General features: G+C 41.6%; 3 protein-coding genes across 5 annotated transcripts; all 3 read left to right on the forward strand.

Annotated features, from left to right (window-relative positions):
- The first annotated feature begins 19,464 nt into the window (after positions 1–19,464).
- On the forward strand, positions 19,465–74,121 carry mast1a (microtubule associated serine/threonine kinase 1a). Its single transcript, XM_061084858.1, has 28 exons — positions 19,465–19,526; positions 22,421–22,452; positions 22,808–22,940; positions 42,163–42,251; positions 44,954–45,029; positions 45,565–45,637; positions 49,776–49,936; positions 51,059–51,134; positions 52,528–52,737; positions 52,840–52,941; positions 57,498–57,630; positions 59,210–59,277; positions 59,367–59,443; positions 59,965–60,173; positions 60,361–60,499; positions 61,251–61,383; positions 62,277–62,442; positions 62,783–62,884; positions 63,664–63,786; positions 63,952–64,061; positions 67,550–67,713; positions 69,458–69,702; positions 69,963–70,211; positions 70,317–70,549; positions 71,342–71,464; positions 71,693–71,829; positions 71,977–72,164; positions 72,404–74,121. Exons 1-28 carry the CDS (start codon positions 19,465–19,467, stop codon positions 74,119–74,121), a joined length of 5,331 nt encoding a protein of 1,776 aa, XP_060940841.1.
- Positions 74,122–78,408: 4,287 nt separating this feature from the next.
- On the forward strand, positions 78,409–86,706 carry atg4da (autophagy related 4D, cysteine peptidase a). Of its 2 annotated transcripts, none has more exons than XM_061087031.1 (11): positions 78,409–78,691; positions 80,586–80,847; positions 80,941–81,024; positions 81,403–81,576; positions 82,083–82,434; positions 82,520–82,584; positions 82,712–82,863; positions 82,967–83,045; positions 84,365–84,441; positions 84,616–84,735; positions 85,450–86,706. In XM_061087031.1, the coding sequence occupies exons 2-11, from the start codon at positions 80,616–80,618 to the stop codon at positions 85,627–85,629; spliced, it is 1,515 nt and encodes a 504-aa protein (XP_060943014.1). In that variant the 5' UTR covers positions 78,409–78,691; positions 80,586–80,615; the 3' UTR covers positions 85,630–86,706. The 2 variants fall into 2 exon arrangements, with proteins under 2 accessions (XP_060943014.1, XP_060943022.1); XM_061087039.1 differs by lacking the exon at positions 78,409–78,691 and adding an exon at positions 79,289–79,343.
- Positions 86,707–96,476: 9,770 nt separating this feature from the next.
- On the forward strand, positions 96,477–111,960 carry LOC133022939 (transcription activator BRG1). 2 transcript variants are annotated; one of them, XM_061089845.1, is made up of 33 exons: positions 96,477–96,692; positions 97,923–98,055; positions 98,752–99,282; positions 99,506–99,598; positions 99,908–100,166; positions 100,312–100,438; positions 100,524–100,697; positions 100,790–100,963; positions 101,077–101,253; positions 101,406–101,453; positions 102,575–102,705; positions 103,582–103,639; positions 103,718–103,824; positions 103,968–104,115; positions 104,393–104,556; positions 104,661–104,727; positions 104,877–104,987; positions 105,545–105,787; positions 105,889–106,002; positions 106,149–106,256; positions 106,574–106,660; positions 106,865–106,911; positions 107,584–107,750; positions 107,916–108,079; positions 108,200–108,460; positions 108,545–108,622; positions 108,732–108,950; positions 109,084–109,346; positions 110,020–110,128; positions 110,288–110,389; positions 110,787–110,919; positions 111,313–111,452; positions 111,925–111,960. In XM_061089845.1, the coding sequence occupies exons 1-33, from the start codon at positions 96,477–96,479 to the stop codon at positions 111,958–111,960; spliced, it is 4,989 nt and encodes a 1,662-aa protein (XP_060945828.1). The 2 variants fall into 2 exon arrangements, with proteins under 2 accessions (XP_060945828.1, XP_060945835.1); XM_061089852.1 differs by having other exon boundaries at positions 103,721–103,824; positions 108,200–108,427.
- Positions 111,961–117,776: the final 5,816 nt, after the last annotated feature.

The following is a 117,776-nucleotide window of genomic DNA, read 5'->3' on the forward strand; positions in this document are numbered from 1 at the left end:
TTGAATATTCATTACCAACCCTAAGCAGCATAAACAAAGAGTTTCTGATAATGAAAAGTTTTTCATTCAGAGGCCAAATAAACCATTAAGGTCACTAACAGACAGTGGTGGAATGTAACAAAGTATTTTTACTTCGTTACTGTACTTAAGTACATTTTGACGTATCTATGCTCAGTGTTGGGAAGGATACTTTCAAAACGTATTCCGTTACAGAATACAGAATACATGCCCAAAAATGTAATCTGTAACGTATTCCATTACATTAACTAATCTGAGTAACGTATTCTGAATACTTGGAATACTTCCGGTTTGTATTGCATTTTTTAAGTGTATGATTGCGGCGTTGTTATAGTCAGTGGAGAAGCAGCAGTTTAAACTCTCTCTCCAGCTGGATGTCCGGCTCCCATCCACTCCCACCTCTGTGCCGGCCCCACCGGAGGCTGAAGGACCCCCCCCCCCCCCCCTGCGCCAAGGCTGCCTCGCGCCGTGCTACGATCGTTTCGGCGTCGAGTTTATTTTTTTTTGCGCTTGACGCGAGCGTATCGCTCCATGAAACACACTGAAAAATGATTTTAAACGATATTGATGACATTTTATATGATATAAATGATAAAGTATGCATCCCATAGTTTGTATTCCCCTTCTGTTGTCCTGGAGTTTTAATTTTACCAATTTTACCGATCACATTATTAAATGCCCCCCTCTGCCCATCCACTACAGACACACAAGCAGTCATAAAGATAAAAAGAGAGTGGGGGGCGGAGAATACGTAATTTACCCTCGACACCCGACATTGAACGGAGAGAACAGCGGAGAAGTTCTTGAAGATGGATGAAATTAAATTGGGACGCTGTTGCAGTTAATGTTGGAGAAACAAGTGACCATATGCTACTGGGTCAACGGGTGATATTATCAGCGCTTCACGGCGCTTCAGCGTCCGGTGTGAACCCGGCGTGCCTCGCTGGTCTCCTGCACAGCCATGACAGCGGAGCTCTGGAAGCGCAGGTCGGTCTTCTCTCACCAGGTGCTGGAAGGGCAGCTTGCGGATCAGCAGCTCCGTAGATTTCTGGTAGCGACGGAACTCTCTCAGAGCCTCGGTCCCGGGCCTGTAACGGTCCCGAGCCGGTAGCGGTGAGGCTCCTTCACGCGGCTGGGGTCCGGGCGCTCTTACGGCAGCCCTGGTCTCCAGCTGCTTCCTGGGGGCTTTGCCGCCGGTGGATTTACGAGAGAGTGAATAAACTCGAGAAGTACCGTCATGTAATCCACTGATTTCAACAATGTAACTGTATTCTGAATACCATCTATTTAATTTGTAACTGTAACGGAATACAGTTACTCATAATTTGTATTCTAAATACGTAACGCCGTTACATGTATTCCGTTACTCCCCAACACTGTCTATACTGTACTTAAGTAAAAATAATAGTGCATACTTTTTACTTTTACTCCGTTACATTTTGCAGCTATTATCTATACTTTCACTCCACTACATTTCTACAATATGTGTCGTTACTCGTTACATTTATGAACACAGTTTTGCAAAAATGTTGCTGTGACGGAGCGGCTCTGTCACTGACCGCCAGCGCTCAACATACGCACAGTGTCACACACGCGCACACGCAGCCACACACACGCCAACAAACATTTCCACTCTTCCTGTTAAAGGTCGTAGTTGATCACTATCTAACCATCAGCCACTCTGTTTAGCGCTGGGCCTACGGAGGGTGCACACTCCACACATCAGCTCCGCATCTGGGTTACAAACACACACACGCACACACATACGCACACACACACAGTCACACACAGTCACACACAGTGACCTGTAACCAGCCGTCCGGACCACTCCTTGAAGAAGGAGGAGGAGACGTTTTTTCAGTTTTAGACTGTCCACCTGAGCAACACTCGCATCACCTCTAGGTGGTCGTTCACTTCTCGTATTCACACACTTCTTGCGCCTTTCCCACAATACCCAGGTGCACTACGTCACTCTCTGGGCCCGTTCCTTAAAGGGGCAGGCCATACCTGCAACCATAGATATGCCTGCAACAGCGCGATGGCAGCAGCATTAAAACCTTGCCTGTTTTGCTGAAACATTAAAGAAATAAAAAATTTAAAGAAGCATATCGAGGTAAGCGGAGTTCTTGCTATGCTAAGTTAATGTCCTCATGGTTTGGCTTAATGATATTAACTTTGCAGATAATCCCTGCTAGATAACTTGTCATCCGCAGAATTGTAAGATAAGAGTGTGAACAGTATTACAGAGGGTAAGAACAATAAGTACACCAACCTTTCTGCTTATAATTATTACTAGTAGTGACATCTGTAGAGGCATGAGTATTACCAGTAGCTATATCTGCATTCTTTATCAAAATGGCACAGCCTAGACATTGAGAGACAACCCATTGCGTGAGTACTTTTACTTTTAATACTTAAAGTAAATTTAAAACAAAGTACTTTTTATTTTTACTTAAGTAGGATTGTTGATGTAGTACTTTTACTTTTACTTAAGTGTATATTTTCCTGGGTACTTGTTCTTTTACTTAAGTACTAAAATTCAGTACTTCCTCCACCACTGCTAACAGAGGAGAACAGGGCGATGGGAAGTTAGTTAGTTTGTTAAGATGCTTTCAGACAAGACCTGTTGGTAAAACTCAGAGAAATGTGTCCGGACTTTCTGTTTCAGACATGAGCAACACAGCAGCAGGTTTTCTGCACAGACTCGTTCACAACAGCATCAAATCCCCCTCGTTATTCAGGTGAGGTGGCATAGATCTATATATAAAGGCTAGATGTCTCGGCAAACGGAGTCGAACGTCCGCACATGGCGGCCATCTTGCCACAGGCGGCTCGCCCATAACATTGTGTTGGTAGTGGTACATGTACTTTTTAAATACAATTAAATAATTCTTGATGTATATTTGTAAAGGGAAATTTATATATTTTAAAACATTATTCCAGAGCTGCCAACTCTCACGCTTTCGCCGTGTGACACACGCTATTGCATGTTTTCAAACGCACTCACGCCACACATCCAATTTCTCACGCCAAAAAAAAATCTGATTTTGGGCCGAGACGCGCACGGCGCACCTCTCGTTCGCGCACTCGCATGCCTGCTACCTCGGGAGATGTGCAGGTCCGGGGGCGTGTTTGCCGTCTGCTCTGGGGGGGGGGCTGCGCGAGACCCAAGCATCCGGAGGTTGTTTGGGCTCGTCTTCTCGGCGCTCCGCCAGGGCCGTGACAGACTCTGACGGGGCCGATCCGTGGACCTCACTAAACCATCCAATGGGGAGTTGCGATGTGTGTGGGCAGGGACTTGATCAACACGAGCACATTCCCCATCCATTCATTCCCTTTAGAATGATCCAGGTGCTCGTGCAGGAGTTCAGTTCAGTTCAGTCTTTAGTATTCTGTAAATTTGGCAGCAAAACGAGACTGTGTCAAGTGATTTTTTGCTCTCTGTACTAGCACTGTGCAGGCTGTTAACAAAAGAGAAACTATCTTATTTTTTTGTGCTTAGTTTCCCTTTGCTGAGTTATCATAAGGGGCTGATGAGAGGTCCATGTTTAGTGATATTTACAGAATGTTTAGTGGTTATACTGTGGTTTATTAATGTTCTTGGGCAGACACAAGAGGCACTTGTTTATAGTTGATTCTTTGTTGTCTCTAGAAGTTCAGATGCGCTGGTCCATTACTATTTGAACCTCAGCATCTAGGTTTCAAAATTTGTAAAATTATAAATTATATACATTATATGCACATTGTTGTTATAATTTTTCAGTTAGTTGAAATACATCATGAGGAGAAACATTTTGGGTTGTTTTGTGTCTGTATAGGCCTACTATAAAAAGCACTTTGCATTTTTTAATTTTGGTACTTGTACTTTTACTTTCTATACTTAAGTACATTTCAACACCAGATACTTTTGATACTTAAGTACATTTCAACACCAGATACTTCTGATACTTAAGCACATTTAATATGAGCTACTTTAAGACTTTTACTCAAGTCATTTTCTGGCAGGTGACTTTTACCGAAGTCACTTTCAGGCAAGATATCTGTACTTTTACTCAAGTATGGCTTTCAAGTACTATGTACACCACTGGCCACAGGCCAGTACAACCTTGCCCACAGATCTTAGAAAATGACTAACCAGCTTCTGATCTGCATCTGATACCTCATTTTAAGTTATTTTTGTCAAGTGTTGATCCATTGTATTTCTTAAAAAGGCTATTGTTTAAGCACTTTATCTGTTGCACTTTTTTGTTTGATGGAACATGTGGTGGGAGGCTTTGAATAATGAAAAATATTTCTCCTTAACTAATCTTGTGTAATTTTTTGCTGAACATAAATCATTAACTGCTGTTAAGAATACAGTTATTAACAATATAGGTTAGGTTTCAGTTAAGAATTAGTTGAATACCATTGTAATCAAAATGTCAATCAACCTACCTTGGTCAAATCTTAAACACAGGTCTATTACAGTTTCTCAATTGGTTTGGCTCATTTCACAAAACAGAAATTACATTCTCAAAACGTGCAAACCTCCAAACCACTGGGCACTTGTTCACAACAGATTGGAAGATCTCATTCCTTTAATCAAATTGCAATTGAATAAGCAGAGCCTTGCACATGACAAGCACAATTTTTATATGATTTAGGACACCTTGCAAACGGTTAGGTACAATTGCCTTCAGTTAGCCCAATTACCAATTGAATATATCTTGCTGGTCTAAACTGAATGTTGCTTCTCAGTCAAGTGGTTGTTCTCTGCAGAACATGTTGGCATAATTTCATTGTTTACATCATCACCTGCACAATAGTTCACTCCGCTGTCAAAATCTTTCAGGCACATAATACCATGAAAAACATCATGGTATATACTGTAATATGGATCTCTTGGATCATCTGCTTAATTTTCAGGTGCAACTAGAACTTTACTAATCAAGGGGGAGTTTCACACATCCGATCACCAATCACACAGTAAGTTTAGTTAGCTGACAGGTGCTATCCAGGAGCAGAAATGCTTCCATCAAATATCTAGAGCTTGACCAAGTTTAGTACAATTTATGAACATAGAAGCACCTGGCCAGGGAAACGACCTAGGGCAACTGCCTGCTCGAGGAAGAAGAGGAAGAGGAGCAAGGGTGCATGGTGGTGGAGAAGGGGGAAGAGGCCGAGGAGGACGAAGACAACAATTTGTGCCAGATGAAATTTGGGCTACACTTGTGGACCATGTGGTCAACCATGGCCTCAGAATGACAGAGGCAGGTCGTCAAGTTCAGCCTAATGTGCCACGCTCTACAGTGTCCTCTATCATCCAAACATTCCGCAGGGAAAACAGGTATGTGGTCAGTCAACTATGGAATTATTGATGGTAGAGTTAACTGTAGTATTCAAATTTATTGAACTAAAGTCAAAGTAAACAACTAAATACAAATGGTAATAGTGTCTATTCCCACACATTTTTCATTGTGTGGGAGAATGTAAGCTTCCACCGTGGCCCGCTCATCAGGGCGTGGTTCACTGCCCATCCAAGAATGCTGATGGGGCTCTTATCACCTTACTACCCATTCCTCAATCCTATCGAGGAGTTTTTATCTGCATGGAGGTGGAGGGTCTATGAGCATCGGGCTCAAAACCAGAGGTCCCTTCTCCAGGCAATGGATTCTGCTTGTGGTGATGTCACAGCAGAGCAGTGTCAGGGATGGTTGCAGCATGCACGCCGATTCTTCCCCCGTTGCATAGCAAGGGAGAACATCAGATGTGATGTTGATGAAAATCTGTGGCCAGACAGACGTGAGCGCGAGGATGAGCAGGAGAGTGAGGATGAAAAACTAGTGAAACTGCAGCTTTACTTTAGTTTCTTACTGTATGTGTTGTTAGTGTGGGCTATACCTAATTTTAGTTTTGATGTGCTTATTGTCCCACAGTATATTGTGCTGTACACATTTTCTGTTACTGTAACCACGATGTATGGCAATTACTGTAACAATTTCCATGGCTGTATGACTGCAATAAAGTATTTTATGTGAAACCTTGAATTAATCTTTTTTCTGTTTACACATAGTATTCTGGAAAGAAAACATCTACTGTAACCATTCAGTGTCAAAGGACTGAGCCAAGATTGAAATGTGCACATGCGGGATATTTCTATGGTCCACTGCCATACTGACAAAACATCTAAACATTTTGACTTTTGACGTTTAAACAATGCCAAAGGGACTTTTCATTTTGGGGGCACTGACTATTTTAATGAGAAAAGAATTTAGTTTTGACTGATAAATTGTCTGTTTTGGGAGAGATATGACCTTTTGCAGGTGTGCCATGGAGTTTTGCTGAACCATCTAGGTTATTTTGGCAAATGTATTTAAACCTTGGAGAATGTCCTTTTTCCCCCGAGAGATGAGCCACAGCAATCGAGAACGAACTTTTCATTTTGGGGGCACTGACTATTTATATGAGTAAATGATTTGGTTTTGAAGCTTGAGTTAACTGTTTTGGGTGAGATATGACCTTTTGAAGGTGATCCATGTAGTTGTGGACGAAGAGGAAACCAAAGTACTAATACTGCACAGTAGAAATACTCTTTTTACAAGTACTTGTTAAACAACTACTAAATTGCAAAATGAACTAAACCAATAGTGGAAGAAGAATTCAGATCATTCACTGAGGTAAAAGTACCTAGACAGTAAAGTATTATTCCACTACAAGTAAATGTACTAAGACTGTGAAGTAGAAATAGTCAATAATTAAATTAAACAAACACCGATAGTAAAACCAAAAATAAACGTTGCATGTGTTTTGCGCACCGCGGCAAAGATAAACGCTTCCCTTCCTGCACCGTCACGTGATAACGATTCTTGCCTGCTAATTTCTTATTACTGTCGACACTATCAATTGCACATCACTCTTTGAAAATTCATGTAAATTTAATGATAGTTGTTAAACAAAGCGTATTTCCTTTTTCCAGTAGCTGGAGCCATCAGTATTATTACATACAGACTAATATCTCTGTTCAAGTAGAGGCTCTGATGGAGCTTGAGCAATTTTGTGTCAATTGGACAATGTTACAACAACTAGACTTTTGTGTTTGTCGGGTCATGATACACCTGTGTATCGATTTTTGGGAAGATCGGTCAATGTGAAGGTGTTCCGGGGGCCTGGGGGAACCCGTTGAGCCATTTTGCCACGCCCATTTAAAATTACTCCAGAATACGTACATTTTCACCACTTTCTAATCTTCCTCAAATTTTAGTAAGAATTTGAGCATGTTAAAGCCCTCAAAAGGCCAATTCATATGCCTAAGAAAAAAAAATCCTTACCATTTCAATAGGGCCTCCCACTGTCTCCTAGTGTTCGGTGCTCGGGCCCTCATAATATCTGGGCAGCAAATAAAAGTAATAGCAAAAGAAAATTATTAAAAGAGCATAACATTATTTAGAAAGAGACAATGAAGTTTCAAGTAACAGGGCCTTATCAGAAGGTCTCAGGGTATAGGGCAGGATGATTTATGGTACAACGTGATGTAACACATCATTCTGAGTAATTGGGGCAACATAAAAATTTAGGCAATAACCACTCAAGCCTCACTTAAACTGACAATTAACCAATAATGAGATATAATAAAAGTGTACAGCAGATAATGGCTCAACAAAGACATCTGGGTAGTAGATTAACAACATAGATATTGGTATATAGAAATAATATTTGCTTTGCCAAGGACCTGAATTGTGGATGTAACCAGCAGGTGTTGCTATAGCGACAGAATGTTCAAATGAAGGTTCTCAGTGGACAAAAAGTACATATCAATGATAACATTGAAAACTCGATTAAAAGCTTTGATTCATAATTGTTTATATGTATATAGTCATGAAAGCGGAAATCACTTTACTTTTACAGAGACAACAATGCCAGAAATGCACTCAAGCGATCGAGCATATATACATTATGCCTCCTTTCTTCCCCTCTTCTCTCTGTCTTTGTTGAATGTATGTATGTATGATGAGGCGCCCCTGAGACAACTGATTGTATGGTGTTTTATTTAGAGAAGCTCCTCTTCCCAGACGAGGCTTTTAGCACAGCTGTAGTCTGTGACCCACTTCTTCAAGACAGACATGCCTAGAAATACGAAGGAGCTGGGAGCTGAGAGGGGGAGAAAGGAGGTGTAGGGATTGTAAGGAATCCTGGGGAAAATTAAATATATCTGCAAATCAATGAGAGTTGAAAGACAAGATTTAGAGATGTGGGCAAAACGGTATTGCCTCATATATTCTGTACTTATGAAGGACTGACAAATCAGACAGGCTAAAAAGGAATTTGAGTACTGCTGGAGTAGTCACTCAGCAGGAATGTTTTTTGCAAAGGTTTTTGATCACTAATTTATGTCCTTCAAAATGGCAAATGTTCACAGTTATTTGAGGTTTTGAAGGGTTAATCAAAAATAACAGGGACATTGAATACGCCAGCTTGGGTTCTGGATCATTATGATTGCCGTTTGCCATTCTCTTGAGACATTTCACACGCCAAACTGTGAGGAAATAATTGGCAAATCAATTGCTAATTGAAATAACGGCAACCTACTATGTTGATTTCCTTTATAAGTCAATACAAAACATCCCATTTGCCTCTATATAACCAGAATAAAATCTTGATATAAGTTTCACAAAGATAATGTTTGCAGGCTTTTAGAGTCGCTTGAATTGAAATGTGTTAACCATTCCTCGTAGATCCTAGTTATATGTCTAAGGACAAGCGAAAAGACTTTCACATAAAATAATGTCGACATGTTACAGTTTGTGTCTGGAATATTAAATATCATCCTGCACGCAAACACACACAGCAGATTTAAATGCAGGCGGAGGCTCTTGCACCCTATGAAGAGAGGTGATCTGATGTGGCTCTTGTGAGACAGGCTTACTGGGACAGGAAATAGGATTGCGCAAGCAGCAGGCATATTCCAAATCCCAGCGCTGCCAAGCTTTTGGTTGCAGAGAGTTGACCCCGTCTGGCCTCCCTTGGGGCATCCTTTGAAAAAGAGTGACATCATTTTTGAGCTCTTTCACTCTGAGAAATAGGAAGAGGTCTTTGGCTTTATAAGAAAAAAACGATGTCATGTGCGAGCTGAACGCTGCTGTCCCCCCCCCTTCCTCAAATCTCACAGCACCTAATGAACAAAAAGATGTAAAATTCATGTGCCTTCATCAATTATTTAATATTAATAAGAAAAAGCAGCAGCCGCTAAATGTGTTCCAGAAGTCAGACACGCTGGTAACTGGGTCACTCGCTGAAACATCATTTTTCACCTGCTGACACCTAAGCACATTTATGCCACCGATGACCATTTTTGTGAGAAATAGTTTAGGATAATATCCTGCTGCTTCCAGCTTACTGTGATGCCTTCTTTAATGTAAGATCACCGTGTGCCTATGGACACAACGTACCTTTCTTAGATTATTTGAAAGTTCAGGTTCGTTCAATACCTTAGCTTTTGATAAATCGGGAAGGGCATTTTTTTTATATTTCATAGACAATCCAGCCATTTAAGAGGATCTTCACCATCATGTAACGGGTTCTTTCCTGACCCACACTTCATCCTTCCACCAAATGTTGTGGTAATCCATCCTCTAGTCTAGTTGTTGCATGATTCTGCTAACTGACTGACAGACAGACAAAGGGAAAACACAACCTCCTTGCCAGTAATTAGTTGCCGCCCTAGGTCCCCTTTGAAAATGGTCCACACCCTTAGACGAAGGGTTACTTATGTGCGGCAGAGAGTGAGGTTCTTGAAGCAGTGGTGGTAGTGATGGTGGTGGAGTGCTGAGGTTCAGCTCTGAGTGATCTGTTAGCACTAAACCTCCGGGTGAGGAGGGGCCTGCCAGCTCTGTCTACTATGAGAGACGGGAAACATTAAGGCCACAGTGCTGAGAGCCTCTAAGTCTCCCACTTGTCTCCCTCTGTCCAGGAGCCTGAGCAGCTGACTGTAGCCTCTGTGTTTCTCTCACTCCACATTGATCCGTCCCACCAGCCACCTTTGACCAACATTTCGCTATTTTTTCTTCCCTTCTTTCTTGTGAGAAACGCACTGCATTATGTCAACATGGTGATAGACCTTGCCCTTAAAATGTGTCAGTGGTTACTAGTGCTTAGTGGTGGTTTTCAGTCATTATCGATCTGTGTGTGCATCATTTATGATTCGGTGAAGACAGGATGGTTCACTTGTTGTGAATATTACTATAGATCTATAGAAAACACCATAAATCTGCAAAATCACTTCAGGGGATTTGTTTAAAGGCCAATATTCATTCATTAAGATTTGGGTCTAGGTAACTGAGGGGTGAGGAGCTATGAAATATAACTGGCAGTGAATCCTGTGTGACAGGTGTGAATGTTGAATAACCCACAATACTTGGTGGAATAGCAGCGGAAGTATGACGACATGCTGCGCTGACTGTTAATTCAGTTAGATGATGTCAGTTATATGAGCCAGACAAACAGTATAAACACTTAACTTTGGAGAAACAACACCTCTCTGTCCAAACATGCAAAGATGTTGGTGAAATGCTAAGATAGCAGGAATCGTGCATAATATTGGATGCCACGTCCATGTCTGTGAATTTCAAACAGCTTTTCCTCTTGATACACTTGCTCTGTTTGAAATGGGAGTGGAAAATATAAAAAGAAAACTCAATCACATTATCATGTATGTACTGTATATGATGATAATGTTGTTTTTTTATTATTTAGTAGGTCATTTGAAAAAATGGCATTTATTCTAATAATCAAGCTATTCAGTCATTTTTTAAGCATAACTGAAAACAGTAATAATTTCTACCATTTGTGGGAATCTGCAGCTTTTCTTGCTTTTACCCGTCTTTAGGTCTTTTGTGGTTGATCAAACGAAACAGCAGAATGTGACTGAGAACCCTGGAAAACTGTGATGGCCATTATTTCCTTTATCTTTTGACATTTTAAGGATGCGACAAATGGAGAAAATAATTGCGAGATAAATGTAGATATTGTTAGATGCAGTCTTAACTTTTCTGAATAATAATTTTACAAACCGTTTAAGGATGAAATGACCAGTCTGGAATGTGAGTTTTTGGAGAATTAGGGTTAGGGTTAGGGTTACAGCAGATATGTGAGGCTGCAGTGTGACTTGGAGTAAAAAAGCTAAGACTAAGCCGAACTAGAATCCAAGGCCTGATGAAACATCAAGAGATCATCAATGTTATTAAATACCATCCACTGGCGTTGACATATTTATATTTCTCATGGTACATGTATTAACCTGATTATAATATGGTCAAGTTTGGTATAACCTCCGCCAAGGAGATAATGTTTTCACCTGTGCTCGTTGGTTTGTTTTTTTATTGGTTTGTTTTTTTATTGGTTTGTCAGCAGGATTATGCAAAAAGCTACGGAAGAGGATTAGGGCCACTGTGGAAAAAACAAGTGAGTTCTGAGTTTAAAGTCAGACAAGTCAAGAGCCGAATCTTTCTTTTTCACTTTCTTCAACATTGCAAAATTCTTAAACATTTTTGTTGACTTGTCGGATAATAATACATTGATCTTGATTAAAAAAAAAACTTGGTGCAGATCAGTGGCGTCACTAGGCTGTTTTATTCGGGGCTAAAGCCCCGGATCTAATTTGATTAGCCCCGAATCTAATTTTTTGGTAAAAAAAAAAAAAAAAAAAAAAAATCGACTTTCCGACGGTCCTTGAACGCCCCTCATTTACCGCACGAGAACAGAGCAACAAGTGCGTCATTACACTTCAGCAGCCAGTCTCTCACTGTTTACAACAGGTGAGTAGTGAGCACAAGCCCTAGATTTCACAATGTCTTTATTATATGTCAGTAATTAAAATGTCTGTAAACGTTTTGAAAACCTTACTTATGGTAAATGTATATAATGTTATAATTGAATGCAAATGTATATCATGTACTTTGTCTGCAGCTAGAATGCTCTAGCTAGCTAACGTTAATGACTAGTAGTGTGATGGACCAGAAGTCATTGACCGGTTTGCCCAAGTCAAACCGAGGAGATACCCACTTGTGCTCAAAGGACAAAGGTCCAAAGAAAGGAGCAAGAAACAGTGAAACGAGTGAAAATAAAAAGTTCACTACAAACAAGAAATGAACAAAGAAAGACAATACATGTAGAGTAACAGTTAATAATACACAGACAAATGTACAAGTATACACAATATGGAAAGTGTAAAGTAAAGACAGATATACTGTAGAAGAAAAGAAATGAACAAAGACAAACGCATGACTACAGAAAGATAAGATGTTTAAAAGGCTCTTGCCTTTTAAACATCTTTTCTTTCTGCATTGTATACTTTTTCAGACATTGTTTACTATTGTGAAACTAATACAAATATGTGAAGAATACATATATGACTATGTGACTCATTTATTATCGAAATGTTTAATGTTGGTGCTTATGAATGAGGCACTTTTTTGTTAAGACAAAGGGAAGTTTGTGAAAATCTATATTTTTACCATTGGTATTAATAAACTGCATACATTGTTTATTTTGTTATTTGTTATTATTTTCAAAAATTGCATGCGCAGTTACGTTTTGGCCCTGGGCTAAGCCCCGGATCTTTCAGATACCTAGAAACGCCCCTGGTGCAGATCCAAATAACAATTGTGATCTTGTAAATGTAACTGAGGTTTCATTTGGGGACTTTTAACCCTAACCCTAGTTTTGTATGAGTTTACTAAAAATATACATTATCAGCAGTATATTTGGAGGTTTGAAGTGGTCTATCGCTAAAACCGGACTTATCAGTTACATTCAGGTACTACATTACAACACTGAAAGCAATGCATAGTTAGACCATGGTCCAGCACAATTCCCTCCGCAAAAATTCCTTGCTGTTCCTAAACAAGGGATGTAACACCCCCACCTCACAACGCCTCACAGCCACGGTGTTCCTCCCAGCCTGTGGCCGCTGAGGGGTTAAACGTCATCCGGCTGTAGGAAGTGGGTGGTTCAGTGGTTGGAGCTGAGGATGGAGCGAAGCCCTGTGTGGCTTCCACAGATCGTTTTACACGAAAGAGAGGGCGAGAGAGAGAGAGAGAGAGAGAGAAACGGGAGGCAGCGTTACACCGGAGAGGAGCGGAGGGAGCACGTCGTGTAACTGAGAGAGCTCGGAGAACAGAGGAAGCTGTTGGGTTTTTTTTTTACCGGAGGACGAAAAACCGCGATGTGATCAACCTGCTTTCTTTAGCGGCGTGTGCATGTGTACGTGTGCGTGCGCGCGTTTCGCTCGCTGCAGATCCTCAGTGATCTCACCTTTTTTCTTTTTTGAATGCACATACGCGGTGTGACAGCATGCGGGAGTCATAGCACAATGGTGGCTCGTAGTTTCATGTGAATCCAGTGAAAGTCATGCATCCATGCACTGGAGCCTCCTCAGCTGCAAACAGACGGATCCAAGTGGTTGGATCACCATCTGAGGATCGTTGCTGTTGAAGCGACGGAAGGGATGACAGCAGTCGCCTTGTCTGATCTGACGTGCAATCGCACTGTGGTGTTGTTGTTGTTGTTGTTGTTGTTGTTGTTGTTGTGAGGATGAGTGTAAACTTGTTTTGTTTAGTCTAATCTCGGGTGGGACGTTCTCTTATCTCTCTGCTGGACCTCAGCCCCTGCACAACACGCTGACCCCACCGTGCAGCCTCTCGCTTCTTCAACAGCCCCCCCCCCCCCCCCCCCCCCCACTGAGCAGCCCGGTCAGTGGTGTCCGTCTATAGCTGCCAGCATGGGCGGTCAGCAGGGGGGGAGCACAGCAGTGACAGCTCTGAAGCCTGGCTCACATTTGATCGAGTAGTTATAGTTTTTAGTTGGAGACCTAGAGATCATATTTCTATCAGGGAGCGCGGATGTCCTCTATCTGTTTTTATTTCTGACGGTGAATCGCGTATCGCCAATAGCCGATGTTCCGATACTCCTCCTAAGTATTTGGGCTGAGTGGTTATATCGTGGACACGTGGTGGCCATTTGAAAGCCCAGCGAGAGTGGGGCCGTCTTCTCGCGTAAACACCTGGAAACCGCGGGAGCCAGGTGACCCCTCCAGACAGGTGTGACCCCGGACACGCGCCATGGATGATTCTGGGATCATCCGGAGACGGAGGCTGCAGGTGAGGACTTGGACTGGGCTCAACTGCCAATAATTTATTATTGATATATTTAGTTTTGGATAATTATCAAGATAAATGTCACGTTATTTTTATTATTTTTATGTTTAAAGACTGATTTTGGCTCATGAGAGAAGGTTGTTTTAAACGGCAGAACTGCTTTACAAATCTAATGTAGATCGGTTGTGTTATACCTTCTCACTAAGCCTGCACGATGCATATATTGATATATACTTAACATTTGATATACTTATATTGATAACAATTCTGATCCTGATTATAATTGATATTGCTTCGTCGGTTATCCCTAGACAGACCTCATTTGTTTGACTTATGTCATTAAGGAAGGAAAAGGCCAGGAATGGTATTTTCAACCATTGGAGGCATAGATCAATGAGTAAATGCAAGTAGTATGTAAAGGCTTCACTTTTAGGTTTGGATACAGGAAGGTGCTCAGTCAGTTAATTTAGTTGACTGCACAAAACAGGGTCCACCAATAATATTGTTGGCATAATTTTAATTCAAATACATGTTTCTGGTACATTAGATAACTTAGGTCACTTTATCACATTAAAGTTCAAAATATCAAACGTGGGTTTGCTTATTCATTTGCTGTATTGCTTGCAGTAGTTTAATACACACTGTTATAGAGATACAGTGGCTATCAGAGTAGTAAAATCATCAATGGTAGACAACTCCACCCTAGTTTTAGGTATTGTCGTGTCTTTCAATGCAGCAGTGTCTTGTCGAAGTCGGTGTTTGAAGAGAGGAGACCGCAGACCCAGAACTTACAAGTATAATGTTTATTACAAGAAGTTTCACAGGTCAGGACGAGCTCTAGAGACATCACACAGCCAAATGGTGAAAATCTGACTTGCCTTCTGCAAGACAATGTCATTTATAGACAGAACTGGGTGCAAGCTGAGAGGAGGGAAGGTTTGAGTTCTCCAATGGTGGAAGTGAACGTGGTGGAACAGGTTAACCTTTGAGACATGGAGACACTATCTACATGTAAATCCTGTAGTAAAATTTCAACGGCTCTGTGTTCAAAAGAAACGTTTGAACACCTGTCTGTAGATTGAAAACCACAAAGTAACACTGTAGGTGTGATAGCAGGTGGACCTTCCTCGCAGAGCCTGTTTGCATATTTTATAATACACTGCACGGTTCAAATAACGTTCAGAGTAGGAGGAATTTAGCAGAGCGCATCTAGAATAGTTCTTAAAAGTCTAGACATGAGATTCAAGGCGCCTTACGATATTAACATGTCATTGTATTCTACAACCATGCTCAAAAGATCCATTAGCTATTAGCCAAATACACTACAGTATACGAAGCCTTTCGTATGACATGTTGTCTCGAAAGCAATGGGTGACAGATCAGTGTGTAGATTGTTTTATATTCACAACAATATGTGTACAAGTCCAATGACCATGTCATGTGTTGAGTAGGGTTTGCTTAAATTAGATGGTGAGAGTGGAGGAAGTGGATTATTCTATTGTATTTGCATGATAGTCACTTACCAAACATATTGTACATCATGACAGCCACAGGAAGGCTCTGGTAAAAGCTTCCTTCGAGACCTTCGCCTGTGTGGACGGCTGCTTCCTTGTGAATTCATTCACAGTAAAAATTACTTTGCTGTACATTGTGCAAAGATACACTGCTCTTGATGATTGCTCATCATAAAATAGACACGTGAAAGTGGAAGATTTTTGGTACAGATGTTGTTCACTTGTGAAAACAGGGGCAACACTCCCAGACTTCCAGAGAGTATCCAGTCCAGGTGCACTATTTTTTTAATGTACGCTCTGGTGAATTAAAGCAGACACAAGATTAAATATTTGTAAGATAAATGACCGTCTTTGATGGAGTTTATGGAGGAGACAGTTTCATTTTATGTCATCCAAGACTCTCTGCTACCTCTCCCACCAGCCCAACGTGTGTTTACTTTCTCCCTCTTCTGTATCTCTATGACATTTCAACTGCAGCTTTTGATAATCCTTGTCTCTTTGTAGCTGTTAGCGACGCAGTAGTTTTGTTCAGTTCTAATATGACGTTTGCGTCAGCGGGTAGCCTTGACTTTGTGTGTCACTCACAGGTAAGCCTTGGTATTATAACCTTAACACCAATGAATAGTTACTTTAAATGTAATGATAGATTTGCCCAATATTGTCTGGGTGAATTGTTTGTCGAAAAAAAAGTGAGAGAGTCATGAAATTACATAGAAGGATAGCAGAGAGCAAATACCTCCATCTATTCACGCTAACACCTGTTAGAGAAGGTAAAAAACTAGGGCTACGTTGCAGCACTGGCGGGCGTGAGCACCCGCACGTTGAAGCCGGTTGCTGTCGGTGGAGAGAGCGATCGATGACCAAGCGCACGTCTCTGCGTTGCACGCGTTTTGCGCACTGCGGCAAGGATAAACGCTTCCCTTCCTGCGTCCGTCACGCGATGTTGATCCTTGCCTGCTAATTGCTCATTATGGTCCACGCTATCAATTGCACATCAAACTGTGAACATTTTACGTAAATCGAATGATAGTTGTAAAAAAAAGCTTACTTCCTGTTGCCGGTAGGTGGGACCATCACTATTATTACGCACAGACATATAGATCTATTCAAGTAGGCGCTCTGATGTAACGTGAGCAATTTTGTGTCAATTGGACAATGTTACTACAACTTAAATATTGACACTGATCAGTAGGTGGCGCTATGACCCTGAACTAATATTTACATATGGAGCTGTTCAGGTCAGGATTGTGATCATAGGTCAGTAGTTCGGAGCCGGTTGGATAGTGCAGAGTGGATTAACAAAGTACTTCCTGTTTCATGGTGAATCAGTAGGTGGCTCTATGACACTGAGGAAATATTGACACAGAGCTGTTCAGGCTTAGTGTCTGATCATGTGACAGAAGTTTGGTGGTGATAGGAAAATGCACAGTGGTGTTATGACAACATCGTGTCCTTTGGCGAAGGATGATCCTTCACCGCAGCTCAATGTTTACACGGTTTGAGGAAATGTCACAATTATGACTATGATCCAATGACTTGACTGAGCTCATTTAAGCTGTATATTGTAAAGCAGCCAGGAGCAGTTCATCAAAGTATAAAACATGTCACTTCCTGTAGCCACCAGGGGGCGGTGTGATTTCAGGTCATAATTTCTGTGTATATGTCATCAGGCCGGGACTCTTGTCTCACATGTCTAGTTTGGACTCGATTGGACAATGTATGTCCGAGATACAGAAACTCTTGTTTTGATGGCGTTTAATCAAACTTTGACGCCACTCCACGGTCACACGGTGTGACGAAAAATCGATCTCTAAATCTGTTTTTATCTCCATCTTGTTGTGATGACACTCATCTGAATTTCAAGTTGATCTGATGAGAGCCCTGGGATAAGTTTATCAAAGTAAAAATGGTGAATATGGTCAAAATGGCCACTAAGCTGAGCTCAGGAGTTCTCATGATAGAAAGACTTCCTCAGAGGATAATTGAAGCGGAATTTCAGATGTCGACATGTACGATTGCAGAGCAGGGTAGTCTGGAAGGGGAGGAAGGCGGTTCTGATGTGATCATAAAGATTGAAAGTAATGCAGAGACACAGCAGGACATACACCCACACTGTTGCAAGATGGACTTTGAATCCAACTTAAAACAGGAACGCACGGACACACAGAAAGACTCCCTGCACTTACAAGAAGATCACACTGCTGAGTCAAACTCCACTTCTGATTTCAGACGGATCTTGAGTGCATGTTAATGAGTGTGTCCATCCATTCAGTCGATTGTACGGACGCTACACCTAACATCTCGTTTTGTCTGTGTGTGTGTGTTTGTGCACAACATTCATGCACAGTATATGCACATATCAAATTGACTCCCACCCCCTGCCCCTACTCTCCATTTCCATTGAAGTGGTCGATATCCATATCTCAGACAGCGGCGCTCTAAATGCTGAGGATGTGGCACAGTTGTCAGGCCCATTAACAGGACTAATGGTGGCCTAACAGCCCTGTGCGCCCTCAGGGAGGAAGACCGACCACCAGCAGCAGGACGGGCTGAAAGGGCTTGAGGCCAGACGGGGGGGAAATGGGTTTGGGGGGAGGCAGCAGCTGTGGGCTACAGTGCACCCCATTTTAAGTAGCTATTACCGTATCTGGATTTCTTTTCTGCTGGGATCTTCTTTCACACCAAAGAGACAGAAGAGGGAGGCAAAGGGTTGTGTGTGTGTGTGTTTGTTTGTTTATGTGTTTGTGTGTGCTTTTCATGTCGTTTTCATGTGCATTGTTCATTTCTGAGGGTGGAAGGTGAAAATAATTTGAGCTTCAGCGAAAGTTAGTATCATTAAAATATCATTAAAATCTTTCAATGCCGATACTTAAGATTCCTTTTGCATTGAATTTACTATGTCATGGTAGCAAAAGTGCAGATTTAAATTATAGATTAACCAGAATGGCTCTTGAGAGTTTAGACCTCAGCCAAGGCCAAACAGTCCCCTTATGATCTAAATTCAGTAGATCCAGATTTTTTGCATAATTCTACTAACAAATATAAACCAATGAAAACATAGCCACCTTGTGGGAAAACCACTTCTGACCCCAGGTTTTCAGATTAAGGTCATACATGGCTATTCACATGCCCATCAACGCCTTTTTATGTTTTAAAACTTCATTCCTCTATTTCAATCTCAGAATATTAGATTTTCCAAACGACCCTCCCTCTGTTTCTTTAAACCCAGGTTAAAATAAAAACGAAATCAACTGGAATAACGATGAAAGTCATGATCTCACCATTCAGTCTATTCAGTTTGGCTCCGTGGGAAAGTGAGTGTGTCACTGATGAGAATCATTTACATCTCGGGTGAAGATGGGTGAAGATTATCCTTCTGTCCTGAGCTGTTGTAGGTGTGTGGAGAGCAATTGCACGTAACCCATATGCTCATGCATTGACACACACACAAGTCAAACTGTGTGTCTCATCCCTCTCTGAGTGTAGAGGAACACACACACTCGCAGGCATAATTTGTCCAATATTTTGTCCTGGGCATTGTGCCCATTTCCAATATGCTAAGCACAAGGGATAAGAGTGTGATCACTGCAGAAGATCCAACCCTCCTTGCCAAGCCCTGTCACTCACTGCCATGCCCACTGCTTTGTTCTGCCTCATCTCATTCCTCTGATGTCTGTATTATTCAGAAAGGGTCGTTTTTGTACTGCGAGAGCAAAGTGCACATCAAAGCTACTGATCTGGGCCAGAGTGAATGTGAGAATAGCTTCAGATATTTGAACTACTTTCTCTGGCCTTGAATTATCATGCCGGACGCCTATAAAGCACCAGAAGCCTGTGTCCAACCTAATCCACAAAAATGGACAAGGTGGGAAAAATAGCCCCTTTTCAACATTTATAACTAGATTAAGTGTAACAAGAAAGTCATAAAGGTTAAGAGTCAGTTGCACATTTTATTGATACATTATATAATTTTAGACCTCTGTGTAATGAACAGTGAGTTCAGATGTTTTAAATTAATCTTGAAGGCTGGTCGGCCATTAAACTGAAGAATACACTGTGTGACATTTGCCTCGCAATCTGCTGTCAGCTTTGGCAGACGTAACCCAGCAGAAGCCTCATGACTCGGCCCAGAGCAACAGCATATTAACATTTTTTCTTTTCTTCGGTTTCCAGTTGGACTTTGCTTTGTCCTTGGGTAAACATAAACCAAAAGGACAAAAAAAAAAAAAAAACCTAAAATACCTTTCTTCACTTGTCAGGCAGAGAAAGTTCTCTAATATTTTCATCTATTTTGAACAGCTTTGAATCATTTGCAATGAAGGTTGTGCATAATGGATTAAATGTGCCAAGGAGGTGTTTGATTGTACGTGTACACATCCGTTAGTTTGAGTCTTCAGTACAATATCTCTGCAAATTCACATCAATTATGTTTGAGTTTTTCTTTTAGCTCTGAGGAGATCCACAGTGCTCTTGATAGTCACGGTGACCTCACAAATCACATTATTTGCCTTGTGAACTTCATATGTCAAAAAAACATCCAGAGAATCTGTTATTATTCGGTAGAGACGTTCACTTGGATTCAAAGATGAGCTGTTTAGAGTTTGGGGGTCAAGGGTCAAGGTCATTGTTGCTCACAAAACATGTTTTTGGTCTTTTGAACATGACATCTAAAGTCAATTTTGACCAGTTGTCACTTGGAGATTTACTGATTAAATTTCAGTGGTTGAAATCAAAAGGTCAAGATGATCTCATATGAGACTGGAAAATAAACATGTTGACTCAAACTGCACTGGTTGGTGGAGCCATATAACCGTAGGGCAGTTTGAGGCAGGGTTTTTTTTACTTGGAAAGGTATTATCACTCAGCTCTGATATCCCTTCAGTGACACTGCAGTGGTGAAGTGGGAGGACCAAGTAGGACACACTGTGGCACTCAAGTATAATCGTGAAGACAGGATATGTTGAGGAGTCACTTATAAAGATCAGCCAGGCTTGGGATTACTGTTATTATCATATCAAATCAGAATATCGAAATTCACCGTTTATGTAACATTGAATATTACTGAGAACTTTCATGGGTTGTCATGGTCACTTGAGCTCAGGTAAATATTACAAAAAAACAAAAAAAACTGGAGTGAACTGTAACATGGCAACCACACGTGAAGTGGCGCTCTGTTTGACAGCCGCAGTGAGAGGGAGCAGGTGCTGAGGTTTTATCCATTAGCCACCTCTATGGCCTGGCTCTGTCTAAGAAGTGCCCATCAGGATACGGTGGGTTAATTAGTGAGCTCGACAGGCCCTGCTCTACAGTTTGATCTGTGCACAAACAGAAATGGATCGGCAAACAGGTTTGTAGTTTTAAGGGCGAGTATTGACTGTAGAACTCTGTGACGTCAAATAGCTATTACGCACATTTCCCTAAAATATAGAGCCCTTCCTTTGCCAAGATTCTGTACTGTGATTACTGCACTAATGCTGCACATTCTCAAGATGGGGGTAATCGTCGATGATCACAATGATGCAGCGTAGCAGTGTTTCTGCTGCTCTTTTGGCTCCCCTCTGCTTTACACTATATAGAGTGTGAATATTAATGCCTCTTGGTGCTGGAAAGTTTTGGTTAGCGAGCTTGTTTTGAGACGAGAGCTCCAGCTGTCAAGTCGTGTATCATCAGCTCGGCTTTGTTTGGGTTTTGTAATGCCTGTTTACTTATTCAAAGACAAAGAGATTGACGTAGAGAGAGAAAGCCATGGAGAGAGAGAGAGAGAGAGCGCACTTGTTTAAAAGGATGGAATTCGTCTCTGGAAAACCAACCGCAGTCTTGTATTTTTCATTGTATTTTCTTTTTACATCTGTGTTTGATTTCAGCTTCTGACCCTGCTGTGGTTCTTCACTGTGATATTTAAATTTTATTTCACAGACTCAGCTCTATGTCATTAAGCCTGAGTAAAACAAAACAAATGGTGATATCCCTTTAGAGGAGCCACTGGACTAGAATATGGCTTAATAATCAGCACAAGACAGGCAGACTGTGGTAACTTGATCTTACTTAGGCCAAGTGTTAAATGGGAATCAAATTGGGAATAAATGGGCAACAAGCAGCACACAGATCCATCCCAGTAGGTCCTAATCACATCAGAGTCCTTGCTGTTGTAACCCAGTGTCATAAATATAGCAGCAACATTTTGAAATTGACTTTGGCTCCGTTCAACCTGCTGTTTTCTCAGAGCTCTGAAGTCTCTGAGCACTTAGGAGGGATCAGTTTACAGGCTGCCTCCCACTCGCACTATACAATGAGGCAGAAATCACGAAACCCTAATGATTTGTTCTGTCTTTGTTGGTTGTGTCCTATGTTTTTCCTGTATCGCATGCAAATGATGATGCTAATAATCATAAGATACATGATCGTTGTGAGGATTTGGTTATTCAGCGTGACCACAATCCTCCTCCTTGGTGGCAGTCAGTGTGTTGCAAAGATGAGTCAGTGTGATTCAATAAATTGTTTACAATTCTACTTATATTTTGAAGTAATGCTTGTCTTTTGTGTGGGTGTGAAATACTGGATACTCTTCAGGCCTTTAGAAATCCTAAAAGTAAAATGATAAATTAAGGAAAACTCACTCTTATATTAAGAATAAAACCATACTCTGTAACAAGGAGGATACACAAGCATATTGAGTACATATTGCTTCACATATTGCTAGATATGAATCTTGTTTAATGTGTCTGCGCTCTACTCTTCTCTTTTCTCTTTTCTCACCAGAAGGATCTGCCTCTGCCCCGAAAAAGTAGCAGGTAAGTTCATATTTACATGTTATTCCTCTATTGTATGTATGGGGTATTAAATAAATGTTCACTACTTATTGAATTCGTGGAATTTAGTGGGACTTTGAAAGTTGTATTCCAGCTGGAAAAGGAAGATGGGTCACTTCATGTGCTATGGCTACATATATAAAACCAAATTAAATTTTAAAACCTCTTACTGTTTTTCTACATCTTATGACCACATCATATAACCAAACGGTTTTCTGAGCTGAAACACATACTGACACAGAGGGAATTACATTTGTAGGCCTTGGGATGTTTCCATCTTTATGGTACGTCATATAGGTTATGATGTGGTATTGTGAATTGAGAGTCATGTCCTCAGACGGCAGCGTGTTCCAGCTTTGTGTGAGCACTTTCTCACTCGGAGCGTCTCAGTCGGAGCAATCTGTTGCAGTGAACATTCAGCAGCAGGAGACCAGTGCTGTGACCTCAGTTGCCCACGTGGTTCTGGGAAGGTGGGGAGGTAGAGGAAGGAGATTAGAGCAAGACATGATGTGTAATGTATAGTGATTAAATGTAGTGTTGTTTGTGGTTTTATGGCAGCACAGAGCAATGTAGTAAATTAATCTCCTTTAGCATTGGTATTGAAAATGCTGACCTACTTTTTTACAGTAAGGCCAAACAACCTTTTTCTAATAATGCAAGTTTATCTCATGAACTCAAATCTCAACAGACAGATAGAAATTCTAATTTAGTTCCAAGGACATCATTTCTCTTATGTACAGAAGTCAATCCAGGATTTCTCTGAGAATAATTCAGTTTCTGAGTTTAGTAGCAAAGTTATTGGCCAATATTTTGTGGCTTTCGGAGACAGTGGATATCTGGGCCAAGACACCGTTTCCAGTCCGACTAGTTTTCATTTGTCACATGAGTCAAACGTTTCCCCAGACAAAACACAAACAGTGATACTTTTTGTAGGTGTTTTAAGTCCAGACAACATTTGAGCTAATCTCTATCCATCAGCATATCAATGTAGATAAATCAGAATGCCAATACCTGATGCATTTGGGTCAATGTGTTCCACCTCTTTTGTGCTTCACAGGGACTGTTTACCTGCAGATTGGTCAAAGTAGAAATGGAAACTAGAAAGCTTCCAGCCCCTAAATCTTGTCCCTCACCCGCAGATGCAGTGTTTATACGTGCAAAATCTGTTTATATAAATTAGTGTCAAAGTAAATCAGTGATGGTTGTTTTTATACCTCCCGGTAAATTGCAAACCTGACAATAGCAAACTTAACTTACTCTTAACAAACTCAACTGCCAAAAGGAATAGCACTATTTAACCAGCGCCACAGTTACATAAATCTTGAATTGTAAACTGTTGTTTAAAAGTGTTTTGTAAAGGAAATCATGTAAATCAGAAGCAGAGAGTTTGAGAGGACGCCCTCTCATGCCTCATCTCAGCTACTGGCGGTGCTCTTGAATGAAATCATTCATGGAAATTCCTTCAAAAGTCAACGTTACAGCCAGACATTAACATTCAGAGACGGCTCTACAAAAACATGATTGGCTTCACGGAGACAAAGCGAGAGATACAGTTGGCTTCTCCACAAAGATGGATTACATTTAGTGACTGAATTAGAAGCCTCGGGAGTCATTTTCTGTGCCATTTAGGAATGAGTGGGACTGAATGATCCCCTGAGATTCGACAAAACTGATTAAAATATCCTCATTTGTGGAACATGCAGATGAAAGCGCTCACACTAAACAATAAGGGCAGGCAAAATGTGAAATACGTGAAAAGATTGGTGTTATTTTAAGTGTGAGTCTCTGTCCATGGTGCTGAAATACACAGTGTCTCTATCACTGTTTTATCTATATCCCATCAACAATGATAATATTAATAATAATAATAATACATTTGATTTCATGGAACCTTTTCTATACACCACAATACATGCAATCCACTTTTTACATTCAACATTGATGTTGAAAAAAGGTCTACATTTTAAATGTGTTCTCTTACTGGCAATAAAAAAATAAAACTTTGACATAAAGCAGCCTTAAAGTTGGATTTGGAAAGTGGTTCCTCCTGCTGCGCTTTTAATCAGTCCAGAATTTGGGAACAAGTCCCATGTCAGCTCAGAATGCTGAATATGAATATGGAGGAGGTCTCATATAAAAAGTCTAAAATTGAATCACCTGAATTTTAAATATGTTAAAATGCTACGTACTATGTCCTACATACATGTAGGTAGGCTAATTATGTTAATGTTCATTTAAAGCTACTTCCATCATGCTTTAAGCAATTATTTTGGTGTTGTGCTTAATTTGTAATGTCCCTGTGTGTTGTAGTTCTTTTTCAATTATACAGATATTAGCATGCTAGAATAAAACTACAAACAACAGCAATGTCATACTGATAACTACAATTAATCTCAGTACACTGTCTGTGGGAAACACCATGGATACCAACTGTCTCTGCTTGTAGTTTGGAGGTAACATTGTGTTATTCTCTACTAGGCTATTTCACCTTGTCCTCAATCATGGTGAGCTTTAAGTTAGTAATTCTAGGACTCTGATGTCCCTTCATATCCGTTATACTTGTCATTGGTCTTAAAAAGTTTTAAATTTAACACACAGATATCCTTGACATTTCTCTGAAATTGCTGTATTTTGCCAGAGCCGCACTTTGCCCAATGTGAGCAAAATACAAAACTCTTGTCTTCTTTATTTTTATCATATAAACTGTTATCGGTGCACAGAGAGTGCTGGCAGAACAGAAGGTTGTAAATATGAAGCATGGCTTTAATTCCCTGTGTATAGCTGAATTTGTATTTCCCTTATTTCTTTGTATTTTTGTGTGTAGTTGTCTACTCAGTATTCTGCATGCGTCCCACTCTGGGCAGAGGTACTGTCTGGCAGAAATACCCTGATGATGCTTCTTATACATGCCTGGGATCTTTAATGTGCATGTGTGTGTGTGTGTTTCCTGTGTGTTATTACAATTTACAGCCGTACTCCACTCGCCTTTGTGAGAGTGTGTGCTCCCGTGTGCAGTGCGGGTGTGTGTCCCTGACTGCTGTCATCGGGTGTGTTTTGCCCGTGACCTCTGACCCCGTGTGGCAACGTGGCAGATGTCACAGCATGACATCAAGGAGACACCGGAGCTGGAGGCTCTTAGCCAACACCCTTTGCCTGGTGCTGGACTTGGATTTGTCTTCACATGTCCTCCTGTGGGTGGAGCCCCAGTCTCTTTTTTTAGTTAGGGTGTAAACAAAAATGATGTTGAAATCAGAATGGAAACAATTTACAAGCAGGTTAATAAATGTTTGAAACCATCACAGGTTAAATTTTCTTCTGTGAAAGACAGACAGAGAAAATCCAACTCCTACATGCCACACACAAATATACACTATGCTTTCTATATGATATCATGCTGCTCATCCCTGTCTGGGACCCCCCCTGCTGTGTGCCAGTGATATCACCCCAGCCCCCCCCCCCCCCTTCCCCTTGTCTCTTCTCCCTCATGTATATTTTATCCATCCAGACTCCCACATTAGAGATGACATCCATTATTGAATTACTCCCCTCAGCACTACTGTGCAACTGTCACCCCACGTCAGCTTTAACATTTGGTGGGATTGTTTCAAAGGGAAGGAGGAAGGGCGTACACATTTGCACACACAAACACACACGGAGACATTACATCTCTAGACGGGCATTACAGAAGCAGCTCCTCTGATATGTAGGACAATGCCGGAGTTCGTCCAATATGGCGTTTATCTTAGGAAAAACAACAACATATGCCTGTCACTACATTTGAAAAGATAAGGCTGATGAAATTCTATATTTTCTTACTGGCGATAAATCCCATGAAAACCAACAGTGTGTCAGTCTGTTTCTCACGACTTGTCCCTTTCTCTACCCCGGCTATCGCACTCAGCTCCTACTGAACATGTCCTCAATGTAAATCTTTAAAGACAGGACAGAAACACAGTTTCAATTATTTAAAGGCTCCGTAAAAGCATGATTTGATCTTTTTGTAATTAAATATTTGCGTAGAATGAAACATCTATCAAATTCCAGAAATCTCTGTCTGTCTGTGGAATGCTTACCTTGAGAACCATTCATGTCATGGGCTTCACACGTGGTATGTCGATTGTTAATGAAGTGCAGTAAGAAATTTGTTCTGATTTGGACAAGTTATATTTTTTCATTAGATGGATTCCATAATGCACTGATAGAATATCATCATAACCAGCTCAATGCAATGTTTGTTATCATTGTTATTTGGAAGTGGAGGTTTATGGTAGAGAGAAATAAGCTCCATCAGGCTTTAGCTGCACAGAAAATACTTATTAGTATGTTTTGAGTTGTTGGTGTTTGCTTCCAATAAGAAAAAATAGCATATAATGTTATCCTTTAACGACCTGTGTCAGTGCCACTCATGAGAAAGATTCATATAAATTTCACACAAAATATTCCACAGTCACATTTAAAAATCAGCTTGCAGTGCTTTTCACTCTCTCTCTCTCTCTCTCTCTCTCTCTCTCTCTCTCTCTCTCTCTCTCTCTCTCTCTCTCTTCGCCTCTGTCTCGTCATTTACGTCTGTCTTCAGTTCACTGGGTTCACTCCTCCATGAATCACTCGCTTTTTCTTGCATCTTCACTTCCTTTCTCCCACACGCTGCTCTGTCACTCATACTGTATATGCTTGCATTGACTTCCCTGTCTTTTCCATTCCCTTTTTCTTTCCCCATCCCTCTCTGTCTTTGTCCCTTTCTGTCTGTCTGTCTGTATGTCTGTCTGTCTGTCTGTCTGTCTGTCTGTCTGTCTGTCTGTCTGTCTGTCTGTCTGTCTGTCTGTCTGTCTGTCTGTCTGTCTGTCTGTCTGTCTGTCTGTCTGTCTGTCTGTCTGTCTGTCTGTCTGTCTGTCTGTCTGTCTGTCTGTCTGTCTGTCTGTCTGTCTGTCTGTCTGTCTGTCTGTCTGTCTGTCTGTCTGTCTCTCTCTCTCTCTCTCTCTCTCTCTCTCTCTCTCTCTCTTCTCTCTCTCTCTCTCTCTCTCTCTCTCTCTCTCTCTCTCTCTCTCTCTCTCTCTCTCTCTCTCTCTCTCTCTCTCTCTCTCTCTCTCTCTGTGCCTCCCTCCCCTCTCGCTCTGCCATGTTGCACTTCCTGGCTTGGCACGATACCCTTGAGAGCAGCCCCACAATCCTCTCCCCTTCTAAAAGGGATGCTGGGCAGCCTGTTCCCTCTCTCTCTCTCTCTCTCTCTCTCTCTCTCTCTCTCTCTCTCTCTCTCTCTCTCTCTCTCTCTCTCTCTCTCGCTCTCGCTCTCGCTCTCGCTCTCTCTCTCTCTTTAATTCTGCTGCTTTCTCCGCCTGTGACACAGCTGACATTTTTCAAATCCTATTTTTCCACACTCCTGCACGTACCCAAAGAGAGACATCGGAGAGAGAGAGAGAGTCTGGTTGTGTGTGCATGTGTTTATCTGGCCAGAGGAGGCTCACATGCCGGCGTAGAGCGTAATCGCTGCCTCTTGACAGCCTCTCTCTATCTGTGTGTGTGTGTGTTTATTTCAGTGTGTTTGTGTGAAGCCTCAGCTGCTCTCATGTTCACTTGCCAGCACAGCCTCTGCTGCTAGCAACATGTTTCGACGCACAAAAAGGTAAATGACAACAATCTGTGTCCGTGCAGTCTTTGTGACCGGTGTGATGCCCTGCTGCTGTTAGTATGTGTAGATTCATCGGAGGAGGTTGTTGTGTTTTTCCATGTTTTACCCTCGTCCCTGCCAGCTATCATGCTGTCTCACAGTTGTCTCCCTGTCTCCATTTAGCTCCAGCAATATGGTGTGTGTGCGTGTGTGTGTTTGTGTGTGTATGTTTACTTGATGTTTGTACATGCATATGTGGTATATGTGATGTGTTTCTGTGCATTTAGTACATTTTTACATCAGATGAATATATGGCTACAGGGTTATATCAAGGTTAATCGTCTGTTTGACGATTTTTTATTTGTGTGTGTTTTCCACTAAACCATCCTGCCACTACAACTCCTCAGATGTGTATGTATTTATATCCCTGTTGAGCTTTTTTGTAGTGATGCACATGTGCACAAGGATTTAGTCTTTAGATTATGACCTGGTGATGTCACTGTCATTCTCTCTCTCTCTCTCTCTCTCTCTCTCTCTCTCTCTCTCTCTCTCTCTCTCTCTCTCTCTCTCTCTCTCTCTCTCTCTCGCTCTCTCGCTCTCTCTTTCTCGCTCTCTCTCTCTCTCTCTCTCACACACACACACACAGTCAAAGCCATGTGTGTGCTTGGCCAGTACCCTGTGTGTCAGAGATGGCATTTTGATAGTATTATTGTCTGTGTCCAGGGAGTGCTTGTGTAGCAGAGATCCAAAAGTGGGCTGTGCTGAAGTGGTGTCTGCTTGGCACAAGCTCCTTGCTTGTCCCCCCCCGGTTCCCTCTCGCCTTTATCTTCTGTCCTTAACATCACCCTGTTTGTCCTCCATCTTTCCCGTTGACTTTGTGTTTGTCTGTTTCTCAAAATTCATCTCTGCAACTCTACCCTCTCCTCCCCTCTCCTCTCATCTCCCCCTCACCTAATGTACAGTCTGTACAGACCCCCATGGCCCCTCCTGCGGTGCCTCATTTTAGCTTTAGTCTTCATCTCATCTGATCTCAGGAGGATTAGCTGAATCTTCACCATTGCTCCCACTGTGCAGGGAATGAACAGCAGGATGTTCTGTATATGAACAACAAGGATAAGACCTCCCTCTGTTGAGAGAGAACATGTGCATGCTCTTTCCATTAGGTGTGTTTGCTTATGAGGCTCATGACACGTGTGTTTGCTGTTTCCTAGTGAGAGCTTAGCATGTTCCCAGTCTGTTTGTGTGATGCAATACCATTTTTCTGTCCTTGTCTGTTTCACGTGCAGTCATTGGCCAGTTTTACTATTATTATACACTAGTGTAGAGTGTATTACTAATAGTACTGCAGCAACTTGAGAATCAAAATTTGAAATAGGAGAAAATAATCAGAAAATAGTAAAAAATGCAGATCACAACAAATATCCATCAAACTGGTGAGGGGGGCAAACAAGGCGATACTGTGAGCTTAATGCTATAATTAGGATGCAAGCATGCTTACAGTGACAATGCTCACATGATAAACAGGCGTAATGCTTACCTTGTTCCCCACCTTAGCTTAACATTTGGGCATGTTTTGACCTCATGGTGGCGCTGTAGGAAAGTCCGGGGCACAACAGCGTCATTAAGGATACATATTAGCACTCGCATCAATGCCTATAGCCCTAATTTAGAGTTATAAATATAATCAAATAATTTACGCTTGATTTCTCTTCCTGCCTCCCTATCTTTGTCCCCCCCGTTGCTTTATATTGTGTTTTCTGGCTGGCTGTGGCATTTAAGAGAGATCATTTGCTGGACCCACTCCCAAACAGAGTGAGCTAAAGGAAGACAGCAGAAGTGAGTAAGAGAGAGAGCGAGAAAGTGAGGCATGAGAAAGCAGCAGAGCAACAGGAAGAAGGGAGTCTGGTGGGATGAAAGACAGAGCCTGAGGAAGTGTCTCAGCCTACATTTAAGAGTAGCCCACCGGGGTTAACTGAGCCCCTGACGATACACTCTCAGTGTGTACTTCTTAGCCTCCCCCCTCCTTACTTGTCCTCTCCACTTGAAGGTAAACTCTGCTGGTTTTTTGTTTGGGCTTTTGAGATAATGGACGAAGGGACTGAAACTAGACGATAAACAAGGGAAGGAGCTCCCAGTGGTTTGCAGATCAAGAACATGAGGGTGCATATTTATTTCACTCACTCAAATAGTACATACACTAAGATAACTACAGTCATACAGGATGCGCTTCCACACAGTACCATAGACTGTATAAAGGTGGAGGACAGGACTGCTCCCCAAAAGTGACATAAATAATTGATTATAACCATCGTAAAATCATGTTTCACCTTTTATGCTATATATGCTCTTTAAGTGAACAGACAGACATGCTTTCTTTGCAACACTGAATATAAAAGATTTTAAACAGAAACAACTCTCACCTTGAAACACTGGCTTCATTTTACACATCTGTTGATTTGGCTCTGATCTGTGCAACAAGCATGTCAGAATATTTGAGGCTACAGTAAACATGAGGATGGTGGACCTGAAAGCGCATAAGCAGGTACCACAATTATCTGCTTTGGCATCTACAAAAGACCCACGGTTACTGAGTGTTGTGGTCTTCCGAGGTCACTAATGAAGGTGCTTACGCAGATATTTTTTCCTGCATGATGATAAAAATAACAGAAACCTGTTTGTCCTGGCTCTGAAACATGGGTGTTGTATATTCAGTGACACACGTTTGAGCAGCAGTATTATTTTTTTAATGAAGGAGCAGTAGAGAGAAGGATGGTGTGGAAAAGGAAAACTCCTCTGCATGCTCGACTCGTGTTGTTTGCAGCATGACAGCACCATCTGTTACTGGCTGGTGTTCAGGCTGGCCTTAACGAAAACACACAGACTGTTAGTGGCTTATCTTTGATATAACTATGACATGAAAACACAGCGTATCTTCAACGGCTGACGGGGAGCTGGACAAGCACCTGGATAGCATGAGTTTCATGAGAATGATAATCTCTTAAAAAAAATAGTTTTTCCAGATAAATATAAATCTGGTTGAATTATTAATATTTAAGTGGTGCATTAGGATTATATAGATGTCATTAAGCCATGCATAAGGACCACTGTAACACAGCTGTGTATTGATAATGGGACTATAAAGAATTAATGCATTAATGCCTCATTGAATATTAATTTCCTAAATGCAGAACTGAAAAGTGGAATTTGAGCCCCGGCCTCATTCTGCTCCTGCAAATAGTTTGTGAAACAGTGAGTTTGACCAAAAAAGAAAAAGCATTCTTACCTCAACTCCACTTAAAAGCTATTTCCTGAGCTTTTAACTCTATGTCACTGCTCAGTGGACTCAACACTTTACAGAGCTGGCTCCATGACAACTGGGCAACGTGTGGAAAAGCCAGTAAGTTGATGTTGAATGTTGTCTTTTGTTTAAGAAGGGGTTGATGCTTGACATATTTAATTGAACGAATTCTATCAATAGCCTGCATTGTTTTTGTAAAAGCAGTGCCCACATCAGAGCAAAGTGTTATACACACTTTAATATGCACGTTTCTAGCTCATGCTTTGTGTGATTACAAGTTGATCTCATTTTTTAAAACTACCTTATTTACTTACGTTTGCCGTTTATGGAATGTAACAAAGCATTAAACTTAACCTGACATGCTTTACATTATTTTGAGTAGTACAGTTGAAGTAATGTATACTGTGAATAGGGCATTCAAGTACATGTAAAGATCTCCCTTTAAAGAACTCCAGATTACCTCGGTCACCAGTTTCAATGCACTGGCACCAAGCTAATATACTGGACTGGCCGTTTTCTAAATCTTGCTCTATTGCTAAATTAAATAAATAAAAAGAGCCAACAAGTTCTGACTTGTAATATCATCAAAACCGCAACAAACAAATTCCATAATATCTCCACCTAGAAGGTTTGTTTGTGTTTGTTGTTGATTGTAAGCAAAGTTACGCAAAAATCACTCGACAGATAACTTCAAAACTTAGTGGAAAGATGCAGTATGGTTCACAGAATAACCCATTGCATTTTGGTGCTATGTTTACATAGACAAGGCCTTTTTTGAAATTTTCACTGATTTTCCAGATAATTATTAATGGGTTTGGTGTAACTTGAATTTAAGTGGAACGTCTATCGAGTGCCACTCTAGTTACTCTTGTGTTATAAGAGAGCTTAAAATCACTTATTTATTATGACATGCAATTCACGTAGGGAATAATCGTCTGCTGACAAAATGCCAAAGCTGTTTTGTTGAACTGTTTTCTTCTGAAGTTCATTTAAAACTATCAGTATCATAATTTAAAGTCTGGCAGCACCACGCCAGGTAATATATTAAGTTAAGCTTCCTATTGCCGCCTCCATTCTGACACTCTTCTAAGAGACGGAAGCCGGCGCCTTGCTTTATTGTGAATCTGTATGCATTATCCATAATCAGATTAGATCATTTTTAATGTCTGTTTAACATGCTGCCAGACACTCCACTCATGCAAATGAGATGCAGCTCACTGGAGAGGCTCTGTTTAGTCTTTAGGATGTCTTTAGGACGGCTGCAGATCATTGGCTGTGGATAAGGTCACTGTGGAAATGTCATGATTGTGGTGATTCAGAGCACCTCTCAGATCTCCACGTACAGTGACTGCGAAGAGCTGAGGCAGCAACGGCGACTGATGAATATGAGGAGGGGAGACTGGTGCAGACAAACAGGAAACCAGCTGACGAGAGACTGATAGTGACACATGCAGAGCGATCCAGATAGGACTTTGCACTGCCGCAATTTCCTGCTGCATCACTCTGCCTGAGGATACTCTTTCACACCTTTAGAGAACATCTGACAACACCTTGGACTGGTGAGCTGTGACGTGACCAAAATAGATGTCTGGATGTTTATTGCGTCCCGTTGCGTTCTATTCATGTGTGCGGTGCCTGCCCCTCTGATTGTGGTGTGTGCCCGACCAGTTGATCTTTAGGTGACATGGTATTAAATGTAATACACATTTTTCTATAATCTTTAATCATTACCAGGAAGCTTAGCTGAGCTTAAGCTCTTCTTACTCTTAACCTTATTTATTATAAAGCATTTGTGGTAAAAAATCTGTCAGTGACAAATTTATCTGAACTCAAGATCCAATTCCCACCTTTTTTGTGGCATTAAACCTCATCGGGTTAAGCCAGGAGTTTTTTTTGTTGTAAAGCCCCTTTGCTCCTTTGCCTCTGGTCCAAAATCCCACTAACATCCACTAGCATCTGGCTTATGGCTGCAATGGGAATAGATGCAATCGGCAGTCATTCCCGGGTCAAATTACTGCAGAAGACACTGGTTTTTATCGGCTCAGATCGACACATGGGTGAATGCGCTAATTAGGCAAGACAGCGAGGTGAGAGAGTGCATCAGTTGTCGGTTGAGTTATCGAACATGGCGCACTGAAAGGCAAACTCCTCCACTGGCAATAAGAGTTTTTTTAGTTTTTTTGCTTCAATAACCCACGTATACCCACTAATATTCATTTCTCAGGGAATAAGGGAATAATTCATGCAGATTTATGGAACTAATATCTAGTTTGTGAAATCTGGTGTAGATCTGAATAGAAAATCTTGATCTAGTGAATTTAGATACGGTTTCATGAGGGGACCGCTGGGTCTCTGGTATGCGTGTCATTCTAGTTGGTAAACTGAGCCCGCTGTTGTGTCCTCTCTCGACCTTCAGTGCAGAACATGAACATTTTGGAGCACAACCCTGCTCTCATTTCATAGATAATCTTTGGCTTTCTGACATTTGAGTCCCCACTGACTGATGAGGTCTGTGAGTTGAGTGCGAAAAACCTACTGAGATAATGTTTTTCTCACATAATGATCTCAAGTCAAGATCATTATGTGATCAAACAGGATAATATCATAGGTCTTCCATTTAGCTGATCACATTCCTTTTCTACCACTCTCGTATGTATGGAACTACAAACAGCAGATTATTAGTTTTGTTTAGCAACTTGCTGGGGTCTACATTTTTTAGTTTATTCTCTGTGAGAGGATTTAGACGACGGCTCCGACCACCCCGACATACTTCAGTGTTATGACTTTGTCAGTCAGCCACTACAAAATCAACTCGCCAGTGAGGAAGTTGAGCGAGCCAGAAATTCAGCCTGAATATCAGCCAGCATGTCAATCATCCAGCCCGCCGGTCGGCCACCGTGTCAGCCCGCCAGCTCTTTATTCAAATAAGAGCCACCACAAAACACACAACCTTCTCTCATTTCTTGAACTAGCACCAAGTCTTGTTGTAAAACTGAGAATTGCCCCTGAGTCACAGCATGAATTGCCAAAATCATTGGTACATGTTGGAGTGACTGGGTGACTAAGTCAGTATTTCATCTTCATTTACTTTATCTCTTTACGGCTGTGAAGCTCTGTTTGCTACTTTTTTAGGTCGGCTTTGTCTTCATCATTTTTTTTCTTTTCCTCTCTTTCATGGGGAATGACAGCAAATCCTCTGTTTATGTGTATCTGTACTCCATTGCATAGCAACAAGAAAAAGCCATGTGACTAACCCCTGCAGAAATTCCGAACACTAAGACGGCCCACACGTATGTTCTCCTCATGGTTTCATGTCCTTTATCTTTTCATGCATCTTCCTTTTTGTGTGTTTGCATTCATCTGCTACATGTTGGCATTGCTCAATCACCCTCTCTGTCTCTGTGTAGCTGCCTCAGGCTTAATTAATCTGCCCAGATGGCTTGATTTGGACACTTTACGCCCTGCATAGAGCCCAGTGGTTGTTTAGGGCGACACCAGTGGATGTTGCATAATGGGACGCACGGACAAGGACCTGGACCTGTTGGCCCATAAAGCTTTTTAAAGGGGAAGCATTTTATTGCCTCCATTTTAAGTTGTAAACATGCACTTACCTTTTAGATGTGGAGAGAGAGAGAGAGAAAGAGATAGATAGAGGTCAGCTGACAGGAAGTGGGTTTGGATTAATAGTGTGGGGTAACCATCACAAAGTTTTGGTCTCCTGTGAGTCAGCACTCAGAACAGGACACAAATCTGCTAATATACAGAAGACACGCACGCACACACACACACATACACACACACACACAAGCACAGAGTTAATAATCTACTAGGTGAAACTCATTAGGCATGCACAGGCACTCACTCACATCTGTCACAGCCTTACGTGTGCACGCGATTGGATAATCAGTTACGGTCCAGCACACAGACACACACACACACACACTCACACACACACACACACATTCTTGTTGCCTGCGTCCTCCAGCACATTGTTAAACGTCCTCTCATGACGGGCCACCATGCTGTTGGTGTTGGCTCTTCACTCTGAACGGGCTCATTCCTTTAATTTGATTCAGTGCATAATGGAGGTGTTCAGCTCATTGTCCACGTTGCCCTGTGTTTAGATCAGTGTCCAGCTGTTATAATGAGTGGGCTCAGCTGTCTGACTACATCATAGACCAGTCAGAGGCCGTTTGGTTTTAGGATGGAGACGACAGCCTGCTCCACGTCAATTTAGGAAGTAATTACGAAGCAAAGAAACATAATGAAGTTAAATACTTTCCAAACTCCTGGTTCGAGGGTGTTGTGTCCTTGACCTGGGAAAGTATTTATAAATGAGAACAAAGATAATTAGCGCCTTCACCTCACAAATCAAAGTTTTCCTCTGCACCTACTACTTTACTGCATGTAAACAGTGTTTTTAATTCACTAAAACAGAGATTTAAGAAAAATCGAGGGTTTGAGAAACAATGATTTCACACCTTACTTTGTGGGTCCCCTCTATTGCTTTGTGTTATGAGAAAAAACAACAATAATGTTACACTTAATAAGTTTATTATAAGTTTATAGCTATATTTAGCATTCCTGGCCTTCACAGGCATCTGTCTATCCTATCCTATTACTTGGATCATAGTTTTCCTCTTTGATATTTGACGGATCATTGATGTAGACTTTATCGCCACCTACTGGCCTGGCATGCTTCTTAGAGCTTCTGTAGTCGTTTTTGTCTTCACGATTGAAGGGAGAATGTTTCTTTATTCAAAAAAGGTGATTGGAAGTCCAATTGGAAATCAAACAATCCACAGGTCAAATAGTGAAATTATGACATGATCTGTTCATCGTAAATTTCAGATCAGTTTAAATACCCACGTCATTATTCGACTTTGACCTACTGCGGTAGTTTTATGCAATGAGGGATTATTAACAACCTCTCAGAATTGTTTACTTTCAGTTTTATCTCCAGGTGAAGTGGTTCAATCAATGTTGCTAAAGGTTGTTTTTCCACTTTGCAGCAGTTACTTTGATGAGCGCAATACTATCTTAACTAAAGCTCTGGATTGTAATCAAACACATTTATACTTTAGGGTTTTTCTCAATTATTAAACAGGTTATTTGAGCAGTTGGTCCATCATGTCTTACTCCCAAGAGACTGTGTCAGAAACAGGGGAGAAATAAAAGCGTAGTTTTAATGACCTGTATCTAAGTGTTGTTGTTTGTGTTACTTCTGCTGTTGTAATGAGTGGAGACACTTTGTGACAGTTTGGGTTTTGTGTGTGAGGGGGACTAATGGCCCAGTGCCAGCCGCGGGGCGGCGGTGGGATAATTGCTCGTCAAAGCTGATGCAGTAGTCATTACCGCAGATTTAACCTCTTGACCCTTTGGCAGCGGGCTGATCGTTACGTCGGAGCCGATGACTGCCTGAGTGCGGCGAGACACGAGAGCGGAGTGTTGCTTGTCGTGTGTGTGTGTTTGGGTTTTAGTAGCTCTATTTGTTTGCCTGTGGGTCACCTTTAAGTTATTCTCTCAACATTAATGTTTCAACATGCGACCGGGTCACCTACAAAATACAATGATATGTGCCTATTTTCTTTTGTCGTACTTGATTTAGAGTAATTTGAATTGATAGACCTGATTAACCGATTGATAAAAATCAGCTGATATGAGCCTTTCGCAGACATAAAGCCAGGTTTTGGCATTTAGGTTTGCTGACACCAACATAGACACTTTTATTTTACAGAAATGCTGAAAATGCTGAAAAAGATGTGCATTTATAATATATATTTTACGCCAAAAATGTACTTTCTTAATTCAAGTTATATTTTCTTTTAAATTATAGTTAATTATAATACAACTTATGATTAAACTGTAACATATCAACCCTCAATTACATTTCTCTATCATTAGGGTTTGATACAAGCATCTTAGGAATTATTGGCAGGTGTCAGAATAACACATCTCTAATTGATGCCTGGATTATGTTTACTGTCAATTTGTTTTTTATTCATATCAAAGCATTTATCTATTAAACAGCCGACAGATATGGAGAAACATGACTGTTTTGAGGTTGTGTTTCCAGTGATCTGGTCTGAAGATCTGTCTCTTCAGCTGCAAAATGTTCAGCTATGTTCACTAGCTAGTTTCTAACCTTGTCACTCTGCTGTTGGTGTTTAGCAGGAAGTGTACAGTGGGTTCATCTTGTTCTTTTTGCTGAGAGCAGCTGCCTCTTGCAACCGGAAATAATCAATAAGAGCGGTGAGAGGGAATCAGTGCAGTTAAGTTGTTGATGGGGAAATTAAGCAATGAGCTAAAAGATGCTGAAATACTCCATAAACATGATAGTTAGTCCCACCAAGCATTTGTCTATGTTTGTTAACAGGATTTTGCAAAAACTACTGGACACATAATGAAACAGAGGAAGAACGCATTCAATTTTGATGCGGCTCTGGATCAGGAGGCAGATCTTTGCAAGATTGCAACATTTTTGTTGATTTCTCAGAGAATATTTCATGGATTTTGATGCATTTTGTGCAGATCCAAATAAACTAAATGAAATAAATTCAAAATATTTTCACGTCAGTTTCTTAAATTTGTCCACAATTGTTCCTAACCCTAAAGTTCTTGGAGTGTCCAAAACATCAAACCATTGGTTGTGCTTAACTTGCCAGTAATGCTCCCTCTCCCTTGTTTCCCTCTTTCTCCTTCCCTGTTTTGTTTTGGAGGCGACCACATGGATGCAAAAACCACCTGCATCCGGCAGAACTACCAACACAAAACCACTGATTTGCTTTTGCACCTTGTGACAGATTCAGCCCGAAACCACAAGAGTTACATTCTCTCTCAGCTCTTCTCACTCACAGCTTTCCCCTCAGCTCTTGTGTCCATCAACAGAGGCCCACACAATAGCAGCATGCACCACTGACCTCGATACATCATACTCTGTCTGACTGACAGCACGCGCACCTCACCACTACTCCTCTGTCACACACAGATTGAGCCTGTATGATGGATTACGCATTGGATTATGACGGATTATAAATCCAGCATTCATACATAAGAACACAAACGGCTCTATCAACAAACTCAGACTCAAACCATTCGTTTTCACTACAGGGTGAGAATTTTAAAAAAATGTTTCTACTCATTTAAGGTCAGAGCTGATTCCATCTGAACGTCCTTATTGAATATATTTCACACAAGTTGTGTGTTTCTCGTTGTGGACACCTTCTTTTGCATGTGTCTCTAAATGTGTTGCTATGGAAACGTTCACACACACCCTCCTCTCCCATGACTCTTCATCTTTCCCCCCCTCCTCTTGGTCAATTCATTATGAAAAGAGAGAATTTGTTCTTAATTAACCCGTTCGATCAGAAAGAGTCTGAATATTTTAAAGGAAAGTGCCTCGTTTATAAGTGAAGCTTCCGCTTTCTGTTTAAAATTAATTTATGCACGAGTGCGTGACGGTAAAAATCCAAACATCAACCATCTGCCTCATAACAGAGGAGGAGGTGGAAAACTGACAGTGTGTTTGTGTTTGACCACGAAACGAGACAGCTTTAGATTTATGATTCAAACATGGCAACGTGCAGCATACTAACTTTTTTCTATCGCACACACATGCACGCACACATACAGCCTCTGAACGAGATTGGGGGATGAGTCCAGGCTGCATGGTCATAACCGTGACAGAGTGATTTAATGTCACATTTACGTGCACACATACACGCAGACCCACACACACACACACTTTTTCTGCCGTCCACCAGCAGCAAATTCCCACCTCTTATCTCCTTTCCTTTTTTTTATCCAGCGTGTTAGTCTTAAGCACTTACAGCCACCTCTAGCTGCCGTCCTGCAACCTTCACTGACTGCTAATTATGTGACCACGATTTCAGGGCCGGACAAGAAACATGAACGGGCCTGACAGGTTAACATGAACTCCTTCTTTAATATGCTGCCACATCTTTCTGCTCAGTGAAAGAATGAAGTGAGGGATATAAACCCCGAAGAGAGTTCAAATGTTGTAGTTTTGTAATGACAGGTAACTTGGAATAAAGAAATGAAAGGTTAAAGGGATGACAGATTTTCATATACAGTATGTAACCTTATGTAATTTTGTCATAATGTGAGGGAACAAGTATAATACAGAATAAAGTGCATACCTCCTCTAAGGATTCAATCAAGCTGCATCAATTTTTACACACTCAGATATCACACCATTATTTGATTGGCTCTAGCCTGACCCATACTTACTTTCCACCAAGATTCATGAAAATCTGTTCAGTTATTTTTGTGTAATTTCGCATACAAACAAACAAACAGGAATGAAAATTTAGATTTCCACTATTATTTGCAGTGATTTCTTGGAAAATGTGTTTATCCGACCATGTTTTGGCTGCTTAAGTTATATTCCCACCAAGTCTGAAGTGACTCTGTTAGAAGATCCACGGATGAAAGCTCCGTCCGCTGTCTCTGCTCCTCAACGACACAACCAGCAGAACTCTTTATCTGACCTTTACTGGTGATAAATATGTGACTGGTTGCTGGAGAGGAGAAGAAAGAGCTGCACTCTTATTTAACCTTATTTTACTCTAATGCTTCTGCAAGATGCCCTTTAGAAGTATTCATTTAAGATAACAACGTTATAAAGCAGGGGGCGACGAGAGTCTTCGGGCTTCATGGGAAGATTAGATTGCTTTGCCCCGCTGTGTTTTTATTCTGTTACAGTCTTTAATAGTTTTGCTGACTCTCTAACCCTCAAATCTGGAGTTAGAGGGTAAGAATTAGTTTTCTTGACTTCACACGCTTCAATAATTCATCATTCTGAGACTTAATTTAGACGAAGGAGCAAGCAGAATGAGATTAGAGCAGGATGTGAGGAGAAAGTGAAGAAATGAAGGTGAAACAGAGGGAGAGTGATTTAAAAGATGTTGAGGAGAAAATTCAGAGAAACAAGGTAGATGAAATCAAATCCCTTTCTCTGTAATATGTGGTGTGCAACATTAGACACTTTATACTTGCCAGTGAATCACCGCCATTTGACAATTTTCCGGCTGAGTAGAGCTGTGGTAGATGCAATGAATCATAAATCAAAAGCTCATAACATGTTGTGAAGAGATGCTTGACTAGCATGTGCTCGAGTGATTCAGCTTTTGATTAAGAAAGAGCAGGGGCCAAAATGTGGATTTGGGAGAGGACAGGTTCAAGGAGGGAGAGAAATATAAGATGATTTCAGGCAGATTCAAGAGAATGGATATATAATATAAGAGAAGAGGGTGACACATGAAAGATATCAGAGGAATATGCCGTGTGCACGCAGTCTCTTTACTTTTTCATCTTTTTCTTTTTTTTCATCCCTCCCCCATCTCTGTTCACCATCTTCTAAGAGTGGTAGTGAAGAATGGCGTTCAGCCACTTCCAGCCCTCAGTCCAAACCTAATGCATTTCCTTTAAATATTTCAATACGCTCCTCCTCTGTTCTGCAAGGTTGAGAGAAGCTCTCGCTCAGCTGGCGCCCACAGAGGCGCACTGCCACCGGTGAAATCCCTGCCAGGGGTTTGATGTCTCCGTGTGTGAGAAACAACTGGCGAAGACTCACATTAAAAAAAACGAGGAAGAGATAAGGCAGAATGTGGGAGGACTGCGAGATGGGGACATAGATTATAGAGCAAGGTGTTATTCGAGATGCATCAGATAACCGGTGTGTTGCGTGACTTCGTGCTTTTATTTCCATGTGCGTGTGTGATCCAATTTTTTTTTACTGCACTTCCTGCACAGATGTGGAACAGCGTGCTGGCTGATGCAACGGGAGGCAAACTTGTATTGTCTTGTCAGATGTGACTCTGCTTTGCAAAATCTGCTCTGACAGGCACTCGAGTGAAGTCCCCCGACGACGCAAAAGCCAATCCACACATGAAAATAACACCTGAAAAATCTACTTTCCACTTTACTTTCACTGTTATGTAAGACAACAACACTCATGCATCTGTGTGTGTGTGCCGTCCAGGTATCACTCATGTTGTAGGGACCTAAATCTGTTTACCCGGTCACCTTTTGGGGACTTGTCGTCCTTATGGGGACAAAAAAAGCAAGTACCTGTAACACAAATCATTTCAATTTCAAATGAAGACATGTCTTAAGGGAAGGTTAAGGTTTATGTCACAGAAATACAACTATGTGTGTGTGTGTGTGTGTGTGTATGTAGTCTGTGTGTATTTGTGTGTGTGTGTGTGTGTGTGTTCCTTCAAGCTGTTCATTGAAACGTGGTGGCAGCATGGACAGCGAGTGAAGCATTTATGGTTCAATAATATCAAATCCTCATTACAGTCTGTACCTGTCCTGTCCTCCCTTCTCCTTTTCCTCCACTCCATCTCTCTCTCTCTCTCCATCTCTCCATCCTGCTGTTAAATTTCATGGCACCTACCGACGTGGGGCTGGACTTGGAGGAAATTAAAAATCTTTGTTGCTTTGTCGCTCTCCCCCATGTGAGTGGGAAGACGTCAATAAATTCTTACATCACAGCCTGACACACGAGCAAGCACATACTGTATTCAACATACAAAAGCATACACACACTCACAGCCACGTGTACATTATTGTATTTCAGGCTGTACATTCACTCAGGGTGACAAGTGTGCTCAAGGCCAAACACGTAAACAGTATGTTCATTAACCTGGAGGAGATCGGTGGGTGTTTGTACCAGCTTTCATCTGACTGGTGTCGATGGAGTCTAAGGTATAATCAAGACAAATATTGACGTGCTCCTTCTTTCTTCTCCTGTGTGTTGTTGTAGTTGCAGAACCAATAACCGGAAAAGCCTCATCCTCACCAGTACGTCCCCCACCCTGCCACGGCCGCACTCGCCACTGCCTGGACACATCGGTCAGTATATCAAAGAGTTAACGCATCACACAATAACAGATCAAGCAGCATGGCCGGCTCATATAGGAACCTTCTATATGCTTACTCAAAGCCCCTACAAGGAGTTTTTAAATGGTAATGAAACGGTCTTATTTTCATAATCCTGCCTCTTTATGACCTACAGCAGCAAATCAGACAATCATTCTCAATGTCTGTGTTTTCGGGGATGGATTACCCTGTGGGGTCAGATCAACAATTTATGGAAGACAGGCTGGAAAATCCTATGTTTAGGCAGAGGGAGAGGAAACAGAATCAGGAGGAGCGAGCCAGGCCATGCTCTAGGCTAAAGGCTAAGCTAAAAAACTCCAGGTCTCTTAAAAACAAGATAAATGATTTGTGGATTTCCATTGCCTGTATAAGTGTATTTAATACTCAGTGGTGAGTATGTTAAATAGTTAAAATATTGTTAGAAGATTGTCTTTACCGACAAAAGGATTCATATTTTAGAGTAGAGTGTTTTGATTTTTGGACCGAGGTTTTTCCGACTGGTGACAGCGGAAACAGCATTCAGAAAATAAAATCTAGGTCAAAGTAGACTTGAATTTCCGTCTATTCAGGAAATCTTGTATTTTCAATTGTTGAAAATACTCGACAAGAAAACATTGAGCCTTAAAGAGCAAACTGACTCCAGCTTATTATCTCCTATGATGATTCTCATTCTCACCTTGCATGTTAGTACAATGTCACTGTGCTGCAGCAAGGTGAGAATTCAAACCATTGATGCAGTGATTCCCACAGTTCCTCAGTGGGTATTAGGGCCAAAAGAAACAAAAATGACTCAAAGATAAGGTCATAATATTATGAGAATGAAGTTGTTATTGAGATGTAAGTCTTGAAGAAGAATGAAGGTTTTTTTTTTTTTTTAAAAGCAGCAAGGGGGATGAGTGCTGTCTGGAGTTCCTCTCCGTCTCGATCCAATTTCTTTAACAAATCTCATTGTTTCCTGAGAAACTACAAAAACCCCTTTAAATATCACACAGATGTAACGATGACCTCACAGTCGACGGCTACCGAACATTTCCTCCTCCAAAAACGAGGCAATTTCCTCCAGGTCTGTGTGGTTCTTTCTTCGTAATAGACTTATTTTCTCGAACAATCTTTTCAAATTCCTCAGATACCTAGGATAATGTGGTGCTGATGTGACCACACATTATTATTTTGTTATTTGTGAAACATATACTAAAGTATAACTCAACAAGATGCTCCACATTCCTCATTTAATGCTGTGAGTGGCTGATCTTCTGGTTCCCTCTCTAAAATAACATGTAGCCATACACATTATTCTTGTAATATTATGACCTTATTCTCGAATTCTCTACTGAATTTGTATTCCCTTACAATGGCCCCAATACTCTGTTGTATCATAACACTCTGCAGTGCGACTAGATCTTTTTCATGTCCAATATTTTATTTATTTAGTTGTTTTTTAATTTTTTTTTATTATAATTTTCGGCCCTCGATTTTAACGATCCAAGCACACGCATTACTGATGAAATACTGCACGAGTGACTCCTGACTTTTGTTAGTCAAAAGCACAAGATAACAACACGGTGCACCCGACCAAACCTAATTTTCAGACAGACTTGTCCATGGGCGCTCAGGTGGGCGCAGGTTTATTTACAATGCAAACAATGTGTTCACTGGGCAGGAAAATGGCAACTGCTTCGGTCTGAAACAAGCAAACACACTTGTGTGCCGATGTGAGATATGGCCCTTAACAGTCAATGTCAATATTAAGTTATGTTTTGCGCCATTATAAAATTATGCAACACCTGTTCTATCTGTGTCAGACACGTTAAAATGGAAAAATACAAGCAACAGACATCAGAATCCCTGACTATGTTTTCATCTATATCCTGGTTTTGATCATTCTTAGAATAACGTGTTTCCATGGAACAGGAAAAACCTGGTTATTCATGTCCATGTTTACATAATTCAGTATCCAGGGTTTTGCATGAGTGTTTGGATTCTCACCAATCTGTTCTGAACACACACAAGAAAAAACTCAAAACTGGGTCTTATCCAAACATTTGATTTACTTGGCAACATATAACCTGAATGGCTAAATACCAGGATAGTAGTTTACACAGGTTATACTAAAAACGTATAAATGCAGTTATAACACAGCTGATGATATGAGATTTCACAGTTGCCTTAGTAAAGCAGCCGTAAGAAATGCTGACCATCCTTGAATGCAATGGGAAGATTTCTGAGTGCACAAAGAGCTCTAAGGAAAACAGATTCATCTGAGGCCTCAGCACAGTCTAAGACAACCGAACCTGTGGTGCTACAAAACAAACAAATCACCACAATAGGAACAGGATTTTCCGCTGGTGTTAAGTTGCTCTTTAACTCCATCCATTATCTCTACCGCTTATTGGATCATAGTGGGAGTATTTTTGCTTTTTAACTTAATCTTTAACCATTTAACACTGTAGGACAGGATGTAGGACAAGATTATTATTATAAGTAGGATTCATGATGAATATACAGAGTTTTTAATTATAAATTAAAACAGTGATTTGTCTGTTAATGCCTGAAAGAACTAAACTTACAGGTTGGCGTGTGGCTGAAACTATTTCCTTCAAAGCGTGTTCAGTGTATAATCAGCTAAAAGCCGAAAAAAAATAATCCAAACTGTATGTTCTCTGTTTTGCCAACAGGAAGCAGTCCGCTGGACAGCCCGCGCAACTTCTCTCCAAGCGGACCCGCCCACTTTTCCTTCGCCTCTTCTCGAAGGTTGACATCCCTCCTTCATTCACACGACAAGTCGCACATGCAACGTTATGAGAACTGCGCTAAGTAGATTAGGCTTATTTTTACACGTACACATACTGGCACAGTTGAACTCTTCAGGGAACACAGCAGCCTGCAGTCTCACACACGCACACACACACGCACGGCGAAGCTGCATGCCTCTGCTCTATCTTTGTCATGTAGATTGCTCCCCCCACGTGTGTGTGTGTGACAGAGGCGTGACAGCTGAGTGACATGATGGAAGCGGGGTGCCAGGATTTGGCCCAGACGCGTGTCCCTCATCGCTCACTCAGAGGAAGTGTCAAACCTGGGGACAGCTGGAGAAAGGCCTGAGGAAGAAAAGGAGCAAATGTGTTATAGGATAAATTGAAGGGAGAGGAAGGTGGTGAAAAGGCTGTAGTTAAACTGACAATTGTGTTGCTTGGAAGAAAGAAAAACATGCAAGCAACGATACTAAACTATGGTGGAGTTGTTCTAACGTATGTTCTCCTTTCTTTTCCTCCACTTCTCCTCTCAGGGCTGATGGTCGAAGATGGTCCCTGGCGTCTCTGCCCTCGTCAGGATATGGAACCAATACGCCCAGTTCAACGGTGAGTTTAAGGGGAAGTTGATAAAGATAAAGAAGTTTCACTTAAATATTTATTTACCCCACTCTTTGATACGCACTAGAGTAATTTATTATTTTCTAAGAATATTGTATGAAATCAATTTGATATACTCTCTGCAAGGTAGCGTGAGGCCAGTGATTGCTGTGGCACTAAAAACAACAAGCCACTGTGACTAAATGACTGTGACTGATTGCTGAAACACTGAGTTTAACTGTAATGAATGTGGATCAGTCATGTCCCATAAGCACTCCAGTACTTTATTGAATTTTCCTGAAAGTATTTCCTTCCTCATAAAACATTTGCAAAGCTGAATTTTTGTTTTTATTTGGGCAGAAACAGTGTGAAACCATTGAACCTCGATGTTTATCCTGATGCATCATAGATCTGGATGATACAGAGAGGTTATTGCGCTGAATTGCTCGGCCTGTGGCTGGAATTGGCAGCTGCAGCTCCATTGGTTTGTAATCGTGTGTTAATGGGTGAATGAGAGGCAAATCGTAAAACGCTTTGTCTCACTTAGGTTGTACAGAGCTGTATAAGCACAGTTCATTCTCCATTCACAGCCAAGAAAAGCCTCTCACATCTACACTGGCTCTAGCTTACGTCGTATAGTGGGTTGGCCACTCAGTGTGAGGTGGATGGTTGATTCCTGTGCTTGTAACTTGTACTACTTGATGTGTGTGCATACTCTCGTGGTGAATACTCGGTGTGTTGGTCAGTGTTTTCAATATGCTGCGTACTCCTCTACTTTCTTTTCACATGCGATTGTACTGTACTATGCGGACCATCCACCACTATAATTTAAGTAACACGTACTTGGCCAATATAGCCGATTCTGATCTTCTGTATTTGGAACATCGTGGGATGAAAACATTTCCCAGATCAATGTCATGTCACTCATTGAGAGCCTGCATCAGAAGAGCTTTGTGTTTTCTCTCTTTTTAAGATGTGACCAACAGTACAGCCGCATCTTTCCTGCACCCATCGTGTATTGTTACTGCAGCAGCCACTGCACCTTCTCCTCTCCATACTGTAGCATAGAGCTGACTAAGTGTGTCCTTGTAACACAAACCTTGTGGCGATCAAACGCCACAACACGCTTTAGCAGCAGCAGTGCCTAAGAAGTCCCCTGAGTTGAAATGTGATGCTTCTGGAGATAATTATAATGTTTTTATGGACAAACTCCTTCAAGATTCCGTCAACAAGTGAAAAGTAATTTCTTATTTTCTTCCTCGTTTTGTCAGAGAAAAAAAACAGAAAGGTAAAGACAATAAAGTGAGGCATCTGCTTTTTCATCTTTTCCTAATTTTGCTCCATTAGTCAAGAGCTCGACACACAAAACTGTGTGTGATTGTTCTTCCATCGCTAATTTGACGAGGTGGGCTATGTATACTTTGCATGAATATGTATTTCACCCAAAGAATTTATTTGCATCTATTTTCATGCATAAAATCAGCGTGTGCTGTGCTGCATGTAAATTCATGTTCTGAGGTTGAATCTCCTACTCTTGATACGCTTGAAATGATTACACGCTACCCCAGCAGCTAAACGCCATGCATACACAAGCACACACACACACCTCTATGTTCTGTGACTGACTTCTGAGGATACTTAACATGCATCACATGTAAACCATACCTGATGGTGCAACTATTCCGTGCTAAGATATGATCGACCTGATTTATTGGCTGGTGTTGACTTTTCTGGGGGGAAAAAGTGGGGCAGTGATAATTGAAATGAAATGTAGCCATTACAGCCATTATTTATGCATTGCAGTCTCAAACTAGAGTTACAGGAACTATTTCTCCATCCATTACTCTTGAAGAAGTAGAGATTGATGGTAAATAAGGGCAACAGAGACAAATAAACACAAGTGTAGGTGGAAGTGAAACATGTTTAGAAGCAAACACAGACAACAATCATGTTCACTTTTGTCTGGGAGAAAGATGTTTGGAGCGTGGGAGACGACTCGAAGGGGAATGAACCCCGCCAGGGTCCATTTGGTAAATAGTCCATTTGAGAAATGGACCTTAATGTGTGTGTCGCTCAGGTGGAGGCAAGGTGTTGCCTCATAATCCACTGCCTGTTCATTTCAGTGTCCAACCTGAACACGATCACTTCCTCTGCATATCTGCTGCTTGTCACACACTATTTCATTCATTGACTGTCTCCCAGCAGTACACACAGTGCTGTAGGCAATTGATTGATCTCTTTTTACTGTTGCACGAGGTTGACGAAGGTTTCTCAGTTTCCACCACATTCCTCTCCACCTCTTCCCTCATCCGTCCCGTCAGGTCTAAGCGCTCTATCGGTTCTAACATGGGCCATTAATCGCTTGATTAGTTACGGCAGGACCCTTGCATACTGAGCAGAGCAGATTAAAGCAGAGGATGTGTGTTTGTGCGTGTGTGTGTAGGTTTTTGTGTATGAAGAGATGGATATGAGCTTAATGTATGCAGAAAAGCTGCAGGAGTAGTTTGATATGTAAGACATGGTAAAATATGGAGGAAGGTAGAAGGTTGAAATGTTTCAGATCCCAAGTTCCCTGCATCTGAGTTCACAGATTCATTTTCCCTTTATGGTTGATCTAATAGGTATTTGGATGCTGCAGTGGTTTGGCCTGGTTTTGACTGAGACAAATATAACTCAGCTATTATATTATTTATAATTTACATCATTCACCATCTAATTAAAATTATTTGATCTACCTTAACTCCAGATACGATTAACAAGGGTGCCTTAAACAACTTTACACAAAAAGTGGTTCTTAATATAAATTATCCCTTTCTTTGGTGATAAAATATATCGCCAAAGAAGTTAAGGCCCCAAATGATTCTACAAATAATGAGACACAGTCATTATAGGCTTTATGAATATACAAACAGAAATTCAGAGTTGAATTATTCATAAATCAGCTATAACAAAGGCTCTGTATGTTTCAAATACATACTTGTCATAGCTTTGACCACAGGGCTGACGGGAGAAGGCGGAATGTATCGGTGGCAGATTTTTAGTGCAGCTTGCACTTGCTTTAGTTTTTGCAGGATCACCAACCCTAGGTCTAAGAAATTGTGGATTCTTCAAAACAGTTTGTTTTAAGGGAAAGCAGTAGAGTCTCATCTCATATTCCCTTTCCTCGCCTCTTCAGTGGGCGTGACCAGGATGCAAGTGAAGATAATCTTCATGCAGTTAAGTGAAGTGAGACGCACACTGTGCAAGACCGGAGTAAGGCCTACGTTAGACATTTTTCATCTGTGACAGCCATTTTATCCAATGGCATCTTCCTCCATCTCGGAGCTCTCTCTGTCTGCAGGGAATGTATTAATTGATTCTGGAGACTGGACTTGCTGCATCCTGCAGCTTGCATGTGGCCAAGACCTGAATGGAGTTTCTAATGGATTTTTATAGCAGAAATCGTTGTGTGGCTAAAGCCAACCGAGGCGTCCCACTGGGAGATGTGTTCATTAAGCCTCCGATTGATCCAAACTGTTTTATTTCTCCTTCCTGTGCTGAAGAAAAGTCTTTTTTTTAAGATGGAATAGTGCTGCAGTGAACCCCCAAGGAAGCCGACACTTGAGGCGGCAGTAAACTTTTACTTTACTTTACTTTTACTTCTCTCCCTGCAGTCTTCTTCCTCTGTCATCTCAGTACAGATTATTCTGTTTTTACCCTCCCACACTACCTCCTTCTGGATGTTTTCCTTGTTTCTGCACCTCCCTTTCCCTTCTTCTTTCAACTTAGCTGCTTCTTTGTTTTAGTTGTTTCCACCCACTCACTTCAAAGTACATCTTCTCTCATCGTCTCTCTTCTCTTCTCTTCTCTTCTCTTCTCTTCTCTTCTCTTCTCTTCTCTTCTCTTCTCTTCTCTTCTCTTCTCTTCTCTTCTCTTCTCTTCTCTTCTCTTCTCTTCTCTTCTCTTCTCTTCTCTTCTCTTCTCTTCTCTCCTCTCCACTTTCCCTCCACATCAATGAAGGTGTTTTCATTTGTTGTTTCAGATTTCCTCTTCATCATCCATTTTTCAGCTATTGATGATGTAGCTGCAACTGAGACTTCGGAAAGAGATCCACTAAAGATCAGTCCTTTATTTTTTAACCTTGTCTCTTTCCCGTGTCTCTCTCCAGTCATCCAGCTCATCCCAGGAGCGTCTGCACCAGCTGCCCTTCCAGCCGACCATGGACGAGTTGCACTTCCTGTCCAAGCACTTTGGCAGCACAGAGAGCATCACGGACGACGACGGGGGGCGGCGCTCGCCTCACGTCCGCCCTCGCTCTCGGAGTCTCAGGTGAGACTATGGAAGATTAGTGGGAAAAAATTGTTATAGCAAATGAAGATTTTGCCCTGTCTTCAGTGATAAGGAACCGACTTATGACTGATCCCTGAGATGAGGAAAGGAAGTGATATTTGTAAAGTTTCAAAGTGATTGGTTAACTACTTATGAAATTAGTTTGCAAGGAGAAACATATTAAATAACACTTACCTTATCCTTAGACTGTTAATATATACTACTGGGTACATAAGTCTATCGAAATAATCACAAATTCTAAATATTCAAGCTTAAGGTACATATTCTATACTTGAGTACATGTTTTCAGTGTTAGGATATTTTCCACTGTTGTTGTATCAGTGTCAGTCCAACCCTCCAGTGCTTTGAGCCTCGCCAGAGTAAAGCAGTTTCTTCATTAGCAGGAGTCTCTGGTGTACACGTTGTTCAACCACACCTATTATTATCATCGCCTGGCCTCTGCATTCAGCACCCACACCTAACTACCTACAACAAGTCACTGCTCACTAGTATTCAGTTTGTGTGTTGAGCTCCTCGTCCTGATTGCTGTTCCAACTCTAGTATTGATCACAGTGAATATGAAATGTTGCCATTTATTGATAAATTAATTCTACGATTTAATAAGGTTAGACTGCAAATAAATGAACTAGAATAGCACTCAGTAGAGTGCATACCTCTGCCAAGGTCATGGGTGTAATGTGATGTGAAATGTATGTCTCCTCTGCTGTGATGCACGCAAACTGAGTTTGTGACTATGAAATGCATCTTATAGGATGAGTTGCTGTACAAAATATTGAGGTGTATAAGCACATGGGACTTATGTATTAATGTTTATGATCGAGGAGTGTGGCATGATATTCAGAAAAGACGAGTCCATTAGAGAAACAAGTACTTTGAATTTCTGATCGCTCCATTAGCATAATGTACACAGACGATGGACATGATGGGAAGCAGTGAAATAATCCTCCACTCAGGTGACAAATACAGAATCTCATCTCTTTCGTCTCACCAGCCCTGTCCCCTCCCCTCTCCTCAATGTTTTACTCAGACATGTCTTCTTTAATATTCTCAGTCAGCGCCGTAGATTACACTCCTGCTCTCTGTGTTTGTGTTTCTCTGCAGCCCGGGGCGCTCTCCTTCCTGCTATGACAATGAAATAATGATGATGAACCATGTCTACAAGGAGCGCTTCCCCAAGGTCAGCCGCACACAAACAAATACACCGTGTGTAAACTCTGCATTCACACGCTCCTCAAATATGCACACGAACACTACGCAAACAGTGACCAGCTTTTTAGCTACAGTGAATTTCCTTTACATTTAGAACCGTTATACAGTGAAAGATTTAATTCCAGATCTTTACAGTAAAAAGCAGATCATATTTTTGAAGCTGAACGCCCGTAATCAGGATGGTGTGGGGCTACTGAGTGAGTAGAATACACCGCTTCAGCCCCGGTCAGCCCTCTTTCTCATCGTACAATGTACCTTTACCTTCATAGAGCTGAATTTCACTGGTATGGCCAGGAAAATGAAACAGGTCCCAGCACTGAACCCTGGAGGACACATTGCAGTGGTAAACATCTGATTTCACAGCCCTCTGATCTCCTGGAATTGTTTTTTGTGAATCGTGGGATCACTGAAAGGCCTTGAAAATGTTTGAAGCCCCACATTATATGTCTGTTCAACTGTACAGTTTGCAGGCTGTTAGAATATTAAGCATAGATGTATAATGTATATGTCATCAACTAGAAGGATGTCGAAGGCCGCGGCTTTCCTTTGTGTGATGTATTATTTGTCAAGAGCTTCACATATGCATTCACATTTTAGATTTCAGGGAGGATGACCTCTTGCACTGAGCTGTTATCTCCTGTGAATGAGGTTTATCGTTCTCCTCTGACCTTCAAAATAAAGAGAGCTTTCAGTCAGAGGGCTGCCCCTGATATGTTGTTTATTGCACTTTTCATGTTAAGCTGTTGACAATGAGGTATGTTAAATCTCCTGGAGGTCGGCCATGTTTGAGATCCTAGTTCGGACTTGTCTGTCCTGGATTTTAAGCACAAACGAAATTAGATCATATCTTGCTCAAACTGGAACTTACGCTCTTAAATGTGTCATTCTATACTGAGATATGGACCTGACTTAATGTTTGAGATGTTTAATGTTTGAGTCAAATACTTCTATGTCCAAGTTTTAGCTGGAAACTAGAATATCACTTGCTAGAGCACATACCTCCACCAAAGTCCAACAGGTTCTTTCCTGACCAATACCACATCATCCCATCATCCCATCAAGTTTTATGATAATCCATCTATTGGTTTTTGCGTCACCCTGCTAACAAACAAAGAAACGCAGATGAGAACATAACCACCTTGGCTGAGGTAACAACAGATACAGGTGTTTTTATCTAATCTATAAACTGCTGATGTGTTAGCTTACGTAATTTATCATCAAATTCAGACCTTTTCTAATTCTCCTCCAAATTAGCAGAGCACCATTGATTATCTTTGACAGGTGATTACATTACTCTCCCTACATCCGCCTGACAACGTGACAGTAATTGACTGTTTAACCACTTTCTTTTCTTCAATCAGGCCACGGCTCAGATGGAGGAGAGGCTGGCAGAGTTCATTCACAGCTACTCCCCAGAGAGCGTCCTGCCACTGGCCGACGGAGTCCTCAGCTTTATCCACCACCAGATAGCTGAGCTGTCCAGAGACTGCCTGACAAAATCACGCGAGGACCTCATCACCAGTGTCTACTTCTGTGAACTGCAGGAGAACCTGGAGAAGCTTATGGATGACGTGAGTCGCAGAGGTGGAGCGATGAGGGAAGAAGGTTGCTTTTGTTCAACACTACATCGCACAAACTGACCCTGTCTGTGTCTCTGTGTCTGTCCACATCAGGCCTATGAGCGCTCGGAGAGTTCGGAGCTCACCTTCGTCATTGAACTGGTCAAAAAGCTCTTCATCATCATATCTCGTCCCGCCAGGCTCCTCGAGTGTTTGGTGAGTTTGATACCGCTGTCTAAAAGCATTGCCTGTGTTTGTTAAAAAAAAAAAAGGCTTTGAAATTGCTCCGTTTCTCAAGACACACTGATATGGATTTGACAAATGAGCTTTAATTGAATGTAGTGACAAGATGTTTTATTTTATTTTTAATATTCTGAATATGTTCTCCATCTGCTGGGAGAGACTCTTGTCTTCACATGGAGATGGAGCGTCTACTCATTAATGCTGAAATGTGATTTAAGTAGTTGAAGTAGGGCAGGCTGTTTACTGTGCTTTCAGTCTGTAGTGATGAAACACAGGTTTTGCATGCATGCAGTTTTTTTGCATTGCTAATTATATCACAGCAAGAAAGCTGCGTTGGCACCCTTCATAACGCTTATTTCATTTTTAACACTAAATTTGTTTTACTCGTCCTTGCTTTTATGGAAAAAATCCTCTAGTTTAGGAATAAGAACATACAAGAGACTGACTGCACTCACATACCGAACAAACTCCTAAAATGTAACACCTACCTGCACACAAATGGCCAAAATCTAAGTCTAAGATCTTGAAAACCAAATACAAGCCCTTCCCAGTACTTATCTACTCTTTGCTGACAAGTCTTAACCCGTAGCTGTAGAAAAGTAAGAATCCACAAATAAAAAATAAATAAATTGAAATGGTTTACTTTATAACATTATCATGATATGTCCCCTCAAGTACTTTAGACGTAAAAGATAAGTAGAGAATACAATACATTAGTACTACCTTGTTGTATGGTCCAGCCCATCTGACTTTTCAGTTAAGTCCTGACCAAAATAATGCCTCGGACCACGGTGCAGACCATTGCTGCAAAATTAATTTGACCAAAAGAGGTTGTCTCGGCCCGGATCAAGCAAACAATGTTTTGGATCATTTTCAGTGGGGTACCTTATTGATGGTAATGAAATTGTAAATCAGTTCATTCATTTTTTCTGTTTAAAAGGAAATACCACTTTTTGCTATGCTGTGAGAAAATGATCCAAATCACTTGTTACCAAAATCGAGAAAATGTCAGATGCAGGCCCGTCTATAAACCAATCAGAGTGTGGTATAGGTAGACGCAGCCCACATAGGTGATGACAACAGGATGTACATATGTCAAAATTCTTCAGTGTGCTTCCTGCGATGTGCCATGGCATCTTATTTTATCTTATGTCTTATTTTATCATATGTCTCATTATCTTATGAAGAGAATGCTGCAAATGAACTGAAAGTAAACAAAGTGCAGTACTACCTGATAACATCATGTGATGTGTTTAGCGTGTGAAGCCAGAAGGGGTGCTGAAAACACAGGGCTGGAAACTCTACTCCCTCACCTCCTCCTTTCGGCACTTCTATATTTGCATATTCACTCTAATCGTCTGCATTCACAAATCTCGTGCACTTGCTTCCAGTAAATGTAGTGTCCCCTTCAGTAACACGAGCTGTGGATGTCTTTATGCTCTGTATGATGCAGTGTAGAGGTCATGGTTTTGTTAATTTGGAGCAGCTCAGTATCATCAGAAATGCTGCACATTTCTGCTGCAGCATTTTACTGCCCTGGGATGTTTTATTACAACTTAATTCAAAACTTTGGCAATATTCTTCCACCTCCGTGTTCATCACTCCTTTCAGCAGCACATCAAATTGTCCGGAGCTGTGTCCTCAGCATGTTCATGCATACAGAACATAACTCAACACAACTTACTTAGTAATAACAAGTTTATACACCGGAGGCCTAGCCATCATGGATATCAGCTCACTGATTGATGGCCTCCCATGTTCGTCATTGCCGTGGTCCCTCCTCCCAGCACCGGTGGCTCATCTTTCTGTTGCCAAGGCAACCGTCAGAAGAGGTTGATGGGGTCAGGCAGGATGTTGAGGGGACTTTAGATCCTTGCAGCCCTTTGGTTAGAGAGGAGAAGAGACACAGCTAAAATATTGTCCAGGCCTGTAGAGTTCATTTGGCATTCAAGTCAGTGGTGTGGTCTGATATAGTGAAAATGTCACAGTCAGTCTGCGTTAAGCTCCTCGAATATTATCCTGGAGCCGAGCGAGCAATCAGAGAAGCAGGTTAATGCCTCCATCTCCATACTCTGGTCTGGTGTAGGAAAGCAGATATGAGGGAGTGGGGGAGGAAAGAAATGATCATGGCTGCCCCGGGGTCTGCTTTCTAATCAAAATGTTATTCCACCGACAGGAATGAAACTGAATCCCACAGGACAGCCACAAAAGATTTTTTCATCGGGCAAAAAAAGGATGTTTTCAAGAAAGCAATTTAAAGTTGGGAGCTGTATTAACACTGATTATGTTTGTCTGACAGCTCCATAGAGGTGTTTGGGCAGGAATTTCCTGCGGCTTGTAAAGTAAAGTCTAGTTTTTGTGATTGTACTTCAGTTCTGGATTTGATGTGATGCGTTTATGTGGTGCAACACAATATAACATCACTTCATCAGCAGTCATCCTTTGTAAGCTGTTATCAAATCCCTTTGTTTCTGCTAACCAGAGAGATTACACCGGTGGTTCGATACCTGGCTGTAGGCCATGGGGGGGGGAGAGCTGATCAATATGGTGATATACTTTGATACGTTCTCTGTTCATATGTGATCAGCACACTGAGCCAGAGGATGTGTTTCTTCCTATTCGGCAGAAAGTTCACCTCTTCAACTCTTAACTGTTCCGCACTCAGTTCAGTGCCACCACAAACACTTACTGTATACACACATACTACATAATTTATATAATGTAAAATAGCAAAATGGAAAGTTTCTGTTTTGTTTGGACTGTTGTTTGTTTTCATTATTTTTAGCCATTTTATAGACATAGACAAAATAATTGCCAAATTATTTGACAGTTAGAATGTGTCAGAATTAGCTGATGCCCTAAAGGCACGAAACACAAATCTGTTTTGTAATTTGTCACATAAACCATGATACAATAACCATGCAGCAAATCATAATTATAATGGTCTTAAAGGGATTGTTCAACACAACTGAAAAAACACATGATATCATAACACCTCCATACTGCTCGGCAGGTGTCATCCAAGTGTCCGGAGGCCCTGATTTACATTTCTTGATTTTTTTTCCGATCCTGCTCTAACACTTTTAGTATCTTAAGGCCGTCATACAGAGACAAACAACCATTAACATTCACACTACAGGCTATTTACAGTCAATAAGACTCAAAGTAAACCCACACAATCACAGGTAGAACATGAAAACTCCACAGAGGAAGAAACAGGGATTCGAACTCTCAACTGTGCAGTGACAGGGCTAACCACTGCAGCACCGTGCCACATATTTAGTTATTTATTTATGTAGGAAGGTAAAATCTCTTTGTTGAGGGAGACCTGGCCAAGGTTCCAAGGTTACTGAATTCATAGAAAATGAAGCATATCAGAGAAACAATGTCCAGTTTAGAAATAACATGTGCTCTCTTCAGTTGCACAGTATTTTATAAAAGCTTCCAAATCGCCCATGGGAGACACAATCATTGAGCTGTAGATTCTGTAGTTCTGGAGGTTATTTCGTGATGACTAGGCAAAGTAGGAGAAAGCTGCTCTGAGTTCTGAGTAAATCCTGGATGCCCGGTGGAGAGCAGCCGTCCAGTGGAGTGATAATCACAGCAGTGCTCTGTGAGTGATAAGGGACCACAGAGATATGAAGGGGGAGGCCCCGCATGGCTTTATAACTAAGGAGGCTTCTCCTTCGGCTTATTAAAGACTAGGAAAAAAGGGTCTACTACAGAAAGCTGGTGTACTACAGAGTATTGGCAATGTAGTACTGAGGAGACAGCATGCATTTAAATGATGTCCCCAAAGTATAGAACACTTCAGAACGTAGCCTGGGCAAGAGTTTTACTATCTGTGAGATTGAGGCCTTATCATGATAATAAAAAGTCTATTATTTCTCAGTTTCTTCACAAGGTTCTTAATCTGCACATGAGGCTTCTGAGTAGACTATTGAATCATCTGCATAGAAATGCACCTAAGCTTTAAGCAAGCCCCTCCTAATCATATTTATAAAGATAAGACTTTAAGCTAGGATTCAGCCTTTGACTTGTCCCCATCTGTATGTTTACACTGTGCTCTATCTGCAGAGTTGTCTGAGCTTTCAGATAGTTCAGCACAGTTCAGCCTTTTCACACATCTCAACATCAATTCTCCTGAGAATCTGCTTGATATTAAAGGTTTCCTTTAACACTTGAGCAGAAGCTGCTGTTTCAGTTCATCTTCTAGTGTGTTGACAAGAGCTGATTAAGAGTTTTGCTTTTTCAGAGGTGTTATGATTCCTGCACTGCTCCTTAAACCAATCTACAGGTGTAGGAGATATTTTATAATGCTACGTGTGAAATCAGCAGGGACAGTCTTTCACTGAATTGTTTCCAACCTTTTACTTTAGGCTCCTATTCGTATCCATTTGGATTCCAAATACTACATTTGAATTATTTTGACTGCTGCCAGATCCTCAGTTGTGGCAGTTTAAGCTTAAAGGTACATTTACATCATCAGTTACTTTGGCATTTCATGTATTTTCTTCTTTCAACAACAGGAGTTCAACCCAGAGGATTTTTACCATTTGCTTGAGGCAGCGGAGGATCACGCCAAGGAGGGACTGCTGATGAAGGCAGACATCCCTCGGTACATCATCAGCCAATTGGGTCTGACCAGAGACCCACTGGAGGGTAAGAGAGAAAGGAAGAAAATAAATGTTCCAGGAGGTGATCAGCTAAGCATGAAACCAGCAGGGAAGCAGCAGCCCGGGAACTGTGTTAACATGTTTTGTCTTGTTTGTGATGGGCTGTAACTATTTCTTCCTGAAACTGTGTCTTCTTACTATCTAGCCAAGCATTAAGATCTCAGCTTGTCAATTTACTACATTATGTTGATTAGTAAAATGTGAGACAGAACCAAGGTCTCTTTCATCTAACTTTCAGTGAGATGGCAAATACACTTTTTTACCAAAAATGTCAAACTATTGCTTTTAGCCTGAGATTTCAAGGTGGGAGCCACAGTTTCTCAGGGGGATAGGAAGAGCTGCATGGGAGCGGTGGGCAAGGAGAGGGAGTGTGATGTGAGAGTGACAGATACCTGCCAGTTCTCAACAACAAGGGGAAGGCACTTCAGGAGCAGAGTGATCTGTGCCAAAGAGGAGCTCCCTCATATTCTGTGCTTTTTAACTTTGCAGATTTTTAAATACACAAAAAGACGATTAAACTAGTGGAAAGAAAAACTGAAAAATAAAAACATAATATGTGTACTTTCATCTAATATATATGGTGAACCAGTATATGCATGCCTCATTCCGCACTGAGGGAAGTCCACCATGGACTGAAACGTTTGCACATTTTTTACTCTCAGTACAGCCCTGCATGTGAAATGAAGACATTTGTAATCCAGACTACACTCTGATTCTTTTTTTGTTCTTTGTCCTTCCAGCTATTGATCAGTTTTACAGGATGTTCAGGAGAAGGATATTTATTGAGATGTAGAGTCTGGATCATTTGTTGGCTGCTGGTGCAGTGGCATCACTATCGTTGATTAATCGTCAGGGCTGATGCTCTCGCTCCCGTCCTAATCCATCAAGAGCTCTTCATTAGCTGATGGGCTAAATGACCCAGAAAACACTCTGTGGTTTTTATTTTTGAGAGAAGTGAAATATTTGCCTGTTGAGTCTCTCTCAGATTATCTCCTCTAACAATGAGCCACTTGATAGCTCAATCTTGCACCTTGTTTTGCACCTACATTGTGATACACAGACACAAATTCACACCCACGCAGCTGCATGCATGTTTGTACCTCATATTCTCATTTCTTTTTCTTGTATCCCATGGAAACAGTTGACGAGTACATTTTTTTCCATAATGACATAATATATGATTTTCAGCCCAGTGACTTTACATTGAGTAAATGTCTGCAGAGCAGCTAATTATTATTCAGCTATTTCCCTGGTTGGGAGTGTAAACAGTGTATTCTAGCAGCTTTCACTTAAGGGGCCAAGAAGACTGGAAATTAGCTGCCAGTGCTGCGCGAGGAGGGAGGAGGTGGGAGGAAAAGAAGTAACAGATTATAACTCGAATATTTTTCTCTCTGTGATCAGAAGTTTTCGGCCCTTCCGCTGCTTTTGAAACTTGAATATCTCTTTCATTGAGATGTTTGAGCAGCTTCTCACAGCAGTGTGGGAGGCCTGGTGTTATAGCTTTGAAAGTACCTCTCGTCATTTTGGTGCTGGGTTTGGTTGCTAACTTAGATGTTTCTCCACAGAAATCGTGAGCCTTGACAGCTACGACAGTGAGGGTCCACACACGCCAGAGACTGATGACTCGGCAGAGGTGAAAACCAAATATAATCACAGACTGATATTTAAATTAAGCTGCTTTGATCTGATTTATAATCTTAACAATGCTGGTCATATCATCAGGGAAGAGGGCGACCCATGAAGCCACCGAGTGAAGAAGATTTTCAGAACATCAAACTCATCAGCAATGGAGCTTATGGGTAAGCAACAGATCTACCTCTTGAATCAAGCTGTTATGTAGTGTTTAAATGGGAAACAACAACAATAGTAAATATATTTCCATTGATAAAAAACATCTGCCTTATATAATGCTTGTGATGTTTTCACTAGTGTGTTTCATCGAAATTGTACGCATTGTTTTTTTCTTTAACCCAGAATGGGACCTTTATATTTAAATACTTTATATTTACATCAGGAGTGGGTCCTCTCTACGGAGGCCGCCATGTTTTTTACAGTAGTCCAGACTGGGCAAACTAAACACCTTTTGAGTTTTATGACAACTGAAGGCAGCCACAGGTTCGCTTTCATATTTGGAAGGGGAGGGTGAGGTGAGGGATATTCAGCTGCAATATGCAACTTCACCAATAGATGTCACTAAATTCTAAACACTGAACCTTTAAACTCTACATTATTATATTCTCAACTCTCAATTTATTTTTTACCAATGTCTCATCCTCCTGTCTTTTGCTCGATGTCCTCCTCTGTCTCACTCTCACTCCAGTGCTGTCTACCTGGTGCGGCACAGGGAGACGCGTCAGCGTTTTGCCATGAAAAAGATCAACAAGCAGAATCTGATTCTGAGGAACCAGATCCAGCAGGCGTTTGTAGAGCGAGACATCCTGACCTTCGCAGAGAACCCCTTTGTCGTCTCCATGTTCTGCTCCTTTGAATCGCGCAGACACCTCTGTATGGTCATGGAATATGTTGAGGGTAAGAGAGTCAGGTTTGGTTTGCAGTAAAGACGGACTCAAATGGATAATGTGTTTAGGAGTGTGAGGCCTCTATGAATCTGTGACTGTTTGTATGTGCCTGAGGAAATGTTGTGTTTGTATCTGTTTTCTATTTTAACAACACTTTTCAGACTTGAACAACATTTGTGGTGTTTGTGTTTTCTCAGGTGGTGACTGTGCCACGCTTCTGAAGAACATCGGCGCTCTGCCTGTGGAGCTGGCAAGGATGTACTTCGCTGAGACTGTTTTAGCCCTGGAGTACCTGCACAACTATGGTATCGTCCATAGAGACCTCAAACCTGACAAGTGAGTGTTTTAATGCTCCAAGGAATAATAATTTTGTACTAACTATTGATCAAGTGTTAAGTGTGAAAGGAATGTTCATATGATGATGAAAATTGTTATTATTCATGTTTTTATTATTATTATTATTGTTATTATTATTATTATTATTATTATTATTATTATTATTATTATTATTATTATTATTATTATCACCCAACAGAGGTAACTAGGAGACCTGAGTGTTTTAGTGTTGTTCAGCTCATTGTTTTTGTTTTACTGTCAGCAGCTTAACAGTTTTGTTTTAGTTTTACCATGAGACTAGATTGGATTTGATTAATTTGGAGCAACAAAGCTGTGATAAACAGACGGCTCACTACATGCCCAGCAGTCAGTGGCTGGAGAACTGCAAACACACCACATGGCCAGAAAAACAATTCCTTTTGGTTAAGGTTGATATTTGTTTACGACTGCTGTATCTTAAATGAAACCACTGTTTGCTAACATGTTCAGCATTTAATAAAAATGTGCTGCTGCCTACAGTGGCTAAAAAGTAACCCACTGCTTTAAAAATACTTCAGTCTCTAAAGAAATTATAATTTCAAACAGTCTATAAAAAATTAATTTATTGAACCACAGACTCAATTTTAGTAATGAAACCTTGGTTGTGAAAATACCCACTTACTCCATTAAATATGGATTTTATTGCCTTGTGCCAGAATTTGAACTTAATAAATGTCAAATTAATCAAATTTCCTGTCTCTTTTCTCCACAGTCTCCTGATCACCTCCATGGGCCACATCAAGCTCACAGACTTTGGCTTGTCGAAGATGGGCCTAATGAGCCTCACCACCAATCTTTATGAGGGACACATTGAGAAAGATGCTAGAGAGTTCCTGGACAAGCAGGTACAGACCCCGTAACCTTGTGCCAATCTGTAGGCTTTTAGACATTAATTGCAACACATTATCCTCACATTAAATTGCACTAGTACATGTCTTTGTGCCTGTAGCTGTGTGGCCTTGGTACAAACAAATGCCCTGAGGAGGATTATGTCTTCAATTTTATTCTTCATCAGTCATCATGATTATTTGATGTCACTGAGGCAGCAAGTGCACCGTGAAATAAAAGATGGATTAGTGTCAGAAATGCACCCGCTAAGTTTAAAGTCGATCAGATGAGCAGTTGTCGAGACGGTCGAAGGACAGACAGAGATTTGAGGATTTATTAGTCTGGCTCAAAGTCAGGATGTTTGGTGGCTGAGCAGACAACTCCCATTCCCAGCATCCTTTAGACTCCTCCAGCCATGCGAGCCAACCCGCCAAGTCATCCGGCAAAATCAATAATCTCCTAATAAAGACGTTGCATCGCAAATGCTTCCTGTGTTGTCTGAATTAGTGATTCATTAATGCTCCCTATCTCCAACTCAATCCCATTTTGCAATTATAGTTATTGTTTATGCTGTGAGTTACAGCAGTCATGATCAGTCACATCGACCTGCGTGTTCTCCAGCTCTTCTGGGTCGAAGCCGGCATCTGTTTGTCTGCCAGTAACCAGCTCACATGTAAACATGAAACAGTGAAGGAATTTGCTTTTCAGGATTCTAGTGCAGAGTCTGGTCAGTTTAAATGCTTTGATCACCACAAACAAGGTTCAGTTCACCGTTATTGCATTAGGGTGACGGAACAGATCACTGTGGCAGATCTAAAAGCTACATCAGTGGATGAAGCCCATATATTCTCTTACAAGCATATATGGGTCTTACAAGCATATATGGGTTAATTATGTTTTACATCTTCAGGTGTGTGGAACTCCAGAGTACATTGCTCCAGAGGTGATTCTCCGTCAGGGCTATGGAAAGCCGGTGGACTGGTGGGCCATGGGCATCATCCTGTATGAGTTCCTGCTCGGCTGTGTTCCTTTCTTTGGAGACACTCCTGAGGAGCTGTTTGGCCAGGTCATAACAGGTCCGAGAACAATTTTCTAACTGAAAATACCATTGTTTGTATTCGTTTCCCTGATTGTACACTAATGCTGAGAGAACAAACTTAACATTACTAGTCATCAAAAGGAAACAAGCAAATTATCATATGCTTCTACAATCAGATATGTGTTCCTGTGCTGTCTTTAACCCTGAAGTCCCTGAAGAAAGGGAAAAAGAAATGTGTTTCACCGATACCTTTCATTAGTTAAACATTGTGCTTCTCCTAGTTAAAGTTCAGGTATTGAAGAAGATTTTTCTGCAGTTTGAATTTGTTACTCTTGGTTTTTACTCTGGCTTGTTGCTCTCTCTTCTGTCTCTGTTAGACAATATCATTTGGCCAGATGGGGACGACGCCTTGCCTGCAGATGCCCAGGGTCTCATATCAGCTCTGCTGCAGAACAACCCTCTCATGAGGTTGGGAACAGGTACTTACTTAGGCCTTTATTTGACACCAGACCTACCATCTGCAGCCATGTGGCAACAAGATTGAGAATCAAAGATGCATAAAAGCAATTTTAGTAGACAGTGAGATGAGGTAAGGTTGCCTAGCAATAACAGGGGCTAACATAAAAAATCCACCTTACTATAATCTGTTCAAAAAACAAGAAGTTGTGGTTTTAAGGGGATATGTTCAAGACTCTTTCTTTACTTTTTGACAGAGTCCAACTTTTCTGTCTTTGTGCCAAGTTCATTTTCTCTTGTGTAGCTTTAATTTCAATTCATTCAATTATCCATTCTAGTCCGTCTTTAATTTTATCTCCGCCAAGGAGGTTTAGATTATATTTGAGTGTTTGTTCTTTAGCAGAATTATACAAAAATGAATAACCTATATAAGAGATTTTTTATATTTTATATTTTACGTTGCATTTGGGTGTGGTTTTCATATAAGCCATTATTGGTTGCTACAACTAAATTAAATTGGATTAAACCAAACTAAACTAAGCTAAAAGAGAAATATATAAATAAATCAAAATTACAGATTTCCATTTGGGTACGTGGAGGGGCGGGGCATGATCCAAGGAAGAACCCACTAAATGTTGGTGTGGATATGGATCAGGGGGCAGATTCATGATTTTTTATTAAAAAAGCATGTTAAGAGGACTGAGATTTGTGTGTAATTTTGTGAGGATCCAAGTAAGAATCCGGATCGAGTGTATTTATATGTGGTCTCATAAAGTTGTGTTGTTCTTACCCCTGCCACCAGGGGGGGCGTTTGAGGTGAAACAGCACTCATTCTTCGACGAGCTGGACTGGAACAGTTTGCTGAGACAGAAGGCAGAGTTCATCCCTCACCTGGAGTCAGAGGAGGACACCAGCTACTTTGACAGTACGTGTGTTGGGATTTATGTGTGTGTTAAAGTGCAGCGCTTACATCTATATCGGGTTTATGGGTCATACAATCATTTCCTGACAGCGTTCCAGTCAGAAATGCACACTTTGTTTTGAAGTGACAGCTCATATATATCATGGCTTCACTCCCTCCTCTACCCAGCCCGCGCGGATCGTTATCACCACATCAACACGTACGACGAGGATGACACCAATGACGACGAGCCGGTGGAGATCAGGCAGTTTTCCTCGTGCTCGCCTCGCTTCAGCAAGGTCTGACTTTGTCTTTCCTCACTCTATCATTTGATATGTCTTGACATAGAATCTCACTCTTACCTTCAGGTTATGCGACAGGATTAGTTGAGGAGGGAAAGATGGATGAAATGAGCTCATAGGTCAGAGACAAGCAGCTGCAGTCTGGAACCAGGTGTCACACCTGAAGTTAAGAGAGTCTAACTGGGCTTGTTTCAACTGCTCCTCCTTATCCCTCTAGTCTCCAGTTTCTTTTTATAGGCAACTCAGAGACCCATGTACCTTTCATAGCATGGCCTGAGTCGACATTCTCTTCTGTACTTGTCTGCAGATGTGCGTTTAATGACCCAGACAATCTTTCATCCTTATTTTCATCCACACTCTCTCCTGCCAACCCCTCTACTCTCAGCACGCCAACCTGTTCTCTCTGTCACACTTCGTCTGGTGGGATTTTCTCACCTCATGCTGCCTTTTTGTTCCCTCTCTCATCTCTCACACCGTTATGCTCTCTCTCTCTCTCTGTTACCCTATCTCTCCATCTGCCATTCACACAGTCCAACACTCTTTTGTTTGGGTTGTAAAGTCGTGAAGGAGCTGTTCATCAAATTTCTATTCAATCTGAGATGCATTTGAAGTTACCATTAAGAGCTCGACTAAACGCACACTAATAATGGTGAACACACAAACATTATTCTTTTAAGTTATTAATATGGCGCTACAGTAATTAGTTGACAAATTTATGATTTATTTATCACAAATCATTTTTAGATTTTCTACCTCTGTTTATGGTTTTGAGATAGATATCAATAACTTTAAAATAAAACCATAATAATTATAACTTAATTTATAGTGTACCTCAAAAGTGCTGTACAACAAGAAAACAAATGGTTAAAATGCAAGGAAGTACATAAATAATAATGGCGAAAATAATGATAAAAGTGGTAAAAGAACAATATTAACCGGGCACGCCAAGTGAATTTTGTAATTTCCCCTCCGAAAAAAGTTCATTCTAAGCTGAGACTTAAAATCAAAAACTGTCTCAGACTTATTCCCTCAGGCCATTCATGCCTCAGCCTAACTCTAAGCCTAGATTCAGGAAGTGACAGCAGACCCTTGCCTGAAGATCCCAAGCTGAGCAGAGGTAAATACTGAATTAAAAGATCAGAGATACAACCTGGGTCCATTGGTCCATGAAGAGCCTTAAAAGTAATCAATAATATTTTAAGATTAATCCTAAAACAAACAGGGAGCCAATATGAAAAAGATAAAACAGGTGTGACGTGATCAGATATCTGTGGCTGCTGAATTTTGTACAGACTGAAATGGTTTTCTGATTAAGTCCAGAGTATCTTCACCTTTAAAATTCTAAATTGATTGTTCGTGTTTTGTGTTTTGATGCTGTTTTTATGTGTGTTTTGTGTACACACATACTTTTTGAGAGACACTTTCACGATTCTCTGAACGGAACATTTGTACTTATTATTCTGTTCCCCTGCTCAGTACAATACGAGAGAGACAATCATGTTTTAATGCACTAGCTCAATTAATATGGCCTCATTTAACCTTAGTGCCTCTGTCGTACCTCATTTAGTATTTTGTGGAAATATAATAAAAAATACTACAATATACATTCAAAGTAATTAACAAACAGATCATAAAAAAGCTGAAAGAGTGAATGCAAATGACTCCTTTGTGCAGGTGAGATTATAAAACCCTGAAGGCTTGAGAGGAAATAATCTCCCTCCAAAGCATAAAAGGAAAAGGAAAATAAAAGGCGCGTGTGTGATCATCTGGAGCTTAAGGCAGCTTTTCTCTAAATGTCCTATAGCTCTTTATTTTAATCACAGCATTGAGATGTTTCGTCGATTTGATGAAAATAAGAAATTGGCTCCGACAAGGTTTTGGGTTCCTTCCTAAGGAGACAGCTGGGTCTTCAGCTGAGACTAGTTTCCATGGTGCAGTGCTGCATATTCTGTAGTTCTTCCTTAACGTACTGTAGCTCGTCTTGTTGTCCTCCCCCACACAGCTTAACTTCCCTTTTGTCGCTCTGCAATCTGCACATAATGAGAGCTTTACAGAGTCACTGTGTGCACGTCTTTGTGGATATGTCAGCAATCACATGCATGGTAATAAGGTAGTGTTGCCTCTAACCGAGTAGGTCACATTCCCTGTGTCCTGTTTTGGCTTGTTAATCGTGATTTGTGTGAGGCCAGGAGTCAGTTTTATTATCCTAAAATACACAAGAGAGCGTATTGAATAAGCAGTTGAGACTGCTTTGAACAGCAGTGGAAGATATGAGAGATATGCCATTTATATAAACTCAAGTTTTCAATTGTTTAATTTAACTGAGTAATAATAATTTTCTCTCCTTGCAATCCCAGTTTCCTACAAGTGCAATACTGCTCCACAGTATATATTTAGTTTACATTGTGCATATTTTTTTTGTTGTAGTTTATAGTTCATATTTTCTCTTTGCTGCAAATGTCACCATAGTGGGACTAACAAAGGACAATCTTATCTCATCTTATCTTATCTCATCGTATTGTATCATATCTTATCTCATTTTCTCTTATCCTATAATATTTACAACTGTTGCTTGATAAATTCCAAATGTTAGACACTGCAGCCAATCAATAATATATAATCTTGACAATGGCTTATGAAAGATGTTGGCTGTGAAAGCCATAATGGACATTTTTAGGTTTACACTGCCAATTAACAATATAATGTGCCAGTATTTAAATTTGGACTATTTTCATGCCAAAATGTCTAAGATTAGAAGGATTCATAATGTTCTGCTTGTTACAACTTTAAATATACTGTAAACCAGAATAGCTTGATACTACTTTAGGAAGAAGAAAGTTTCATTACATGTTTTAAAGGCTCACATTACCCATAATGCAACTCCACTGCTGCCAGTTCAGAAGCCGCCAGCCTCAGGCAGACAGGCTACAGAGGTCTTGTAATATCGCTTCCTCTGACTCGACACCCTCAGATTTGTATCACCTTCAAACTTTACATCACTTGAGGCGGTTTATCATATTTTTTCACATATGCAGTAAAACTCCCAAACACCTGTAAACAAAGAAAAACAAGAGTTCACCCTTGAAGGGATAGTTCACCCGAAAATGAAAATTCACTCATTATCTACTCACTACTATGCCGATGGAGGGGTGGGTGTGTTTGAGTCCACAAAAAACTTCAGGAGTTTTAGGGGTAAGAAGTGTTGCAGTCAAATCCAATAGCTGGAATAGCATCTGCACCTTTTAATGTCCTCTATTATCTTATTATTTGCTTACTGTTATTATGCTGCAAAAAAAGATGTACAGCAATGAATAAAACACATGTCTATCATTCGGAATATATCTGAACAGAACAAAAACAGTAATCTACAATCATATGATAGAAATACTTAGCTGTAATGTACATTCACCAAGAACATTTCCCGCAGGCTATTAATAACTGCTAACAGACCAAATGATTATTAATCTGACTGTGTCCCCCTGCAGGTGTACAGCAGCATGGAGCATCTCTCTCAGCTGGAGCAGAAAGCTTCGAGCTCTGTGTCCCGGCGGGAGCACAAGGGCCCGCGGGACGACAAGGTGACCAAGAGAGAGAGCCTGGGCAGCTTCAGCATGAGGGACAAGAGCTGGAGGACAGGGTCGCCTGAGATGTGAGTGACAGAGATGTCGAGCTAAGGGGTTTCAAAGACACATTTCTGTAAACTGGTGCTGAGGGTGGTCAGGAGCGGATCTACTGAAGCGTTCTTCTCTTTGCAGTCACACATACCAGAGACCCTGTGTAACTGATTTCTATATCAGGGAGACCCGCTCAGACACTTCTTTGTGCGAGATTTCACGCTCACTTTGTGTCAGCATCAGGCAACAGATCTCACCTCCGCCAAGTTTGAAATGGAAATGAATTGTTGGCTCATGTGTCTCACAGAAACCCAATATCTCTCAGAAGTGTTTTCATGATTCGTTATGAATAATGCAAACCTAGCTGCTTGTTTAGACACAAATGCAGTGCCATGTTGTCTTCTTATGAAAATAGGAGTCATTTTAAGACCATTGAATACTGGTCGTTCGATGTGATTTGTACCCTCAGGAGTAAAGTTGTTCACTGGTTGTTCACAATTCAATTCAATATTTTTGCACAAGGTCAGAACATACATCATCTCAAGGCACTTTTCATTGTAAGGTGGTGACCTTTCTAAATTGTAGAGAAACCCAGTAGTTCCCACAACCAGCATCTTGGGGAGTGTAGCGAGCAAAAACAGGAAGTGGGCGTCCATCTGCCTGGACCGGTCGGGGTGAGAGGAGAGAAATGGCGGAGAGAAGAGAGAGACCAGAAACCGTTGTGTAATTTAAGCTCGTTCAGTTTTAGCCCAGCAAATGAAGAGATAATTTGATCCCTAGATCTACTGTAGATTCATTAAACATAATTCTGCTCTGCGGTCATGCAGCAGCTTAGATAGATGGCAGCCTGCAGAGGTCAGACCACACATTTAATTCACTGATACACGTCTGATTGAGAACATTCAGAATCTGATTGTCATTACTTCTCATTGCTCAGTTCCACGTCGGCCTTTAGGAAGCACATGTCATTCCCTCTATATTCATATATTAAGTAAAAAAAAATCTTCATACACTCATAATGGATTGAAAGAATGATAAGGTTGACATGGATCATGATTTATTGCCTTGCATATTAAATTTTCTCTTCTTCCATATCAAGTAGAAATGATCTCTTATCATCTCTCTTCATTGTCAGCTAATGATCCTCAGAGATTTCAACTGATTCTAATCAAAAGTTACCATTAACAGAATGTGCTTGGACTGCTAGGATTGTCATTATGGAAATATTAGGTTTCTGTTGTTAGCGCTTAGCTCAAAGCACTGCTGTGACTAAACCATAGACTGTATATTAAGATGGACTATCTGTCTCCACTTACTTCCTTTATACAAAAATTCAACTTAAATATCCAGAAATTGTGAAGTGAATCTGTGTTTCGAGGTCCCAGCATTACGTGCGATTGGTCAATCATGACTTAGTCTGTTCTTCATATCATTTCATCATCACCCATTTTGATAGCATCAAATAACTATTTAAAACCCCCAAAATGGAATTAGAACCAACTAAGGTGAGAGAAAACATCTTTAGAAAAAAATTACTTGACTTTCACTTTGGTCCATGAGACATTCACTAAAATGTAGGAGGCAGGAATTATGTCCTTCACCACACCCAGCCAGCAGGGGGCAACTAGGTGATTTGGCTTCACTTTTAGGGAGATGTCATGTTGTCCATTTTCACGTACGTTCTATGGCTGAAGATTCTAAGTGTTGTTGGATTATGGATTCCTACAGAGATGACACTTTTGTGTAACATTACCTGACGGCCTCCATTTCCTCCTGCAGGAAGCGCCTGTCGTGTTCAGAGTCCCTCTACATGGATGGTGACGCGAGCCCTCCCCTTGGGGCTCGACGGCGCTTCTCAGCACTGATGGATACACATCGTTTTGCCTCACCTCTAGAGGGTGAGCCAGACTTCCTGTCCCGCCAGGCTCCCTTCAAGGTCCGCGGAACCTCACTGGACGGGACCAGCGTCCCCTCGCCGAGTCTTCTGGAGCAGAGGAGCAGCCTGAAAGAGATCAACGGAGCAGGTGTGTTGCAGCTGGAGGTCTCATAGGTAGTGAGGGTGGAGGAGAGGAAAGATATTATAGAGGGAGAGAGAGAGAGAGAGAGAGAGAGAGAAAGTTATAAAGAATTTATGGAAAGGGCATATGAGGTGAAGTAGCAGCCTGAAATTGTCAATTAGGCGGCTAGTGTTGCGTCAGTGGGCAGCTGGACAATAATTAACTTCGCCATTTCCCATCTCTTAAGTGCCGTTTTGTGATTTCAATATGACTCTACATCCTCACAGACAAGCCCCCTCGACCTGGAGAGACACCCGGCATTACCACGGCAATCAACACGTTATCTCCAGCAGCCAGCCGTGATGTGATGACCCCTCTGTGTGACCCTCTGGGGGCCCGGGCCACCAATGACCTGGTGCTCCGCAGAGCGCGTCACCAACAAATGTCCGGCGACGGAGACAAACGCAACTCCAGAGCTGGCAACAAGGTCACCAAGTCAGCCTCTGCCACAGCTCTGTCTGTCATTATACCATCAGGTGAGGGCCACAAGGAAACATTACAGCCAAATCCTTCAGGAAACACCGAAGTTGTGAGGCACTAATACAATATCTTCTTGTTTTTTACCATATTGCTGCAACTAGTGGAGCAACATGGCGGCTTCTCTCCGCTGGCCAGCCCCATGTCTCCTCACTCGTTCTCATCCAACCCCTCTTCCCGAGACTCTTCACCCAGCAGAGACTTCTGCCCAGCAGTCAGTGTGCTGCGCTCCCCCATCACCATCCATCGTTCTGGAAAGAAGTACGGCTTCACCCTCAGGGCCATCAGGGTCTACATTGGAGACAGTGACATCTACAGCGTGCATCATATTGTTTGGGTAAGAAACATGTAGAAGTGACCTTCCATAAAGAGGGTTGGCTCCTGCTGCCTAAATGAAGCAGCAGTTGCCTGTTGGTTCAAAATGCAGCAGCAGCAGCAGGTAACACACACTCGTCACAGAGAACAGAGAATCACTGCAGTGCTCATCGACTACACTGGTTCTCCATCCGCTACAGAATTCAGTTTAAGGTTCTATTGGTCACTTTTAAATCGCTACATGGCCTGGTACCACTTTATATGTCAGAGCGTTTAACGCCTTACTCTGATCCGAGATCCCTGAGATCAAATGGTAAAAGTCCCGGAATCTAGATGTAAGACAATGGGTTTATGGTTTAAGCCCCTCAACTTTAGATTATCAGAATCAGTGCCTTAGTTTAAAAAGTGTAAAAACAACTCATCTGTGTTGACTCTTTTTTAAATGTTTTTTTTTTTTACTTTTTTTAAAGCACCTTGTAACTCTACTCTATTTAAAAGGTGCTGTAGAAATATAGTTTATGATAGTATTAATAAGTCCAGGGATCAGTGAATTATAAAACATGCAACAGAGGAGTCGATTTCATAAAAGAAAACATTACCTCATGTCAGTATTCTAGCTATAAACCTTTAATATTGTTATTAATGAATGAATTAACAAAAAGGGAAAATAATTCATGCTTTCCTCTAATCTGACAGTGCACAATTTTTAGTGTTCACATAAACTTAAAGTTAATATTAAAGATTTGAATTCTGTGGTGTGTAATTTTACATATTGGTGACTTTTTGGTGTTGTGGATGCTTTGTGTATTTGCAGCATGTGGAGGACGGCGGCCCTGCACAGGAAGCTAGCCTGTGTGCCGGTGACCTCATCACCCATGTCAACGGGGAGTCTGTCCACGGTCTGGTTCACACTGAGGTGGTCGAGCTTATTCTCAAGGTAGGAATTAGTTACACTCATCTGCACTGTACATGGGTAAAATCAATATTATTATTATTAATATCCATATCCTCTATAGATATTTCTATCTCTGTGTTGTCGATAACAAGAAAAGGGATCTCTAATTAACTCTGTAAATTAAGGCAATGTGTCGGTTTGTCAGTTTTTGCAAACCGTGACTTAAAGGTTGTTAGTGTGGATTTCATTTTGTGTCACTGAATTGTGCAGAGTGGAAACAAGGTGACAGTGACAACGACACCTTTCGAGAACACCTCCATCAAAGTGGGACCAGCCAGGAAGGCTGGCTACAAGTGCAAGATGGCCCGACGGAACAAGAGGCCTACGGGAAAGGACAGTCAGGAGAAGTGAGACATTAGACACCTGCACCACTGCACACAGATGTCTCTTGTTGTATATTGCTTATTTTTATATATATAATATTTATTGATTCTCTGTACGTACGTTCTAGTAAACCTTCTTTTCACTTTTCCCTCTCTCTATCTATCCTGCAGTAAGAAGCGCGGCTCGTTGTTTCGTAAGATCACGAAACAGTCCAATCTGCTGCACACCAGCCGCAGCCTGTCCTCTTTGAATCGCTCTCTGTCCTCCAGTGAGAGTCTTCCCGGCTCCCCAACTCACAGTCTGTCTGCCCGGTCCCCGACGCAGGGCTACCGCTCCACCCCCGAGACCTCATACCTGGGTACGGCACTGGCACATCCTGTTTTATACCTGAACACAACACAGTTACACATATAGATATTTTTAGGGCATGGATTTGGGAGTCATGCAAATTTGTTTATGTCCTATAAAGTGTTTTATGCCAGATGTTATACCAGAAACGAAGACCAACACTCACTTTACTTTTAAATCAAGTGTTTGGATTTACCTCAGTAATTCAATGTACCTCAGTTGATGTTTCTTCGCTCTGTGGTCCTTTAGGTGCCTCCTCCCAGAGCAGCTCTCCAGCCTCCAGCACTCCAAACTCCCCTGCTCCATCACAGCACATGAGGCCCAGCTCCCTGCACGGCCTCTCACCGAAACTCCACCGCCAGTATCGCTCTGCTCGTTGTAAATCTGCCGGTAACATCCCGCTGTCCCCTCTGGCCCACACACCTTCCCCTACCCAGTCGTCTCCTCCACCCTTGCCAGGCCACATTGTCGGGAGCTGCAACACCACCCAGTCTTTCCCTGCCAAGCTCCACTCGTCCCCACCGGTGGTCCGTCCCAGGCCAAAGAGCGCAGAGCCCCCTCGATCGCCTCTCCTCAAGCGAGTGCAGTCGGCAGAGAAGCTGGGCTCCCCTCTGACCCAGTCCAGCTCTACGGGAGGGCTGGGGGGGCCGCTCAGGAAGCACAGCCTGGAGGTGCAGCACTCTGAGTACCGCAAGGATGCTTTCCTCTGTGAGCTCGGCCTCCAGAGCCTGTTGGAGACAGATGGGGAAAGTTTGCCTAATCCTCCTCACGTGCAGTCCTCCTCATCCTCAACTTCACCAGAGACTGGAGTGCTGAAGCCGGCGAGAAGACTGGGGAGGCAGGAGTCACCGCTCAGCAGGGAAACACTGTTGGCTGGGAGGGAGAGGGAAGAGAGGGAGAGAGGAAGGGAGCGAGAGAAAGAGAGGGACACAGAGACAGGGACAAGTCGGGTAGGAGCATCAGCATTCCAGTCATCTTTAACAAGAAAACCTCACACAAGTGATCTGTACTACAACTCACAAAGCTCCAGACTAGGTGCAGAAGGCAACAAAGTATCAACTCTGAGCACCCCGACCAAAACAACAGGGAGTCTGGGTGGTCAGATAGCACCTGAAAAGACCCACCAGGGTCAGGCAGAGTCAACTCCAAAACAATTAGACCTCAAGGCAGGCAGAGGTGTGTTATCTAATAGTAAAGATCTGCAGGAGCAGCAGCTCGGGGCGAGAACTGAACCAAAGCAGGAAGGAAACAGCAAGAGTGGTTTCTGCAGGCCGAGTTTTCCTGGTGCTGCTTTCACTAAGAGCTCTGCTTCCATTCCAGATAAATCCATGGGCATCAACGTGACAGTGACTGCAGGTCCTTTGAGCATCAACAAAACCTTTAAGTCATCAGGGATGGGCGACGGCCTGAGAAAGGCTGGAGCTGAGAGCAGTGACTCAAGGACTTCAGACCTCGGCTCCAAAAGCCCGAAACTTATAGCTCGGGTCCTCGCTCCAGTTATCCCCCCGCATGGGCAGTCGCTCTCCCTGAGCAAGGTAAGGCAGGGACTCGGAGCCGTCAACTGCTACAGGGGAACCCTTGACTGGGAGGACAAGTGTCGCCTGGAGGTGGTGGAGGAGCACTCACCTTCCCCTTCTCCCTCCCCTACCTCCGTCGCCCCCTCCCTCTGCGGGCCCTCCCTTTGCAAGTCTCGACCTGCATCCCCTGGCGACAAGACGAGCTTCGTCAGCCAGCTGACCACCGTGGCCAAAAGCGTCCTCGGGCCAATCAAGCTCGGCTCCCAGGAGGGGGCCAAGAGCAAAGAGCAGCAGACTAAGGCAGCGGAGGAGAAGCAGGGAGGCACAGCAGGGAAGTCTGAAACGCCCGCTGGAGGTCGAGTGGTTGTTGGGGCTGCGGTGGTGACCCAAAGTCCTGCTGGGTCGCCCCTAGAGAAGGCTGCGACAGGCAGCAGCCTGCCCAAAATGTGACTGTCATGGTGTCACAGGAAAAAAGATGCCTTTTTTTTGGAGAAAAACAATGCAACAAAAGTCAAGTACTTAAAACATTTTACATTCCAATTTCAGAGTATATAAATTGTTATTTATTGATTTCAATCATTGACTGATTCTAACTTAAAACCAGGATAAAAAAAACTGTAAAGGTGCATTTACTATTGCTTTTCTATTATAAATTATTTAATAAGAAGACTCTTAGTGTAACGTGGAACACTTTATCAGATGTATATGTGTGTGGGTCTATGTGAACGCATGTCAAATGGTATGTGCTGTACATGTTTAATAGATACAAGAGGTCAAAAAGTGCTTTACTGATCAAAACATGCTGAATACTGTGAATACCAAATCCTGTCACTCTGTTTTGTCTTTCAACCAGCCCTTTCTTCTAATACTGCTCACACAACAGGACGGGCCAGAGAACTGAGGCACAATTGAGTTGTTACGCTTTTTATCGGACGACACGCAGCGTTGGTTTGGAGACGGCGTGCGAGCAACAAGATGATTAAACTCATTTCTTCTTCATCCAGCAGTTTGCTTCCTCTGAGTTGCGCGGTCAGACAAAGCCAAAGCAGGCGCTCTGTCAGTGGACGTCACATCAAGCTCTGTCTGTCACAGTGGGGATTGTGTGTGTGTGTGTATGTCTGTGTACATGTGTGTGTGTTGTGTAGCCACCTTGGGTCTATTTCTGGTGGTTCTTGAAGGCTGTGTCGTGCCGCACAAGAAATCAGGGGTGACAGAGCTCAGGCTCAGCGCTTATCTCCACTTCGCAGGACGGCTGCCACTGCCCTTCTCTCCCCTCCGCTCCTGACTATCAGCCGACACAAACACACACGCGCAGACGCACACACACGTTGCCACAGGAGGCCACAGTGTCAGCAGCTGATTTTCCTACATTTAAATCCACCCTCCCTATGGTCCGTGAAGCGGGATCGTGAGTGTGTTTGCGAGTGAGTGAGTTAAGACGTGTGTGTCTTCTAAGGGTTACACACAGCACGGGTGACTCAGCAAGGGGCAATGACCATTGACATAAACAGGCAGCAGTGAGGATCCAGTAACAGGTTTTCAACCAGTCACACTGGCAATGAGAATATAGGATGAAAAAGCATAAGTAAATAGTATAAGCACATATACAGTGGACCCAATAGTTGGAAAAGCAGGCAGTCATGGATGTAGCATACCGTCATTTATCTGTTAAAGGGCTCTATAGCTAAGGTAGGCTTCGTGGATGTGGGCATGGTGTATCACAATGAACCTGTTATTGTAAGAAACAAGGTTATCTCCAGTATATTCAGAATGACTGTGTTGTTAGGTACTACAAGCTAGGTAGTCGAGGTTGATCAATGTATTGCTATGTAACGTAACGGTGTTTGAATCAGCCTCAGGGGAGGCTGAAACGTTCACGACAGATCGGACTTCATTCGCCTCCTCATAGTTCATATCTCAGTAACTCTCCAGTGTACATAATCTTATGCAACACGTGCAGCTGTGTGGGAGGACCCCTGCCCCTGGCTTTCGACGCGCTTTTGAATTTCACTTTCCGCCATCGATTTGATTACACGTGTCTCTGATTCTTCCCTCGCCGTACAAACTGATTCAGCCAGCAACAGCACACATAAACTTCAAGAAAAATGTGGTTTCTCATCAAATGTTCTGTTTCAAACAATTGGAAAAACAGGTTAAACTTCCTAAATGTTGACATTTTTTGGGCCTGGATAGATGGTGAAGAGTTGATCCTTGTTGCTGGTTATTATCTGTTTGGAAATCAAGACAAAGAGGTGGAGGTGGCTAAATGCTACGTAGAGCTGATTTTTGCAGTTTATAACCTTTACCAATTACTAGTCATAAATATACACTTTTCTCAATGCATTTCAGATGCAATATAAACTCATGTAAATCCTTTTAAATGTGTACTCTTCTGTTTGCAATCCGTTCTTGAATCTAATATTGTTTCAATGATTTATCATCACCCCAGTAAAAAGTCCCATAAATTAGTCAGCAATGGTTTTTATTTGGCATGGTGCTCTACTGCCCTCCAATGGTTCCCAATGCCCACTGTCCACATTCATTAATAACCCTCTGAATGCCAGGACCGTTGATTTACTGCAACATGGATGTTATTAGCCATATAGGATTACCGAATATGCATTTATGTATCAGAATATTTGCAGTAATTATCAGATAACACTTGAAACATGAATTTATCAATTTTTGTTGTTGTGTTCCTCATGTGACTGTTAATGATATCTTCTGGTTAATAGGAATTAACATTTTTAGACAATCTGTCTTATATATTCTACTGATAGGAAGCAGTTCTTTTATATCTTGGTGTAAGAAACAAGTGGTCAGGTCAGCTCCGCTCACCCGATAAACAAAACTAACTGTAATGTGATGGTGTACAGCGATTATGTCCACTTTCAGGCCTTCTCCCAGTCAATGGTGTCTATACTAGTGTTATAACTTCTTTCTTTTTTATTTGTGATTGACCGAGAGAGTAGTAGAAATGCACTTTATTTGATAAACATCTTCATTTGCTGGTATTGTTTGTAAGTCACTTCGAAGAAAAGTTCAATATATTGTATACAATTCTACAAAATTAACACAAAAGTCCAAGTATAAAAAAAAAACATTCCACGTTTCTCTGTTCACTGAACAAGTATTTATTTGTACAATTGGGGGCATTTTTGTTTGTGATAGATGTGATTCAAATGCAGACACCTGAAGTGCAGTATGTGGAATAAAACTGTTCCAAACTTTATCCTTTTCCTGTCTCTTTAACTGCCTGTTGACATCCTGAAACCGGCATGATATAATCTCATTAAAACTCAGTGCCTGTAAACCATTTTCACAGCAAACATTTTGGATGATATAAGAAAGTGTAGCTACTGATAATATTTGCGACTCATTTCTAGTTTTGCAGTTCCAGGACTGTGGCTCACCGACTCGGCAAAGGTTCCTAAACTGTGGGACAGGAGAAACATTTAGGGCGGAAAAGGTTATATAGTTATATATTGTGTTTCACAGCAGACATTTTAACATGTCAGCACACGTGGAACTAATAGCATTACCTTCTGCAATACTGCTAAATTTTCTTGAATTAAGCCATCATTTAGGTTATTAGTTCCACTCAAAGTTTTGCTTTTCCTGTTGGGAAAAGTCAGGATTCAGCAGCATTTACTCAGACACTAAATTAAGCCTAAAGTATGAGATGGACACATTTTTAATGGAGCAAATAAGAAAAACTGAAAGATCATCAAGTCAGTCAATGCAAAACGTAAAGCTTTTGCTCTTGTTGCAAGTTTCGCTTAAATTTCTACCTAACAAGTGAAATACCATCAATGTAGGTTTGAGTTTTCTCACCCTTGTTTATGAAACTTTCTGAGAGGTGCTTGACAACAAAAATAAAATAAAAAACAACCACTGGTTCACTGCATGTTCAGAGCTATATATAAATACAATATTTGAATAATAATGTGTATCTGGTATAGATTATCCACTATAAAACTTTTATCACTGAGTTAAAATTTTAAAAAATTGGCCTAAACCGCCTCCAGAATCTATAAATATGCAATTATTTTTAAATAGAGATGTTTAGATCAAAGACCAATAACATGCATCAGTACGGAGGCTTTAATTTGCCAAATCACACTTTAAAAATACAACCACTATTACCTGGACTTACAGTAGCAACACAAATTGGATGCCATGTCTTGATAGCCTCCAACTCCAAATGTATGACAACCTCCATTTGTGGCTTTGAGAGCAGTTTAAGCACAGAAACAATGGCTGAAAATCAGTCATTTTCTCAATCGTTCCTTTGATGAAGGCTCCCATTGACTCCGATAAAAAAATGTCCACTGTTTTTCTTAATTTATGAAGGAATTTTGGGAAAAGACAGAGCTGCACGTTTTTGTGTATTTTTTGTGCATGTGCGACAAAAACTGCGGAAGGAGTAGAGGGACAAAATGTATGGCAGAAGAATAATACAGACAACAATAATACGATTATTAAGTATGGGGGGGATATAACATATGTGCATGCATTGCATTACTGCACACATAATAACAAGCTAACATATGTCTGATCAATTATCAATTATAGAATTAGTTGCCTAGGTTACATGTTATATAACAGTCAAGGTTAATATCAGCCAATAGCACACTGCTCGTGTCCATTATTCTAATACCACCCAATCAGCTTCCTCGCAGGGATTGCTCCGACCAATGGCGCCGCGTCATGAAAGGACAACAGGAAGTGAGGAGTCCCTACAGCTGCTGAACAAGGGAAACGCCGCCGAACCCACACATTATGTCCTCTGTTGAATAGACGAGCTTTCACCACTCGGACGGCAGCTTTTTGTTTTGTTTGACAAGTCGTTCGCATGTTTCCGGGCCCTGCGGCTTCTCTGCTAGCCTAGCACGCTAACGCCGGCCAGGGCCTCAGAGACGCTACAGCTAAGCTAGGCTAACAGAAGAGTGGATTTACCTGCGAGGACCGCGGTCCTGGACGAGGAGAGGAAGGACAACACCGACATGAGTGAAACAAGGTACCGACCAGTGTGACAGGCTTTTACCGGAGGCACCCAGCCGCCATGAGCTTTTAACAGGAGCGGAATTAGCTGGTTTTGAGGGAGGAGTACGGGAACCCGTGCGGTCACCTGACTGTCAGACCTGGCTGTCGTGTTAGATCCAAGGAAATCATGTGTTTATTTCAGTGAAAAGGTGAAAGGCATCGTCCCTGTGGAGAACAGTAGAATGAGTCCGTGTCGTGACAGGCGCAGGCAGCAGTGTAGTAGTATGAGGTGTTTAACAGCCTGATCCACGGTGATGAATGATGACAGCCACCATAAGCAGACGACTTTCACAGGCGCTGCTATGGCGGCTGTCAAATGTTAAAGACACGATTTGTTTATTCCCACAGAAAGTGTAATCAGTGTTTCACAGCTAACAAGTGTTACTCATCAGTTTCAGGGAAGACAGGACAGAGACTTGTCACTGGGACTTTCCTCCAGTGTCTCCTTCATTGTGAAAGAAGAAGTTAAAGACTGATGACTTGATTCTTTTTAAATACTGACATTGCTGCATTTATTTTTACTTTCCAGGAAGTGAGATTATTCCTCCAGACTCATGATTGTAGTGTTTTCCTGGACAGTGTAACGGAGCTGTGTGATCTGCTGAACATGGAAGGTTATCCATAAGGTCAGCTGACTGGAGGACGAGTTAATATTTCCTCGAATTATTGATCGATCTTCAAGTTGTCAGTAAACAAAGATAAATGATCATCACATTACAGCGTAGAGAAAAACACCACACACGCTACAATTCTGTAAGTCAAAAGAAAATCTCACTTCCTCTAAAAGAATGAATAATTGCGGTGTTGTCAGTGTAACAGAAACGTGTGACGTTAATATTTCATGAATTAACTGATTGATCTTTAAACTATCAGTAAATAATAATAAAGGCTCATCACAGTTTCCCAAAGAGCAAGTTGTCAGTCAGATTGACTTGTTTTGGCCCAACAGTTCAAAACCCAAAGCAAACTTAAGTATAATTCGACAAATTAATATAAAATTGTGTAAAATAAATGTCAAGATTGAACTTACTTGTCCAACATAGATCTAACAGTGATAAAAAACTATTATATTATAAAACTATAAGCTTATCTTTGTATTTCTGGGAGCTGAAACTAGCAGATATTTTGCTTTATTAAAATCAGTATTGATAAATTGTCCCTTTACTGTAGATCTTAAACTCAACTTTAAACCTCTCACAGTCTTTCTTCACTAGTTTGTTCACTTGTCATTTGAATTAAGGGTTAATCTGTAACATCAGTCTTTAACTTGTTACCTTATCACTAAGAACTTATTCACAAAAAACTGTAAACGTTAATCAGGTGCATCAATCAAGTCAAACGCCTTGAATTTAAAGTTGTTTCCTTCTGGCGAGAAATATGCTCCAGATTTAACACTGTCTAATAAGGGGCTTGAAGAAGGAGCCATCAGCCCACGATCAGTCAAGTTAAATGATTCTCTATAGCTCAACATCACAAATATCAAATATGCCTCAGAAGGTTTTACAATCTGTACATCCTCTGTTCTTACACCCTTTATTTGGTGAAGGGAAAACTGTACTATAAATGATTCATTCATTGTAGGATGATACCTCTTTTAATCCAGACGTTCACTGATAGAATATAGACAGAGTAAACTAAAGAAGCAATGGCAAAATGAATGGATATAGCCAATGTTGGGTTAGAAAGGGTACAGCGATATACTACTGACTTAGAAAATGTAATTGTAGTAAGTTTAACAGTTTCACACTAAGTGTATACAATGTTTGGATTGAAGAGTGTGAACCTTTGTAAACAGTCAATAATTTACCTCTTGTCTTACTGCCTTCCTCATTTTGTTCTCCCTCTCATTTCTGTTTTCCATTGACAAGAACCAGAGTCCAGCTCTGAGCTCAAGAGGCATGAACTCAGTTTCCCCCTGCACAGCCCAGTACATAGGTGGAGTGATGCAGGATGAGCTGGTGGAGAACCGGAGGCAGCAGCAGCAGCAGCAGCAGCCCATGGAGCGACAGGGCAGCTTTGGTCTCAGGCCGCCTCAGACTCCAGATCCCGGCAGAGAGGCGGTCGGAGAGCCCGATGAAATTGACAAACTAAAAGCCAAACTGATGTCAGCATGGAACAACGTCAAATATGGTTTGTTGTTAGCCTAGGAGGAGTGTTGTCGGTGCGACTGTTGTACATGTAGTTTGGCCATGTGTGTATAACTGCATGTTCTTCTATCTGCAGGTTGGACTGTAAAGTCTAAAACCTCCTTCAACAAGATGTCACCAGTCTCTGTCCTGGGACACTCCTATCTGCTTAACAGTGAGGGTAAGTTCTTCACACACCAACATATCTCATAAAGCTGTTATACATTGATCCTTTTGATGCTGAGTAGATCCTGCATATCTTCTCTCCAGATGTTGTAGGTATTTGTGTCTTTGGTTAACCACAAGTGTAAACCCTTTAGTACAGATCAACGGTGCAAAAAGAAAAGACAGCTTTTCTACATATATATTTATTTCACGAAATATGAATGTAAACTGATCTTATCTGTGAAGATTTTCAGTCATTCAGGTCATGTTATCTTGAGTTGTACATGTGCACATAGGCAACTGGAAACAAGCGAGTCCTGAAGATCTAAACTGACGGTTCTCGAAATTTGAGTAAAATTGTGTTTGGGTTCTCTTTTGTGTATCTCCCTCTCAGACGAGGTGGAGCGCTTTCGTTTGGCTTTTGTGTCCAGGATCTGGCTCACGTACAGGCGGGAGTTCCCTCCGATGGAGGGTTCCACCTGGACCACAGACTGTGGCTGGGGCTGCATGCTGCGCAGCGGCCAGATGCTGCTGGCACAGGGACTCCTGGTGCATTTGATGCCAAGAGGTTTGTGTCTTTATCTGTCAGGCACACACATTTCACACTCCCACATAGAAATGAAAAGGTACATTTACTCGGGAAGTCTCACGGCACCTTTTAACAGACTTGTTGAGCTTGTGCTGCCAGTGTGCTTATTAAAATCCTGTTTCCTCTCAAAGGTGTGACACTGACACATGCATCTCTTCTGCCGGTTTATTTACTCAGTTTAAGTTTATTCTGCTTTGTATCTCTCTTCTCATTTACACATTTTCTCTGCTTTACTGCTGTTTTATTTTTGTTCTGTTTCTTTTTACTGCTAACAGTATTTTACTTATTTTGTACTGCCTCTGACTTCGGCTTTGTGTATTTAAAACCTGCTTTCATTATTTGTCGATGCTAATTAGTTTGGCATTGAATACTCACTGTTAAAAGCTAAACACTCAAGAAATTCAAGAATAGAATACCTCGTTGATTATCAGCCCGACTGTACAAAGCTGTTTTAAGAATATCTTTTCTTTGTGTGTGCTCTGTAGATTGGGCGTGGCCAGATGCTCAGCAGCTGACCGATGTGGACTTTGAGGTGTTCAGACCAAACTCCCCAGCTCGGGCAGGTGGGGTCCCGATCCCTTATTTTGGGTCCCCACGAGGGTCTAACACCCCTGTGAAGTCCTTGCCAAGCGATCAGGTCCCTAAATCCAGCCAGAAGAAGAGGCCAGAGTGTGCAAGGGACAGACAAGCAGAGCCCATCCACCAAGGGTTGGTCACGTGGTTCGGAGATCAGCCCCTTGCACCTTTTGGAGTTCACCAACTGGTGGAAATTGGTAAAAGTTCAGGCAAGAAAGCTGGTGACTGGTATGGCCCCTCAATCGTGGCACACATACTACGGTAAGGGCTCTGCTCTTTTCTTAAATTACTTACACATTTGACAAAATTAAGCATTGAGTTAATATGAGTGTTTTTTTCTTTTCAGGAAAGCAGTAGCCAAAACCTGTGTTGTCCAAAACCTGGCTTTATATGTGGCTCAGGACTGTACAGGTGAAATTAACAGACTTCAGTTCATGTCAGAGTTTATGATTGTTACTTTGCTCCAACATGTTCACCATGAAAATGTTTCACTGGAGGAAATCTTCTAGCCTTTTTCATTTCTGTCTGACCTCCCTAGTGTACAAAGAAGACGTGGCTCGTCTATGTGATCCGTCACTAAGCCAGACTCCTCCTGATCCATCCAATGAAACCTGGAAGTCTGTCATCATCCTGGTGCCTGTTCGGCTGGGGGGGGAGGCCCTAAACCCGTCTTACATAGAATGTGTCAAGGTCTGTATGTTCTGTTTCACGCCTCTCACATGTTCTTGGTTTAGAATAATCCTTAAAAATAACAAATAAACAAATAATTAACCAAAAAATATTTGATTTCCAGAACATTCTAAAGTTGGAGTGTTGTATTGGAATCATCGGAGGAAAACCGAAGCATTCACTCTACTTCGTTGGCTTCCAAGGTGAGAAACGGCCTCCTTATGCTCATGAAACGAAGGAAGAAAAGGAATGAATAACATTATCCATTCACAGAGTAAGGATCTGGTGTTCTTTGAATACACAATGCAAGAACCAGTGCTGTAGGCAGATAATTTACTTAGCAACATGTGCTTTAGAAAAGTAACTGTGGTTGTTGCATGGAAGTGGAAGTTTTGCATTAAACAGGCTGTTTCTCTTTATTTTATCTGGTCTTTCCTGCTCAACTGCCCTCTGATAGGTTGCTTAACTAAAACTTAGACTATGTAAACATGAGCAGAGAAACACAGCTCTGCTTCAAGGCAATGTGATAATCAGGAGGCTGTTGCTTGTGGTCCAAGTAAACTCGAGGTGGAACAACCACACTGCCACCATCACAAATGACTGTGTTTATACAGAGGCTGTGACCGCAGCCAAAATCAATGGATTCCTTATGAATGAGATTTCATTGGGTGTAACTGGGAGGTTGAATCCATTCACAATCGTTTTTAACAGATAAAAGGCAAGATTACCCTAAAACTACTGAACCAATTTTCAAGACATTTTGTGGAGGGGTGGGACATTATATTTTGGATCGTTTCTCACTTTCTTTAACATGGCGAGACAGGACATTTGCCCACTAGGTTATGTTTTGTTCTGCGTTTGTTTGTCTGTCTGTCTGTTGATTGGAAGGATTACACAAAAACTACATGATGGATTTCCACGCACCTGGGATGGAAAGATGCATTATGGTTCAGGGAATGAAAACATTACATGTTGATGTGGATCAGGAGGTAGATACAGGAATTTTGTAGCACTTTCTTTAATATTATGAGATGATATTCATGAGTGTGTGCAGATTCAAATAAGAAGTTGAATCTATTGCATTTAAATGTGGTTTCCTAAGGGGACTGTTGGGTCTTGGCGAAGGTATGCATTTCTCTGAGTGGCGTTCTAGTTGACTATGTGATGTTGGTTGTGACTGGGATGGTAAAATATGCACAAAACATTAAAGTCAAGGTAATAAAGCACCTTTCATACACAGAGGTAGATTCAAGGTGCTTAATCCAACTTGAGTGTCCTGATATAAAAAACTTCACGTCCTCCTTTATTTTTTGTAATAGTGACAAACACTGACATGCATTTCCATCCATTGTGGAGCGTACACAGGTGTGTTAAGAAGAGCTGTCGCCTTTGGCATTGGCGTCATCACTCACATTGGTAGTTGCGGTGTGGTTAAATAAATTGATTGGCTGCTGACAAGTGAAGATTTCATACTTTGATGCTGTGTATTAATTCGTCTTTAAAACTTCTCTTCTCTTATCAGATGAGCAGCTGCTGTATCTGGACCCTCACTACTGCCAACCGGTGGTGGATGTAACACAAGTCAACTTCTCACTGGAGGTCAGTCACCTGTCACTTTTTTTTTTTACTTATTCTTATCTGTCTTGACTTTGTTACTCACATTTCAGATCATTTTGGTCTCATTCTGTATTGATTTGACTCCTCAGTCTATTAATTCAGTAACTTTTATTGAACTTTGTTGTAAGACCTCTGTGTCCCTCTGTCACTTTCCAGTCCTTCCACTGCAGTTCCCCTAAGAAGATGCCCTTCACCCGCATGGATCCCAGCTGCACCATCGGCTTTTACGCCAAGAACAAGAAGGACTTTGAGTCTCTGTGTTCTGCTGTTAATGTAGTGAGTTTTTTTTACACCCTCCTCCAATTAGAATGACTCTAGTCATAGTTTAGTCATATTGATTATTTCTGTATGGTGAAGTGTTATGGTCACTATCGAGACAAAATGACAAATATATACAGTTTGCTACTTTTTGATTTTTGTAACTCAATCCAAATTTAATTTACAGTTGGACAAACAAAAAAAATGTAAACATCATCTTTTGTGCTGACAGATGATAGATGTTTTCCTCAATAAATGTTCAACCAGAATGATCAGCTAGGTAATTAATCAATAATAATTGTTTTTTTGTGGAGGTGTGGGGCACGGCCCAAAGAAGAACCCATTGAATTTATCAAGGATAAACATTTTAAGGATTTCTCAGATAATAATTCATGGATCGTGATAAATAAATAGGCACATTTTTGGGGACTGACATTTATGTGTGTGTAATCTAATTCAGATAAATAAAATTAGTTTGTAGTGAATGTAACGTGGTTTCATAAGTGGACTGTTAGGCTCACTGGGTGTAATTCTAGTTGATAATGTGGGAAAATAAGCAGTAATGAAAATAATTGTAGCTCTACATACACTTTTGAATAAAGTAAAAAGATTAATTAATACTAGGAAATAAGCGTTTAATTTTGGAATATTTGTATTTTCCTTTACTTACTCTACTTGTAATATATTCTCGTGACTGTTATCTATTTTGACTGAGCTCTGTTGCCCTGACAGGCCCTGTCGTCAACCGAGGAGAAGTACCCCATCTTTACCTTCGTAGAGGGCCAGAGTCAGGACTACGGACTTGAGGGTCACAGCAGCATTCACAGCGGACCTGCAGCCCTCATCCTTCCCCCGGGCAAACTGGGCCGGAGTAACAACAGAAGAAACAGTGACGAGTATGTCTTCCTCTAAGACTGAGGAGGATGCTCCCCCAGCTCTTACCTGCAGGGGGCAGGAGAGAAACAGTTGATTCCTTTTCGAAAGGAAGGACTTGTGTGTTTCCTTTGCAGCTGCAAGGTGGACATGATGCTTTTTGTACTTCATCACTCTCACTGGTGAACAGACTGTGTGGCTCCTGTCATTACCTCTGTATAGATGGGTATTATAAGCTAGTGGGTTATTAGAGTCGGGTCCTGACTGGAGTATACAATTACTGGTAAAATAACAGTTTGAAGTACTAGAAATATTCTTGATTTAACTTCATCAGACATCTAAAAGAGAACTCAAATTCAAGCGCTTTGAAGTGCTCAACTCAGTCCCACTCAACTACTGTGTGTCCTGGTCTGAACTGGACAAACTGGAGGAGATATGTGGTCTACAAAATATTTAATGAGCTCACAGGTCTGGTGAAGGGCTGTCTGATGTTGTATTATAAACCAACTGCTGTACATTTCCTTTCTATTTCATCTATTTATCAGGTTTCAGAGTGTGTGTTAGCGTGTGTGTGAGTCTGAGGGTTTCTGTAGCTCATTTGTTTTGTCTTTAGTAAGTGTACTGGTGTATTTCAGAGTCACACTGCAACCCACAGAAGTTTCAGATTCTTCCAAGAGCGTCTCGAACAGCGGTAAATAAATAATGGTGTTGCAGACTGGCTCATTATGCCACATTATCCCAGGAGCCTCGATCTCGTACTTTTCCAGCATCTAGGTCTCCAGTATTCATCATTAGGATAATGAAACAAGATTATGTTCCCGTTGCTTGAAGAGTTACATCAGCTCCCAGATCTCCTCAGTCATGTTTAAATGTTAAATTGTGATTTGGGTACATTTGTAAAGTAAAACCCAGAACAGCTCTGTTATGACGAACAGGTTCTGGGTTTTACCCGGTAAAGTCTGAACGCAGAACAGGGATTTCGCCTGGATCGTCAAGCTCCTGCTGCAATGCCATTTGTGTTTTGTTTGTCCCCTTTTTTACATGAAGGCTACTACTGCAAGTTGCACTACTACTGTTGGTTTGTGTGCTGATTAAACTTCATACACTGGAATCGCATCTCACTTGTGTAGTTTTGTATTTCAGAAGAGCTGCACTCTTCTTATGACACGATGACAAGTTCTTTAAAATGTCATTTCCTAAGAGGAGTGATTGTGTCGCTGTTCGTTGCAGTGGTAAACTGAATGGTACTGTAATCTTGTCTTCCATTGTTTGGAGATGGTAAAATGAGCTAACTTGTGATCTGGCTTTTTCTCACTGTAAACTCAACTAGGGATGTGAGATATCTTGGCTACTTCCAAAAAGCCTGACGTTAAAACACAGGTGTGCTGATGCTCTTTATTTGTCAGTGATGATCATCTGACATTTTCGTTTTCACTGCAGATAAGTAAGTGTATAAACTAAGTGTGTAAATGATCTGATGGATTAACATGGTTTGAGTGTTCTGTATAGAGCACATTACAGCAGACTATGGACATTGTGTTAACCACTTCTTATTCCAGACTCTTAAAACAGTTCGAATCACTAGAAATGATTTAAAATAACTATATACAGACTCACCAGAACTACACTGAATGTGCCAAAAAGGATTTATGTAATGCATTGATCCTACAGGATGACATAGTGAAGTGTGGTATTGTTGGTCACTGTAGTGCACAATTGGGTAGAACAGAAGTCTTAAACTATAATCTTTGTGTATATACAGGGTAGACCTACAGTCTGTTCATATATACAGGCAGTATATATGAACTTTAAACAGTGCAGGACCGGCCCTGGCAATGTTGGAGCCCTAGGGGAGATTTAATTTTGTGCTCTTCCATGGAAATGATTTATTATCATTTCCTTGTAACTGATGCTCTTCCATGGAACTCAGTGTGTCACTTAACAGGTTCTTTTCATTCCCTCACCCTTATCTGCGTTCAGGTTCAGCTTGGAACGAATACAAGGTGCGTCTCAGACAAAATAGCTTTCAGTTCCAGACTGTTTTTAGAGATGTTTTTATTGAAACCTAATATTCAGTTTCCTTGTAAGAAACTTGAGAGACTTTTTTCTCGTGAGGGGTGTCTGCTAAATAAAGCGATATTTCAGAAACACACCGAGCCACAGCAGCAGGATCCCAGCCAGTGTCTCACCCAGAAGTGAAAGTGAAAGAGGTCCTGCAGTGTCCCCCATTCACTACAGTTACTGCAGAGTGAATGAACCTGCTGCTTGTGGCTCCTCGATCATTCAAATCATTCAAGTTACTTCAATCAATTAGTGAATGAATTGATTGACACCGATGTTGCTTCAAATTTGTTACATAACAACAAATGTGTCTTTATTAGGGGTGGCAAGTGAAGGGATCTCTGGCTGCCAGACCACAGTGCTTATGTAAAATAAGGGATGAACACTTCACATTGTATACCTCCCCCGTGCACAAAACCTGCTCTTTAAAGATTTTGTTTATTTAGAGGAGATGAAGAAAAAAATTCATGATTAAAAAGTTTTCAAAAGGCATTTCCAATGATGTGTTTTTTCGTTAAAGCAGCTGACCAACCTGAGCTCTCCGCTCATCAGGTTGAGTCCAGAAGACAAGAAGGAGAACAACGCTCCACTCATCAACCTCTCCTTCTGATCCACATCCTCCTAAACACATGGACCTGCTGGCTTCTGCAGTAAACTGGACTCAACAGGTTTCTGTCTCCAGAAACTCTGATGATGATCAAGTTAAGACAACAAATAGAATGTAGAAAAACTAGTATAACATAGTAGCTTGTAGAAAAACAGTCGCTTGCACTTCAGAACTACAATGGACCTTAGAAGGGCACAGTCGTCCACCAAGGCCCAACAGTTCCCTTGAATCAAATCAAGCAGCACCAAATTTACTTTTTTATTTTGTTTAAGAAATTTAAGAACACTTGGGAAGACAAATACATTTGTGGTCTATTTATCATCTGCAGAACACTGAGTTGTTGTTTAATGTTGGTGTGCGGGCTTGTATCTTAAGAGAGAATAAAGACAATGATTCATCCTTGGAGAACTCTACTGTCAGTTAGTGTCTGTTCTTCCAGACAAGTATGAAGCAAGTGAGAAAATACCAGAACCTTAAGCTATTACTATCTCATTAAAAACAAGGTGACCTCTATTCCAATAACTATCAACATGCTTTTGCTAGCTAACAGTTTGTGATATAGTGTATATATATAATACTTAGCTGTTTATGTACTACAAGTATTGACTACATGACAAATATGCACTGTAATCAATCAATCAATCCAATTTTATTTGTATAGCCCATGTTCACAAATCACAATTTTTCTCGTAGGGCTTTAACATGGTGTGACATCCTCTGTCCTTAACCCTCAACAATAGTAAGGAAAAACTATTGAAAACCCTTTTAACAGGGTAAACTGAATGTAGAAACCTCAGAGAGAGCCACATGTGAGGGATTTGTAGCCCAACAGTGAAAAGTTTTAGCCCTATTTATTTAATGCTTAAAGCACATGACTAATCCATTGTGTTCATAACATGTGTATGAACACGTGTGTGTCTGTCCCCATTTCTCTGGAAGATTTCATCACACTGTTAATATGAAGACAAACAGGTTCTAAACTTTTCCTCTTTGGCACACCCAAATCCCCATTCCGGACCTTTGTGTATCACAAAGTGTTTGCCTATAAATATGAGCTCTATGTCCTCGTTCAGATCACTGGGTTTCCTTATTCCACGCAGCCAGAGGACAGGAGCTCCGAACCCTCAGTTTCATTCCGGAAAAGACACTTTATTACTTGTGAAGGACAGGAGCTCACTGTTAACATGGTTGATATAAGCATTGCACTGGAGGCTCTGGGATCACTCTGCACTGGCAACGTGACGTCTATCCAGGAACAAGCTTCACCAATTAATTTGTCCAGCAGGAGCCTTCATGTGGGACCACAGCAGAATCTGTCCATCAGGATTCTCATCTCTACTGTCTTGGATGGAGATGCAAACTGGTAATTAGTGGAGCTTCAATCATGACATCAGATGTTATTCTGTGAAGTTAGTGAATGCATTTTTCTAATGTACAGCTCTTTCCTTCACACTACAGCAAAGTGTCAAGAACCAGCTTCCACCGGCTCCAGTCTGTCCTGTCCGACAGTGGTAGAGCTGACAATCCTGCACTGGACGAGATCGATGGTGCTATTATGAAGAATCTCATTATGGATGAGGAAGAATTCTTTGACCCAAAGTATCATTATGATTTCACCAAGAAGACTGACAAAAAGACATATTATAGAGGTGGAGAAAAGTACGAGCGTCCATGCGGTTGGCAGCGATTTGCACTCAGGGTGAGTATGTCTCATTGAAGTTGACGTATAATTTCAGGACGTCCTTCCAGTCTTTTTGTGAAACTGCTCTACAAAAATAACATTAAACGTCCCTGCTGCTAAGGAGCAACAATACATAGAACTAATCAATAATGTTAGAGAAAAGAGAAAAGTGATGGGTGGAAACCAAAACTACCAAACTGTATCCTTTAAGGAAAGTGATTGAATTTTTTCTTATCTGGCCCAATGTCCCAATCCTCCAAAGAGTTTGGTGCAACTCTGTCCTTCACTTTTTATGTAATCCTGCTCACAAAAACACAAAGCAAACAGAGAGACACAGAGGTAACAAATGTCTTTGCTTCATCAGAAGCCCTCCAAAGCATGCAATGTCAACTCTTTGTCACAGGTGCTGGACAAGTACCATGGGAATACCTGGCTGGGAAACAGTACCCGTTGCACCCAGTCTTGCCCAGGGGAATGGCCTGTGTCTTACCACGGGACGTCAAAGAAAGGTGCCAACTGCATCATCGAAGATCACTACGAGGTTTGATTACATATCCATTGTTATCAGTGTGATTGCTGTGGAATCACACATTCACATTATTTAACCCAGTAACTGCATGAATGAGTACACTTTACATTTCAGCATATGGAACTTTTGATTTAAATGTCCAATAAATCAAACCAGCACTGATATTTCTGCCTCAACTCAGTTTGATAGGAGGCAAATAAAAATTCATGCTGAGAGCAAATTCAATTTTAAAAGACATACACACTCCTTTTGAGTTTTACATTTAATTTCACAAGTCCTGACTGAAGCTTCCCTCTGATGACAGATTTCAAACCACAAAATGTAAAACGTTCTCCTCATTTTTTTTTACCTTTTTTATTTAAGAGTAACAAATATAATTTGAAAGCTAAAAACTACATGCAAACCATAGCAAAAACATTGAAGGCCAGAAGGCAAGAAGAAAAAGACCACGATGTTATTACTGTCAACGTTGCTAAGACAATAAAACACTGTATTTTAATGATGCTACTGTAATACAATCATTGTTGTAATTGTTAAAATTATTGTCATAAATGTTATTGTACAAATTCCATGAGTGTTAATAAATTCTAATTCATACTTCTATTTAACAGGCAGGACCAAGGAAGGCCTTTGGCACGGGGATTTACTCCACACCGGACATAAGTGAGGCGAGCCGCTACGCCAAAACGTTCACCTCCAGCAAGAATGGCAAGAAGTACAAAGTGGTTCTGCAGAATCGAGTCAACCCTTTGTACAGAAAGAAGTACAAGAACGGCCTCTACTGGCTGGTCCCCATCCCACAGGGAACATCAGCAGCAGAAGAGCAGGATATGGTAGAGAGGGCCATACGTCCTTATGGCCTTTTGGTGAAAGAGGTCTAACACACAAACACACAGACACACACAAACGCACACACACATACACACACACAAACACACACTCACACACACATATCTGGCCAGTAGTTGGGCTTTGAAACAATTTCCTGTCTTTTTATCGTAATACGAAAAAGTAGTCCGATGCTGCCACATGTCATTTGCATATCAGGATGAATATGGAAAAATAATATCTCATCTGTATGTGTGCTTTATAGACGGATGGAATAAACAACCTGCAATCTACCTGCTCTGTCTCCTTTTTTCAAAAAGCTATGATTCATAAGATCAAGTTTTAAATTAATTTGTCTCTCCAATCGATGTCTCTCCACTCCATTAAAATTGTTTAGAGGCATTACAAGCAGGTTTCAGGCATGAACTCCAGAAATTGTCTGGAGAATAGGGTCCAGAGTTTCTCCAGAGTTTTCTCTTTCACATATGAAGAACGTAGCAGGAGATTCTCCAGACACGTTCACAACAACACTGAAATCTTGGGAACATTCAGGCAAGGGGTAGAGCATACTTCTGCTGAGGAGATCATGTGTTTTTGTCTACAGCTCATTGTTGGCCTTCACCCCTTAAAGCTCTCTTAACACCTTCAATTATGTCTTCTATGTGTATGCCACCGCTTTTTCATCGTGTGTCTGTAGCTGTGAAGGACCCACCCTATATAAATCCTGGTGTCAGGGGATTATTCACAAATTAAAACATACTTGTGAATATTATATTAATTTATACCAACATATTCCTCTAAATCCTACACACATGTATTATTTTTGTCTGTTTGTTAATTTTTTCAGTTATACATCTGACGCGTATCAGAAACATCATCATTAGCCTGAGTTTTTACTCAGGGCCTGGCAGGAGAAACTCTCACTTTGACAGTTGCATTCTTACACACAGCCCCTCTGGAGAATGTCAGTTTACCATGAGTACAGTGCATGTCTGCAAAAAGCTCTATTGTTCCTGCGTTTCTATTGAAAATATTTTTGGGTGAAAAGCACATGAAACAATAACTAACTTTAGATACGTGTAAGACATTTAAATTGTAAGAACAAGGTTTCCATTTGAGCTTAAGACAAAAAACATTTAATTAACAGTTTTTCATCTTTGAGTTTGGGAAAAAACTCCCAGGTGAGAATTGTTTGTCATAATCTTGCACATAAAGACTGTGTTTTGGTGGACAAATCAAATGTTTCCACTTATACTTGCGATCAGATGATAATGGTGACAGCCAGGAGTGAAGACCCTGATGCAATTTCATCGCAGAGAGGTTTTTTCTCAGAAATGAAAGTGAAACTACTTAAAGCTGCCATCTATATAAAACATTGGTACGCCTGTGTAACCTGATCCTCAGTGGGCTGTTCTTTCCACATTGACATATAAACCCCACCCTGAACCTTGTGCCCGCTTCCCCAGAGTCAAGGCGCATCAAAGAAGAAGCACCTCCACTTACTTTTTCTTTTCTATTTGTTAATTTTTTAATTTCTATTTCCCCTCAACAACTTCACAATGTCTGATAGAGACGTTTTATTGGATGTAATTTCCCTCCTCTGCAATGCCAGTGTCACATCTCTTCAAGGTTCAAAACTTGTGGCTGGATCAACGCTCAAATCTCGCCATTAATGGCGTCATACCTGCTATCATGGGAAGGTAGTATAAAAAGTTCGCATTCTATTTTGTCATTTTATTTCCTTTTCTCTTTTCCCCTCCGTGAGTTGAGAAGAAGTCTGTTGTCAAAGCCTGCATCTTCTCTTGCCCTGTCAAATCTGTGCCATGTTATTTTTTCTTTGTTTATCTGTCTCCACACAGGTCTCCTCTTTGATCAGCATTGAGAGAAATGGTTATTGATGAGCAAGAATTTTTCAATCCTAAGTTTGACTTTGATTTCACTGATTTGAAAGATACAGAGAAGTATTACAGAGGAGAGGAGGTGTATGAGCGCCCTTGTGGTTGGAAACGTTATGCTCTTAAGGTGAATTTAACCACACTCTATATGCAGACTTCATTCATACTGGATTTTACAGATCTTTTCTCAGTGTCATCCAGACTTTTCCTGTTTTGACCAACAGAATAAATACAGGGGGGTTATTTCACCTACAGGAAATAACTTTGGTTCCACTGCCATAGCCTTGGCGTATCTTTCTTCAATGACTGTGCACTCTTGATGTGAAGTCTCAGAAAGTGCCAACCAGGGTCAGGTTGGGATTATTTTCAATCATTTACAAATTACATTCCAATTTTGTAACGAGTAATGTAATCAATTTGGTTCCAATTATTTAGGCTATTCTATTCCAGATACATTTTTCTAAATGAAACATTGAAAAACTTGCATATATATATAAAAACTCTGAAATAACAGACTGAGTGCAGGAGTACGCAAAGTGTCAAAATAGAGATGTGCCCTTTTTATAAGTGTTTCACAGTTTAAGAGCATTTAATCAACGTATGTGCGCCTGTTTTCGGATCAACATTTACAAAGCTTGAAACCTGGAAAACAGATGCATTGGGTGAACAGTGAACAAGCTGAAACTCTGAAACTGTGTTTGAGAAATTCCGTGAACAAACTGTTGCTGAAGGATAACTCAACTATAAAATAATGTTTGCAGAGATTTTTTTTGGTAGAAAATAAAATCATTCTGCAAGTCTTCAAAACCTCTGACGTCTCTGCAGAGGATAGCAGCTTTAATGGCTCTGGGGAAAAAAGTTCCTGTGTTGCACATTTTTAAGTTGAAGTGAAGGTGATATTTCCAGAAATGGAGCCCATTTGGGACGACTGCAGCTTGAACCTTCCATCTTATCTTAGATTTACCCAAGTATAAAAACAAAGAGAAATGGCTGTCTTATATGATTAATTTGTCCTCTGGATAAATACCTGGATGGAAACGCCTGGCTGGGAGAGCAAGGCTTCTGCACCACCACAGACTCAAAGGCAGGAGAGTGGCCCGTGTCCTACCATGGGACATCAAAGATCGACGCTCAAGGCATCATCATATCGCAATTCAAGGTTTGTTTTATTTCTGTGAATGTTGTTGCTTTTATAACTTAGTGGGATAAGTCTAAAATAGTGAGACCACCAGGGTTTAAGAATAGGGTGGCATGACAAAATTAACTTTGTGAATTGACTTTGTGTGTACTTGTGAATTGAGTTTTTGTGGTGTTGGATTTAGTATGACGTTAGTTGTGTTTGTGTAGGTGTGAGTGCATAGAATGTGGGGGGTGGTGCTTATTGTTACGTTATGATGATGAGGACGATATTAACAAGTCACAAAATCCGCAGGAAGTGCAAAATCTGGACAATTGGGCCCAGGCATTATCCAGAGTTCATGTCTGAAAACGGCCATGTAATTTTCAGTTTGTTGTTTCGTCCAAGCCACAACCTTAACTGTTATGGTTCAGTCTCACAGCTCTGTGTCGTTGTCGGCTGCAGCACTCATCCGTTTCCTCAGAAAAAAACCCTGTCCACTCTTTACTCAAGTGGAGCTTTTAGCAGCTGACGGGTCAAATATTTCCTTCGGGATAAGGTAGAGACCAGCTATATTCCAATGTTGTGTCACAGCTATTTCCACAACCAAAACCAAATCATGTTTATGTACATGTTGGTGATTGTTAAGAGGAGATGTTTTGAATAAATGTTAGGTATAACTACTCTGTGCAGTCCACTTCCACCAGCTCGGGTCTTTGGAGGGATTTCTGTTGGCGGAATCTGATGAGATATTTCATAACTCCCAAATTAAAATATGCACAAACAGGTGAGGCAGGAACGGGTATATGTTGGAGGAAATGTTAAGAACAGCTGGCAGATCATTTCCATATATTTTGGAGCTGCCCAGCCATTCAGCCATACTGGCGGTGGTGATGACACAAGTAATACGGACTGTTTTTGGAGATGGATCTGACTGTTCCTTTTTTACAGTTTATTTGGGCACTATCGCAACTCACCCGGTGCAAGACAAATATTTGTTAAAGATACTATTAGCAGCCATTAAGAAAGCTGTAACACGAAAATGGTTACAGGCGGAACCCCCAACAGAGACTGACTGGATAGATGCTGTAACTGATATTCAAAATATGGAGAGAATGTTTTTTTCACTGAACCTACGATTTGACAAATATTTGCAGTATTGGGAAAAATGGATTGTGTTTTTAACCTCACAGGATCATCACTGATCTGCTACTATATGAATTGACATTTATCATCATCAGTGTACCATCTGTAAAAATGTATAAGTGACCAAAAAGTTTTTTTTTCTTTCTTTTTTTGTTTGTTTGTTTCGTTTTATGTATGTATGTTCATTGTATCTTTGTTTCTTTAAAAATAAATTATGAAAAAAAAAAAAAATGTTAGATATAACTAGTGGATAAATGTACTGTGTATATGTATGAACCTGGAGACCTGTCTGGATGCCGAGTTTAGATGGAGCCTGGAAGCGCATGCGCAGTTTGTCTTGGCTGTGCCCAGACATTCGGTCATGGAGCAGAGGAGGGGGGCGCTCGAGCCGCGTCGGTGAAGCCCACGGTCGCTCGGAGGCAGATCTCGAACATGATGAGTTCACTAATTACAACAGTTTCTGCGTCTTCTTCCATCTGCCGCTGATCTCAGCCCGGGAGCAGCACACATCCTCCGGCTCTAAGTCCTGCAGACGCGGGTAGGTCAGTCTCACAAGCACAGTCCGCCATTCCCCCTCTTTCCATTCACCCAGACAGGCTGTCACTGTGAGACTGAGCAGCATCTCTGTGGCTCCTGGCTCGTGTGATAATTCACCGTGTTTCCCCGCGGGTTCGAGTCTGCAGCTGAGCATGCACATGAGCACAGCGGGTGGTTTGGTGCAGGGAGGCTGAGTCCACAGTGAGACAGCGTCAGACCTCATTCACCTTCTCCTGCAAACATCATGCACCCACTTCATTTATCAGAGGTCCAAAATCCAGCTGCAGAGTCCTGATGTTTTCATACAGTCCTGTCTAATCAAACCAATAAGTCCATGCTTATTCAGATGAGTAACTTTAACATAGTGTGTCTTCATCCCTCAGAGTTTCTCAATGATCATGTCCTCACCTGTGTCACACTGTCCGTCATTTCTCTCCTTCCTCTCAGGTCCCTGCTGCTCATCCAGGAGCAGGAGGTCCAGGGCCATGTCCACTCCAGATCCCCCCATGGGAGGCACCCCGCGCCCAGGTCCCTCTCCTGGTCCGGGTCCCTCCCCAGGGGCTATGCTGGGCCCCAGCCCTGGTCCCTCACCAGGCTCCTCTCACAGTATGATGGGCCCCAGCCCTGGTCCTCCCTCCTCTGGACACTCCCAGCCGGGGCCCTCTGGATACGGCCAGGACAACATCCACTCTCTGCACAAAGTGAGAACACTGACTGAGACGCTCTGTTAGTTTGGACCTTATTATTGATCAACAGTTAGTTTTAAATGAATATCACAAACTTCACCTGATATATGCATTTTAAAGAGTTTAAACATCATATTTACATAGAAACTGACGAGTGTGGAGTTAAAATGAGGATACGCTTAATTTCACAGCAGAACATAAATCTTGATCAGTTATAAGGCAGGTTTTTACTTTTTAGATGATATGTGGCTGTTAAGAGACTTTACCATACAGCATTTCTATTTATTCATGTTCATTTTCAGAACTAACAATGCAGAAAATATGTGCAGTTATGTTTATGTTTTATGCTAAAAATATGTTAATTTCCTTATTTTAAGCTCCATATATTTGGTTGTATTTCTTATTTAAAATGTTTATTGACAATCATTTATAATCAAATTCATGGTTCAAGCCTGAATGACACTCTATTGTCATGAGTGTTTGATAACATCACCTTCGGAATGTATTTTTTAAGTATACATGTACGTATTGGTGGATATATGAGTATCATACTTTTTTTTTACTCCCCAATATCAGTATCAGCCCCCAAATATGCATGTGGGTGCGGGCGCTAATATAAATATTGTGGTGGAAATTGGTCAACAAACAAGGTTCTGAGACAAGTTGTCTTTGTAAGTTTATTTGTAAAAGCTTTCTGCAGAAAGGATCAGACAGGCAAGGTGGAGGTTGCAAGTGCGATGAAAAGTGAAGTATCTGTTCTCATATTTATATCTCTGTGTGGGTTACCTCCTGACCCCAAAACACCAGGGAGGGGGGGGTATATTGTTGTGTGTCTGGAACATATCGTCTGTAAAGGTATGACTTATGGGCTGCATCCTAAATGTGTTGGAGAGGAAATAGTATCATGTATGGTGAGGGTGTTGTGTCAGTCAGCTGAGTTCTTTGAACAAAGGACAAACACAGTTAAACCAGAGTAGAGCAAAATTTCACTATAGAATTCAGGTGATCTCAGGATCAACTTCTGCAAGACATGAACAGACAATGTGCTCACATGCTAGACAGTGGGTGCACCATGAAGTTTATGTCCAGCTTTACTCTGGATGAAAATGTCTGCTGTAAGCATAAACTAAAAAGTGAATTTACATTACAATACCTGCACAGTGTACAACTCATAACAATTATATGATTTACTGCCGTCACAGGGAGTATTAGTTTCATTCTAACACTGTTGGATTTCTCCCACAGCCGATGGAGGGCATGCATGAGAAGAGCATGAGCGAGGAGAGCCGCTTCAGTCAGATGAAGAGTCTGTCGATGAGACAGGGCGGACACAGCGGCATGGGCCCCCCACCCAGTCCTCTGGATCAACACTCACAAGGTAGACATGCAACAGAGATTCATCTTGAGCAATTTTGTGCTTTCCAGCGTTGTGCAAGACGAGCGGTTTCAAGTGAGACGTACCTGTGGTGGTGTTGTCATGTGGCTCTGTGAGTGTGTCATGGACCATGGGCTGTTTCTCAATCTCTTCATATAGCTTATTTTTTAGTATTTATATACAGAAAAATATTGGAAAAACAAACACAGTGTGGACGGGGGCTCGGACTCAGCAGCGTCTGCTGTAAAACAAACAAACAAGACAGTCAAACGGACGAGTTGAGCTCAGTGACTCAGAGTTTAACACATTTTGAAATCACAGACGGGCAGGATTTCAGGATTGAGCAGGATTGGATCTGTGGCAACAAGTGGAAGACAAATCTCTTCCAGTTACCTGGAGAGTCTCTGGACTGGATGTATTAGTATTTTAAAAAGTCACAATATTATTATGCTGTGAAGAATATCTTATACTCACTGTTATGTAAGTGTTGGATACATTTACAAAACATAAACAGATAATAAATAGATATGAGATCAGCTACTTACGAGATATTTATTTTATAAAAAAAGCTCATTTTAAAACCCAAATATCCCCCCAGAGTCCCAACATACTGTAGATTGTACTGGAATATTAAAGGAACATTATACAGGGTTTAAAATAATAGAGTAACTAGTGCTCTGATTTGTCCTTTGTCTTCAGGCTACCAATCTCCATTAGGTGGCTCTGATCACTCCAGTCCTGTCCCGTCAAATGGTCCTCCCTCTGGTCCTCTAATGCCATCGTCCTCCTCTTCCTCCTCCTCTGGCGGCCCCGGCTCCGCCTCTACACCTTTAGACGGTCCCAGCGGAGACCAACACATGCTCGGCCCAGCTAACCGTCCCGGACCTCAAGGTAGCTCCGGCCCCGGGCCCAGCCCCGGGCCCATTCTCGGATCCAGTGTCCCCATCCTTGGATCTGGCATTGACTCTGGTGGCCCCGCTGGCCTCGGAGGTCCCGGTGGTCCAACTCCCTTCAACCAGAACCAACTCCAACAACTCAGAGCCCAGATCATGGCTTATAAGATGCTGGCCCGGGGACAGCCCCTGCCGGACCACCTGCAGATGGCTGTCCAAGGGAAGAGGCCGATGCCAGGGATGCAGCAGCCCATGTCCAGTCTGGGTCCTGGGGTTGGAGTTGGTCCAGCTGGACCAGGTCCAGGGCTGATGGGCTCAGGCTACATTCGAGCTCACGGTGGGTATGCAAGGGGAAAATCTGGAATACCAGGCCCCTTAACTGTGAATGGAAAAGCAGTCTTCGACTATTGGACTCCACTGTATGTCCAATGGTCTGATGGGTAATGAATGTATGTCACATTGGAAAGCTGGAGGTTGTAGCTTTCATCAATTTTTGAAAGAACAATCTAATAGATGTGCTGTTAGTCTCAAGAGAATCTGTACCCTTTTGGTTTCTTTAGGTATGATGGGTCCCAACATGCCCCCACCAGGGCCGTCAGGGACCCCAGCTGGAATGCAAAACCCCAACGGACCACCAAAGTCCTGGCCTGAAGGTTTGTGACATTGATTAAAATCCTCAACTTAGCAGTTGACAATTGGACTTTGACTTTCACATATGAACAACACAGCAGGACATTGTGCGAGTCAGAACCGTCAGACAACGAAAGGTGATCTTTCTCATTGAAACTGGTTTCTGTGACTAAGTTTACAACCGTACATGGTGTCAGCACGTAGTGTAACATTATTAGTATAAATTCTAACAATCCATCTAGTTTGAACTTTAGATTCCATCACCTATAGTAGACTATAGCAGTACTTACAGCAGTGCCCTATTGATCTTTCCCAACTTCACATGGCTCCAGGTCCCATGGTGAACGCAGCAGCCCCCTCAAACGCACCCCAAAAGTTGATCCCCCCTCAGCCCACTGGCCGGCCCTCTCCTGCCCCCCCCTCAGTTCCTCCTGCTGCCTCCCCGGTGATGCCTCCGCAGACGCAGTCCCCCGGTCAGCCAGCACAGCCCACTGCCATGATGCCTTACCACGCCAAGCAGAGCCGCATTACCCCAATTCAGAAGCCCTGTGGCCTCGACCCAGTGGAGATACTGCAGGAGAGGGAGTACAGGTATGACAAGGCCTTTTAGGGATGTAACTTAATTTTTTAATTTTATGACACAATAAAGCTCTTACTCTTTAATCTGAATATTAAGGTTATTTTATATAAACATAAAGAATCCCGACAGAAAAGTGGGTTCTCTTTACTTCCGCAGGTTACAGGCTCGTATCACTCATCGTATTGTTGAACTGGAGAACCTGCCGGGTTCTCTCGCTGGTGATTTACGTACCAAAGCTACAATAGAGCTCAAAGCTCTTCGACTGCTTAACTTCCAGAGACAGGTACGGATGTACGATATCGTTTTTACCTTCACCTTTGACCTCGACACATCACACCTTCCCACTGTGAATCTTTTGCCTTTCACAGCTGCGTCAAGAGGTGGTGGTGTGTATGCGTCGGGACACAGCTCTTGAGACCGCCCTTGACGCGAAGGCCTACAAGCGCAGCAAGCGCCAGTCTCTGCGAGAGGCCCGCATCACAGAGAAACTGGAGAAGCAGCAGAAGATCGAGCAAGAGCGCAAACGCAGGCAGAAGCACCAGGTAGAGGACAAACGCAGCTGAGACATGGCTGTTATAATGTTAAGGTTTGTACTTTTTAATCACTCTTCTCCTCGTCCGTGCTCTCTCCCCAGGAGTACCTCAACAGCATCCTCCAGCACGCCAAAGACTTCAAAGAGTACCATCGCTCAATCACAGGCAAAATGCAGAAACTGACCAAAGCTGTGGCCACCTACCATGCCAACACTGAGCGAGAGCAGAAGAAGGAGAATGAGCGGATTGAGAAAGAGAGGATGAGGAGGCTCATGGTAAAAAGAAACACTAGCAGCAACAGCGCAGACAGAGTTACACACTTCACACACTTACCTGTGCACACAGCCTTCAACTACTGCTTATACTGTGTATGTGTATCTCCGCCCAGGCTGAGGATGAGGAGGGATACCGCAAACTGATCGACCAGAAGAAGGACAAACGTCTGGCCTACCTGCTGCAGCAGACTGACGAGTATGTCGCCAACCTCACCGAGCTGGTCCGAGCTCACAAGGCTGCACAGGCACTCAAAGTAAAGAAGAAGAAGAAGAAGAAGAAAAAGAAGAAGGTAAAAACAACTGGAGGAGAGAGAGATATTTATATTTCAACATTCAGTCTGGGAAATTGACACACTGAGCTGGACTGTGCATCTGCTTGTTCCTGATGATGTGATATATGTTGTGTGGTGTGTCAGTGACTCAGTTATGATCTGTTTTGCAGATAGAGAACGCTGAGGGGCAGACTCTGGCAGTGGGCCCTGATGGAGAGGTGAGCTGGTGCAGCATGAGGAGGAGGAAATGGTTACATCATACTTTCACCGTCACTGGTTTTCTTTCTAAAGATATACTCTTCCTCTTAACATATGCAGGGTCCCTAAAGCAAATGTGATTGGTCGTTATGTTGCTCTCTGTGGTCTCTATAGAAACGTTCTCTAAACACTGCACAGATCAAATTTCACACAAAGCTTCAGGGGGTAGTGTTTTTCCTTTTTGTGTTGTCATGGCAAAAAGATGACTGCAGACGGCACAAGGATTTCCTCTGTTCACTGTTGCTGTGCAACTTTTTGATCAACTAGATTTGAGCTTGTTGGAACAACATCCCATCATTTACAGTATACATATCTATAAAAAGGATCTGAAAGTAGGCGAACACATTCTATAGCCACATGTTACAGCTCCAGGTGTGTGTGTGCATGAATGTAGCTCAGTTGCCATCACCTGTTGTCATCAGTCAAAGAAAGAAAGATTCACATCTGTGTTGAAAAAAAGCAGAATTTGATATTTACTTGGCAAATTAAATTGGCAAAACACCAGTGACTGTTTACACACTTAAACTATCTGAGGTTTAGTCTCATTTCCTTCAGCTGGTTAAAAGACTCAAACTAAGCCGGTAATTAAAGTCAGCCTTTCCTGACGCCTCTTTTTTGGTACGTTTCTCCACAGAATGGTTCATATGATCAAGGCAGAATATCGCTTCCTTGTTAGGATTGTTAGCAAATAACTTTCATCCTTTTCTCCTTTGACTGAATCACGGTTCCGGAGCTGGTCCAAAGGATCCATGGAACCAAAGAGTGTGAGCAGTCAGGTCATTTCAGACACTCGGACTGTACAGTGTGAGCTCATGAATTGTGAGCTTTGGCCTCTCATCTCAGGCGACTTACTTGTCCAGTGTTAGGCGGTATTTAATAATAACTTTATTTGTATAGCACTTATCTAAACAAGGTTACAAAGTCCTTCACACAAAAAATCCAATCCATCCAAAATGAGGAATGAATTATGATACAAGTTATTCAGTTCAGATCAATTTAAGAGCCAAATCATAACATAAGAAGGTCAAGACCAACAGTTCCAACAATGAGGGATCAAATAATCGGTGTCCTCCCCCTGCAGCCTCTGGATGAGACGAGTCAGATGAGCGATCTGCCTGTGAAGGTCATCCATGTGGACAGTGGAAACATCCTGACAGGTTTGGACGCTCCTAGAGCCGGACAGCTGGAGACCTGGCTGGAGATGAACCCGGGGTGAGAATGGAGGGAGAGGAAGGACTTGTGTATGTGGATATCGTAGACTGTAAATAAAGATGGAGGGCACATCTCCGCTTCCTCCCATTGGGATAAAAATGTAGATAAAAAATCTGACATAGGAGTGCCGCCATGTTCTGCTTTTGACGTCTGCGTAGCATGTGGTTGATGTGTGGAGCTGTGGAATTAAGGTCCTGCTCGACCAATCACGTGTCAGTCTCATCTGTCAGTCATCAACTAAAATCTAAGTTTTTGGAAAAATTAACACTTGAGATAAGAACTACCAAAAATTAAATCTTTGGGACTTTATTTAACTTTATAGTTTGGTTTGCTAACATGGAGGGGGTGGGGTATAATCTACACACCAGCCAGCCACCAGGGGGCGAACAAGATGATTTGGCTTAGCTTTTGGGAGCCTTCCTGGTTTCCATTTTATATACAGCCTGTGCCGAATATGTGTGGATGTCTTTTTAGCCACACAATAAAAGTTACACAAGGCAGCTTATGGGGCTTAAGTAAAGGTGCTAACATGCTATTATTGTGTAAACATATCAGTGTGCTACCTAACCTGCTACCTGTAAAATGTGTTTTGATCATATGGTAGTATATGCTAATTATATCATAACGTCGTGAAGTTTGAAGGTCACATCATATAGTGTAGTAATGCAGTCATAACTTGTACAGATCACATCTTACTTAGATTAAGCAGTCATTCATCAATATATGGTAAAAATTACGCTATTATTATTTGGCATGATTGCAACATTGGGTATTTACAGCGTATGCAGGATCTGCCTACTCCCACTGATGCTTTGCATTTCTGATGACTTGGACTGTTGGTGGATATAATCACGAGTGTTTTTGTGTTCTGCTCAGCTACGAGGTGGCTCCCCGCTCGGACAGTGAGGACAGCGAGGAGGAGGAAGAGGAGGAGGTGGGTTCCTTTGTTTGAAGCCTTTTTCACACTTACTGCTCCAGTCGCTGACAAACTGCTCTTCCCAACATCTGGCAGGAGGAAGAGGAGGAGCGTCAGCCTGCAACAGCTCCGGTGGAGGAGAAGAAGATCCCAGACCCCGACTGTGAAGATGTGTCAGAAGTAGATGTTCGCCACATCATTGAGTGAGTGCATATATTGAGTAGTACAGTGGAATACAATTTAGTGCCATTTAGGGTCTCAAACAAACTAGGTACAATAAAAGGTGCTCACAAAATGGATTTATGCCGTGATTAAACAAAACTTTTTGTTTGTGCCTTCTCTGCAGAAATGCTAAGCAGGATGTGGATGATGAATACATGGGTGCGGCCTTCGCTCGAACTCTCCAGTCTTATTACGCAGTGGCTCACGCTGTCACAGAGAAGGTGGACAAACAGTCCAGTTTGTTGATAAATGGACAACTCAAGCAGTATCAGGTATACATGCATGATTAGATGCAATAATATGATACTTTCTACCTTGGCATGCACAAAGATGTTTTCTCTGCTGCCATGCGGTAAAAACATTCACTGATTTCCAATGGAATATAATGGATCTTGATTGTAAAAAATCTGACATAAAGAGAGCTGATATCTATGAATTTAAGAACTATTGGGCCTTTGCGGAGGTGTTTGCTCTACTGAGTGCCCTTCTCATTGTATTTCATAACTCTGATGAGGGAGGGAATACTTGTCATGTTCAAAACCCTTTCAGGTTAAAGGTCTGGAGTGGCTTGTTTCCCTCTACAACAACAACCTGAACGGGATCCTGGCGGACGAGATGGGTTTGGGAAAAACCATCCAGACTATCGCCCTCATTACTTACCTCATGGAGATGAAGCGTCTCAATGGACCCTACCTCATCATTGTACCCCTCTCGTGAGCTAAACCCAAATGATTTGACAACATAATTGCAGTTTTATTCTCTAACATTTGCTTTTTTGTTCAATAAAATCACTTACTGATCGGTCTCTGGTTGACAGAACTCTTTCTAACTGGGTGTATGAGTTTGACAAATGGGCACCGACAGTCGTCAAAGTGTCCTACAAGGTTAGTTTCTGCAGTTTACAATACTCTGATGTGTCTCTGCTTTTAACTTTTAATTAATAACACATTTTTGCTTTGTCTTTAATGGCTTTTGCTTTTTGCTTTATAAAATGTCATGATCAAATTGAATTAATCTTTTTGTTGGCTGCCAGGGGTCTCCTGCTGCCAGAAGAGCCTTCCTCCCCCAACTGCGTAGTGGAAAATTTAACGTTTTACTCACCACCTACGAGTACATCATCAAGGATAAACAAGTGCTGGCCAAGGTGAGATGATGCGTACAAACAAACCCAGGCAGAAGGACATTCACAAACACATCATCCTTTATACCTTTCTCTCTAGACATGTACACATGCCTGCAGTGAGATGTTTCTATTTGTTATTTATTAGATTTTGCTGGAAGTTTCTGTGTTTTTGTGTTTACCAGCATGACCTTATTTCCCAAAGTGCTCTAAAAGTGTTTGAGCCCGACCAATCTGACTTCCCTCTTTGCTGCGTCTCAGTGTTCTCTCCTAGGTCCTGCAACACACTGACACCCGCCTGTAAACCACGTCTTCCACTGTCATCTGTGACCATCATGCTGCTATGCACTCATGTAGTCATGTAGGCTTCCTGAAAGTGCTGCAAGGTGGGTGTTGTAGTTCAGGCAAGAGTTTCCCCCACCAGGCTGTAGCATGGGACCGAGCCAGTGTGGGGCCCGGGGACAAACTGGAAGAGAAATCCTCCACTTTCTGTTGTTTTTTATTGGATGGGCAGAAACAGTAAGTTATTCCACTGGCAGCTTCATCCAGATGTTCTGCTCTCCTCATGTCATCCCCACCAGATCCGTTGGAAATACATGATCGTTGACGAGGGCCACCGGATGAAGAACCACCACTGTAAACTGACCCAGGTCCTGAACACTCACTACCTTGCCCCACGGCGAGTCCTCCTCACAGGGACGCCGTTGCAAAACAAGCTGCCTGAGCTCTGGGCACTGCTCAACTTCCTGCTGCCAACCATCTTCAAGAGCTGTATCACCTTTGAGCAGTGGTTCAACGCTCCTTTCGCCATGACTGGGGAGAAGGTGTGCAGGACGTTTAGCTGAGGCGCAGTCCGCCAACGCTGCTTCTGATTTGTCTCTTTGTGTTTGGGAGATGCCAGGATTCTTTTTGCTTCTCTCTCCAGGTGGACCTAAATGAAGAGGAGACCATCTTGATCATCCGTCGTCTCCACAAAGTGCTCCGCCCCTTCCTGTTACGCAGATTAAAGAAGGAAGTGGAGGCACAGCTTCCAGAGAAGGCATGGCTCAGTTCTTTCAGTCCACAAACAGCAGACAGACAAACACTTGTCCAGATGATCTTCATTTTGATGTGTCCTGTCATTGATTGGCCTCGGGTCACCTGCTCCATCTTTAATTGACTGAATGCGTCTCTCCCCTCTCTCAGGTGGAGTATGTGATCAAGTGCGACATGTCGTCTCTTCAGAGGGTGCTGTACAGACACATGCAGGCCAAGGGCGTTCTTCTAACTGATGGATCCGAAAAAGACAAGAAGGTGAGGACATGAACACTCAGTTTTTGGAAGTGTTAATGTCCACATTCAAAATGTTCAATCTACTTTTTCTTCTAATAGGATAGTATTATATGTGGCACTAGATGATTTAGAAATGTTTTTTTATCTTATTTTATAATAAGGTTAAGTTTTTGCTGCAAACAGATGAAATACACTTCAGGGTTAGTGGTAGAAATTTAAGTTGTATTCTTTTTAGTCTTAGCTCTGGTCCTTGGCTTGAAGAACCTGTTCAGAAGCACATGTAACTGGCCCTCACTGTTAGTTTCACGTTGCACATTTGATCTCATCGTGTTCACCAGGGGAAAGGAGGCACTAAGACACTGATGAACACCATCATGCAGCTGAGGAAGATCTGTAACCACCCGTACATGTTCCAGCAGATCGAGGTACCGCTGAGGAGGGAGATGTTTCAACAGATTTAATTTTGGTCAGGATATTATATGACAAGATATTGTATAACAAATGTAAAAAGCACATAAACCTAAACAAAAGCACAGATTTACTTTTATGATATGAGCTTCAAAATAAAGCTCCAATTAGACTGAAATCCTTGACTGTGTGTGACAGAATATTTCTGACTGATTTTGCAGGAATCCTTCTCTGAACATTTAGGATTCTCTGGTGGAATAGTCCAGGGGTGAGTTCTGATTCATCGATCTCGCTCTCTCTGACCCCTTCATCCGTCCTGAGTGATCCGATCACGAGTGGTCAGCACTAAGTTCAGGTCTGAATGGACCCAAATACGTCCTCAATTCTCAAAACTCATACCGCATCTGGGAAGATTCTGGAGGCATGTGGCCACATTCTTTTCACTGAATGAGCGCAAATCCATCCTGGGCCACATATGAAGGACCATCTACTCAGCTGACTAACAGTTTCACAATGACTCAAAACCACTGTTTGTAGCCACCTCCAGCTGCACACATTCATTCATTCAGTTGCTCCTGAGTTTGCTCGCTCTCTTTTTTCTCTGTCTCCATCTCTCTCCTACACACAAACGTATCTGTAAACTCAGACTGGGTTGAAACAACATCATTTAGTCTTCACAAACGTGTTTTGGGAAATTTATCTGCATTAATGTAGCCGGGAAGTGAGATCAAATTACAAGAGTCCACAGGAGACACATTCAGGATCTTTTAGGATGGTTAATACTGGGTCTGAACAGGTCCTCTCTCTCTCTCTCTCTCTCTCTCTCTCTCTCTCTCTCTCTCTCTCTCTCTCTCTCTCTCTCTCTCTCTCTCTCTCTCTCTCTCTCTCGCTCTCAGTGAAACACACACACACGACTTTTAATCTATCTCATTTCCGTCAGACTTGACCTGTATCGAGCATCAGGAAAGTTTGAGGTGTTGGATCGTATCTTGCCCAAACTGAGGGTGACAAACCACAGAGTTCTGCTCTTCTGTCAGATGACCACACTCATGACCATCATGGAGGACTACTTCGCCTTCCGCAGCTTCAAGTATCTGCGTCTGGACGGTGAGACAGTTTATAGAAGTGTTGTCTAGCTGTCACAGAGCAGTTTTGTTGCCAGTCAGTCCTTTTATCCCAAAGTTCATCATTTTCTGTTGCCTTTTGTAGCATTTCCTCACTTCACTCTTTCATCTGTTCTTCTTCACTTGTCCCACCTCCCTCACTCGTCAGGCACCACAAAGGCTGAAGACAGAGGAATGTTACTGAAGACGTTCAATGATCCAGAGTCGGACTACTTCATCTTCCTGCTGAGCACAAGAGCTGGAGGTCTCGGCCTCAACCTGCAGTCTGCTGACACTGTGGTCATCTTTGACTCGGACTGGAACCCACATCAGGTTTGATGATGTTTTCATTTACGCAAGGTTTAGAAAATCCAGTTGACAGACTTCAGTACAAAACAAAAATAGACGTTTGAACCTACATAAATTCTCTCTCCTTCCTGATTGTGTCTCCAGGACCTGCAGGCTCAGGACAGAGCCCATCGCATCGGTCAACAAAATGAGGTTCGTGTGTTGCGTCTCTGCACTATCAACAGTGTGGAAGAGAAAATCCTGGCCGCTGCCAAGTACAAATTAAACGTGGACCAAAAGGTCATCCAGGCCGGCATGTTCGATCAGAAATCCTCCAGCCACGAGCGCAGGGCCTTCCTACAAGCCATCCTGGAGCACGAGGAGCAAGACGAGGTCTGGGGCCAAGAAGTGTGTCTACGCATAAATGTGTGTGCGTGCACCATCCATACAGCATTTTGAAGAGTGAGCTTTCTTATTCTCTGCTTGCCAATATGTGTATGCTGTATTCAGGAGGAGGATGAGGTGCCCGATGATGAGACGGTCAACCAGATGATAGCCAGGAGCGAGGAGGAGTTTGATCAGTTCATGGTAAGTACCCGGCTTTTTGAAGTTAAATTCACATCCAACTTCAACGCTACAAAGTCCTCTCCCGATATCTTTGTCCGTCTCTTAACTTTTCTTCCTCGCCCTCCCTCAGCGTATGGACTTGGACCGGCGGCGGGAGGATGCCCGTAACCCGCGGCGAAAACCTCGTCTGATGGAGGAGGATGAGCTGCCCACGTGGATCATGAAAGATGATGCCGAAGTTGAGCGGCTGACCTGCGAGGAAGAGGAGGAGAAAATGTTTGGACGAGGCTCTCGGATGCGTAAGGAGGTGGACTATAGCGACTCACTGACCGAGAAGCAGTGGCTGAAGGTGATTAGCTTGAGGGTAAAGTGCAGAGCTGAGAAACAGGACAGGGTATTAACCGAATTTAAAATCAAAAGTGAAGACATCCTTGCTTTGTGTATTAAAACTTCATTCTCGTGCCCATCATCACCTCGAGCAGGCGATAGAGGATGGCACACTGGATGAGGTCGAGGAAGATGTGCGTCACAAAAAGACGACCCGCAAGAGGAAGAGGGACCGAGACTTGGACCTCCCCGGTCCCTCGTCTTCCTCCGGGGGACGTGGACGAGGGGACAAAGACGATGATGGGAAGAGGCAGAGGAAGAGGGGACGACCACCTGCTGAGAAACTCTCCCCGAATCCTCCTGCTCTCCTAAAGAAGATGAGGAAGATTGTGGACGCTGTCATCAAATATAAAGACAGGTAGCACAAATGAGCATGATATTAAATTTGCAGCTGTGGAGAATAATTATTCTGCATCACTAAATGTTTCTGTTCAATCTTTGCACCAATTACTTCACTCAGTTTGTAAGAAATTCAATAATCTGAACTTTAGGCCTTGAGATGTTTCAAATATGTTAAAATATTGGGTCTTAAATACATTTGGGTAAGTCTTAATTTAATTTAATTTAAGGCTACTTCTATTGTGCTTTTAGATTGAGTTTATTTAGTCTCTTTCAAAAGAAATGAGCCATGCATAGATTGTAGTTCTTTTCTCAGCGATCCAGATATTAGCACGCCGTTATCAAACAAATGTGGAACTGATAACTGAAACATACACTCTGATCAGATTGGATCTCAATACACTCAGCTTGCCTGTGGGGAAGACTGTGGCTACCAACTGTATCTATCTGTAGTTTGAGATAATGTGGTGTTTACAGGGTTATTCTCTATTTGGTTACAATTACAGGGAATTGCAAGAAATTAATGGACTCTGACATAAATTCTTGGTCTTAAATTTCATTCATTATGGTCTTTAAAAGTCTTGAATTTAATGTATTAAAATCTGCATGTTTGTGGTTAAAATAAGATGTATTCAGTGTAACAGTCAGTTTATTTCTGTTTTTGCTGATCCTGATGACATCACCTCCTGCAGCGCCAGCGGGCGTCAGCTGAGCGAAGTGTTCATCCAGCTGCCGTCTCGAAAAGAGCTGCCCGAGTACTACGAGCTGATCCGCAAACCTGTGGACTTCAGGAAGATCAAGGTACGAGCAGGAAAGGTGGTTCCAGCTGGAAACGTGGTCACAGGTGCTAAGAGTACTAAGAACTAAGTAAAGAAATCTGTCACTGATAGTTATAGGTTTAGAAAAATGACACTTTTTATTATAAATGTAGTATTATATAACACGACTTTCCATCCCCAGGAGGGGATTAGAGGTCATCGCTACCGCAGTCTGAGTGACCTGGAGAGAGACGTCATGCTGCTCTTCCAGAACGCTCAGACCTTCAACCTGGAGGGATCACTGGTGAGACGGATCTGCTGTTCACACACAGACACAGAAAAACCCGCTCAGTGTTTCTACCATGAAAACAATTACATTTCAGTTCTGTTTTTTTCCCCCGGTTTTATATTTCAGACACTAAAGAAAGTAGGAGGGTTGGTGGATTTATAAATAGTGTATATTGGTATATTCTTGTTATTTATTGACACCAATGTCCCTGATTTCAAAACATAAAGGTCAGTATTTCAAGTTTTTATTAACTGATGTGCCACCGGTGAAAATTATAACCTGGAAAATTCGATATCAAGATCTTACATGATGTGTGAACACTGGACGGTGTTTCTGTCACTGTTTCATCTACATACATGATGACAGTGGTACTAAGATGGTGTTTTCTACCATGTTTGTCTTACGTGAGCAGATTTATGAAGACTCCATCGTTCTCCAGTCGGTCTTCACCAGTTTGAGGCAGAAGATTGAGAAGGAGGAGGAAAGCGAGGGAGAGGAGAGTGAAGAAGAGGAGGAGGATCAAGATGAAGGATCCGAGTCTGAATGTAAGTGGAGAGAAAAAGAGGAGAGACTCTTTAGACATGTTTATTTCAGTGTGAAGTCTCAGATGGTTTTAAAATATTTTCTATGCCTTTCTATAACAGTCAGCACAGTCTTTTGTTCACAATCTTGTGAACGAAAGGATTTCTTCTAGTTTGGTTCAAATGTTCACTTGGACTCAATGATGAACTGATTCGATTTTGGTGGTTGCAACATGTTTTTGGCCTCTTGAACATGATATTTCAAGTCTGTCTATAGCAAATTTGTTCAAATTTTTAACAGTCCGACATTTTGACTCAAAGATCAATTTATCAGTTTTCAGTGGTCAACGCTCATTGGGACCTCCTGAGTCAGTGACTTGATTCAATTTGATTTATACAAAGTGTGTTTGTCTCCAGCTCGCTCAGTGAGGGTGAAGATCCGTCTGGGCAGGAAGGACAAAGGCGGAGACCGAGGGAATCGACGCAGCAGACGGACGGGACGCAACCGAGCCAAACCTGTCGTCAGTGACGACGACTCTGAGGACGAGCAGGAAGAGGTAGCTCCTGCTGTGTGCGTGTGCGTGTGTCGATTAGACCACATCTAAAATGGGAACCACTTGTGATTGCAGTGAAAATGGGTTGTTGTAGTATTTCTTTATGAATTTGGCACTAATTTGCAATAGTTGAGACTGCAGTGTTAAAGTTAGGATAAAATGAAGGACTGAAGGAGCGATGTTCAGAGACCTTGGTGACATGAAGCTGAAGAGTTTCTTCTTTGCCTTTCTTGACATGGACGTGTTTCTGCCACGTGTGTGGTCTCTGCAGACATCAGCCCTCAAAATGTAGGGTCCGATATTTCTACGTCCTTTATGATTCCTATCAGGGAGGTTTTGTGTTACTCACTCTATGTTACAGATTTCAGGTAAACTGATGAAAATTGAAGCTTTGAGGAGCGACAAATTCATGTGTTGTTAATTATTAAGGAATTCTTCATTTTCCAGACATGAATCTGTTTGTAATTTTTTCCAGGAGCGCTCTCCCAGTGCGACTGATGAAGAGTCCTGAACTGCACTGTGACTTGGAGGAAAGGAGGGGCAAAAGGGGATATTCCACTAATTCAACAAAAATATACAGTAAATAAAAAAGGCTCTCAACTCCATCCACCCTCAGTCAAATAACTCAAATAGCAGGTTTACAATCCTACAGTATCACAGGGAAACCAAACTATCACCATCATATCAAACACAAATTCATTAGATCATTTAATTCTTTGCTGAAGAAAGTCTGAACACTGAGGAATCAAATGAGTATTAAAATTTTCACGCAAATGAGTCAGAACACTATCTAAGTTCAGTTGTTAAAGAACTTCGCAACATGCTAACAGTGGGATGGTTTAACATGTGTGAAGACAGCGGCTTCAAAAACGTTATAACTCCAGATATAACAATATATTGTGATAACTAAACATTCATGACAGCAGGATGTCAGTTTTTTAAAAGATGTTAATGAACATCGATTGAAATGTGTTTAAAGAGGTGACATTTCATTGATTTATGTACTAACCTCCATTTATGGGCGCACACAGGAGGAGTTGTAGTTGTTGACAAATACATTAAACACTTTATATATTATATACTATTATATTTATAAACATTTAGTAAATGTTTATATACTGTTTATAATGCTAGATGTTACTAGCATGAAGGGTTGCTAGCCTAAACAAGCTTTAAGAACAAAGACCCTTTAAGCTGCACCAAATGTCACACACTCCTAGCTAGTAGTCCTATAAATATGGCTGATTGTTTCATTAAGATCTATGAATGATTCCCTGGGTAATTGGGTAGGGTTTCAAAAAATGCCCTATCTCTCATTTTCTCAGCCCATTTTCCATCTTTCCACAAATTTTTGTGGAAATCTGTTTTGCAGTTTTTTGCACAACCTGCTGACAAACCAACAAACCGACATAAACAAATGAAAACAACCTTCTTGGAGTAAGTAATAAAGCTTTGATGAGTTAAACTCAGACAAAACTGTGTTGTTAAGAAATGAGTGAAAAGACATGTTATTTATATGAAGTAATTTAATTGCACAAACAGTAAAGTCCTTAGCTAACCTGAAAAGTTAGAACTGTAGGAAGCCAGTAAGGGAAACAAACAGCATTAAATATAAACACAAAATAAAGCTGTTTCTAACCACCTTACCTTACTTTACCTATGGACACAAACAGACCTGATGTTTCACCTCTGCTTCACTGGGGCAGATGTGTTGTAACATCACTCAGCCACTCCGGAGCTGATTTCCGAGGTGTGTGTGTACATCACATATTTGCGAGCATGGCTCAGTGATTGAGTTGGAAATCAAACCCGCTGTGGGCACAGGGAGCAATTTCTCAGAATCTCTTCAGCTACTTACCACAGTTATTTGACTGAGGTTTAATGGAGTTGAGTCCAGGTCGCTCTCCCGGGGTGAATGTGTGGTACAGTATAGAAATGTAAAACTACCCCGTACCGCTCACCTGTCTCCCTTCCAGTCTCAGCACTTCTAACTGTTGATTGTAGACTTGTTGTATCGACGAGAACTGTAACTTTAAATGCTTCTTCTTCCATTGTTGTGTAGTGATTTAAGGATTTCAGAACTATTTGTTGTACCTGGGCACTTTTTATGTTTTATGATTTCAAGATAAAGGACCAGAGGGACAGTGGCTCTTCTCTGCTTGTGAATGCCTGATGGCCGCATGGTGTTGGATATACTGTATAGGGATGTTTTTTTAGAATATAATGTCCATGCACGTGTGTACAGCTCGCAAGCTCAGTACTGTACTTTTCTCATCATGCTAGGTTACTAGAGTGAAGAACATACAACCAAAGCATCAACGTTTTCACCACTAAATTATTCACTTCTGTCTGTTGTGTTGTGTCATTATCACTGGAACTTGAAAAGAAACAATAAACCACAGTAAAAGTGGATATTGACGTTATTTTGTATGTATTGCTGGAATAAAATAATAGATTAATAAAACATCTGAAGAATTTGAACTATTTTGACAATAGACACATAGTTCAGATGACTTTTTGGAGCAAAAAAACAAATATTTGCCTTTTCGAGCTTGTAAAACATAAGAATTTGCTGTTTTCTTCTTCGTGTCTTCTCTTGAGTTTTTGTTAGTTAGAACAAATGAATATGAATATAATAATTTAGTAGTAGTTTTATATATAATCATTAATTTATTACTATAGAAGCCATGTAGCTGACTGGGTTTCAATATTGAGCCGAAAAATACGATGTAATGCCTCTATTTGACCACTAGAAGGAGGTGTCATGTAAATACAAGAGATACAGAACTCAGGTTAACCATCATCAAAATGATTTAAACTGTTTTGTTTCCCAAAACTTTACCAAAGAAAATCTACCAGAGTATTTATTTATCACTTCAGTTCAACCTGACCTTATGTCTCAGGTCAATCCTCAAACCTGAAATCAACATAAAATCTGGGTTGTTATCCTTCCTGGACTCACCTGTCAGCCGGGTCATGTAAATATATGGACACAGACGAGCTCTTTATGCAGACGATATAAACAATCCTGGACTAACCCTCATATTTATGTTTATTTTTCCTAGAGTTGGCCCAGATGTAAATATTTTGAACATACAGTGTTCGTTTGGAGCCAGTTAGTGGGAACGTGTGGAGATGTGTGAGATTATTAAACAGAACCTGGACACTGAGGCCTGTGTCTGAGGTCGCCGTGTTTGCTCCATGTTGAGTAAAGGGGGAAGGGCTTCACTGATTTCTGGGAACCCCTAGATTGCCTCAGTGTCTCAAAACCAGCTGTTAACATCTGCCAGGGGGGAGGGGCATGTCTCGAACATGGCACCACTTCAACAGCAGCAGACTCACAGAACGCTTTCACAGAAACTGCTCAGGGGTTGTAGAAGGATGTGACGCTGTTTCTTAAAGGACCACATCCACCACACAAGAGGATACACATGTTCAGTATTATATATACACATGTAACTGCTGTGCTGACAATATTAATACTCATTATCTTTGGGTGCTTGAGTTATTGATTCTCTAATCAAATATATTCTCTTGTGATGGACGCTGAAGGCAAATTAAGTTTTGTTCATGTACAGTATGTGAACAGAGTTGCCCTCACTTACTTGTGACCTTTATACTTCTGCATTTCCACAATAAATCTATAGATACCAGCTTTAAAAACCCACAGTGGATCTTTCATGAAAATTATGTTTAAATATTATTATGTGCAGGCAGGAAAGCCAACGTAAATGAAACAGAAATATATCGTGGGGTTTGTCAGATGACAGTTGAAGGTATTTTTTTTAATTCAGAATTTCCCATGACGCACTGCAAGACTGCAGCAAAAACTTTGAAAAACAACAGCTTACGGGTAAAAAAAAACCTGAATGACTGTAAGACCTTGGGTTTAAAAGTCATGTGTAGACATGAGAGAGGGAGTGCGTGTGTGTGTGTGTGTGCAGTCTAATCACATCTGTTAACCCTTACCCACTGGACATGACTAGGATTAAAAAACATGCACACAGTCACTATTAGATAAAGCAACACACAGTATGTAGTCCTGTTCTCTGATATAGGGACAAGTAGTGATGTTAAGTGCATGATAAGAACTCTAGACAATGAGATGAGTCTGGCCTCAATGTAGCTCTCATTTAATTGTATGTCACGTCATGTGTAGCCTTGTTTCCTCCCAGTAAAAAGGTTACTGGTTGGAATCCCGGTTTGGCCAGGGTCCCTCTCTGGAAGTTTACAGGTCCTTCCCATGTCTTTGTGGCTCAGCTTTCTCTCTTAGTTCTGAGACATGCAGTTAGACTGATCGAATTAAATTGTCCAAATGTGATTGTCAATGTTTGTGTGTCTCTGTATGTTGTCCCTGCAATGCACTGGGGACCTGTTCAGGGAGAACCCCGCCTCTCACCCAATGACAGGTTGTCTCCAGTCCCCCTCAGACCCTCAAAGGATACACAGTATTAATAATGGATGGACAGAAGGAACAAACTGTTCGGCCTAGTGCTTGACTTCTGAATCACCACTGATTACATCTGATTCTTTTCAATAACTCCAACAGAAATAATCATTTCACAAAAGGCGTGATTAGAGTAAGCACACAGTGTGCACACAGAGTGATTGAAGCTAGATAGGAGCCATCAGATGCATTGGAGTATATTTACTGGAATTCATAAAGCTACTGGTTTATTAAGACAAGATGATAAGTTGTACAAAATGTTGAAATCTAAATATGACTCACTGTATCAAATTGTGTCGACCAGCCTTGAAGGGACATCAGACTCATGTTCTGTATTTGATCTGGAGAACAATGTACAGTAGATAAAAGGAGACACAGGTTTGATTTGGCAACACATACAGTTCTGACTCATGACAGAATGATCACTTTATCACAGCCTTTTTTTTATTACACCAAATTGTGTGACATGCAGAGATAGAAATGTACTGTGCAATATCTGACACACAGCACAGTGTGACCACTGTTCAGAAGGGTGCGTTAACAGTGTGTGTATTCACGATGAATGTAGTAGAATATGTAATCCAGCCGCTATTTCGGCATTCCTCAAATACCTCCCACAGCTCAGACTGCCCTTAGGAGCTAAACCCCCCCGCTCTCTGCACACACAAACACACATACACACGTGCCATCATGGAAACATACATACAGTTTCACATAAATATTATCATGGCCATGTGTTCTAACCCCACCGCAAAGTGATGTCATGACTACCATATGTACACTGCATGTTAAACAGCCGTGATGATGGATGAATGAAGGAGGGGTATGAACATTTTGGAGTATTATTTGATTAGGGCCCGAGCACCTCCAGTGGGAGGCCCTATTGAAATTGTAAGGATTATTCTGAGCGTAGTGAATTGGCTTTTTGAGGGCTTCAACATGCTCAAAAAGCTTCAAAAGTTTGCAGTAAATTAGAAATTGGTGAAAATGTACGTATTCTGGAGAATTCGGAAATGGGCGCGGCAAAATAGCTCAACAGCGCCACCTACGGAAAAGCCCCTCATTTAACATTCGCCGATCCTAACAAAGACAGTTGTGTATCATCAGATCAACTTCAACTTCTGGGAATGTCTCCTACACAAGATGGTGATATAAACTAACGGTGTATATTTGATTTCATCACACGGTGTGACCGTGGCCTGGCGTCAAAGTTTGATTACACGCCATCAAAACACGAGCTTCTGTATCTCAGGCATATTTGCTTCAATCAAGTCCAAACTAGGCATATAAGACAAGAGTCACGACCTGATGACATCTATAAAAAGAAACCATGCCTTAATATCACAGCGCCACCTGATGGCTACAGGAAGTGAAGCGTTTCTTCTTGCAGCAGAGCTCAAAACGCATGCAACGCGGAGACGAGCGCTTGGTCATCGATCGCTCTCTCTTCACCGACCGCAACAGGCTTGAAAACGTCCGTGTGCTCGGGCCCGTTAATGCTACAACGTAGCCCTAGTTTATCCTGAATTTCATGAATCTGGGCTAAGAATCTCTTTCTTTCAGTGAACATCACCAAGTGGGAAACTAACCCTGAACTTTACTGCATCTGCCTCCAAGTAACTCGTAATCTGTTTCTATAAACAGCAGTTTTAAATGAGAGGAGGTTATTGTATTTCGTGGACTCACTTTGCATCATTAATGATGGTGATGTTTTGCTTTGCAAATGCTCTGTTTTCTTTTGAAGTCTTTCCATCTATACGACCAAAATCATTCAAATCTGACTCTCCTATTATTGTTTTGATAATAGGAATCAGGCCAGGGTGGTATAACTTTTTAGAAGTTACTTAATATGCTAGAACCAGGGCCAATTATGGAAATAT

Source organism: Limanda limanda, chromosome 2, assembly GCF_963576545.1.
Source record: "Limanda limanda chromosome 2, fLimLim1.1, whole genome shotgun sequence".
Lineage (NCBI taxonomy): Eukaryota > Metazoa > Chordata > Actinopteri > Pleuronectiformes > Pleuronectidae > Limanda > Limanda limanda.

What these genes read in the sequence shown, in the direction of transcription:
- mast1a (XM_061084858.1), top strand. Translation starts at nt 19,465, where the DNA reads ATGCCGGACGCCTATAAAGCACCAGAAGCCTGTGTCCAACCTAATCCA. An exon ending in GAGAGTTCCTGGACAAGCAG is followed by an intron (nt 61,384 to 62,276) that starts GTACAGACCCCG and finishes TTACATCTTCAG; the next exon opens with GTGTGTGGAACTCCAGAGTA. An exon ending in GGAAAGGACAGTCAGGAGAA is followed by an intron (nt 71,830 to 71,976) that starts GTGAGACATTAG and finishes TCTATCCTGCAG; the next exon opens with TAAGAAGCGCGGCTCGTTGT.
- atg4da (XM_061087031.1), top strand. Translation starts at nt 80,616, where the DNA reads ATGAACTCAGTTTCCCCCTGCACAGCCCAGTACATAGGTGGAGTGATG. An exon ending in CTATCTGCTTAACAGTGAGG is followed by an intron (nt 81,025 to 81,402) that starts GTAAGTTCTTCA and finishes TCTCCCTCTCAG; the next exon opens with ACGAGGTGGAGCGCTTTCGT. An exon ending in ATCGTGGCACACATACTACG is followed by an intron (nt 82,435 to 82,519) that starts GTAAGGGCTCTG and finishes TTTTCTTTTCAG; the next exon opens with GAAAGCAGTAGCCAAAACCT.
- LOC133022939 (XM_061089845.1), top strand. Translation starts at nt 96,477, where the DNA reads ATGTCCACTCCAGATCCCCCCATGGGAGGCACCCCGCGCCCAGGTCCC. An exon ending in AGAAGAAGAAAAAGAAGAAG is followed by an intron (nt 101,254 to 101,405) that starts GTAAAAACAACT and finishes TCTGTTTTGCAG; the next exon opens with ATAGAGAACGCTGAGGGGCA. An exon ending in GTCATCAAATATAAAGACAG is followed by an intron (nt 109,347 to 110,019) that starts GTAGCACAAATG and finishes CACCTCCTGCAG; the next exon opens with CGCCAGCGGGCGTCAGCTGA.